The sequence below is a fragment of the Mixophyes fleayi genome, chromosome 8 (assembly GCF_038048845.1).
Source record: "Mixophyes fleayi isolate aMixFle1 chromosome 8, aMixFle1.hap1, whole genome shotgun sequence".
NCBI lineage: Eukaryota > Metazoa > Chordata > Amphibia > Anura > Limnodynastidae > Mixophyes > Mixophyes fleayi.
Window position 1 is genome coordinate 29,461,693 of NC_134409.1, and position 144,179 is coordinate 29,605,871.

Here is a 144,179-nt window from a genome sequence, read left to right on the forward strand (position 1 = left end):
GTGAAAAGGCGAACTCACGGATTACCGGGTGTCAGCTGCAGGCACAATACCACATGCTAGTCTGGGCCTAATAAAGCTTAAGGCCAACAAAAAAAGGAGAGCTAAACCAAAACCAATTATAGGCCCTCCCTCCATACGCACACAGAAAAGATCTTTTTGATGACACTAAACAGTCACACACATATCTATCTAGTGCATGATCCATATTCCGAGGTACCATTGCAGCTATTACAATGGTGGTACATATAAACACATTATTTGATCTAGGCCTCATTCAGGTTACCAGCTAAGATAGAGCTGGTACTGACCAAATATATTTCTTTATGCCTGTGATGAACAAGGACACAGACAGCAGTACTATCAGACTGCTTACTACCACAGAGGGCTGTCTGGAGTGGCGGTCCATCTATACTTCAGCAAGTAATCTAGGGTGTCACAGTATGTTGGATCTTTTGAATGTTGAAGTTGTTGCTGCTGCTCCTTCATAGCGCTCGTGGTAAGCCGCCTCCCACAACATCAGCACACTCTCCTGAAATACTTTGTGCTGCTGAGTGTATTCCGATGATCTGTTTAACTAAGGTTGTTCTTTTCTCAGTCACTTCAAAATCGGGGACACACGGATGAATAGGAAATGATAACAAAAAGATTTTTTACCCCTATTCAAATGCATCTGGAAACGTGCAGAGAAAATGGTTGTTTAGATTTTGTATCATTAAATGATAAACAGAATGCATTTAGTCACTCACATGTAACATAGGAAGACTTGTATTATTTTAAACGCAGCAGCTTTGTCTTGGAGTTTAGCTGTAAGATCCGTTCGTTTATGTGATTCACTGAAAGTAGCAGAAGATTGAGAAAATGACTTTCCATCCCACCGAACAGCAGGATCTGAGGTCAATAAACGTCAAAGTCCCAGGCAGTCAGCGGCTACCGGCATGTCAGCCAAAGATCGAATGCTCTTAATCTGAAAATCACTGGTAGTTGCACTGAACTTCCAGAAGTTCTGCACCATGAATACCTGTTGTGAACGGAAGAAGATTAATGCTAGTTTGTCTAACAAACTACTTTTCCTCATGTTCACAAGGCAGAACACAGGAGTGTAATTCATCAGTGTTACCTGGAATGATTCAGCTCATTAAACAGAGAACATTATTTTACCATTCTGTACAAAGTGTGAGCTTTCAACAAAATTAATCATTTGGAGTCCAATGAAATACAACAATTAAAACTGTTTGTCTGTGACAGGACCAGGGCCGGATTAACCATAGGGCTAACTGGGCTACAGCCCAGGGGCCTCGGGCTTCCAGGGGGCCCTTGAAAGTGCTCAGCAGCAGTATTGATCGGTCGGGGTGGGGGCACCCCCGGCGCGATCAGTGCTGCTGAGCACTTTCACTACAGTACTTCCCCGGCACGCTGTAGTCTCCTTACTGAGGAGGTCTCACCGAGGGGGGCAGCTCGGATCACGGGGGGGGGGGGGGGTTACGGCGGCCCTCACGGGGGAATGAAGGCCCCCTTAGCCCTGGGGCCTCCATTCCCTTAATCCGGCCCTGGACAGGACCCCTCAACTTCAGTCCACAAGGGCCAGTATCACATTTTATAAATATTAATTAGAAGTGTAGCAATCAAAATACCAGCTTCATTAATACACATACAATTATACATAGAGTAACACCTGCGGTGATGACCAACTTCAACTGGCACACAACAATCTGCAAATTCATTGTTGTAAAAAAACATATTTAACATTATGGGGTCTATCTATTAAAATTTGGTGATAAGGCTAATTTTCTGTTACCGCTTATTGTGGCTTTTATTATTGTTTTACTATCCAGGTGTCATTGATCCTTTAGTCCTCAAAGTTTATACACATTAATTAGACCTTTTAGTAAGATGATCTGCAATAGAGGAAACTGTACGTTTATGCACAGGTTTCCAAGTTCAGTAAAAACATTTTATGTTGTCATACCTCAATGACATGGACACGTGATTTTCAAACATGCCCTTAGTTATGCCTCCCAAGTGTCCCGATTCCAGCGGGACAGTCACGATTTCAGTGGACAGTCCCGCTGTCCCACCCGACTTACAATTTGTCCCAGTATCGGAGAGTGCGCTCCGATACTGGGACATAGCAGCCAGTTTCCCCCGTGGTCAGGGCCTGATCAACCACTAGGCTGATCAGGCTGCAGCCTGGAGCGCTGAGTCCTGGGGGGGGCGCAGCGCGGAACACTGACAAGCTGTTGGGTTTTTTTTTTGGTTTTTTTTTCTTCAAGTGCCTCTAATGGGGCCGCCCCTGGCCTCAAGGGGGCGGTCCCGCATGTTCCTGTGCCCAATCACGCAGCTAACAGCATCCAACGCTGTTAGCTGCCCTATCAGTGTATTGCTTAGTGTGGTCACGTGAGATCTCACATCTCACGTGACCACACTAATCACACAGAGCGCGCCTGCAGCTAACAGCGTTGGATGCTATTAGCTGCGTGTGAAGATGACAGAAGCGCCGGCGTCTGGTCAGAGGAGAACAGAAGACAGCAAGGTAAGTGCTTGTTAAATGTCAGTGGGGTGACACATCGGATGTGGAGGGGGGGGGGAGATGACTGGGGGGGGGATCTTATAAATTGGATATGGGGGGATTAATGATCTGCTAGTATGGATTGGATAGGGGGGATTAATGGAGTGAAAATGGGGAGGTAATGAACTGGCTAGAGGGGGGCTTATGAATTGGATGGGGGAGTTAATGAAATGGCTAGAGGGGGGGATTAATGAAGTGAAAATGGGGATTAATGAACTGGCTAGAGGGGGGGGGGCTTATGAATTGGATAGAGGGGGCATATGAATTGGATGGGGGAGTTAATGAAATTGCTAGAGGGAGGTGATTAATGAAGTGAAAATGGGGAGGTAATGAACTGGCTAGAGGGGGGGGTTAATTAATTGGATAGGGGAGATTAATGAAAAAGCAATGGGGAGGTAATGAACTGGCTACGGGGGGGGGGGGTTAGTGAATTGGATAGGGGGGGTCATAAACTGTCTGGTGCGGGTTGATAATAATGACAGGGGGGATAAATTGGTGGGGAGGTGATGAAATAGCTTGTAGAGGGCAGGATTTCTGTATTGTGTGGCGGTGATGTTGATGCTGACTGTGGTTTCAGCGGTCACTAGAATACTAAATACTAGATAGACAGGGCTGGTAGATGTTACTATAGGAGTGTAAATAATTTTCATATATTTTATTGTCTGTCTGTACTAGGGGGTTGTTTTGTATCATTCAGGGTCTGTTAAAATTTTGCACTATAATACAATTTTTGCAATATTTTATGCAATTTATTTTAAATACAGGACTCCCAAGTTTCCAGAAGCCAACGGACAACACTCCAAGAACATGCAAAAGAGAACACCAGGTAGTCTACACTGCAAGATCAGGTAAGAGAGGAAGTGCATAATGAAGTGTGTTTAATGTATTAATGTTTTACAATTTTATTTACAGATATATATCTATATATACAAAAATTTTATTTACACACACATTGGGGAGGGGGGGGGGGAACTAGTGTAGTAGCCTGGGGCGGCTGTGACCCTTAATCAGGCCCTGCCTGTGGTCTAGAAGGAAGTGGGGCAGGACGTGTCCGAAGAAATCTACTGCACATGCGCGAACGTGTCCGAAAATGTCCCTGGAGAATGGAGAGTGACAAGAACACTGCTAACCCTGTTTCTCTGTGAGCAATGGCGCTGGATCTCCTGGGGAGGGAGGTACTTATTGCATTCAAAACCCGCGAGATCCGACGATGCAACAATGATGTTTTGCCTCGATTCAGATCCGAGGAAGCGGGAAAGTACCGAGGGAGAGGTCGTTTTTTGGAAAACCGAGCCTGAGCATCTCTAATTAATTATTATTATTATTATTATTATTATTATTATTATAATTGTTATGTTGAATTCAACCATAGATAGTGTGGTATAACTGTATATTTTTTGTAGTTTTTTATTTAAAAATGCAATAAGGGCAATTAGATGTCAACAAGTCATAAATAGCATCTTCATTGTAGAGACTAGCTGCAATTCTATTCATGGTCTTTTCACTGTTGGTACTGTAGGTGAAAATATTTTTATGCTACACTTTCAATTTCAGGTTCTATCTTGTTACCCCAATGCACAAGTAACTATACCCACACTTTACTACCTATGACAGAATAGGTAAAACATAACACTAATTATGTTTTAGAAATTATAAACAGCAATAGTGGAAGAAACAACTAACAATAGGGGTAAAAATAACAAACATGGGCAGAAACATGCAATATATTAATATTTAATTATTAGCAGTTGAATCTTCTAGATAGTTCATTTAGGGCTCAGGTACACAAGCATCATCATAACCAACATCATCAACATTTATTTATACAGCGCCAACATATTCCCTAGCGCTTTACAGTTGGGCATCTTCAGAATGCTGATTTCACAGTGAAGTGCTAATTGGCCTAAACATAAGGTTCAGTTATCCCTATGCTAGTCAGACCTTTAGAGATTTTTTGAAATTGTGTGACAGATCATAAACCTAGTATGGTACACATTCACCATCCATGGCCCATCAAACACATTAAAAAGATATAGTATACAGTAAAGGCTAATTTATCATAGAGATAATTTATTCCTATTATTACTGTTGGTCACTTAGTAGATTGTTCACTACAGGGCGAAGAAAAAGAAGCTGGTAGTATGCATATACTCTAATTTTACCTTCCATTTGATCACTGCAATATAGGGCATGCCCAGCAGGTGGCAGACATACACCACTTTCAGGATAAATAGGAGCTAAGTATTAAATGCAACTTTATTATCATGCCACCTGGTGGCACTGATAGATCAGCTAGCAACTTAAATCTATCTACAGATAGGACAAAGTAATTTCCAAATTTGTGATGAAAAGGGGTATTACTGTACAAAAGGTGTGTTATATGCCCCAACACTTTAAAATCATTACTAGGGATCTGTTGCTGCTGAGCCTGTGAATCTAAGCATAGCATGTGCAATACTGTATCTATGGGACTTGGAAAACTAAATCACCATCATGTTTACTGAATTTGATTGCAATGTTATTTTTGCATTTTAAATATTCCTAATTCTTAAATATCAACTGCTAAAGCCTCCTGGTCATCTTCAGGAACATAGAATAAATGGTCATAAATTCCTGCAGTTGATTAATTTCATTTTTGAACACTAAAAAAATATTGATTTTATGGACTGAGAGAACCTCAGGGGCTAGATTCACTAAAGAGCAGTTTGGTGAAACCGCCGGTTTTCAGAAATTTTTCCAGTGGTTTTAAAAACTGCTGGATTTACTAAAGCCCAAATTGCCAATTGAAACGGCCAGAATATACATTTTTCAAAACCACCACTATACAAATCGTTATCTTGATTTTAACAATGATGAACATGCAAACCACCACATTGACTAAGCTGGGGTTTGCAAAACGGTCACAAAACTGCCATCGAAATGGCCAAAATAAAAGAGGTGGTTGTGTATACTGACCTGTCTAACCCTATATTGAAAAATATGGTTACTAGAAGTCCCTGTGGAAGACTCTTTATTTTGGGGTTCAGTACAAATACTGTCCATAGAAAAGGTCCCATGATGGTGGGTGTAAAAGATTGCTTACTATTCAGGGCATGAACTGGCCATCTATTGTGACATTCACAATTTGTTTGAGGAAGAGTGATGGACTCAGACAATGAAAGTCCTGATTTGCCTCCCCAGTCTCCTAATCTGGATATATCATACAGACAGGGCTGTCATGTGTGCCCTTCACACTTCCCCCAAAACTTTTACTTTGTGTAGAGCAGGGCAGCATCTTCTGCTCTTGAGAGTGTGGCGCTGGGCTGTGACATCATAGCCCACCCTATTATGAACATGGAGGAACAGCAGATGGCAGTTTCATGGGTAGGAAGCCTCTGGCTACTTGCCCTCCATGACACCAGCTGGTGCACTATGCAGGGGCGCTGCTGTGAAAATAAATACACTGACATTATGTCACTCATTCAGTGTTTCAGTTGCCCCCTATACACTGGTGCCCAAGGTGACCACCTAGGTTCACCCAGTGGTAGTGCAGCCCTGTATACAGGTATTACTATTATTATTATAGGGTTGAAATGGTTTCTGTATGGACGGTGCCTAAAAAAACAGTGCCTCCTGTGTAGTTTATATGCTAAAGTGAGTGAAGGATGGGAGAGGGGGGGGGGCTTCTATAATATGTGAGTAAGGGGGGTGCTTGCTGCTATAATGTGTGAGGAAGGGGGGTGCTTGCTGCTATAATGTGTGAGGAAGGGGGGTGCTTGCTGCTATAATGTGTGAGGAAGGGGGGTGCTTGCTGCTATAATGTGTGAGAAAGGGGGGTGCTTGCTGCTATAATGTGTGAAGAAATGGGGATGTATGCTGCTATAATGTGTGAGGAAGGGGGGGTGCTTGCTGCTATAATGTGAGAGAAAGGGGGGTGCTTGCTGCTATAATGTGTGAGAAAGGGGGATGCTTGCTGCTATAATGTGTGAAGAAATGGGGATGTATGCTGCTATAATGTGTGAGGAAGGGGAGGTGCTTGCGGCTATAATGTGAGAGAAAGGGGGGTGCTTGCTGCTATAATGTGTGAGGAAGGGGGGTGCTTGCTGCTATAATGTGTGAGGAAGGGGGGTGCTTGTTGCTATAATGTGTGAGGAAGGGGGGTGCTTGCTGCTATAATGTGTGAGAAAGGGGGGTGCTTGCTGCTATAATGTGTGAGGAAGGGGGGTGCTTGCTGCTATAATGTGTGAGGAAGGGGGGTGCTTGTTGCTATAATGTGTGAGGAAGGGGGGTGCTTGCTGCTATAATGTGTGAGGAAGGGGGGAGCTTGCTGCTATAATGTGTGAGGAAGGGGGGTGCTTGCTGCTATAATGTGTGAGGAAGGGGGGTGCTTGCTGCTATAATGTGTGAGGAAGGGGGGGTGCTTGCTGCTATAATGTGTGAAGAAATGGGGATGTATGCTGCTATAATGTGTGAGGAAGGGAGGTCTGGGGTCTCTTCCATCGCAGAAATCAGGCTGAGTGGCTGTGTCTGGCTGAGTAGCTGCAGTTTGATAACATTACTGTCTTTGAGCTGTATTTAAACTGTTTTTGCTGATATTGTCTGTTTTCAGACATAATTTACCTCATATCTGTCCTTAATGTACTTGTTCCTCCCTGTGCTCTCTCCCTCCCCAATATTCCCATCTCTCCCCCTCATGGATCACCCCCTCTGAAGAACTTTCACTTTATCTTTCTCTGCTGCCTTTTCCCTGGTTTTCCAGTAATTTTACCTCATAAATGTCCACACTGAAATCCAGTGTGCACAGACATGCTGCTGAGTAGCTGTATCTTTTATAAACTGCTGTATATTTCTATATTGATATTTTGTCTTAAACATATTGTTATCTGATTATTTTTCCTTTCCTTAGCGCTTGCTTTATCTGTTTTCACTTACTTTTCTCCTCTCCACTGCTTTTTCTTTAGTTTCCAATTTTTCCAGTCAGCACTGCATCTCCCTCCCTCCTACCTATATTCTTTCCTTTTTCACCTTTATAAATTTAACCTCAGTTTTTCCCTTTTTAGCTGATACTCTCTCTGCTGCCATATCCTGCCTGAAATGCTAACCTCCCCCCCAAGGGCGGATCTAGAATTTTTTTCTACCCCGGGCGATATAGGGGGGGGGGCGATTTAGGCCCCCCCTTTCTAACTTCTAAGGCTGCCGGCGGCTGCACAGTATGTGCAGGTCCGTTCGGCAGTGATAATGTGCTGTCCCGCTGCTCTGATTGTGTTTAAAACACAATCAGAGCAGCCGGGCAGCACATTATCACTGCCGAACGGACCTGCACAGTGTGCAGCCGCCGGCAGCAAGCCCCTGCTAGGGGGGGCAATCTCCCCCGATCGCCCCCCCTGGATCCGCCACTGCTCCCCCCCCTTCCCTCCAGATACTTGATTCGTTCCAAGTCCCCTTCAGTGATCCTCCCCACCATAGTTGCCAATTCCGCTTATAACAAGCGGAATTGGGCTTCTTTTTTCCCCGATTTGCGGGTTTTGTTAGGCTGCCGCTTGTCGCTTCTTTTTGGGCTTGAACACACTGCCCACACACGGTCTCCTCAGATGCATATTTTTTTTTTCTTCTTTGGCCTGTTTACATTTAGTGATTGGTTGGGGCAATCACATGTTTTGTTTTATGGGCAGGTGTAGCGATATTCCACCAATGAAGTAGAGTTTTTGTTTGTTGGTGGGCGGAGTCAAAGGACATGTCGCATACACGTGGAATAATTCACACACCGTCCTCACTATGCGCCTTGGATGGCGGAAGCACAGGTCTGTGATAGCATGCTACCGATTGGCTGGTAAGAACACGGCATCCGCTGATTGGATAAATGCTTTACCTGTTGAAAGTGACGGTTTGCTGCTTTGTCTGCCGCGGATCAGCGGTGGCCGCTGGGGCCGTGGTCTCCTAAATGTGTGTGAGGCTGCGGGCAGGGATGTCATGGCGCTGTCCCACCCAGTCTGTGATATGTGCATTTTTATTACTTTGTATTGCAGGTGAGAAGTCAGAGATCCATCGCCGTGCTACCGTTTACATGTATTGTGCAATACGTACTTGAGTACGTTAGAAACCTTTATATGTATTGATGTAATAACAAACAATACACTGGAAGAACACCCTGCCTCCCCCCCCCCCCTATCCCTGTAAGTTGGACTTTTTTTTTTGGGTGGGGGGGGGGGATTTGGGCTTTTTTTGGTGTTGTTAGGATTGTTTTGGGCTTGTTTTTCACTTACCGGTTGCTTATTTTTCATTTCACACTGCTATGGGGGAGAAATTTAGTTTTGCTCTTTATTTTGAGCCACCATAGTAATGGGAAATCTAGTTAATTTTGAAGATTAGTTCATTCTGATCTAGTTCCCACAAAAGAATAGTTAAAAAGATTAATTCATTTCACTCAGTAGTTCATTTCACTCATTTGACTCAGTAGTTCATTTAGCTCAGTTAGTTCAGTTAGTTCAGTTAGATCACTGGCTCTGGAACACTGCTGAGAGAAGTGATTGGAGACATAGATCTAGTCTATTACACATACTGTAGGCATATCTACTACTCCTCATTAGATGAGTTATAGTCCTGTTAAAATAATCAGATAAGTTTAATATGTCAGATCATTTTTAATATTTTAAAAAGGGCAATCACTTATACAGAAACTAGTAGTGACATGTTGAGCTCTGCAAAGTTAATTACATTTTCATTATTATTTATTGCTTCCATAATATGCAAATGAAAAAGACCCACAATAGGCATCACATCACTGGGAGTGGGGCCAAAATGGCACAATTCGTGAAGCCGCACCCCCTACGCCCATACCCCGCTCCAGGAACTCCCAGACGTAACCAACATAATGCTGGCAATTATGACAAATCAGCTTTTGTCATTTATCTAGCAGAGTCTATAAAATGGCAGAAAATGATTAGTTGCTATGGGCAACGTTTCCACTTTATCTCTCTTGAAGGTTTAATACATCTCCCCTGTATATATGGTGCAGTAAACAGAACTACAGTATATAGCATGCAGCACTCAGCAGTGCAGTGTGTCTTGAGCTGACAGGAAGGGAATGTATCCTGTGACTATCAGCTAAATGATTTAAATGATTCAAAAGATTCAGAGAGTGAAAAGATTCAGATGAGTGAAATGAGTCATAGAGTCAAATGAACTAGATGAACTATTGAACTCCTGACCCTCCCCTGCTTATGAACGCGACCAGCACATGTTAACTGTATATAAAGCATGTATCAAATGCTTACACAAATGCATTGCTTTTAAAATGGGTTTTCACCCATGTTTACAATTGTGTTATTTAACCCAAAAAACCTGCGCCAGTGGGCATTCATTCAAATCAAACATAAATAATGCCATAGCTGTTTATGTATTGCAGTCTCCATGTTGGAACACTGACGTCGTAATCGTCTCAGAGATGTTGCTGACAGTTTTAAAGGGAAATAATGGCTTTTGTGTTAGTATAGTAATCTTTCAATTATTTTTTTCCATGAATGTTATGTAATAATCAAAGGTTTAAAATTAACCTGCAAGAAAATCTCTAATTCAATATACTGTTTCCACAGCTGAGATACGATGGCTTAATCCATCCATGGTTGAAGATGTTCAAACTACATAACAGACACAGCATCCCAATTACTTTTCCTCACTTAAAGAGATCTAATATTCCAGTATCCTGTCTCTAAGCTGCGATATGGTGGATCACGATTGCATGTTATAAAAGAAACAAAATATCCTGTTAATAAACCTAAGCGTCATGTGCAAATCTGTATAAATGCATGCTGGCAGTGCAAAATCCATATGCCAATGCATTTATGATCACTATTTACATTCTTAGATTCATTATCACTTTTTGATTTTAGGAAGAGCCTCTGTAAACATTTTTCATAGACATTTGCAGGATTACGTTCCAAGATGGGAACGAGCATACACAGAAAAGTAGAAATTTCCCTTTAAATTACTAAACTGCCTGGCGGTTTGCAAAACCACTACCTGATACGCACTTTGTGTTCTTATCACGACTAAAAGCCAGACAGCAATTTGTAATACGGCGCTTTTGAAAATGACAATTTTCTAGTGGTTTTCACAGGTACTGCAAGGTAGAAATTAAGGTTAACACATCCCCCATAAGCCCACTCACAAACAAACAGGGGTGACATATATATGGGGTGAATTTACTAGTTCTACGCTGCTGCAGTATTTAAAAAATACAAAACCATATTGCTAGCAGCTAAGAATTTTGTATTTAAAACATCTTGCATAAGTAAAAATAGCTATATGTTAATTTACAAAAAAAGCATATGGTTGAATAACAGGAGTTGTATAGAGTTTGTTTTATTTTTTTAAAAAAATAGTTTTAAAAAGACAATGCATTAAATTTACCAGATCGTCTGATCAATTACTCACAATTGATTTTATTTAGCAGATTAAGTCAACATAATACCACATATATACAAAGTTAATACCATTTATTCTAAGCAAATACGTATCCTGTGTATCAACATCGCCACCTACTGGTCCAAATCCCACATTAGTTAATCCAGGCAAATTGAATAAAATGCATAAACTTTGTTTCATACAGACACAAAACACTTAACATGTATATAACTTCATTAAAAGTGCAGATATGCTTATTAATAAAATAAATGTACATAAGGACAGCATGATTCTGTTACAATTCCTCAATATAAGTAGCCTCTGCACTTCACTTATTTATGCTGAGATCTGGTTCTTTTTTTACCAGATCTTGGCATAAGGAGCAAAATAAAAACATGTATTCCTGATAATTGTTACAAGGCTTTGTATTACTCCAAATACATTTTATAATTGCATCTTTAATTTCACAAATAATTAAATGATTTAGTAATCAATATAGTTAGCGTTTAAAATAAGTATAAAACCCTAGGAAGAACATTTATTTTTCTAACACTACTTTGCTGCTCCAGGACAAATTTGGTTAATTCCAACTTTTTAAATCTACAGCAAGGGATTGCAAAAATAGCAAAAAGTCAATTGAAAGACTTGTTTTAGATCTTTAGAGATAAACAATCCTAAAGACCCATGGGCTGTCTGTTGTCATTGAAATCTAAATTGGACTGCAGTTGCAAGATCTCAATATTTGATAATGTAATGATAATCAATGTCTTCTGTTTTCAGCAATTTACTTTAAAATTAGGAAGAGCACTAAATTGGTTCATTTCCTCTGAAAGGGCAGGTAAAGACATCTATAGTAAATCATGAATAAGAATAAATTATCAGCAAATAATTTTTTTTACCAAGACCAAAGACACCTTCGATAGTGGGGTTAATGCGTATCCCCAACGCTTGTATCATAGGAGACAAAGGGCACTTTTGGTGCCTCCTCCCTGCTGTTCTCATTACCTATAACATTTTCTCACCAGTTACACTGTGCACCTCCTCCGTTTGGTCTCAGCCCATTGACTCCACTCCTCCATTGTCTTTGCACCTCTTTCAGTGGCTCTAAACCTGTTAGTTGCGCTCACACTAATGGGCAGGTTTAAGTCTGCACTGAATATACCCCTTGCACCCCAGTAGCTGTGTTGAGAGTTATAGTGTTAATTGTTTACTGTATTATAGTATTATACCATGTACTGTCTTGATGTTTTCCCTTTATATGGCACTGTGGACCTCATGTGGCACCCTATAAATGAAGAATATTATTATTAATAATAATAATAATAATAATAATAATAATAATAATAAAAAAACCCTTTCAACATAGAAGAGCTATCAAAGATGTCCCACTAATTTTAATATGGGCTCATGTAATTGCACACAACGCCAGGGTCTTGTTTAGAAAAGGAGACTGTTTATCATAGTGCCTTAGAAATCTCACCTGAATTCCCTATTAATCCGAACAAAGGCTTTCTCTGATCAATAGAGAAATACATTCTCACCTGAAGAAATACAATGATGTCTTATATTAATACATTAAGCTCAATTTTTTCAACCTTCCCATCCCTCTACAAATTCCATCTGATCGGACTGCACCAAACTAGGGATTAAGGCTGGGTACACCACAGGGTTTTCAGGCGATTATCGGGCCAATCACCCGATAAACGACTGTTTGGCCCAATATGGCATTAATTCCAAAGAACATTGTATAATTTCATTTGACTTTTAAACTGGACTAAAGATCTTGTTCAACGATAGAACTATGTCGTTCCAATTCTGCAGTGTGTATGAACTCATGATCAGGATCTCCATAGAAAGAGACAGACACATCTGCGAGTTTCCGGTAGGTTTGAAAACTGGAAATGTTGCCTATAGCAACCAATCAGATTTTAGTTATCATTTATTTAATACATTCTACAAAATGATAGCTAGAATCTGGTTGCTATAGGCAACATCTCCACTTTTAAAAGCTGCCGGAAACTCGCAGCTTGATAAATTTACCCCATGATCTTTTCAGCCCATGGTTGTGACAGAGAAAGAGCACAGATCTGAAGGTAAATATAGTGAAAGGGAAGTTTCCCTTTACAAGGCAGCACCGTTTTAAATTTAAGCTGCGAAGACGACGAACTCGCGGGAGTTGACAAAACCGGGGTATGATACATTTACCCCCAGATGTTAAACTGTTCTGGTCTGCCCCCTGCGTCTTCCCTGCTTCTTTTTGGAAAATTTAATTTTTTACGAGCAGCAGCTGCTTGAGAAACTGAAGGAGGACACGTCATCAAGCCAAGGCCCAGTTCAGCTGACAACTTGTTGAGCAATAGCTCCTTGCAAAAGTTCACATCTCGCTCATTTTGAAGCAAAGAGTCAATGTAGGTCTTAAACCTTTAAACCAATGTAGGTCTTAAACCCTGGCACAGTGGCCAAAACGTACTGATCCAAGTTCAAGATTTTAATAACTCGAGGATAATTGTGAAGCGAATTAAATACTTGATCTATAAGGCCAACTTACTTTGCGGAATTGCTTGCTTTCATCTCCTCCTTCAGTTTCTAAAAGCTGCTTTTCCAATAGTCAAATTAAAGGAATGACTTGGCTCAAGCTAGCAGAGTCTGACACCCACTGTGCTAGAGTGAAATACATCCCCCTCCTTTCCCAATGTCATGGCTTGTGAAATACTCTTGGATGGCTTTGCGCTGTTCCTCCATCCTCTGAAGCATGTACAGGGTGGAATTCCACCTAGTTAACACCTCTTGCTTAAGCTGGTTGGCAGGGCAAGTTAAACTGTTCCCTGAAATCATAACCTGTAGAAAGTGCCATTTGCGTTTGCAGATTAATTGAATGTGGCTGCGTTCTGTGGTATATGGTCGGCTTCAGGGCACGCTCAGAGTGATTTAGCGGATTATATGCACAAAATCACCATTTACGCTCCTTGATAATTCACTCCCTTTCTGCTATAGGGGAAAGTTTTGGATTGCATGGTACCAACCCTGACATTGTGTGCTGTACATCCAGTGTGCTTCACTATGGAGATCCTTTATTAGGAAATTGATCTTTAAAACATTTGTTTTTGTTTTGGAAAGCTGATGTTTGTTATATCATCAACAACATCAACATTTATTTATATAGCACCAACATATTCCGTAGCACTTTAAAATTGGGAACGTTATATAAAGTATCATAATAACTGCATATCCCATGTCACATTAGGGGTATGGCATTGTATAGTTTTGTTTCATATACATAATACAGGAATCCCTAGGGTAGAATTTCTACAAGCAGAATCTTATATCACTGTCTTATTATGCACTTCATGTATAATTTGATGTCTGCTCTACAAGGTATGTCCTTGTTATCTCGGCTGAGGTTGGCTTGTAGCATTAAGATCGTCTTCACAAGGATCTAGACACATTTTCATGACCTGTAGAGGAGTGATGGCTTCAGGACATAAATAAACTGTTTCACAGTTGTTAGAAAGGGAGATTACATAAATCCTATGGCCATCAGTGGAGCGATATCGTGAAGCATCTATTCTCTTTACAGGTTACCAGTCATTCTTCTTAATAAACAGTTTACAGTTCAAGACTGGTGTGAATTCTATAACAGCAGAGACATCACCAACCTGCACTAGATTATTCCCAGTGGGGGAATTGTGAGCTGGGACAGATCAGAGAACACACAATGAGCACATATTCATTCTTGTTTACAGGTATATATTGCTGTCTTGTAAATAAATAAAGAATAACCTGTTCTCTTCAATAATGCAGTAAAGAGATTAATAGAGTGTTTGCAGGGGCTATTGGAAGATAGAACGGCATTTCACATCCAGAATGCAGCCTAGATTTCCTAGCTCCAGAAATCTCAGCACACAGAACTACATCATTATTTTGTTATATGTATAAGACTTATGTGTAATGACTGCTATGCACTGCAGTATTACTGACCTATTGGTGCTGCAATAAGGGTTGCAGTGTTAGAAACTTCAAAGGTTACCCTCCAACTACTTTTTACCATGTTTAATTTCTAAGCACCCATTTCTTGCACTGAATTAATTAGAAAATTAATTAGTTCATTAGAAAATACCTTCAAATTCACCAGTACAGAGATGTTGTAACACATTTCAACCAATCACACATTTATTTTCTTTATGCCTACGACACCCCACCCCTGTCAGCTTTGGGTCTAAAGCTGTATGTCTGTCCATGTAATAACCAATCAGGTCTTAGCAGTCTAGTGTTAAGGAACGGATCTGAAGACACGTGTGCTGATGAATTCAGTGTAGAGCTGCTCTCCCCTACTATACAATACACTGAAGGATACATACAATACCTAAAAAAAAGATTTAAAAAATGTAATGTCACCTGTTAATAATATAGGCATTAAAGATAAAACAGTAAAAAAAAAAAGTTTTTTTCCCCCCCTCAGGAAATATTTATTACGATGTTCATAATGTCTACTGAACACAAAATACATTTTTACAGTAGCACACACATGAATACAAGACTGCATCAATACTGATCAGGATTTAGATAGACCTGTAGCTGGAGCAAGAGATATGGCAGAAAAACGAGTAACTTTGCGATGCCCAGATCTTGATTTGGGCGTAGCTGCCTGAGCTTGAGTTTGGCGCACCCTTACTGTAAATTGCCCATTCCCTGCCTTGTTCCTTCCCTGAAATCATAGGCTGTAGTAAGTGTCCTTTAAAGACAAAGTGGACAGGGCTGCATTTACTGGCATATGGTTTGGCTATGGGCAGAGTGATTTTGCATACGATATGCTCAAAATCATCAGACAGGTGCCTCGATGATTCAGGCCCAACTTGTCTGATGAAGAGTCTCTGACTGTGTTGATTGGGGTGACTCTATAAATAAAGGCACTTGGTGCTGTGGGGTGGAGTTGGAGCAATCGAGGGGGGGCCCCTCTCCCTCAGTGACATACACATGCCAATAAAACCATTTCATTAGTTGAGACAATGGTGCAGTGGAGTATGGCATCCCACCGTCTCCATCTCAAATCTATATTGAACCTTAGCCACTACTTTCTGCAGAGGGGGCGACAGAGGGGATTTCCAAGATTGGGCTATAGTGGTACATGCAGTGAACAGAATATGGCTGAAGACATATTTGTCATGGAACGGGAGTTGTGGGGGTAGTGGTGTAAAAGGGCTACTTCGGGCACTGGGGAAAGTGTTTGCTCAGTAACCAATATTGGCCAGAGCAAAAACCTGCAAACAAAGCAGTTGAATTAGTGGGCAATATACAAAAAAACATGCACCAAGTCTCCCACTACATTACACTGACGCCAACAAAACTTTGACTGGGCAGGCCACATCCTATGGAGTCTATTCGGAGTGAGATACAGCCTGTTACTGCAGTTATCAACATTTCTAGTCTTTTGAGGCATCAGGACACTGGCACTTTTTAACACTTTCATAAGGCTGGACCATATCCACTCAGGACCTTTTATATCAGCATTAGATAAATTAGCCCTCCATATTAGCTTTTTCCATCAGCCCTATAAAGCACAATACCCAATTAAATCAGTTTAATCTGCCTGGTCATATCGATTAGTTGTTTCCCACATACACCACTAGACATATGGGATATCTATTTTTATATCAGGGCACTGGAGTGCCACCAGGATTTGGGGACCCAAAGCAAGTCCGCTAGGGGGAAATGCGGATTAAGGGCTTTTTCCAAATCCACTCAAGGCTTTTGGTATTGGGGGCAGGGACCAGTCCTTGAGTTGGGTAAGCAAACATGCATCATGATATTAACCTAAGTCTGGGAGGGTCAGATCAACTCGTTGTTAGGCAGACTCATCTGGAAGCTAGCTATGCGGGTTTGGTTATTCAGCCATAGGTATTCATAACAGAATGTGGTTTAGCAACAATAGGCTTAGGTATGGCAACAGGTAATGTGTGAAACAAATACTTCAATTTTGGCAACAACATCATTTTGAAGGCTGCAAGCCTTCCCAACCAGGAGACCTCGCAGCAGATCCAAGACTTCGCAAAAGGGTTGTATCGCTAGAGCGAAAAGTTTACATCCAGGGTAGTGTCTAAATTTGGGGCAATTTACACACCTAAATAGGGTAAAGCAGTCATTTTCCAAAAATAGCGAAAATGTGCGCTGAGGCGTTTCACCTTTGCCAGGGAGACATTAATAGGTACAGCTTCCGATTTAGAGGTGTTTAGCTTGTGATAAGAAGCACGGCTATAGGAATCTATAATTGTATGTAGGGACGACAATGAGGTCTCCTGGTCGGTAACGAAAAGCAAGACGTCATCAGCAAATAGACATAACTTATGGAAGGTATTATTCAGGGTGATACCTGGGAACGTTAATGGTGGCTGCCAAATGTTCCATCGCCAGAATGAAAATAAGCGGGGAGAGGGGGCACCTGCAGTACCCATTTTTAACCTGGAGATGTCACTGTCCCCGTTGCTGTCTATAGATACAGCAGGCATCATCACTGTATTTTAAGTTGCATGTATATAAAGATGAGTTTAACTGAAAATATTTAGTGGCTGTAGGTTTATGCCTATGTTCTAGATGCAAATTTGTGGCGCATTTCTATTTGTGAATAAATCCGCTTAGCCATTATGTAACCCTACCAAGTTATGGCCACTGTAAATAACAATCAAAAAGATAGGCACCACTGAAATACATTATTCCCACTCAATGTAGAAGTCACTGTAAAAAATGTATCTTGCTTTATTTAGAGGTCTTCAAAAATACTCAGCTTTCCCATCAGAAGAAGACTTCTGCAGCTCTAAATAAAATAAATACTGTTTTCTATGTTTGAGTTAGAATAATTTATGGTATCTTTTAGTCTTGTTGCTGTTGTAGATCAATGTCCATATATTTTCTATAAATACATTTACATTGCTCTATAAATTCCATACGCTCCCTGGAATCATTCATTTGCTCTCACTGCAGATTAACATCAAGAGTGACATTTGTTGTCGTCTGAAAGCAATAGGTTTTTCTTGTCACAGTTTTACTGCAGGCGTAACTTGTGCGCTGTGGTTTTGCAGGTGACTATATACCGTAAAGGAAAGACGGAATTCAAAGTGACAGCAATTTGATGGCCTTATTGAGTTCAAGTACCTGAAGCTTAATCCAGATGGGATCTGTAGCCGAATAAATCTGTTGTTTACACACATGACTGACAAAAAAAAGGACTGGAATAAAGTCTGTGGATTTTGTATGCTTTTTATTTAAACACAGGTATTCAGTAGACCACTGAATATAACTAGCTGGACAAATGAATGCTGGCAGGTGACATTATTCAGGGATATTCATGCAATCATTCACCCATTTGAAGACCTGAGTAAGATACAGCAGTACTGACAATGAGTTGTTGAATAGTGCAGGTGAAAAATCTTCAGGTAAACTATCATTAGCAAGTTGTGCAAACAGCCATTTACTTCCCATCCATGCAGGCAGTAATTAACAGAATTCGGCATATGTACAAAACAGAGTTTATGATGAGGATTCTCTGCAACACCTCTAAATCCTTTACCAAAGTCTGGAAAGTTGGGCCTCATATGTAGTTCACAAAGGCTTCTACATGGTACATGGCTGCATACTTACATTACCCCCTTAACAACAGCGATAATCGTGTCGGCAGGGTCAATGACGTCATCAGGTGCAGCCGCCTTCTCACTTCATGGTCATTGGCTGAAGTCGTTGTGAAGAGGAGTCATCATCAGTGAAGGTCGGGAAGCAGCCCTTCGGAATCCTGATGTCGGGGTAAGTCTTGTCAAGGTAGTCAGCTTCGATATGGTGACTACCACCAACTTCAACATACACCTTCCATTTTCAGTTCAATCTTTTGATTCTTTGAGATCGGGCAACCCGGTCCCCTCCCCTTCACTACCTGTGATCATCCCCTCTCCTGGTGGGAAGACCGTTCTTTAACCTCCTTCATTCCTTAATTATTTTCCCTTATCACATTTGTTTGTTATTTAATTGTTCTCTGTCAAAAACTGATCCGTCAAAGCCTTTAGCAGTCATATCTATGTTCTACAAGATGTCAACTTCAGCCACTCTGCCCTTGTTTTATTGTACACCACTCTGTTATCGTTTTGTGTTTGCCTAATAATTGATTACGATTGTCATCTGATGATCTTTGGAAAATGAAGTCTTTAAAAAAAATGGATTTGCTTGATCTTTTTAGGTTGATTAGAAAAGATGTTTAATTATAATTAACATTCATTTGTCCAGTAAACGACACCCATTTCAGCAGCTTACAAAGACCTCTGATCAGAGATATGTCTCCTTTACTGCTTTGTTCATTAATGAGTGCTGAGGAGAATTTGGGCTGATTGTGATTAGCAGTAATGCTGTCTGTCTCTAGATGATCTCCAACAGCCAACCGGTGTTAAGTCACTGTTGATTTGTTGATGGGGAGCAATAGAGGAGAGGCAGGCAACACTCTTGCCAGTCATTGCTCTTGCTTGGTGCTCCTTTGCCCATATAAGTTCTGTGCAATATATAATTATGTCTATAAAGGTCATTTGTAGACAGCAAAAGTCTAAACCCACAGCACAAATGCTGCTTTGTGTCCCTATATTTGTGTAAGTGCACTTATTATTAAGGGAGCGTGCGCGGATTTGCGACCTAAGATGGTAACATGCACAAGGAAGAAAATGTTTGCACTGTCCACAGGGTGCTCCATGTAACAAACACGTTGTGTGTGAAGCGTTTTATAATGTTATCCACAAATGTAGACATGGCACCATATTCCATGGGCAGTTTAAAAAAAAATAATTGTATGTGCGCAGCTGTGTGTACGACAGCAGGCCGTTTGCACATTAATGTGGGTGTTAGAGTATGAAGCCCTCTGAAGTCTCAAGCTGGGTACACTCTACAGAAATTGACTGCAGATTTCTGTAACAATTTTATCAATGACTGAAAGTCCTGATGATCATGCAGATTGATGTGTACACACCTACACGATTTACCTTCAGATATGTGCTCTTCATCTGTAATAACCATCTGCTGAAAAGATTGTAACCGTTATGGCCACCAGTGAGTCATAAACTCCGTTATGGCCACCAGTGAGTCATAAACTTGTAGAACTAGCGGAAGAAGTCTTCACCTACAGCAGCCGCCTTTCCCGTAGAGACTGGTCACGTTCACAGGTGCTCGGATGCCCCCAGGTCTTACACTCAGTGTAGTACAAGTTTATGGTCGCACAGCAGCACACAGGAGTGGGAGGTAATAACACAGAGTTAGGGACAGGCCAGAGGTCTGTGGTCCGGAACTGGGTTGATAATGTCTGACTGGCCTAAACTGAGAACAGGCGTGGAAAGTCAGATACAAGCAAGGTCAGGGCCACAAGCGATGATTCAGGTCCATGTAACAGGCAGAAGGTCAGGGCAACAAGCAGGTATCAAAATCCAGGAGACAGGCAGAGGTCATACACAGGAGTCAATCCAAAAGGCTTTCATCAATACAGCACAGGAGCAGGTCAGCTAACTGGAAACAGGACACTATAACCGGCAGGGAGGCTAAGTGCTCCCTGCCTTAAATACAGAGACTGACCAATGGGGCATGGAGAAATCCATCTTGGGGCAATCAACCTCAGGGGCTGACTAATAATTAATCCCCTAACTAGTTGTGCCCGGCTGCCCTCAATGCAGAGATGCAGCGCTACAGACCAGAGCGTCCCGAAAACAGAAAGTGATGTCCCGGTTGTCATGGAGATGGCTGGGATGCGTCCTGTGGGCACGGAGAGTCGCGGCGGCTTGAGGCACCATGGCGGCTCGTGACAGTGACACTCTATGGGAAGGCCGAAACTAGGGTTGTGAGATAGGGGTGATGGCCCAGGGCACAATGCTAAAGGGGGGCACAATTTATGAATATTTTAGGTTCATTTGGTTAAAATTGAGGGCTGGGGGGAAGGGGGCATTTTTTTTTCTTGCCCCAGGCACTAAAATTTGAAGTTGCTAGAGATCTGTCTACACTGCTGGTGGGGTGGGCATACACACTTCCACATTCCAACATCGTTCCATCGTTGATAGTAATTTTTAGTCAGTTTCTAAAATCAAATGATGCAATGTGCTTTAGTACGATAAAAACACGTTCGTTGAGAGTGTACACACTAATACAACATTGGATCTAACAGTGATTTACTGTGTGACTGGCACGATAAATGGTTGAAAAACCTGTAGTGTGTACCCAGCTTTACTTACTTATTTGAACAGCTAAAATCTAAATCAACCTGTCTAATGCTCCTCAGATTCCTCCAGTTGACTCATGTGTTTAAAAAGGTGAGTGTCTTGAAATGGTGAAAGCTCAGCACACTTTTGTATCAATCTCCACCCCTAATGAATTAGTCGTGTTACCAAAATGATGTCAGTTTCTCTTGATCTGGACAGCCTGGGCTAGTTCCCACTAAGTAGGGGGGACAAATATATTGGGCACCTCTGCTGTAGTGAAAACCAGTGCCAGTCTGGACAGCCTGGGCTTCTCCCCATTAAAGCAGGGGGGGCATTAAATGGGATCCCCTAGCCCCTGTGGACACAAGACATTGAGTGGTGTCCTCTTGCCAGAGTGGAGACCAGCAAGTGTAATTATACCTGTGTAAATGTCCAGGCTTTCCTCAAACACATTACACACCCGTCCGGTCCTTGCATTGCCCCCTTAATAGCATAAATTTACAGTTGCCATTGGAAGGGACGTGAATGTCGGTATGTGTAATGCTGGAATTGTTCTCAGTCATTTTTTTTAGCAAGTCTGCTTTTAATCCAGGTCAGAATTACAGCATTCGGATTCTTCCTGTCAGTATTAGTGGTGTCAGTATAATCCTCATCGCGAACTCCTACCCCACCTGGATGGGAAAGATTTTCCTTGGAAATGTGAAATTCAATTTTCTGCAACTCCTAAGTTCTGCTTTCTAAAATGAAAATATGTTTAGTAAACTACACAGCATATACAGTCGTTAGGAAATGAACACTTCAGCATATTTCCAATTTTCTATAATTTTCAAACCTGTACATAACCAATGTTTTAACCTCAAGGCCATCTTAACAGCATTATAGGCCCCCGGGCAAAGTCCTTACTAAACACATCCACTCACAGGAATAAAAATTGAATTTATAGACAAAATTAAGCTTATAGTTATTGGTACCTCCAACAAAATCAGTGTTACTACTAGCAGGGGGAGGCAACGGTCATGGACTGTTAAAAATATTACAACTTTATTATAGCTTAACAGCTTCAAAAAATTATGTGTGTTGATTTTGTCTTGCTTATGTACAATTAGTATGTGCACGTTGTTTTCATCAAGGTCACGATATGTATTCGCAACAGCAAGATTGCAGGTACAGATAACAACTGATACTGAGGTGATTAGTCCAGATAAACGTCTCAGTAAAGAGGGTTGGAAGGTTCTGAATAAATCTCTTTGAATAATATGCTGAAAAGTTGGCAATCTAATGGGGCCCCTATGCTCGTGGGGCACCCGGGCAACTCCCCAGCGTGCCCATGCATTAAGATGGCTCTGTTCAACCTTAATCTTCACATTGTCTTTCTTGTAGTCTATTAGAACCTGTAGTTAAGATGAAGAAGGGGATGTGAAAAAAGCATATCATTCTGATTATAATTTGATTGTTACCCATCAGGCACTTAGAAAAGGGGCTGAACAGACAGAGCAGTCACAGCCAATGAGAGTGTCAGAATCTGCCTGCAAGCTTATGCATTGCATGCTGCTTTGCCTGGCAGCTCCTGCCTTTTGGTCCTTATTATTGTATTTATATTGGCAGTACCTCTATTCACCACAGGTGCTGCTATTGTGCCTTACTTCTTTGTATCAGGAGTTAACCTGCTCTGTAATTATTTCTTGCACCTGGGTGTGTCCCTTCTTAAACCTGTCACTCCCAGCAACCATTGCTGGTTATTGTTGTTACACGCTGCTGTGCTTCCTTTCAGCTGTACTTGTGGTTTACCTGCTACCTGGGATCTCTCCATATCACCACTTACATGCATCAGACATCTACCCGTTATTTATTTCTGCATTTTCCTGTATGCTTATTATTATTATACCATCAGGTTGTACTTCCAGCAATAAACATTGTGTTTTCACCTCATTCCTGGCTTCAGAGCTGTATTTTGCATTGAACCGTGACAGAGAGAGAAGGGGAGGGAGCTATGCATTTTCATTAAACATCTCCATCTCAGATTGCGCAATCAGAAAAAGCCATTTTGTCTATGCAATATTGGATTTAGAATCCAATTACTGATAAGCAGGATCATTATGACAGTTTAAAAATGTTGAATTTGGGTTGTGTCAACCACTTTAAATGTGTTCTCTTTGTAAAGTCTACACAAAGCGGAGGCAGCCATTTTGTATGCTGAACCAACATTCAGCCTATACATTTACTAGTAAGAAGTGACATTGTGTGTAGGTGGTAGGTAAATGTTAATCAAAGTGAAACTTACACAAAATATATGTATTTACATAGTAAATCTTTACAGGCAAGTTAATCGCTTGCTAAAAGTCAGTGTTGGCAACGTTTTTCATTGGGAGATTTGGCTGTGTATTCTATAATCAATATATAACATGATGAAGGATTTCAGGGCTGTGGGAAAAGCCATAGAATTATTGGCCTTCAGAGCATTCTTGAGCAATTATACTTAAAAGTACACAAGATGAAAAACAGTCCTGAAATAATATAGAGTTAACAACAACACATGCATTTTGTCTTTATCAAGTTTTATTTCTAGACAAGAAATATTGACAATTATTTACAATTTGTTTTTAATATATTTTTATTTCTCTTTCACAAAAAAATTCCCCCATCAAAATCCCACAACGTTTTTTTTTTGTTTGTTTTTTTTCTTTTTAAATTCTGGGCGAAAACAAGTTATTTTATTTATAATACAATCTCCATCTACGAGCTCTGGTTGGATTATCCCTCCTTCCTTGCTTTGCACAAAGAGAAGTGTTGCATGTACATAGAGCTCTTGTAAAGTGTTCGTTGTTGTAGAAGAACTACATGTACAAAGCCTGTCCCTCGGTAGGTATATAGTTGTAGTCGTGGGTATGGGTTTTGGTGAACTGCTGACTCTGGTTTCATTTTTGTCCACTTAATTTGTACTCATTTGAAACCACCACAGAGGTACCAGATATTACTGCTGTTTTAGAATATCATTCCAGTGGAAACACAATACATATTTCACATAAATAGTACAGCAGCCATTACCATTTCTTCATTTCACATAGTTTATCAGAATTTTACAGTCTACAGTTAGGACAAAGGGGAAAATGTAACATCCGTCAGTTTAGTAAAAATCGTCTTTGTTCAGAGATTTTGCCAGAGGGATTTAAAACGGCAATTTTATTAAAGGCAAAACTTAGGCGGATGATACATTTACCCCTAAATAGATCAATTTCCTGATTGGTGAGAATTACATTTTTACATAGAGCCATTTGGTGGCAATTCATAGACATAACTTTGCTCAGAACGGCAGCTGTAACATTCGTCTATTTTGACCTAAATTTGAAAAATTAGAAAAGTTACATTTCCAAAGCATTTAATAGTAAATCTAACCCAGTGGTTCCCAAACTGTGTTCCTAGGCTCCCTGCGGTGCCTCGGCGATCTCACAGGGGTGCCTCGGCCAGGTCTAGTGGTAAGCAAGGCGGGAGACTACTTGGTAATTATTTTGGTTTTAGGGTGCCTTGAAAAAATTATGGAGACCCTAAGGGTGCCTTGAACTGAAAAAGTTTGGGATCCACTGATTTAACCCATTGTTAGTTCGGTTAGATATGTCTGTGAGTAACCATGTGTTCAATAGATTATGGGGAAACCATTGCTTGATGTCATGGTGCGCTTAACCCATTGAGAAGTGAGGTTACTCTCATGTATGGCAGACTTACAAGAACCACTGTCTGGTTACTATGGGTTACAGGAAATTTGTGTTACTGGTACTGTTTTATTACTAAAGCATTACGGTGTTATAAAGCGTGAATATGGGGAAAACATGTGACTATGGTGATGGGGTGAAGGTGAATGAGATATCAGGGACTGTGTATACTACATCCACCAAGTGTCAACTATTTTATGGGCTGAGCCAATACTATTTAGAATGCTGCCCAATCTATTAGTCCACTGACGACCAAGGAAATCACAGCGGCCAGTGCCTCAATGTCGCTGGTTCTCAGAAAATTGATACGCTGCATTCTTATGAATATTGTCAACTCTCAAAATAATGGCTGTCTCTAGTGTATTTAAATATTAATTTAATACAACTGAATAACAGGCATAAAGTTTCTCACATTACCTAAAACTGGTCATAACCATTGGGCAGTTATGTGTCTCTAGAAATCCTAGTACACAGCTACATGTACATGAAGAATAACAGTGTTATAGAAGAATGGATTTGTATAGGTTCTAACACATATAAGCTCTGTCCCAGAAAAAACATAATACAAGACTTATAGTATATTATAGCATGGCCCATGTTAAAAAAAGGATAATTTCTCCTTCATATTTTATTAACATTTCTAAAATATTTAACCTGTTTTAAAAATTACACTATAGTATGTCACACCCAAGATCTGTTGTATGCTGTTAAGGGTTTTCCCAGTATGTAATACTGACCAACACTTTTCATGATCCAAGAGTCGCTTAGACTCCGATTGTTAACAGATTAAGTTAAGGACACTAAATGATGCTGTAAACCATACAATATTGCAGTTCTTCTGTTTCCCAGTCTGTCACATGGAAAGGCAGGATTCTTAGCGTTCTTACACAGAAATAAATACTCCAGTGAAAGCTTTGAGCATAAAAACAACTTAATCATACATACTAAAAGTCCCAATTCTCAGCATAAACAAGGATGAGTCTTACCCACTTAGGGGTGTGACTTTGCTAAAATGGGCGTGTTTTAGTTAGATCAGGGGTGTGGCCTACATTTTCTCAAATTTACAATCAGAAACTTGGACCCATATGCGAAATTACAGCTTGTTGACTGTATATATGAAAACTGCTAACAACGGAATTTCCTGACAATTCATATTGGAAGAAAAGTATTAAATATTATGGGAAACTAAAACTGGAACGTGCAGGGGACAGAATCAGCATGGTGTACAAGCTTTGTCAGGGGCCTGTGAAACTTACTGAGAATTTGAGAACGGTCACAGTAGTATTGACCAGCTGCACAGTAACATCGTAGTTGACAGCTGTCATTGATATTCCCAGGTATTAAATATTATTCCCAGGATTTTTGTTCAAACAAGTGCGCTGAACTATATGTATAACCAACGCCACCTTACCACCTCTTGTGATCTATATTAAATACCATTTTCAGCACCAGTGTTTATTCTCTACAACTGAGTATGTTGATATTTACTGAAAGGGGTAAATAAAATGTGGTACAATTACATTAAGATAATGTACAGAAGTCATGTCATATTTGAGGGTACAGTGCAGGGAAGGGGTGGCAAATTTTAGCCCGGGGGCAAGATTCGACTCAACAGCCTATTAGGAACATTTTAAAGGAAAAAAATGCAGGCTACCCATTGACCTAGCCCATGGTAGTCCACTATGGGACCGGCCTGGAGGGCAGATGCCCCCCTGGCCACCCTGCCCCTGGTACAGTGCCATGATGCGTGTATCTGCAGAGGACCATAAGGAATGTGCTGTAATGCAAAGTGTCAAAGGAAATGATATTCAAAAGATACCTAAGACTCTCAGACATAATACGATATAAAGGTTTATATCAGCGTTTTGGAGCCTTTACCTTGTTTTTAGATCTGTATCCATGAATGTTGTGTTTATTTCTTTGTTGTGTTCTTTTAAACACAGCAGTGACAACACAAGGAGAGAGATGTATACTAGCAACACTGAATATGGACTTAATATGTAAGTTCCCATGTATACAGATCAATAAGCTTGTTTTTTTAAAAGTACAAACCAAGGGTTAAAATGTTGATATGTGATAATCTAAGTGACAGCTATCTGGGAAAAAGGAAGAAGCAGCTGCTGTGTGACTAATTGAAATGTATATTTAGCATACTATATAATCACTTCATTTCAAGGGGACCTTTCAATGCCCATGGGCTTGGGAAGTTCATGCAAAGTGAAGCATGCTCATCAGTCTAGGAGCGGACTAGGCCTAAAACATCTAACACAAGTATCGCATGACCCTCTACATATGTTACCTTTCACCTATGTCCACCTGACCCCTATGTGCCATCTATAATAATACACTCAGTGTAATAAAAACATTGATCAGCAGTTCACAAGTAGAGGATTTTGATATTTTCTGGGATGAAAATAAAAATATAGATCATCGTCTCCCTGTACACTGACAAGGACTTAAGGGCTCAGGGGATAGCACTTAACATGAAGCCATCAATTCTGACCAAGCAACCAGCTACATCTTTGCATATCATTGCTATATAAATATCACACAACTGTACAAGTAATCCTTCAGTCAACTGGTGTATCCATTAATAAACCACGACTTGATAACTGTCCGAGAATGCCAGCCAGACACATTTTCATTGCCATTTCTGAAAGCCATTTTAACATTGGCTACCTTGCTGAAAGGTCGATCGCTCTGGAAGATAATCAATCACCAATATTCCAAAGCATGAGTCCTGCAATACCAAAGGTATCAATGATGAACTCATGTTGTCAGGCAGTGATCCCCACAGCCAACTAACATATTACAGACTACCCCATTTCCACAGTTATGTTCTAGGGTTTGACGTCTCCATGCATCCCCTTTTAAACACTTGCATGTGTCTTCTTTACAGAAACTTCACTTCTGTTTTTGGCACAAGATATTGAAATACAGGCTTCAACCCCTCAAGGCGTTGCCTGGACTTGCGGTCTTGGTTAGGGGAACGGCAGTGAGTGCTGTGGGGCTCTTCTGGAAGAAGCTCAGTGATGTGATGGAGGGGCCATTATAAATATTATCTGCTGTGGTACAGCATGCATGCCCCACCTTCCTTTAACATCGATCATCTTCTTCTGTGTCACTCAATTCACGGGAAGCTATCACAGGTGGTATTCCACCCTTCCTTCTGCGACGATAGTGGCCATTGGGCATCTGCCACCCATGGCGCATGGCTGGAGCAGAACCGATGGTGTTCGAACGGCCTAGACTGGTAGCCACGGCAACCTCAAAGGTGAGTGTGTCCTCGGTTGGGCAGTCTGAGCTTTGAATCTCCTCATGTAGGGCCAAATAGGGCTCTGAGATATAGTGCTGGGGAGTTGACTGAGAGCTGTGACGCCCCTGGAGGGAACAGGAAGACTCGCTCAGGCCTGGTTCACTAGGAAGAGGCGGAGGATTGTCATTGCCATTTAGGGGAGGTGAACTGTGTTTCTGTCGGCGGATTAAAGAAGAAAAAGAGAGAAGAGGTCTTGGGGTTGGAGGCACAGAAGGAAGTTGACGTCGCCCACGTCTTGGAGTGCTTGTGTCAGAAGGAATGCAGCTTTCATTCAATGAGTCAAGGATCTATGTGGGTGACAAATACATATATTGTGAAGCTACCTCAAAGCAATTCTAATATACAACACTCATTTTTTTGAATGGCATGTCTTGGTTTATTGCATACTCTCCATGTAATAGCTCTCCTTGTTTTGTTCTGTATTTACCCTTACATAAGATTCCTAATCTGCTTCTAGGCAGAACCTGAAACTCATAAAACCAATGAACTTCAAAGAAACAGTTGATGAACCATTATCACGAGCCATTGGATTTAGTGTATTAGTTTATAGGCTATTTATGCACTTACATTTTTATTTTGCTCAGTATATCACTCCCACTGAATATCATTTATAACTGTAGGCTCATAAAGTTACTTCTCAGCAACCATGTATGTCTCTGTATGAACTGCATCTCTCACTCGTGTGCTGGATGTTTTTCCTTCACCAGATGTTTTGATATTGTTGTCCCTTACCTGCACACTGCTATGGGTGTGCCCAGGTGACAGCTGGTGATCCCGATCCTCACATGCAGCCTGTGGGCTCCTCTCTTCTGAGTTGCATCGTGAGGGATCAGGTGATAAAAGGTGCTTCCTCTCCTTAGAACGACCACGTTCTCTTCCACCTGATCGGTGAGTGTCTAAGCGATGGCCTGCAAGACAAGATAGAATGGACACTGTGCAACGGCTTTGCCTTGTGCTACGTCCTTCCATATCATCTAAACATTGTTAAACTGCTATGCTTGTGCCCCATATAATAGATGTGTCAGTCTGGTTAAAAATGACCAATACATGATTCCCAAAATAACATATCCTGGTCATTGGACAAAGATCATATACGTTACTATACCTTGCTATCAGGCCATGCCACCAAGCTATTGCATTGTGAGAGGATTACTACAGCTCTATAAGATTGACAGGAGCACTCTGAGACCAGACAAGGATTATGAAGAAGAGAACAGCAACAATCAAAACTGTATTGAATGGTGAGATCTATAAGATGGCACGGTGGATAAATGGTTAGCACTTCTGCCTCACAGCACTGGGGTCATGAGTTCAATTCCCGACCATGGCCTTATCTGTGTGGAGTTTGTATGTTCTCCCTGTGTTTGCGTGGGTTTCCTCTGGGTGCTCCGGTTTCCTCCCACACTCCAAAACATACTGGTAGGTTAATTGGCTGCTATTAAAATTGACCCTAGTCTCTCCATCTCTCTGTATGTTAGGGAATTTAGACTGTAAGCTCCAATGGGGTAGCGACTGATGTGAATGAGTTCTCTGTACAGCGCTGCGGAATCAGTGACGCTATATAAATAAATGGCGATGATGATGATGACTAACTAGCACCATAATAGAAATTGGATAAAATCCTACAAGAAGAATATTTGTGTAGAGTCTACCCTTAATTTTTATATTAGACATATACAAAGGGAAAACATAACAAAATGTATTACTAGGCTTCTTTATTAAGCAGCTGTTTTTCATGGCATATCTTCCTTACCAACCTGTATCTGTATTTAGCCGGTTAGTGGATAGTCTTAATGAGGCATGATAGCTGCGACGTTGCTGCTGGTACCCACTGTCTACACCGCTTCTGTCTATAGAGAAGTCATCTAGCCAGGAGGTCCGCGCGCGTTTGTCTGCTGTTGTGGAGAAAGAGCGTCGCATAGAGCTGATATCTGACAGAACCTGCAGAGCCAAAAGGAGCCACAAAAGAAGAAAATATCTGCACAGAAATAATTTTCCACTTATATTAGGACTTATAGCGGTAACACAGGCCACAATTCTATGACTCATTAAGGAAAGCAAAAAAAATGAGTAGCTTTGATCCTTGGCAAAACCATGTTGTATTGGAGGGGGAGGTAAATTTAAAATGTGAGGACAAATTATAATTGGTATAGGGCATGTCCTAGATCAACTTTTAATGTCAGTGTAAAAATAAAGTTATCGAGTATTTGTGTGCTAGATGAAAAAGCAGCCAGTATTTCCCTTATGTGCAAAATAATAAACTCATTTGCTCCCCTTGCATTGCAACATGGTTTTGCCAAAGTTCAAAGTTACTCATTTCTTTGCTTTACTTTTCTTAATGAATCAGGCCCTTTGTTGTCGTACAGCAGAGGTTCTTAACCAATGGGTTAGGACAGAAAATGTGGGCATCAATCAATAGTGTTCCTTTTTTTTTTAACAAATCTATTGTGGACCAGCAGCTGACATACTAACAATAATGTATTTATTGTAAACATGAAAATAAAAAAGAAGATGTACATTATTAATAAAGAACAGAACTATTGTCCCGCAAAAGTGATTTGCAGACATAATTTGGTTCCTGACAAACAAGGTTAAGAACCCCTGTAAGTCTGGGTACATCATTTTCTGTTGCCTTAACTCTTATTTGCACTGACAATATATTGTGTTCTTGTAAGGGGATGACATAAAGAGTTACACTATCTGTCTGCTCATAAAATATAAATTAAACTATGAATAAAATTATTTCCAGAAATAACTACTAAATAAGTAATTAAAAGGGAACTATTACATTTTAAAATCATATCTTATCAGGTTCCTCCCATTATTGGGGAAGGTCAAACAAAAGACTATACATATAGTAATGTACTTATTATTTGTCTGAGTGCAGTTCCCCTTTAATTAAAAAAAATATATAGAAATTAATTAAACTGGTCAAAAATGACAAAATTAGCCCAGGAAAATACAGAAAACTAATGAAATTACCAAGGAAACAAATAGAAATACAAAACGACAGAAACAAGTAAAACAATCCCCTGGAAAACAAATGAAATGATAGTTGATAAAACTAACAAAAGAGCAGATAGACAAACAGGGAAAGCAACAGATCATGTGTCTCATTGGAGGGTCTGTAGAAGCAAGTGGTGCAAAGCTTAGGTGTAGGTTTAAGAAAACCAGAAGCCATAAGTATTCCAAGAGTTCTAGGTGTTGGGTCATGATTGTGTAACTAGTATAGAACACAGTTGTGCTTGAGGGGCCTGATTCATCAAGGAACGCAAACAGCGTTTTTTCACATACAATACGCAAAATCACTCCGCGCATGCATACACCACAGAATGCAGCAACGTTCCATTCATTTTAAAGTGCAAAGGACATTTACTACAGCCTTCGATTTCAGGGAGGGAACGGGACGGGGAAGGGGCATTTGCCCATAGTCAATCTACAATAAGGGCGTGCCAATCTCGGGCGCACAAAGTAGCATCCGATCCCTGCTCTGGGCATCTCAAAAGTACTTGTTTCTAAGCCATATCTCTTGCTCCCACTACAGGTCCCTTCTAAGTGCCGATAACTAGTTATGACGGCAGTGTATGCATGCTATTACATGTGTTTGCAATCAGGAGCAACTGTAAAACTGTATTTTATTTACAGTAGACATTAATATCCTGATAAATGTATTTCATGGAAAAAAAACCAACACTTTTTTTTTAATGTTTTAACATTAATGCCCATATTATTAAGTGACATTAATTGAATAGTTTTTTTTTCTGTATGTTCTTTCGTGACTTTATATTCCAGGTATGTTTTGGACGTATCCTGCAGTGTTATTGTGTAGCAGAGCAGAGCAGACCTACACCAGTACACATCACCAGACGTATCTTCACATCCGCTCCATATACCTAATTTACGTACGTTTTAAAACAAACGCACATTGCGCTCAGTGCGCATGCCTTGATGAATCAGGCCCCGGGGACTGCAATAGTTAAAAACACAGGGGCTTTGTCGTATTGCTGTATTTACCTGGGGGTGCTCTGCCAGACGTGGCATGGAAGAAGCTCTCACAGACGCTGGACGTTCCAGCATCTCCACTGGGATGTAGCTGCCTCGATTAGGGAGCTGCTCCCTGCTAAACTCTCTAACCTCTGGCTCCTGGAAACAAAGATACAGCCAGCTCGTGGGACCAGCTTTTCCATATCACATATTGCTCTGTCACCAGGCAGCACAACGATTTCCCTTGTGGCAGACAGCCACCCACTCCAGGGTCCAGATATTCGGCTATACACGTCACTAGCTAAAGTAGCCTGCGGCACATTGCTACTGTGTGCACCAAGAGGATTCAAGGAGCAGGTACAATTTATAAACGTCTGTCATTTAGGAATTCTAATTGTCCACTGCAGTGAGGCAGATCGAGCTCAGAACAATTGTCCACTCTCATGATCTAATTGCGGGAGGACGTCTAATGCACGTAATTGAGAACAGAAATTAAGAAAATGTGCTGGATTTATTGCATTTGTAGTTTTGCATTACCATTTGTAATAGTATCCTATTAAATATTAAAATGTAACTATTTCTGGTGTGATATAAAACGTGTAGCTCTGCCCTGGGCAGTGCTGAAATATTTGAGGCTTTTTTTCTTTTCATTTGTCATTTTAGGAAGAGTAAATGTAAGGAAGAAAAGACATGGGACAGCAGTTTTTAAAGGTGAACTCCATAAAAATGATAATTTTTTACTAATGTACCTCACACATTGCCAAAAGCAGCCGAACTACTGCTGGATCCGATCCTTCAGGGTGGGGGGAGGGGAGGAGCAGAACTAACCCGAGCCAGCTCCTCAAATACTGAATCTGCAGATCTGCAGGCTCTCAGTTTGTCCAATGAGCTGCATTGACAAACATCCACTGAGCAGCTTTTGCATTGACAATTCTCCAGGCTGTTATGCCTAGAGAAGAATCAGCTATAGGCCCTGGATAACAGGAGTTAGGGATCTCTTTCTGCAACTTGTATGAGAGGGAATCATTAGTTCTCCATTATGGAACCAGGCATTAAAATAACAAGTTTAAAGAGACAATGGGGTATAATTACTAAACTGCTGGTTTGAAAAAGTGGAGATGTTGCCTTTAGCAACCAATCAGATTCTAGCTATCATTTATTTAGTACATTCTACAAAATGACAGCTAGAATTTGATTGGGTGCTATAGGCAATATCTCCACTTTTTCAAAACCGAAGTTTAGTAAATATACCCCAATGTGTCTCAAAGGCCAAAAATGGCAATCATATCTGACAAGAACATGACATAAGACACTGAGGACCACTGAAGACAGTGTCTTCCAGCATAGGCCACCTGCAAGAATCTCATTGGTACGTATAAAGTAAAGCGCAAAAGGCTTGAATTAGCTCTTGAAGTTATCACAAGATCATTATGCCCTAAATAGAATATTTTATTTCCACCCCTACAGTAACTGGACCTAGTGATGGGTCTGCAATTCCTAAGCTCAAACTGGACTTAAGTGATAGATAAGGTCAGTTCTGGGTGGGGACTGATTTTGGAGTAGATTGGGGGAAAAGGGTCTTAAAGAACCACTAAAACTAAAACACAAGTTGTCTTTTATAAAAGTGCTACTATTAAAATTCACACATATATGTACATATGTAAATATATGTGAGCTACAGGTCACTTTGATAGATGGGCCCTCGTTACTACAAGCAGGAGCAGGCTGCTTGTGGCTGAACACGCTAAGTACATGTGTCTGAGGCTGGTAGAGGATGCTGCCCAGCCGCTGTGTAATATCAGAGCAGTCAGGCAGAATCCTCTGTTTGCCTCCGGGTACGTAGCTCATGTGCATTGTGCTTGTGGCATTAAGAGCTTACCAAAGCTGCAGATATTTCATATAAGATTGAGACACTAGGGGGAGATATTTTCCTAAACACAACAAAATTCCTGTCAGTAACGACATAAGGGACATTGCAGCCAGCATATTATAATTAGATTTTTTAAAAAAATGTCTGGTAACAGAGAGCAATATCATATATGTGGCTACTAAATACAATGTCAAACATCTTAAATTCTGTCAAAATGTGGCAATTTATACATATAAATGTGTATAAATGTTATAAGTAGCTATTTTATATAAGTTAACTTGTATTTAAGGTTGAGTGACTGGTAAAAAAAACTAAACAATGTGAAGAGGGCCCTGAAGTATTTCATTAAGAAAATGTTCGCATGATGCCGGGCCTGATTAAGGAAACTAGGCAAGAAATTTCTTATTTAAGTCTCTTGGACAAAACCACGTTAAAATACAAGGGGTTAAAATTAGTTTTATATTGTGCACATAAGTTAAATCATACATGCCAACTCTCCCGGAATGTCTGGGAGACTCTCGAATTCCGGGTAGGTCTCCCGGAACCTCTGGAGAGTTGGCATTTCTCCAGCATCAGAGCCGGCATGGAGTTGTGTATGGGCGAAGGGACTGGGGCTTCGTTAATCGCGGCATTTTGGCTTCGCCCCCAGTGACGGAATGCCTGCTTTGGGTGTTTTTACCAGTGTAAAAAGAGCCAAAACAGACATTACATCACTGGGAGTGGGGCCAAAATGATGCGCTTCGCGAAGCCCTGCCCCCTTCTGCGATCCCCCAACACCCCTCTTCAGTGATCTCCCAGAGGGAGCCAGTCAAAAGTAGGCAAGTATGAATTAAATTCAGTCTGTTTTTTAGCATGTAGCACACAAATATCCACCTTAAATTTCAGTGTACAAATAAGCTATCAAGTATTTGCGCTACATGAAAAAACAGCCAGTATTTAACTTGTTTTCAGTATTTTCACCCTTTGCATTAACATGGTTTTGTCCAGGAGACTTAAGTAAGAAATTTCTTGCCTAAGTTCCTTAATGAATCAGGCCCGTCATCTGTAGTATTTTGAACTTATTCACTCCGATTGTTCATGGACAGCAATAGCGAATATGCTTAGATGAATTCTAAAACTTGTTTGATTGTCTTATTACAATAAGAGACTGTATTCTTGTTAGCAAGGAATGAGATGGGAGGTGCAACGTTGTACCTACTGACTGTTAGGACAGTTCTGTGTGTGCATGGAGGCACTGTACACAATGCTTAAGACTGGAAGACACACACAGTGCAAAGACACTGCAACAGGGACACACTTTAGCGCTGCTATCCTAGGGTGTGGACAAAGCTGTACACTGCAGTGACCAGGCAGAATCAACGAGCTGACAACATGTTTCACATTGAGAGACTTTGTATCCTCCCATTCTTGTTGCAGACAGGATGACAACTATGTACCAGGTGATAACATACTAGTGACATACACATCCACATGCTGCAGATTGCTGAATGAGTGTATCAGGCTAAACAGTCACCATGATACTTCATTACAGCATATCTGGGGTCATTTCAATGAAATACATTTCCACTTCCACAGCCCTGATCTCATCCATACAAGCGAAAAAAACACAACCTAATAAAACAGTTCACAAATAGACAGCATGCTCTACACACATCCGAATATACCCATACCCTTTTATTTTTAAGAAGCTTTTTCAATTTCAAGATCCGGGGGTAAATGTATCATGGTCCGGTGTTTTCAAGTCACGGGAAATCGCCGAGTTTACAGCTAAAATTTAAAGCGGCGCTGGCTTGTAAAGGCAAGTTTGCCTTTACAAGCCAGCTCCGCTTTAAATTTTAGCTGGAAACTCGCCGATTTCCGACGACTTGAAAAAACCAGGGTATGATACATTTACCCCCCGGTGTGCTGCAAATATATCTTTCTAAACTAATAATTTTATGCTTCAGGATAATTGGGATTCAGATTAAAAAAAAAAAAAAAGTGTAAATTATAAGTTTTCTATAAATTACTTTGGAGTTTCTGAGTAGGGTGTACATTATGAGGCTCATTTAAAGTTTACGTGTAGTGCAAAATATACATGTAAATGCGTAGGCATGAAGATACGTTTAAATGCGTCAATCGCTTTATGCGCTTTCTCATGCCATGGCATACTCCTGACACCGTTATCAACTTGACAATGATGAGCTATATTTTTTAAAGTAAACGATTTTTAAATAAATAAATTGGGGGGGGGGGGGGGGGAAACGTCCTCAGCTAGGCAATTTAGTGGGGACGAATAGAGTGGGATCCCAGTGCAAAAGCCCCAAATAGCACTAGCTGGGGAAATCCGCAGCGTGTGGTTACCCTGTTAGAATGTCACACAGTCCCAGCCTGTTCCCTAGGGGAATTGAGCAGGCAAACACAATGAGGGTACCCCCTGGAAAGAAAACAGCCCTGGGCTAGAGCTCTTCCCAACACTCGGGTCCTATGAACGTTGGAAATAATTTATGTGGCATTACTGACATGCGCCAGCGTGCCTGGAATCCAGGGTCTACAGGACCTGTAGTGCCACATAAAAAAACTTAAATAAAACAAGGATCTAAGGCTGTGCCCACCTCTATGTAGATCACAAGCGTAATATGGGCACAGGAACACACATTTTTTGGGCACTTGCACAGTTTGCTAATTTGAATTATACACTTCAAAATAGACCTTGCATCCTACTCAAAATGAGCCCCTATATTGGTAATATACATACTTTGGGCTAGATTTACTAAGCTGCGTGTTTGAAAAAGTGGGGATGTTGCCTATAGCAACGAATCAGATTCTAGATTTCATTTATTTAGTACCTTCTACACAATGACAGCTAGAATCTGATTGGTTGCTATAGGCAACATCCCTACTTTTTCACCGCAGCTTAGTAAATCTAGCCCTTTGTGTGTATATACTCATGAATATATTGTTTTTTCATTGGGTTATGTTTTCACTGCCTACCTATACAATGCTCAATATAGATAGACACAGATGTCTTTGTGTCATGGAGGAGAAAGATATTGGTACACCTAGGATACATGTCGCTTCTGTCAGTAGTATGTATTAGGGTACTCCATACATCTCAATACATCTTGTAAGGTACTACAAGATATCAGTGTTATTTCCACCATGTTATTTTAATAAACTTTGCGCACACAGATAGTAAATGTTAATTAATTTAAGTATGGAGCCTCATTTACCTTGTGTACACAAATATATTTAATACATGCGCACGGTCAGTTTGATTCATTAACCCAGTGGCAGCACCCAGTCTTTACAAGCACGCAGGCTCCCGAAATGCATCATTTCCTTGCATAGATCCCTCATACACACAATCACACTGCGGAGTGAATGGGCTGTTACAGCTGCTCTAAGAGATATGTTTACCAGAGACAGCTGCTCTTCAAAGTCTTCATCATCTCTGTCCAGACACGGCGGTTGAAATATCTCCTCCGGAGACAAGGGGCTGAGTGACGGGAAGCCACCCCTGAAAAAACACATAACTCAGTACAGTTTAAAGTCAGCCGTTTTAGCTTCATCCGTTATTGATAAAGGCATTGTTATGTAACTCACAGGCCCGACAGAGTATCCTGCTGGAGGTAGGGTAAGGCTTTGGCGTTGGATAATATTTCCTCAGGCAAAGATGAGGCTTCCATTCTCTGGAACATTGGTGCATTTTTCTGTGCAGAGTAATAATTATACAGATTACACAAACCTACTGTAAGACACCAATGGGCAAATTTATCAAGCTGTGGGTTTGAAAAGTGGTGATGTTGTCTAAAGCAACCAATCAGATTCTAGCTGTCAGTTTGTAGAATGCACTAAATAAACGATAACTAGAATCTGATTGGTTGCTATAGGCAACATCTCCACTTTTTCAAACTGACAGCTTGATACATTTACCCCCAAGACTTAGTACAGAGCTTAATACAGATTTCACATTCTAAAAATGTGTGATAAAGATTTGATTGGTTTTGAGCCCTCATTTGCATATTAAAACCGAACGGGGAGGGGCTACATGATAAAATCTCCTCGCTAAGTTTACTCCTGTGGTCAAAAACTGTATACTTGAGCATTCAGGATTTAATTATGGTTGACATCCACAAATATTCCACAAAACCTGAATTTTGCTAAAAACCTCCCACATTGCGACTTTTTGTATGGTTGTGCAGTACAAATTTGCGCATTTTACGCTAAGCAAACAGATGAGCGCACAACACATTATGAGCCCCATTTTGGCCTTTATACTGTCTCTACTATACTGACAATTTAGCCCCAACAATCATAAAGTCTTTCCTTGGCCTATAATTGGACCAAAGAGTGGAGCTTGGAGAACTACAATTCCCATGATTTCATGTTTCCCGAATTTGATTATAACATATTTTATGCATTTTAAATATTATTCTGCAATAAATATTAAATAATGATGTTTACAAAATAAGAATGGAAGTAAAGAAATTGTATCTGAGAGACAAAGAAAGATTATTATTGTACAATTAAATCAATATTGAAAAATAGGGACAACATTCCAAACCCTAGCACCGCCCTGGAAATGAGGAGCAAATGACGATGATATTGTGTGTGTATGTTTGTGTGTGTGGTTGTGTGAGTATAATTCAGCTGTACCATCATGCAGAAGTATTGTGGGGTATCTGCAGGGCAGGACATAATGTGATAGTTCCTCACCTGTTCTTCCAGCTGTTGCCTCTGTTTCTTGGCTTTACTCTGCTTATAATAGTCCATGATCATCATAGCAGCATAAATCTTGCCCACAGTCAGATCGGAGGCTGAAGGAGAATAACAAATATAGTTGACTATATATATATATATATATATATATATATATATATATATATATATATATAAAAAACATGTCTGAGCTTTTGTAGAGAACAGGAATTTTTTAAGCTCCATTGCTATCCATCATATAGAGGAGTCATGTCGTGAAAGTATATTTTGCTAAAACTAGGGATTGCTTCAAAAATATGAAAGGGTGTATGGAGTAGATGTATCAAACCATTTGAAAAACTGAAAGTGGAGGTATTGCCCATAGCTATCAATCATATTCTAGCTATAGTTTTCTAGAATGTACTAGATAAATGATAGCTATAATCTGATTGGTTGTTATGGGCAACAGCTCCACTTTTCATTTTTGGAAGGTTTGATAAATCTACCCTTATGTCTTGCAAGTCTACTAGTAGCAGGGTCTGTTGCCGTGTACCTTAACCCCAATCAATTAGTCTACAAAACAAAAACTTACAGCCAAACATTTTGCTGATAATCTCTACAAGATGGTGCCACAATAATGCATGGTCCGCTTCAGGGCCGGTGCTAGGGTCCATGGCGCCCTAGGCATTTTGAAAAAATCGGCGCCCCCCCCCCCCAGCAAAAATCGGCGCGGCCCCCCCCCACAAAAATCGGTGCCCTCCTCCCCCCTCACCCCGTCTTTCCTTACCTTGTCACACCACCGCCGCCTCTCTGCTCCGTCTCCTCCCCTCCACTCACTGACACTAGTGAGTGGAGAGGAGGAGACGGAGCAGAGAGGCGGCGGTGGTGAGCAATAGCCTCTCCCCTCTCCCCCGTGCATCTGAATGCTGTGCGGCGGCCGTGACAGGTATGGTCAGCGGTCGCCGCACAGTTTTAAAGTAATTTAGATTCTTGTGGCGCCCTCCAGAGCCCGGCGCCCTAGGCAAGTGCCTAACCTTGCCTAATGGGAGCGCCGGGCCTGGTCTGCTTGATAACATCACGTAATTTCTTACCTCCCAACTTTGCCGGACCTTGAATCGGGATAGATGGTTGAAGGGGAAGTGATGGGAGCATGGCCAAACCCCTGGGGGCGTGCCTAACATTCTAGACGTTCTAGGCTGTCCCTTACCACCCCTCCAAACACCCATTCACGGGACAGGTGCGCACAGCAATACTAACAGAACAGCAGTGAATGGGTCATACCTCCCAACTTTCTGATCCGCAAAACAAATGTGTCTGTGGAAGAGATTGAGCTCTTGAAGTCAGGGAAGTTGCAAGGTATGTTATTTAAGAAATATAATATACTATATAAGTAATGATTATCTGGAACAGTGACTGAGGATAAAAATAAAACCCATGAAGGGTTAATTTAGATAAATTAGTCCTCCTCACTTCACATTGCAGTATTGAGTTTTATACATAATAATCTCTCTTTAAGATCTGAATGTAAGAATATTTACTTAATGCGGAGTGCCAATCCTATCAGCTCTTTTGGCTGTCTCGTCAAACGCTCAGTGTCTTTTTGTTCACAAATCAGCATTTTATTTCTTATTTAAACCTGAGTTATACATCAATTAAATTCTTTTATGGATTTTTATTTCAGTGAATTATTACAAAAGCGACATTCTGGCAGGAACAGCAAACTTATCAGGTTTTATGCTTCTTAAGTGATTTTTCACATATCTTGCTGTCAGTCTGACACAGCACGCAAACAAGTGAAGGTGCAGAGAGCCTCAACTAATTTCACACTGCATTAAAACATGCTGCGCTTTAAATCACAGTGCATTGAATTAGACATAGCTGGGGGAGCTGATAATGCTTAGAATTCTATTTTCACTGCCACTGAAGAGGCTTTTACTGTAATGTAAAATATATTTCCATCCTCAATGCAGAGGAAGAGCGGGACCTGTGTTTCTCATGCTCTTAATGAAATAAAGCACCAGGGTTTTACATATGGGTGTAGTTATGGTGTAGTTTGAATTGGTGGGAGAGGAGGGGGTGTTTAAAAAATATTTAAAAAGTTGTTCTTAGTCCTCATCATTTCTGACAAGGCTGATTCTACAATGAAACCGATTAAAAGGATAGATTTATCAAATTGTCTAAAAAGGAAATGTGGAGGTGTTGCCCATAGCAACCAGGCATAATCTAGCTATCATGTATCTAGTTATAGTACACGCTAGAAAATGAGAGCTAGAATCTGATTGGTTGCTATGGGCAACACCTCCACTTTTCCTTTCTAGAAGGTTCGATAAATATACCCCTAAGGCAGTGTTGGCTAACCTGTGACACTCCAGGTGTTGTGAAACTACAAGTCCCAGCATACCCTTCCAGCAATAAACTGCTATATATTGGCAAAGCATGCCGGGATTTGTAGTTTCACAACACCTGGAGTGTCACAGGTTAGCCATCACTGCCCTAAGGCATTGGTTAAATAGCAGGATTTGGGGGCAGCAACTGTGAACCTTCCTAAAACCAGGTATTTTATTTCTTCTGTTGACTAAATCATTATTTTCTACCCTTGTGATATAGTAGATAATACACCAAGTAAAGTAACAAAATCTCTGTCTTATATTATCATTTTAGTGCCAACATATGCCACAGCATTGTATAATCAAGAAGATAAATTGAGCATACAATGATAACAACAGTACAGGGACATATAGTGAAGGAGACGGTAAGAGGGCCCTATTCGCTAGTGTTTATACTTTAGTCAAATGTATTATTTTGCTTTGGTTCTGTAATACAAGAGTGTAAGTCTATCTCTGGCCATTCCTCTGACACAGCAACTTTTTTGCATGTGGGCATGGACATAAGAGACTGTGTCCAAAGGGAAAAGTGGAGTGTTCCCATGGACGCCCTCCTGTCCCCTCTGTTCTGCCAATGACCTCTGCCCCTGCTCCTCAATCATTACCTCCTCTCCCTCCTGCCTCCAAGGGGTATATTTACTAAACTGCAGGCTTGAAAAAGTGGAGATGTTGCCTATAGCAACCAATCAGATTCTAGTTATGATTTATTTAGCACATTCTACAAAATGACAGCTAGAATCTGATTGGTTGCTATAGGCAGCATCTCCACTTTTTCAAACCTGCAGTTTAGTAAATCTAGCCCCAAGACTTCTACTGTGCTGCTCCTTTCCTCTGGACCTCACTTTCTCTCCAAGGCTTAACTGTTCTCTCAAAACCCATTTCTTCATCAAAGTCTACCAGCTCTCCTAACCCTCCACTACTACCCTATTCACACTGTCCTGTACCTTCGTTATCACCCTGTTTGTCTACCTCTCTTCCTTAAATTGTAAACTCTCATGAGCAGCGCCTTCTTCACTGGAGTCCTCCTCTTCTCATTACGTAAACCACCAGCTCGCCTGTATCTCCCATTCTATCCTCACCCACTGGCTCTGATCCTGGTTGCTGCACTTACTCTCCTGGATACAGATTGTGCTAATTTGCTCTCCTACCTCTGGTTACTGTAAGATACTATTCCCCGCCACGCACTTTATTTCCTGCTGCTTTGACTATTCATTTGCTGTGTATCCTATTGTTTTGCCTATTTTGTAGTACACTGTTTTTGCCTTTACTGTTATATTCTTGTTTTTGCCTTGCGCTGTTTTACTGTATTCTCTCTTTACAGCACTATGGACCTTTCTGTGGTGCCTTATAAATAAATAATAAGAAGAATAATGGGACACTGAGCACCCTAAAATCTTGCCTCTTGTGGTTTTATGACACATTGTTAATATGCCTGTTATGAGCATAAGATTCTATTTAAACTCTTAAAGTACCACCAAACCTATAGTACAAGTTGGTTTATTTAAAGGCTACTAACATGGACAAATATATATTTAGAAGTTTTAGGAGCTTATCAGAACAGATGTAATTTGAAATACATTTGTGATCGTAGTGGAATATGTTTAAGAACACACAGCAGACCTCTTGACTAATATACTACAGATACATTATCACCTGATACATAAACAATTTAAGATCTTTACACATGATGCCTACATAGGCAGATCTGATTGTTCAACTTGAGAAATGAAAGACCAGGAGTTATATTTACTAAACTGCGGGCTTGAAAATGTGGAGATGTTGCCTATAGCAACCAATCAGATTCTAGCTGTCATTTATTTAGTGCATTCTGCAAAATGATCGCTAGAATCTGATTGGTTGCAACATCTCCACTTTTTCAAACCCACAGTTTAGTAAATATACCCCAAGTTCTTGGTCATATTTCACAGATCATTTTCTCCGTCCATCGAAATGAATAACCAAATCCCAATTAGTTTGATCAGCAGATAGCCAAACCCACATAAAGAACGCAGCCATTGGCCAACAATTTCACAGTTTTCCTCTAAAGAAACATTATACTGAAACAATACTTAAATAAATAAATAAAATTTTAATAATAATAATAATAATAATAATAATAATAATAATAAGTCCTGCTTTGATTATTGCTTCTGGTCTAGTAAAGTATTCTTCCATTTTTCAAAATAATTACAGGATGGAGAACACTGTTCTACTGGAGTCTGTGATAAACATTTGCAAAAATAAAGCAGCATGGACAATTTTTACGTACAATTGTGCATATTTTAACGCCCCAAGCATAAGTAGGTTCACACAAAACAAAGCAATATCATGACCTATCTGCGCAGGCGATTTGTGTGACCATCGCAGATTGCTTACTGTGACTGATACTATCACATATAATCAGCATTCTCATTAATATGAACTTTACTGTTTTCCTTCAATGTGCTGCTCGATTCACTGTCATTTTGCTTTATACAACTCAGAAAAGGTGTTATTTCCAGTGTCAGAACTGGTTCAGGGACAGGGCAGTTGAGGTAGCTGTATAATTGTCATGCCACTGGGTTAAAAATAGCTTTCAAAAAGTTATGTTTTATTTACAACTTTTTCATACCCAGCAAATAATAGCAAGAGATGGCAGCATGGCAATACCCTGTGATAAGACCTTATAAAACCTAGTATTTTTATTAAGTTGTAGAATAAAGGCTGTACTTCAGACTGTTTCTATTACCTTTGCATGGTATAAATGTTCTCTACATCTTGTCATCTTTAAGTCTATTATGATCAGGAGTCATTTATTGATTAATAATAAGATCAAGTTAATATAGACTAGAATAAAATAACATTTCATATGTAAGATGATCAAATTAATGTTTTATTATTTTAAGCACATGCAAATAACTATGTATTTAGATAGGGGAAAGAAAGTCGTTACAGTGAAATAGTAGCTCATCACACCCCTTGAGATGTTAAAATCTGGTGCCTTTGTGTGGCTAATAGACTCTGCACCAGTTCCGAACAATTGGGAATACCTATAAATATGTGCTGCCTTTATAGCTCATTTTAATATCCAATCAAAAAATCTTGTTTTAACAATTCCACCCCTTATTCAGGTACTTATTATTATTATTTTTATACATGGTACATGGTATGACAGAACAGTACAGTCAGTCAACAAATAACACTACAACTCTCCACGCAGCTACAGGGGTGAAAGGGGTATATTCAGCACAGGCTGAAACCTGTGCCCATTAGCGTGGGCGCAACTAACAGGTTTAGAGCCAATGAAAGAGGTGACATAATAGAGGAGTGGAGTCTATGGACAGAGAGCCCAAGGAGGAGGTGCGCAGTGTAGCTGGTGAACAAAAGTTATAGGTAATGAGAACAGGACAGAAAAGGGCCCTGCTTCATAGAGCTTACAATCTAAAGTGAACGGGACAAACAGATGACACATGGGGATGAGCCAATGTAAGGGGATCTCAGGGCAAGAACCGAGAGTGGGATAGATGGAGAATGAAAGAGAGTGAGGTACACTACATAGTGAAATGGTTAAGCTGGAGGACTGGTTGGCTTTTCTAAACAGGTGAGTTTTCAATGGCTATTTGAAGTTATACAGACAAGGGGATAGTCTGATACAACAAGGGAGACCGTTCCAATGGTGGGGGGCTGCACAGGAGAAATCTTGGATAAGGGAGTGAGATGTGGTTACTAGAGGGGTGGAAAGGTTGACCGGAGAGGCAAGGAGGTAATATGTATGGAAATAAGGTTGGAGATGTAGAGAGCAGTGAATTTGGAGAGGGCCTTGTACGTAAGGTCAATGGTGTGTAGAGTGTGAAGTAGGAGAGGATGATCCATGGTGTCAAAGGCTGCAGATAAGTACAGGAGGATAAGCAGGGAGAAATGGCCCCTGGATTCGGCTGAGAAAAGATCATTGGTGACTTTGGTCAAGGCAGGGTCTGTGGAGTGGATGGAGCAGAAGTCAGATTGGAGAGCATCAAGGAGGGAGTTGTCAGAGAGGTAGCTGATGAGATGGTTGTAAACAAACCACTCAAGCGTTCTGGAGGCAAAATGGAGAAGAGAAATGCGGTGGTAGTTAGAGAGTGAGGTGGGGTCAAGATTGGGATTTTAAGAATGGGTGAAACAAGAGTTTTTTAAAGGATGAGGGGAAGATTTCAGTGGAGAAGGACAGATTGAAGTGGAGAGCAAGTTGGTAGCAGACAGTCGGGGAGAGGGAGCGAAGGAGGTGAGAGAGGCTGGAGGGAATCCAGGGGGCAGGTTTAGGGTGGAAAGGATAAAATATAAGAGAATGGACTTCGTCACCAGTAGTGGGGAGGAATGAGCACATTCAGGCTGGATAGAGGGGAGAGCAGAGTTTCAGGTGAAGAGGATAATGACACATACATATGTCACTATCCATACAAAACACTACATTCACCCATCACTTTTAGCCAAATAATAGATTCTCTGCTAAAAATGCCATTTTGGTGCTCAAATCTATGTATGGTGGCAAATGTGATGTCATAATGGGCTGACTTTTGCATATGTTAACAAGTGACCCCATATGGCTGAAATTTAATTTTATTTCATGTAAGTAAACGTTGCAACTCATGCATACTAATTATATGTAGCTAAATAAGGTCATGTACTTATATTTTCCACTTGTTCTCAAATCACTACTCTGTGCTGTTGGAGGACCCTGCTCCATTCACTATCTATCTACTGTAATTTTTAGTCTGTGGCTTCCTGTCACCTGCCTCTTACATGGCCAAAACACTCATCTGCTGAAACACTCTATGCCTCTGTGAAAATCATCTGGTTCCAGGTTGTTCAACACTGTTCACTTTAAAACTACTATTAGTAAAGACTGATGAAAAAAGATGCACTGACCCTATTGAAACACACTTGAAATAAAAACTTACACAGAGCATATATTCCATTTAGGCACCATATGACAGCAAAGAGAGCTCAAGTCTGTCTTTGTCACTGTCTAGATATTTTGGAAGCCTTCCAGCCACTTTAACTGACCATTTCATTATAACACCAGCTTTAAATATAAAAAATATCTGGCCAAATGCCCCCTTTAATTTAACATTACACTTCATGTTGAGCTTAACATACCACATGCCTATTCTCCGAATATGGTTATAGAAACTGCTAGAATATCTTTCTGTAGGCAAGATACAACAATAAAGCTACAACTTATCTCTAGAGCAGTTTTTTTTGTACAAAATGCATGGACTCGGAGGTAAAGAACTGGGAATGTACCATACAACATACAGTCCAACAATGAACTGGTGTATTGTGTCTTGAGACAAAACTATACATGTCAATCACACAAATCGCTGCTTTAAGTCAGAATGTGCAGAGTCGCTGTGCTTTGGAGCCACTCATAGCCTTACCTCTTGGCATTGGCACAAGCAGGTCCAACATCTTTTGGGAGAGATTTGGCCATATCGCCAGTATTTCATTCTGCAGCTCTGAGTCCAGTTGTTGTCTATCAGCTCCACCTGTAAGAAGTCGCAACACAAAATGATTACCTACATCCTGTACCATAGGGTGCCAATAATCAACAGCCTCTGCAAGGATAATTTTGAATGAGATAATATTTATAACACATAAGGCATTTTAAGACTTTACTTTTTCATATGAAGAAAAACGGTGAACAAGAGAATGCAAAATGAAAAAAGAGTTCCTGTATGTGTGTATATATATATATATATATATATATATATATATATATATATATGCACACAACTATATTTACATCAACATAAAAGCAAGTCACATCAAGCCCACATACATTTTTAGTTTAATGTTCAATACCTCTTCAGAACGCACTAAATGGAAAAATGTGCATTCATTACAAGTGTGTCTCTCCTGGAGTTTTCATTAATACTACAGGATAAGTAAAAGTCTAATTGGAGTTTATAGTTATTAAGAAACACGTTGGGGTTATTGTATGAAACCTGAGGAACATGAAAATGTTCTTAAAAGTGTCATTGTAGGAACAACTGTGCAATTTTACACCATATGCTGTTAAAAAGTCTGTAGTGAGGATGTAAAAATGCATTTTTTTGTCCTTTTTTAATAAGTAGATTGTACAGATATATTTATAGTTCTTTTCTTGAGACAGGATAATTGCCTACTTCTTTAATGTCGAGTGCTGAATAAGTTGGGAATAAAAGGAAATCCTAAAGATAAGTCAAAGCAAAATTTTTATTATTCCTCTTTTATAGAATATCCTCCATAGATTCTTATAGAAATCAGCTATACAAGTATGCCCCTTCCTCTATGTCTTGTACTTTTTGCTGCGACTACTTAAGTGGCAATTAAAGCAGTATTTAAATGACCTACAAGTAGGTGCAAGCTGAACTGTGGGCTGAATATCCTGTGACACTAACCTTATGTGATTATTCTGAGCCAATCAGCAGTCTTAAAAGCCGGTAGACTCCCTATAATTTGTGATGTCATGTACTGATTCTAATATGCATAATTATTTATACATTTGTACCCACTTCTCTTCCTATTATGCTAAAAGATCTGAAGCTCTAATACATAGAGTAAAAAGGTTTACAGAATCAAGGACCGTTTGACCTGAGTATCATAAGCCTGTAGAATTTCACCTATACAATTTTTGAAATGTTAAATTTGGGAATAATGCATTGTATTCTTTTTAACCAAAGTAGTTGAATCACTTTACATTCCAGGTTTATAATTGCGAGTTAGAAACATCGGTGAAATGACACAGGGTATAAATCAGTCTATATTGTACCGCCCATACAAACCATATAGAACATTTCTATTTGTACCTTTATATTCTTACCTTTGGCTATTTTTATATCCAGTGCGGTCCGGATCAGAGCCATGAGGGTGGATGAGAAATGTACCGTCATGTCCTCCGTTACTGGCATATTCATTAGGACCAATCTCTGTACAAAAACACCGGGTGCCCAAGATATGGGATATCGACAAGGGGACCCAAAGCAAATAAGCACACATATGCACATAATCACTACACCATACACAGAACAAGAATGGAAACATCACTCCCCAAACTTCCCTCCACATCCCCAGCTCCACCCTATACCAGTGTTCCTGACGGAGGTAACATCACAGAAGGAGCATGCAAGGCCTGCCCTAACTGCTACTTATTCTAGGAAGTGTCAGGATTGCTGGACAGTACACACACAAGGAAAAGGTTTAACTGTCCAGAACCAGCAAAATAAAGAGAAACTTTGTCTGAGAATGTAATGACTGACTTATAGACTACCATCCAAGGCTACAAAGTGGATCTACGAAACGTTCAAAATACATCTTTAGAGCTATCATAAAAAGGAAAAACATAAAGTTAATTGCAAATTTAGATAATTTCAATTGGATTGATTTAAATATTCTATTTCTTTTATCTCGTTAGCGTCCTCCTCCACTCAGTCTACCTCTGCTATCAAGTCTCACTGGGTTCCATGTTGGGGTCTAGCCTCGTCTATAGTGGGGGAGCCAAACGACATGTGAAGACTGACTAGTCTATTATGTTATTTCCTTAAGCCTCACACGTCAATAGTCACCTTATACAATGATTGGGACAAAACATTGACACAGAGTTCAATCAGACTCGGTGGCAGAAGCAGTCTGAGTGTAGACAACAGCAATATTATTTTTATAGGGAAAGTTATTAATCATTTCAAATATGAAAATGTTTTAAACTCTGTACGTTATATTTTGCCAGCAAATTAGCGATCATTAGGCTTAAGGCTGAAAACTAGCCTAACATGACCCTTTAACGATACAGAAATAAGGTGCGTATCGTGAGTTCTGAATCATGTAAGGCAAAAAACGACAGTCATTTTCATAGTAGCATGTCTCTCACAGGCAAAAAATAGACTACTAAATTGACTATTCAGCTTATATTGTGGTAAAAAGCCAGTTTCTAGCTTCTCTGCAAGGTGAACTTAGGATACGCTAGATATGTTGTTTTTTTTCGTTCTAAGGAGAAATTCCAAGAAATAAAATCAAACACTAACACATAAGCCTCAATGCAAGGTGGATAGAGTGTAGTGTACTACATACAATGCTATTTTCTACCACTCTTGTCCTATTCTTGCCCTTACTACATGATATTGGGTTGTAAGCCTCACACAACTGTTTGAAATCCTTTCTCTAGATACTGGTGTAATAAGGGTGATCTGTACCTTATAAGCCACTTTATTAGGACATCTTTTTCCAAGGCCTAAAGGTGGTGACATGAGGGTCAGCATTTCGTACATCTCTGTGTAATGGATACGGCCACTGGTTATGGACAGGGGGATCCAGAGAAGGAGGAAGGGAGTGAGGTGAGGACAATGGAACGAGCAATGAAAGGACAAAGAGAAGCAGCATAACCAGGGCAGCAAAAAGGAAACCAATAAGAAAAAAAGCACACAGGAAACAAGGAAGAAAGAAGGAAACAGAAGAGAAGAGGGAGGGGTTAATAAATGCCATCACCCTCAGGAGCTGATTCAGGCGGGGTTGTACCGCAATCATGCCCTTATTTAGACCTTTTCCCCCTACACCCAAATCTTCTCTTCTGTTTTTCGGGATCTCTACTATCGCAGTGAGCAAGCATGTACAGTATTAATGCCAGACTTCATAATGCAGATCCTGATGTGCCCGCCATCACTACAGTAGCAGGCTGCTCTTACTGAGCTGGCATTTCAGGAGCCATGTATCGCTCCTGGATATTTTATAACTTGACCAGAAGGTGCAAATTACTGGTTGTAAAATAGGGATCCTGCAGTTGCTTCCTCCTGGTGTTGTGGCGTGGCTCCCAGCATGCACCAGTGCTAAGCATGCTCAGGGCTGCATACAAGGAAAGTGTTCATGCATTCTCCCTGCAAGTCTCTTCAACTCATGCCAAGTTGCAGATTAAAGAGTCCACCAGCTGCCCCCCAACACCAGTAACCCTGGACCTCTGGAGAGTGTGGATGCTTTGGTTATAATTAAAGAACAGTTTCCATCCACAGACCCAAAGAAACACCAGCCCCATTGATCCCTTAAAATGAGTCATGTGTCGATGGGCCTACAGCAGAGCCCTGCAGGGGAGCTGTGATAGACATATTTTACCATGTAAGCATACACCTTTCCAGCTAAGCTATTCTATACATAGTGTTGCCTACACAATCCTAGAGTGCGTTCTTCTGTTCATGCTTCTCTTCCCTGTTACACCAGTGCTATCATCTCACGACCCTCCCAGTTTAGTATTGGTGTGTTGCTGAGTCCCAGGGACTAGCTTGGGTGCAGCTGCTGATTTAGTGGGACTGGGAGTGAATGTCAATATTTAAACCTGGAGGCAGCAGCCCGAGGTCCCTTGCATGGTGCAGTAGTGGAGCGGTGGAGGGGAAGGGACAGTTAGGTGAAGGGAAAGGTGGGAAGGTAGAGGTAAGCTATGCCCTTGCTGAGTGGAAAGGGCTGATAGACTGGGCACCAAACCTTGCATGCCACTCTGTAGGGGCAGTTCTCTCCTAGGCCGAGCGGAGGCGAGATGACTCGGACTAATTTGTACATATCCTTATAGGGAATCCTGCCACTGGAAGAGAAGCACAGTCATGTTAATCAGAGCACAGCTCAGAACTATGAAGCTGTTAAAGGACAACCCCCCCCACAACTTCAGTGACTGCACCATGAGAGCTCCTGGGGCAGTAAAATATCAAACCCAGCTTTTTGCAAAGACCGCAGGTTGCTCTGGGATGTGAAGGAGGGCAAGGACGGGAAACAATCCAAACAGAAGTAATCAATTTCAATCAGCAAAATGGAGCATTTCTTAGCAAAAAAATATGTCAGTGGAAACAAGTGACCTGTATAATAAATTGGAGTGTCTTGGAGAACTTTTTTTAGAATGTTTAATCTACTTGTGGAATCATCATCTTTTTACGCCATATTTGTGAATATTGCAGGTCTAGTTTCAGGAATAAAGAATGTGGGAGGTAATTTACCATGCAGCTCTGTCGTATTCTGCCCAGATCCGAACAAACTCATCCAGATGGTGAGGACCAAGTATGGAAGAGTCTCTTGTCAAGTACTCAAAGTTATCCATGATGACAGCAACAAACAGATTTAACATCTGAGGAATACACATAGAACATGTGTTAGAATATGTATAATTAATATTACACCTCCGACCTGTTATTTATATTTTATAACGCGTATTTATTGAAGGTCAGACCATTACAAACATTAAAACAATGATAAAAGAACAAAGACGTATCATCAGATACTTGAACAAGCATACAGATCAAAAACAGAAACATCTTATTGGGATAAACCTTAGAGAAATTTGAATGAGATGACCAATTTTTTTTTATTTTAAAAGAGGGATGGGACTAGGGGAAAAAGGAGAGCGGGGGGAGGGGGTAATGGAGTGACTAGACCATTACAGAGATAGGAAGGGAAAAGGAGGAAGTACAGAAGGACAAAGTACTGAGCGGAAACTTGGGTTCAAGCTAATGAGAAGTATGACTGAAGAAGGACCCCACACCTTGTCAAAGGATTTAGTTTACTTTTTAGAAACATTGAACAGCTGTATTTCTTTATAAAAAAAAAACTAATTTACACAGCAACTATACCCAAAAATTTACATTTTCATACAATATAGGATGAAGATAAAAAGCACTGTTCAATCTCACACCATAGTTGCCACCATTGGCAACTTGTGTCCTGGGAGGTCCGGGAAGCACGTGGATGTGTGGGGGTGGGGCTCAAAGAATTGTGCAGTTAGCCCCACCCCAAAGCAGTCATCATTTTTTCGACCAATAAAAATAGGGGGTGGGGCAGCAAAAACACGTACACGGCACCACTAAACCCTGCCTCCTCCGTTTATTTTGCAGAGCCGGCCGGGAATTGGGAGAATTGTCTGCTCTGCCGGGAGTCCAGAAGACCGACCCGGATTTCGGGAGTCCCCTGGACATTCCGGTAGAGTTGGCAAGTATGTCTTACACCAACTTTCCACCAATGCTTTATTTATTAAAAAGTAGAGTGGTGGGATATTTCCTCCCACCTCAGTTACAAATACCAGAAGTCAAAAGCTACAGCTCTTAGATAATTATTAAAAAATAATCAGATATTGGGCAAACAGCTTAAATGATAAAACATATTATGTCATCTAGGCTGATACAACTGGTCATGGTCCTATGTGGGCACCCACACATCTGTAGTATGTAATTATTCACCCTGCAATAACTATTAATTAACTTTACAATCTCTGAAAAAATAATGTATTTAACCCTAACTCCTGCAAGACTTTTAGCATATTTGTAATAATACTGTTACTGTTTAAATGCAATACTGTCAACCCTGCAATCTGGTTATTTCAGATTTATCATGCCTACAATCTATTTCAATAACCATAACTTAACTCTGCAATATGATCTCTGCAATACTATATACAATTATTCCTGCAATTAACAATACAATATTATATATTCATGTTCTCTCCCACTATCTCTCTCCCTTAACAAATGTTCTATCTCTCTCTTACCACATAACTGCACTCTCTATCCTATCACACCCTCACTCTTTCTGTCTTTCTCCTATTGCACTCACACACACTCTCTTCTCTTCATATATGCACAGAGAGGAAAAACTGATACCACACTTGTTCCCATTATTTATATGATATTCATGCTTTCTATCGGTGCACACACAAATGAACACACACAGGGGCGTAGGAGCGAAAATTTTCATGGGGGGCAAAAGGCCAAGGGCTACTATAGGGCTACTATAGAGCCCCTTTTTCTTGCGTTTTGCTTTCTCGTTTCATGACAGTTGTAACAGTGACTGTAGATATACAAAGACTCCCTATGTTAATGTTTGTCAGTCTTTCAGGGGTTGGCCAAACATTTATTTTTACATTATTAAATAAATATTATTATTACTATTAATGGCCAATTAGTACAATAGTTGTTAGAAAGATAAATAAATCCAATTCTTCATCTTAAAAAATTTCATTTCTCATAGCCATTAACCTAGTTTTTATTCAGATGTCATTGACAGCCTAATCTCATTTGATCGGGAGTATGTTTAAATCTATAGTCACTGCCTCACTGGTTATGGTCTGTGCTATAAATTTAAATTGCTATATCTCATGTTTGTTACTGGACCCTCCACATAAAATTCAGGGCAAAAGTAAAGTGAATAGTTGTTCATCATCAATACAGGTTATTTATTAAATGTTTATGAACGGAACACTTAGGGGTAAATGTATCAAGCTGAGAGTTTTTCGGCGAGTTTGAAAATCCAATCATATTCTAGTTATCATTTATTTAGTACATTCTACAAAATGATAGCTAGAATCTGATTGGTTGCTATAGGCAACATCTCCAATTTTCAAACCCGCCGGAAAACTCTCAGCTTGATACATTTACCCCCTAGAGTGTTTTAAATATATCTCTAAAATCTATACTAAGGCAATCTATATTAAAGAACATTTGGTAGCTATACTAAGATAATCTGTCATTTTAAAAAGTTTCACAAGTTTAGAACAGATACCATGAATACAGAATGTAGCATGAAGGCTTTTGTGTAGACGTTCATGGGGGGCAAAACACAGTCTTGCCCATCCAACTGAAATCATGGGGGGGCAACTGCACCCTATGCCCCCTTGTTTTCGACACCCCTGCACACACAGAAGAACCTCTTAAGTCATATACATGAGAAAGGATTAATGAACACAAATAGTTAAGTTAGTAGGAGAATGGGGCAACACATTATTGGATATAAGCTGGAAACTCACTTCTGAGAGTGGCATTGTATAATATCTTACCTGTTGAACCATACTTTATTATATGTACTGTATTTAAGAATTTTATGTACCATTTATATGATCTTGAAGTTATATTTGTGAAGTAAAAGATTTTGTACCATGTATAGTCATGGCCAAAAGTTTTGAGAATCACACAAATATTATTTTTCACAAAGTCTGCTGCCTCAGTTTTTTTTATGACAATTTGCATGTACTCCAGAATGTTATGAAGAGTTATCAGATGAATTACAATTAATTTCAAAGTCCCTCTTTGCTATGACAATGAACTTTATCCCAAAAACAACATTTCCACTGCATTTCAGTCCCACCACAAAAAAACTAGCTGATATCAGGTCAGTGATTCTCTCATTAACACAGATGAGAGTGTTGACGAGGACAAGGCTGGAAATCACTCTGTCATGCTGATTGAGTTAGAATAGCAGACTGGAAGCTTTAAAAGGAGGGTGGTGATTGAAATCATTGTTCTTCTTCTGTTAACCATGGTAATCTGCAAGGAAACACGTGCAGTCATCATTGCTTTGCACAAAAAAGGCTTCACAGGCAAGGATATTGCTGCTAGTAAGATTGTATTTAAATGATCCATTTATCGGATCATCAAGAACTTTAAGGAGAAAGGTTCAATAGTTGTGAAGAAGGCTTCAGGGTGCCCAAGGACGTCCAGCAAGTGCCAAGTCCGTCTGGTAAACCTGACTCAGCTGCGTGATTGAGCACCACCAGTGCAGAGCTTGTTCAGGAATGGCAGCAGACAGCTGTGAGTGCATCTGCACGCACAGTGAGGCGAAGACTTTTGGAGGATGGCCTGGTGTCAAGAAGGCCAGCAAAAAAGCCACTTCTGTGGGGTTGCTTCTCAGCCAAAGAAGTGGGCTCACTCGCCATTTTTCCTAAGAACACAGCCATGAATAAAGAATGGTACCAAAACATCCTTCAAGAGCAACTTCTCTCAACCATCCAAGAACAGTTTGGTGACGACAATGCCTTTTTCAGCATGATGGAGCACCTTGCACTAAGGCAAAAGTGATAACGAAGTGGCTCGGGGATAAAAACATCAACATTTTGGGTCCATGACCAGGAAACTCCCCAGATCTTAATACCCTTGACAACTTGTGGTCAATCCTCAAGAGGCGGCTGGACAAACAAAAACCCACAAATTCTGACAAACTCCAAGCATTGATTATGCAAGAATGGGCAGTCATCAGTCAGTATGTGGCCCAGAATTTGATTGACAGCCTGCCAGGGTGAATTGCAGAGTTCTTCAAAAAGAAGGGTCAACACTGCAAATATTGACTCTTTGCATAAACTTAATGCAATTGTCAATAAAAGACTTTAACACTTATGAAATGCTTGTAATTTTACTTCAGTATACCATAGCAACATCTGACAAAAAGGTCTAAAAACACTGAAGCAGCAAACTTTGTGAAAACCAATACTTGTGTCACTCTCAAAACTTTAAGCTATTTAGGCTGTATTTGTCTACATATACTTGAAGAAAGGGAGATTGAATGGATTCTATATATTTATAATACATTGTGGTTATGGTGATGATCGACTTGTGATCACAATTAACATGTAATAGTGGGTTACTTGATGGATGTGTGATATTTGGGTGTTGGGAGGCCCAGTCAAACATGGATGTCATGACAGATGGGAGTAGTTCTCACTAACTTCTAGTTGGGGTGCAGTAACGCAATAGCCGGGTCTCCCCTTCTATGGTTGTCATGGTGCAAGACAAATGTTTAAAAAGGCTGCATAGAAAGATGCTTCTTAAGAATATCTTGGATATCACGACAGCCATAGTATTGTGACAAAAATAGCGTGTTGTATTACACCCTAATACCTAATGAGATTACTTATCAATAGGAATAAAGGTATTTGTCTTACTATTTACTGTTCCTAATTCAATGTCCATATCCAGTGATGGCCTAACATTATAATATATATATATATATATATATATATATATATATATATATACTATATAATGTCATAGTATTTGTGTTACCTAGGAAACTGCAAGCCAATTACTCAGTCTTTGTTACTACCCTAGAGTGATGCGACCAGGGGCTGGGCAGGGGGACATCTGCCCCCAGGTCCAGGTCTTTGCAAGGTCCCATTATGTGCTATCTTGGGCTGGGTCAATGGGCCACCTGTATTTTTTTCCCTTTAAAATGTCCCTAATAGGCTGCTGAGTAAAGGTTTGCTACCTGGGCTAAAATGTGCCAGCCCTCCCCTGGATGCAACTCAGCTTAATTGCTCTTTAAAGGAACACTCCTTTTTTTCATCATTTTTAATATTTTACCCTACTCCTGTGATATTAAAGTAATATACAAAAGCAGACTACAGCCACCAGGACAATATAAACCGTATTTAGTTGCAGAGGAGACATTTTTTAAGCTGTTATGTTCATTTATAGTTATGATGACGGTTTTGAGTGTGAAGTACATTGATGACATGTGCAGGAAGGATAGATAGCTATGTCTGTATCTCTCTCTTTCAATAATATTCTACATTTAATACTTACTGTTCTTACAAATACATTTTTAATGAAGCATCTGCTTTAATCATGTCACAGACGTCTCTGTGAACTTCCTTGATCCCTTATTAAATAATTCAACATTTTAATGTGTTCCTTGTTTTTTGCAAACATTGTTTAACTAGGACAACTGCTTGCAAAGAGGTGTCTGTTTTTCTCTAATCTACTAATGAGGCAATGAGTGTTCAGTCAATTATGTCCAGTCTAGATGGTATTATATATGTTCAGCCTATTTTATTGTTGGTATCAGATATGTTCAGTTTATTATTATTGCTGATATTATACATGTTCAGAATAATATAATTGGTGGAATTATATATTTTCATTTGTGCAGTCTATTATTATTGGTGGATTTATATGTGTTCATTCTTTTATTATTGTTGGTATTACATATGTTATAAGAGGCACACTAGTGTGAAGAATGAAAAGGCTTTAATTTGGTCTTTGTAAATCATTATCCCTGTTCCCTCCATTCAGTTTCATATAAGCCTGGTTGAGAGCCTATTGTCTGCTTGGCATGTGTACGGGGACTACGGTCAAGAGAGTTTAATGCAGACTTTGAGATGTCTGTGGTGTCTCCACTATAGGACTTGAAGTTTGGGGAAGTCTATAGAAGTAAGGTGTAGACCTTCCTACTGGCAAAGTGTAAGAACGGGTGGGATACGTTTTAACGATTGCCATAATTATGATAATGGCAATTGTAACTAAAGAATGACGATTAGAAAAATCCCAATAGGCAGGAAATCTAGACTTACTGTAAAAAAGACACACAACAACCCCGATAAGCCTGCTATGCTTTCTGATTGCAGAAAATCCCGGTACTTGCAAATGATCAATTAAAATGGCGATAGTGACATTTCTGGATTTAAAGCGGCAATGCCAGGACCCGCCGCCTCTATAATGTATGCTTTATCTGAATTGTAATTGTAACCCTTATCTTAACCCTTACCCTAATCATAACACTAACCCTAACCCTAAACCTAACCCTTTCTTAAGATTGATGATACAGATTAATGATGATGATACAGAGGAATGATAATGATATGGCGCACATGATGATATGGAGGATTGATGATAAGGAGGAATGATGATGATGATATGGGGCACATGACATTATCAGGGGTTTGATGATATTGGGGAATTGCTGATGATATGAATGGATTGTTGATATGGGAGACTAATGATATGAGGGATTGATGATATGGGGAATTGATGATACAGGGGGTTTGATGATATGGAGGAATGATGATGATACAGAGGAATGATGATGATATGGGGCACATGATGATATCGGGGGATTGCCGATATGGGGGAATGATGATGATATGGGGCACATGACGTAATCAGGGGTTTGATGATATTGGGGAATTGTTGATGATATGAATGAATTGATGATATGGGAGACTAATGATATGAGGGATTGATGACATGGGGAATTGATGATACAGGGGGATTGATGATACGGAGGAATGATGATGATAAGGAGGAATGATATGGCGCACATGATGATATGGCAGATTGATGATACAGAGGAATGATGATGATATGGGGCACATGATGATATCGGGGGATTGATGATATGGAGGAATGATGATGATATGGGGCACATGATGATATTGGGAGATTGATGATATGGGGCACATGATGATATTGGGAGATTGATGATATGGGGGAATTGTTGATAATATAAATGGATTAATGATATGGGAGACTAATGATATGAGGGATTGATGATATGGGGAATTAATGATACAGGGGGATTGATGATACAGAGGAATGATGATGATATGGGACACATGATGATACAGGGGGATTGATGATGATATCGGGGGGGATTGATGATATGGGAGAATTGTTGATGATATGAGGGATTGATGATATGGGAGAATTGTTGATGATACGAGGAATTGATGATATGGGAGAGTTGTTGATGATATGAGGAATTGATGATATGGGGGATTGAGGATACAGGGGGATTGATAATACAGAGGAATGATGATGCTATGGGGGATTAATGATATAGGGGATTGATGATACAGAGGGATTGATAATATGGAGGAATGATGATGATATGGGGGAATTGTTATTGATATGAATGGATTGATGATATGGGGGACTAATGATATGGGGGGGGGTTGATTACAGGAAAGTGATGACAGAGGATTGGACATGCCCGTTCATGGAGCAAGGTGTCCCTCTCTGGTAACTTGGGGTGTTCCTTCAAAATTTTGCTACGGCTCCCACGAATTTGTAGTCACACCCCTGAGCAGAGGAATGGTGTACAAATTGACAATAGAAAATAGGTAAGTATGTTTCATATTGAAAACAAGATAATCAAAAACATTAAAATAAAATATAATTGGGAAAATAAATCACTTGAAGGACAATTGAAATCAATATACACATTGATCTACTTTTAGATGGACAGTAAAATTCACAAACTGGAAGTCTTATGGCAAAAATGCAGAAAACAAAATGCCAACTATCTGCCCCTTGTCCCATGTCCCAAAAAAATACAGCATGTAATAACAAGGAAGTTGGTATAAACTAGAATTATCACACATATGCAGAGCAGTACTCATTCCTTGATCTGCTCCAACCTATTCACTTGAAAGTTCTGTATCTAGTGAATAGCCAGCCAAGGCAGCATCAAATTTAATGTTGATGTGTGATACTTATTATGACACATCAGACCCGGGAGCTGTACATGTAAGCCAGTAACCCAGTAGCTCGAATGCTGCATTCTCAAGTCTATGGGGAGGAAGAGAGGGAGCTATGGTCCAGGCATTTGAGCCAGAAGATGCTAACTTAGATGGAAATACATTTTTTTCCTCACTACTGGCAAAGCAACAAGGAAATGTAATATTTAATATCTTTTATACCCCACATGGAAACGCAATGTGCATTAATGAAACACTTAGTGCCATCACCTGAAATACCAGTAAGTAAGTTTCTGTAAAGATATTTCAATCTAAGTAAAGGAAGAGTTCAAATATATCACTTAAATATCGCACAACTCAGATGCCTTCTTTATAGCGCCACAATAGAGCTGAGAAAAGTTAAACACTACAAATATATATAACAGAGGAGACTTACCAGGAAAGAACAGAAGAAAATGAAGGAAACAAAATAGACATAGGCAAGTTCAGTCCCACAGCGGTCGCTCTCATTGTGTCCCGAGGGTGCACTGGTGTCCGGCTCACAATCTTTATCACCGAGACATGACAGCATGATCTCCTGCCAGGCCTCACCAGTGGCGCTCCTATCAAAAGGCACATGGTCTTCAATGAATAAAATGAATTACAGACTCACGCCATATGTGTCAACCCTCATCTGCATTCCTGTTGCTTAAGATTGGCGCTGGACTTTCAATAGTCTCTAGAGATAATGGGCCTGAGTCATTAAGGAGAGTAAAGCATAAAAAAGGAGTAACATTTGCACCTGGGCAAAACCATGTTGTATTGGAGGGGGAGGTAAATTTAAAATGTGAGGCAGATTTATAGTTTGGGTAGGGCATGTCCTAGATCAACTTTATATTTCAATGTAATAATAAGGCTAGCAAGTATTTGTGTGCTAAATGAAAAAAACAGCCAGTATTTAACTTATGTACAAAATAATAAACCCCTTGCTTTGTAACATGGTTTGTCCCAGAGAACATTTACTCCTTTGCTTGCCTTAATGACTCAGGCCCAATGACTGTCTAAATATAAAGATAATGTCCGTCTCAAGCAAGATGTTGCAAACAGTAAACTTCTTTGGTAAAAAAAAAAAGATGTCCATTTTACCAAACTTGCTGTACCTACATTCGGTAACTTTATTTCATAGACACCTCTATCTAACTATTGTAGGTATGACGATTTAAATTCTCAGCATAGAAGGATAATAGCGCTAGAGCCTTCATTCCTGGTGATGTCAGATGTATGACGTGGTGGTGGGAGTGCATTAATGATGCTTTCAACCAAGGACAAGTCATGTTCAGCAAGGCAGCTAATTAGTCGACAGAGTGGACTCAACATTTTAATTATGGCTAACTAAAGGTGGCAAAGATAAGTTAAGGTAAAGAGGGATTCTCCTTTAAAACAATTTAGGAAAAGGGTCTGGTTAACACTGTCCACATCATATTTAGGTTGATGTTTCATCACAATTTCACTTTAAGATTGGGGACACATAGGAGAAGCTACTAATATCTCTATCATTGAAAATACAAAAAGCTGGTGAGAACCAACCTGAAGAGCAGCATGAGAGAACTGAAGAAACTCCTGAAGTTGTTGTGTCTATTAATATGACTTTCCTCTTCCAGACGGATGTTTCCAAATACCTGAATAACAAGATGTGTATATCGAAACCTGATATGATATTTCATTATACATGGGATAAGTAGACTGAGGCTCATATTAAGACTTATCAGGTCCTGTAATTTTAGTTTTACTATGTACTGCCTTGTGCACTATGTGATAAGCAAAAAACCAAAAAAGCATGTTTACCTGGGAGAGTGCAATTTATTGAGCTATGAGCTAAGTTTTATCCTGGGTAGTTTTCGTACAGCCGGCACAGTAGTAGAGATATGGATGTATATTTACTAAACTGCGGGTTTGAAAAAGTGGAGATGTTGCCTATAGCAACCAATCAGATTCTAGTTATCATTTTGTAGAATGTACTAAATAAATGATAACTAGACGCTGATTGGTTGCTATAGGCAACATCTCCACTTTTTCAAACCCACAGTTTAGTAAATCTAGCCCATGAAGTGTAAAGGAAGTTGGTCTGCAAGATTCTCTCTATTTAACAGTTAGTAGTTTACTGACTTGAGTTTACAGACTGCACTGTGCCTGATCCCAGGCTGGTTTATTCTATGACTCGGTTCTGCTGTGTGAGCTTAAGGAGAGCTGCCTAGTGCTCCAAACAGAGTGCTTTTTCCTGGACAAACATGGTTCCAGAGAAAGTCTGTTTTTGTGTTGCTTACTACAAAGTGCCTTGTGCACTCTATTTCAACACAATTACATAATAAAGACCTGCTTACAGGTTAAGTTTAATAAATGGAAATATGCTAAGAATTAAGATCCTTTTTGCAGAGTCACATATGACGGAGAGTATATTAACAAGGTACGACCCCCGGGTTGAAATCCTTTCTTTTCCTCTACTTCTTCTCTCTCTCTCCACGGCTCTAGCCCTGTCTTCCCCTCTTCCCTCCAGCCTCCCCTTCCTCCTTACATAAAAACCAGAGATATCCGATACTTATATGTTAACGTTCTTGTCCTTATTTTCCCGCTGAACATACTATATATCTTGTACTGTTGATATGATATGTGACACTGTTATATCAGTTTCCTACTGTTTTGTACCGTTTGACTCTTCAAAAATAAAATGTTTAAAAAACCAAACAAATAAAAAACAAGCTACTAACCTGCATTCCGATAATGGCATAGATAAAGAACAGCATTGCAATCAAGAGGCAGACATACGGAAGAGCCTGAAAATAAAGCAGCAGAAAGTTATTCAAGTTCTAAACACATAAAGGATCAAATATGTCCAACTAAGATTTAAAAAAGGAGGTTATCACATCAGACAGAACTTAAGAAGACCACATTAGGGCCTGAGTCATTAAGGCAAAAAAGGAGTACATTTGATCCAGGTCAAAGCATGTTACAATGCAATTGGTGCAATTTAGTTTATTATTTTGCATGTAAGGAAAATACTGTCTGTTTTTCACGTAGCACACAAATCTTTGATAGATTTATTTTTACTCTGAAATTTAAAGTTGATCTTGGACCCCTAGCCCAACTTTAAATCTGTCCCCACATTTTAATTTACCCCCCCCCCTCCTCCAATGCAACATGGTTTTGCCAAGGTGCAAAGTTACTCCTTTTTTTTTTACTTTGCTCTCTTTAATGACTCAGGCCCATTAGCGTTTCCACATCACCTAAACTGTTTGAAACAACATTGAACATGAACCAAGCACAATTTCCAATAGTGAAACCACATAAAAAGAAGACTCCAGAGTACAATTCAGTCCTGAATTAAACCAAAGAAAATTCCATGACTGATTAGAACACTTTTATAGGACCACTATATGCAAGTTGATTGATATACAATAACTGCTGGTTACATTCATTGATATATATTAATATGTATGTAGATATATATATATATATATATATATATATATATATATATATACACACACAAGTTAACCCGTGCATGATACTCAGATACTCATGCATTCTAGTCAAATCAAGCTACTTAAGGTGTTAAAAAGGTTCTTGTCATGCATTTGGTGCTAGGCCAGGCCTCCTCAGGGGAAGAGCGTTACTTCCCGACGCAAGCGCCCTTTTTTAACGTGGTTTAGTCCACATGTCACCACCTCATCATTTTTCTCCATCACCTCATCCTTCATCTTTATCGCCACATCTATCCAGATGTCTATCCAGACACAGGGATCTCTCTCAGCGGTCCTGAGTATCACACTACTCTCGCTCTGTCACCCCCGGCAACCACCAACCACTCCTAACTGTCACCCCCTGCAACCACCAACCACTCCCAACTGTCACCCCCGGCAACCACCAACCACTCCCAACTGTTACTTCTCCTTCAAGAAATATATATATATATTTTTAAAATCTTTATAAACACTTTTAACAATTAACAAATTAAATTAACAAATTAAAAACATCTTAGTATACCAAATTTCAGCCCTTTCTGAGTTCTTTTTCCACCCACACTAAGAATTTAGTAGGTCAGTGTATAACTCCACCCAGCAGGTGGCGCTGCAGCTTGTTTTTTTTTTTTTTACACACAGACTAACACACGCCACCAGGCTTATATATATTAGATATTATTAAAGCAGTTACTAATCCCAATGAAATAAACTACATTCAGCCCCTTTTTAGCATGAAATGGATGAAAACTGAGAACAGCAGGAAATGTGGAATATCAAAGATCTCAAATTCTGTCAAGGTGTGCGGACTTCTTTCAGAAATCTTATTGGCAGCTCTCATATATAAGGGAAATTTTATTTTAGCGTTGTGGTCCTTTGAAGCAGGATTGGTGATACATATATCATATCTGAAACATGAGACAGTGATCAGACTCAAACTGAAAGAACTAGAGCAGACTAAATGAACACAGCATTATCACTTGTTGTTATATATGATTAATGTGTAACAGGGCACCCTATCTAGCAGCCAAGAACCTGCACAAGGCTATCAAGCACTTTTCTGTGGCTCTCAGACTTTCAGAAGGCCTCAAATTAGTACTATGAGCATTACCGGAAAGCACAGCACATGTTAGTAGTACTGGCTGAAAGCTTATAACCAGTAAACCCTCCGATGCTTGTTTATGCTGAATAGGACATCCATAATGCAAATCTCTAACATACAAAGCACAGTTAAGATAATGTCTCATATCAACTTGAAATATATGCTGGCTTTTGCTCATAAATATTTATAAACTGTTATGGTAATATCAATTGAAATAATGAAACCCCTAGATCCACTTCACACGGTCTGCTCCAGCAGCAGCCCCCTTTCAAGGAATAAAATATGTCCCAGAATACTCGGTTGCCCCCAGGTCCTAATTTTTTTTGTAGTAGGGCCTTAAAAGGTCTTTATATTGCTTAGTGGGGCAGACAGAACATGGAAGGAGGCAGGTAGTGACTAAAGTAATCCAAAGTACAGATTGCAGTTATAAAAGCAGGTGAAATGCAAGGGAAAGGTCCAATTCACAAGCCGAGGTCAGAGTAAGGCATAGATCTGTAGCAAGTCCAGTAATTAGACCAACGTCAGGGCAGGCAGAGATCAGTATCAAGTCCAGTAATCAGGCATAGATAGGGGCAGGCAGGGATCAATAGCAAGTCTGGTAATCAGGCCAAGAACAGGGCATGCAGAGATCAGTAGCAAGTCCAGTAATCAAACGGAGGTCAAGGTAGGCAGAGATCAATAGCAAGCCTGGTAATCTGATCAAGGTCACATCAGGCAGAGATCTGTAACAAGTCCAGTAATCAGACCAACATCACGGCAGGCAGAAATCAGTAGCAAGTCCAGTAATCAGTACAATGGCAGTGAAAGCAGAGCTCGTTAGCAAGTCCAGTAATCAGACCAATGTCAGGGCAGGCAGAGATTAGTAGCAAGTCCGGTAGTCAGACCAAAGTCAGGCCAGGCAGAGATCAGTAGCAAGCCCAGTAATCAGACCAAGGTCAGGGCAGGCAGAGATCAGTAGCAAGTCTGGTAATCAGACCAAGGTCAGGGCAGGCAGAGATCAGTATCAAATCCAGTAATCAGACCAAAGTCAGGGCAGGCAGAGATCAGTAGCAAGTCCAGTAATCAGGCCAAGAACAGGGCAGGCAGAGACCAGTAGCCAGTCCAGTAATCAGACCAAGGGCAGAACAAGCAGAGACAAAAGCAGACTACACATGTACCGATCTTCTGGTTTGGGGGTGACCCTATAGAGATCTGATGGATCAGTGTTTGTGTGCTAGTCACACAAACACTAAACTGTAGTATATAACACATTAATGAGGGTATTAAAGTACTCATACGGAGGGGTTCAAGCCCAAAGTTTGCAGAGTGGCCCATAATCCTCCAGTTACATCACTGATGGATCCTATTAGATGACAGACTAGGTTTCAGGTGAAAACAGGCACTATATGGCTCACTGTTTTTGGTATGTTATATACGGCACTGCGGACCCTTTGTGGCGCCTTATAAATTAAAGATAATAATAATAGTAATAATACTATATCCAAGCAAAAACACTATGCATAGGGAATTTACCAGAACAAGAAAAGTTTTTCATTACCTTGAAAGATTGTACAAAAGTCCATAATAAGATGCGGATTGTGTATCCCTGCCGGAGAAGCTTAATGAGTCGGGCTGCTCGGAACAGCTTCAGGAAACTCATGTTGAAGCTGCTCGTGTTCACCAACTAGACAGGTCAAACAATACAGACATTCTCCATTAGCTTATAGCAGATTACCTATAGTTGGACAATCATTTTTACACATTTACTTAATCTCCTAATCTCAGATGTCACTCTGTACTGTATATTTTTATGATTTTGTAGCTGATTTTTAACCAAAAACTAGAATCTGCCCATACAGTATGTATGTAGAAAAGAAAAAGACCCAACCTCCACCTGCCATAACTCATTGTAGCACTCCCATATTCAAGTACACAACACAATTTGTGATTCATAGGACTGTAAATCATTGTTGCTTTTGGATGGAATGTCTGTACCTAATACTCCCTATGGGCCCTTAGTATACTAGCTGCTGTGGCATCTATATTATCTTGGACATGTTTGAGAGTGTATGAAATGGCACTTAGTAAAAACATTGGGAGTGCTCTATTGTTTGTTAGGGAGCATTAAGAGCTCATTGCATGCTGATGATGTGCATCTGTACCTCCAAGATACTAACGATTCATTAATATATTTCATATATTTGGGAAATTCTCTTGGTACAGAAAAAATTGAGGAAATGTAATGTTCTAGCTATAGATGCTCAGAAGCCCAAGTGATATCACGAATATACGCCCAACGCTTGCACATACGTCACTAGGTGCAACTAATCGGGAGCATCTATAAAGCAAATATTTGGACATATATAGAAAACTGCGAGAAACCAGGCACATGTGAGAGGCAGAGCCAAAAGAGACACATTACATAAAATCAGGCTATTTACATTATCTAACCTACTGAATGAGTGATCTCATTCTCCAGGTCAGGGTCACATTAATAATTGTTGTGAGCTTTCTTGTTTGTGATTTCAGTTGTCCTTGTTTACACTACATTTTATGTAAATTTTGTATTGTAATTAAAAAGCCCCACATAACAGAATACCAGAATATCTATTGAACACACATAATACTATAGAATGGATCCATGTTTGACAAAAGTAAACATATGGAAAGTGATGTTATTTCCATAATATTTTTTAAAACCATTAAAAACCGCCTGTATTGTAGAATCATTGTGTATTTTGAGAATAAAGTGTACTTCTGTTCAACACTGGAAAGGAATGTAATACACACCATGCAATAGATCGGTATAGCAAATGGCAGTAACATCTCACCTTACTGTCTGTAAGAATGATCTCAGTGATGCTACCGATTACTGTTATGAAGTCAAAAATGTTCCAGGTATCCCTGAAATAATTCTGTTAGAAAACAGTGAACGGTGTGTTAGATCATATCATTCAATAAACATAACATGTGATCCTTTGTTAACAATTTAAACAGACATTGACAAGGTATTTCTGATACTACGTACCAAGAATCCAAACGCAATGATTTTGAGGATGCACTCCAGGGAAAATAACATGGTGAAGGCGATGTTCAAATATTTTAATGCAAGTTCATAAGTGTATGGAGCTGAATAATACTGAAAAGAAGGATAAACAACTTGTGTAAGGTCAGGAATAAAGTTTTCTTCTATAATAAGCTTAATATACACCCCACCAGTAATGATTTCCTAAATAACTATTTTCTTGAGAACATTATTACAGCTCAACAAAATAGGTTACAGCAGTGATGGGCGACATGTGACTCACAAGAGTCTTACCCAGGGGCAGGGTGGGCTGGGGGGGCACAGGGGCATCTGCCCAGCAGGCCGGTCCCATAGTGGGCTAACTTGGGCTGGGTCACTTAGCCACCTGCATTTTGAATCCTTTAAAATGTTCCTAATAGGCTGCTGAGTTGAGTCTTGTCCCCTCAGCCCTCCCCTGGACTGACTTGTGCACCAACTTTTGAAAAGTAAGCATCAAAGTGTAGGTGTGGTACAGTCCACCTTGTTCTGTAATGTGTGGTGTTATCATTCTCTGACAGAACTACATGTACATTATGCATTGCATTACTGTCTAGATTGTTCCTATAATGTAATAATAGAGTGGGTGCAATGGCACATTTAATATCCTCAGTTAGCTCCCTGTAAATGCAATGGGTGCTCATCACTGGGTTACATGATTCCAAAACTGGTAGAAAACTGGGGTAGCAAGCTGGTGTAACTGTTTCATGCAGCTGGTCTTGGGGATATGGAAATTCAGATACTTTTTTAAAAATTATTAAATAAAAACACATTGTGGAAAGGTCTTTTCCTACTATGTTTGTAGATATAATAATGATTGTTACAATGCTTATTGCAGTTTGTGTAAAGAGCTGCATCATTTCATTTCCCACAGGAGTGTGTAGATATAATACCGGTAACATTTCTGCATTTGAACATGGATACTTGGGCAACTTTTTCTAAATAATATGTAACATTGTGTGACACAAGTAAACACTAATTATCAGGTGCATGGCTGTATTTATCATGATATAAACAAATAATATCAAATTCTTACCTTCATCATAAGTACTACTGTGTTTAGGGCAATCATGGCCATGATGGTATATTCAAAAGATGGTGAGACCACAAAGTGCCACACGCGGTATTGGAAGGTATGGCGATTCTGTGGCATGTAGCGTGTGAGAGGCTTGGCACTTATAGCAAAGTCTATGCAGGCTCTCTATGAAACATAGCAACACATTTGTCAACATAAATAATCTGATTACTTGACATAACCCTGGTCAAGTAACACACACTGAGCAAAACTCACCACAGCCAATCAAATACAGTATTTATCTTCGCCAGTCTAATGTAAGATTATCTAGGATTGGTCACTAAGAGTTGTACCATCTGTGCTCTTTCAAGTGTTTTCAAATAAACCTTTTGTTCCTGAATTTGTCTACCTACCAACTATAACATTTTTACAATCAGATGCCTGTAGAAACTGTGATTATTATTATTATTATTATTATTATTATTATTATATGTGTTTTGTAAAGTTCCACAATGCTCCGCAGTGACTGACAGTGGGGGAAACAAGGTGGACAATATACAGAAAATTCATACATGAACACAAAACAGCTTTTGAATAATTATCTCGTGTGCATAGGAGCTAAATAAAATATTTTTTATACAAAATATAAGAATATATGAAGTAGGGATAATCTAAGATAAATGCTTACCATTTTATCTAGAGGGACATATCTGCAGAATTATTAGAGTACAAATATGTTACCAATTGTTGCTACTAATTGTGTAATAAACACAGATATTAATCAAAGTCCGGTCAGTTAGAAATGAAAAATTAGGTTCCAAATTCACAGTCTAGATCAGTGATGGGCAAACTACAGCCCGCAGGCCAGATCCGGCCCACTTAGAGGTTCTATCCGGCCCACCAATATTTTAAAAAATGTCATTAAAATATGCATAAAATTATTAGGGCCGACCCTGTGTGTCAGAACCTTCATTTTTATGCCTTCCCAGCTATTTCCTCCATTATACTTCATCCTCCATCCTAAAAGGACACTTCGTATGTCAATCACTCAAACACCTGCCCGCCCCCTAATGGCTGAAAGTCATGTGAGAAGAGATGGGTTGGGCCATATACTAAGGCGGATTTCGATTGGCTGCTGTGTTGTCAGTTAGTGGCTCACCAGAAAGATGGATCTGCAACAACCTACTGAAATAAGTGCTGTCTGTACGATCGCTGCACTTATAGAGGTAACACTGCTATATAACACCCTCCCGTCCCATTCAAAAAATGTGATTATGTATTTCGATATTTGAGTTTTTTTAATAAATTATATTGGCCCGCCTAAAGTTTTTCTTTTTTATTTGGCCTGAAAAAGTTTGCCCATCACTGGTCTAGATGATGGGTCAGTCCAGTGGAGAGGTTCATAATAGGCAGTAAAACAAAGGACAAATCAGGATCTAAAAGAGTAATCAAAATCCTGGCACTAATGGGATTTTTAATTTCAGACAAATCAATCATTTTTAAGGTAGACACATATATTTTGGACTAATTTGGCCTAAAATGACCATACTACTACAAAACCACTGCACATATAGCCAACATTAAAGCAGACAGATGGGCAACATTCTTTTGTAACCTATGGAATCCTCCAATCTGTAAAGGACAAGTTGGATAGTGATGTACTAAACCCACCCACTCTAAAGTTACACTATAGAATTGCAGTGCAGTTGGAGGTGAATACCTCAACTGAGACTGTAACAGGCTCATACAAATGAGTTCCATCTGTATGTCTATGATGGACCAACTGACCTCTATCTGTAATCAACATTCTACCAAATTATTTCAACTGAAAAGTCTTATTTTTCCCTCATTTTGAACCCTCAAGGAAGCAAAATTATATAGGACATATTGGAGTGGCTTCCTATAACCTGTTTTACCTTATTTGGGATCTAAAGGGAAGTACACAGTGGATTTATGGCCTGAGCAAACCTTGGACCCAGTTTATCATTTCAAAATTATGGAAGCCCTTTATGTATTTGAGTTGTCAGGAATGCATCCAAGCAGACTTCACAAGGGACAACTATGCCTATGTGTATAAACCTTGGAAAAATACATGAATAATGTAAATGTAACATCAACTTCAGATAAAATATACACTTATTATATGAATTAATTGTATGAGATCATTTACCTATAAATAACAAAATGTAAACAAGATATGTGATTTATATTTATATAAAAGTAAATAACATGTACCTAAAATAAAGTACACAATTACATAAAATAGTATTATAACAGGAGTTGGTTTTTGTGCAGAAATAATAACATAGTTTTACTGCATCAATTCATGAACATAAATTGCTAACATTAAAGTAGCAATTTAGTCTTTTTTGAATGACGTAACTACATTAATTGGAAAGTAGGATTAGCAGATTGCTAATGTCCCTAAACTCCACTGTGCTGTGGAGATAAAATGATATAGAACATAAAGGCAAAACCTGTTTCAGTAGAAATCTATATAACATGGACCAATAAAAGTCTTCTGAGTAGTACTCTAAAAGACAGCTTGTCTGAGCAATCACCTCATTCTTCTCAAGCCGACATTCTTCCATCATCTTGTCTCCTTGCTCCTGGAAGGTGATAATGATAAGAGCCACAAAGATATTTACGAAAAAAAAGGGGAAGACTACAAAGTAGACAACGTAGAAGATTGACATCTCCATGCGGTTACTGCGACTTGGGCCCCGATCTTCTTCAGTCACATCTACAGAGTGCTGCAGGACCCTAGTCAGAAGAAAGTATAGAAGATGTTCCGATGGGAATATTGTTCCGCACTAGCATACAGTATACATAAAACTGCTTTAAGTTTGGTAGAAAGAAACTCACTGAGGCCAGCCTTCTCCTGTAGATACAGTGAAAAGTGTAAGGAGAGCCCATATGATATTGTCATAATGGAACTCATGTCTCTTCCATTCTCTACGTTTTACCTCCATCTTGTTTTTTTCATGATCGATGTAACTTCCTCTAAACAGATTAAGCACACAATCAGTTCCCAAGACTTTAAACTCAATTTGCCCACACATCACCCAGTAGAGATTATAGTGTGACTGCTATCAAGGTGATAGAACTATGAACGAAGCTCAGAGTGCTATAGGCAAATAAATGCATTTAGATATGAAAGGTTGGTGTTAGCGGTGAGATGAATATGACCAATGTACTCTACCCATTATGGCCTGTGTAGGAAAGCGCCTTGTGTCCATTATATATATATTTTAATAACTTTAATTGAATTGATAGGTATATACAATTTTATCATCAAAAACTAAAGGTCCAGGCCAAAATTTGAGTAAAAATCCCATAGACCCACACATTTTTTGTTAGATATGCATGACTGTACTGATAGAAAACATGTATTTATTTCATTTAGTCCATATCTTGTAGGGAATGGGGAAAAGGAGGGGATTAGCTATCACACCAATGAATGAAAGCAACAACCCACTAATTCACAATTTAACAGATCTGTTCTAGCTATAGTGTTATGTGGGGTGCAATCTAATACTATAGTATAATGTAACAGGAACAAGAAAGAGAATGGTAAGGTGCACTGGAGCTTTCAATTTAACTAGGTAAAGATATCATGGAACATGTATTAAAACTTATCCTTTATTATTGTAATTATTAAACCAGAGATATATATAGTATATGCTCAGTAAAAATTATTAATGTGTGAATTAAAATCAGCTGGATGCACCAAATGCCATTTCTTCAATATAATGGTGGAGTATCATATATAGAAGGACACAAATTTCCTATAAAATAGGTAGGATATTCTTATATATCATTTCAATTCCTCCAGATAAATAGTCCTAGGTTAACCGTCCATATAGCACATCTAATATTGGATGATCTCATAATGTATAGAGGTGGCAGAGCCAAATATTACTAGCTAACCTGCTAATTCTCAGTTGTAGCGTCTATCAGTAGAAATAACGGGAGGTGATTTGCTGCCTGCCTATTAGATACTCCAAACTAACTTTGGCTTTATTGGAGCAAGGTGTCAATACTTAAAACCCCTAATGATCAGAGGATCGGCTGGTGCATCCAGTGAGACGCCGACGCGCATTTCGCTGTATGTGTTTATTCAAGGCAAAAGTGCATTCAAGGCATTCAAGTGCATCCAGCTGATTTTAATTCACACATTATTTGTTTTTACTGAGCATATACTATATATATCGCTGGTTTAATAATTATAATAATAAAGGTTAAGTTTTAATACATGTTCCACGATATCTTTACCTAGTTAAATTGAGAGCTCCAGTGCACCTTACCATTCTCTTTCTTGTTCCTTACATTTATTTTATATAGACAGGATATGGTGGTGTCTGGGGTCAGGGAGCTCTGTGGTCATGGGAAGACAGGGTGGGTGAGGGAGAAGGAGGGAGGGGGAGGTAGGCTTTCAACAGAAGTGGCCTCCAGGGAATAAAGCAAAACCTAGGCCAGTGAATAAAATGTTTTATTCCCAAGTGGTGGCAATAGACCATCAAAATCACAGCTGTGATTCCGAGAACAGGTGATAAAGAACCACTCAAAGTCTTCAGCCAGACTCCTATTGTATATATAGTATACAGAATATAACAGGCATATTGAAACTAACAGCTACATTTCTCAGAAGGTCAAGTAGGAATTTGTTACTTATGACTTTAACAAAAACAATCCTTGGCTCCAATCCTATGACTAATTGTGCCACATGAATATCATCTACGCTCTGCCCTTGTCATGATGGGATCTGCACAGTAGACAGACAGTAGCAGAATGACCCCTTGATAAAAGCATTATGTATATGAATTTCCTTGTATAACACTGGCTGCATGAGAGAGAAGGAATGTATCCCCGGAGACACATTAATTCTCAAGACGTACATGCATTCTTTCTCTGTATCCTTTGAGCTGTCTGTGCAGTAGAAGAACTTGCCCTTGAAGAGTTGAACAGCGATGACAGCGAATATAAACATGAAGAGCTTGTACACGATGAGGATATTAAATACATTCTTCAAAGAGTTAACCACACAATCAAACACTGCCTGAGGAGAAGATCACAAATTCAGTTTTCACAAGCAATACGGAAGTTGAAGATCTCATTAAGCACTACTAAAGTGTAGGCTAGAGTTTGATAGACAGAGAGAATGTGCAGTCACACAGTAAATACTAATCGTCTACTTAATTGAGCTGTTGACTATAGGTTTTAAGCTAGGAAAGATGTTATTAGACATGAACTAACTCAACAACGTTTAAAAAACACCCAAAACATTTGATTTCTAAACACCAGTGTTGGCAGTGTGAAACACTGATCCACTGTAAACAGGGAGTTAAAGACACACCTCTAATTAAATTAAAATGGTATTTTTATATGTATTGTATATAGTGACTGGTTTTGATCTGCACCATCATCAGCCATGTGCTGAAATCAGACAAATATTCAGTTTTTCAACTTTTTGATAGAATAGAAGTAAGTTTTCAGAATTTTTTTTTTTAGTTAAGACACTGTGGGTCTACCAGTAGCTGTCAATAAACACATATACACCTGTGATACTATGCTTCTGCATACTGGAACATGATCTCTAGTGGGCTCCCTTTCAAACATTTATATGCTTGTTTCAGCCTGCAGTTGATTGCTAAAATGTGGGTATTACACTAAATAAATAATTCTTGGGTGCACCACATTTTATTGCTCTAGACAATATTCAGTAAAAACATCCTGTATTAACACACTGAACAATAAGCACTGATTTTCTTCTGCAAAATATAAAACACACTTGCACTAGAGATTAAATTATTTGCCTGCAAATAGAAAATGTTATTAGATTTTTTTTAGGGTAAATGAAAAGTTCTTTATTTGTGTGTGTATAATAAATAAATGTATCCTTTAATGTTGTTTCTCTTTGGTTATGCTTTGTCTACCCAGACTATTCCACTGATGTCCATCCATATATACCTTACTATGCACCCTGCGTTTATACATCAATATACAATATATGGTTACCAATTCCAGACCCATAAGCCAACAATAGAGTTTGAAGGCATTTATGGACCGGGTCACCAATGCCAGCCCTGCAAACACATTCCTGTGCATGCTGTGATTAAAGTATCCTGGTTTATAGCTCAAGCAGAGCAACTGTGGCAGACTTATCACTGGAAAACATTCCCATTTAAAGTAATCTATCCTAGGGCACATGTGCTGGCTGGCTTTGAAGCTGTAAGCCTTTGATAAGAAATGCCTCAAATGCTTTTGTTGACGCTCTCTCTCGTTTGTTACCTTCAACTTTGGTAGACGCTTGATGGTTTTGAGCGGACGCAGCACTCGCAGGACACGTAGAGATTTAATGGTTTTGATGTCCCGGCCTTTGTTAGTCCTAAGAGATGTACCATAAGTATATTACAAAAATGCAAAGGAAAGAATGGAATGAGTTCCTCAAAGGCGTGATCAACCCAAAAAGGATGACAGCCAAAAACATCAACATTAGACACAATGCAAGAACATAGTCTTCATTCCCCCATGACACAGAGAGGACTGAAAGTATGGTATGCACAAGTGTACTGATATAAAGCAGAGGAATGGAAGTCTGTAGGCTTGGTTCTGTTTTACCTCCATGACTTTTTTTTTCAACAATGTGGGCATTTGTGTTCCCAAGGAATACAGTCATTGATAGAAATACAAATACCTAATAATGTTGGTATATAACATGGTATGTTGACATACAAGAGCTCACAATGGCTTCTCCACAACACAAGTTCATATTTACCCCAAAACATTCCTGTGTGTGATCCAAGAAATTGGCCGAAGTGATGTGGGATAGAAAGCGAGAGAAGGCAGTGGGTGAGAACAGCTTAGGTATAAAGCAGAAAAGTGCCAGCATGGCATCTAAGATTTAGAGACTTAGAGCCTGATTCATTAAGGTCAGCAAAACAAACGTATTGTGCTTTTTTTTAAAAACAACGCACAAAAATCGGGCATATGGACATCCGTATTCAACAAAGAGCGGATGTACAGATACGACTATTGAGGACTATGGGTCTAGGTGCGCTCTGCTTTAACAGACAAGGCACTGCGGGATACGTCCAATACACATGTGGAATATATAGTCCCAAAAGAATGCACAGAAAAATAAGTATTTAATTCATGTCACCTGTTCATAATATAGTCATCAATGACAGCTGGTGCAAGTGATACGACAGAAACACACGTAGATTTAAGATGCCCAAAGCTTGAATGGTGTATGCTCCAGCTTGTACATTGACTATGTGCATATTCGCAATCAGGGGCGCACGCAGGGGGGGGGGGGTTTCTGGGTCTCCAGAAACCCCTCCCCTCTGCTAACGAAGTGCCCCACATAGCGGCACTGTACTATACAGCAGCTGCAGCGCTGTCAAAGAAGCACCGCCGCAGACGCTTCTTTGACAGCGCCGCAGCTGCTGTATTGCATAGTGCTGCCGAAACGGAGCTGCCAGCGCATGCGCAGCAGCTCTCTCGTTTTTGTTTTTTTGGGGGGGGATTCCCCCCCTAAAAATCCTGCGTGCGCCTCTGGCAATCCCCTCCCGCTCCGCTCCTCAAAATCCTAAGGTCCTTTGTGCTCGATGATGAATTGGATATCTCTGCAATCTCTGGCACATTGTTTGTCTCTGGGCAGGCACAGAGCAATATTACGCATAATACGGCACGTATCATTAATAGTACGGCACGTATCGGCATTGACGCGCCTTAATGAATCAGGCCCTTAACATTTATTACAAAAAGCAGAATCCAGTGGGTTTCAGTACTTACGACAAAGCAAAAGCCACAAGAGCACCTATGACAACCACAAAATCCAAAATATTCCAGAGGTCGCGGAAATATGAACCTTCATGTAAGATTAAACCTTGGTCAATCATCTGTAATTACATGATCATAAGACTCCAGTAATCGTACGCCACAGAAAGATACAATATTTATCAATGTGACTGCAGTGTTTAAAAAGAAGTGCTCATTATTACATACTAAAGTTCATTATTACAAACTAAATATATAGTTGCATTTTGTGTGTTGTAAGGAAAACATGTTGTTTAATATATGTTATGAGGATTTCAGTTGACAACAGAGTTTTGCTGTACTTTTATTTAGTCTTGGAAACTCCCTCTTAACATCTAATCACTTTATAATCTATAGTTCAGTATACAGTGGCCCCATATAATAAATAAATAACATCTGTACAATTACATGACCATTGCAAGAAAAATCAGTGAACAGTAATATCATTACTCCATGATGTCTTTGTTGATTTGAATATCTTTAACTATTGCTTATATATAAGTCATATGGATTATACAGTATGTAGGTTTGTACAAAAACTAAGATCAAGTTTGTGACATTAATAACTTTATTATCACCTACCTTCAAGTACTTCTATGATTCTTACCTTTATAACCATCTCAAAGGTGAAGACGCCAGTGAAAACATAGTCAAAGTAGCGAAGAACCTGCACAAAGACAGCAGAGGACGCCAGGAACAGTCAGATTAGACAAATTGGGGAATGAAAAATGACAGAAGAGGAAGAAGAGAATAGAAAAGTAACTAAATGTTTATTAATCATTTATAAAGCAAGAACATTTTCTAAAGCACTGAACAGAGTACAGAGCTTTATAACAATTACGTGATTTCAATATTTACATAAAGATAAGTGATGAGAATGAGATTCCAGCTAAAAGAATTTATGATCTTAATGGAATGGGATAAAAACAAGATGTGAAGGAGCAAGTTTTACAGATTGTCTATAGTAAATCAGATTGTGATGTGAGAAGCTCTGATAGGTGAGGTAAGTGAAGACAGTTATGATGGGGTCCGGTTATATATTGGTCCGAAGGGATGATTTCATAGTTGCCAACCTTCATCGATTGTCTTCCGCGAGTCTCGGTGAAGAGGTGGGCGTGGGGGGTGGGGCTCCGCCAATCGCGTCATTTTGGCCCCGCCCCTGTGACGTTATGACGCAAAATGATGCTATTCCCAGAGAATCGCATCATGGAGGATTCAAATCTGCCCACTTCACTAGGAATTGGGCAGATGCGGAAGAATTGTCAGCTCTCCCCGGGAGTTCGGGGGACCAACCCAGAATTCGGGAGTCTCCCGAGCATTCCGGGAGAGCTGGCAAGTATGAATTATTTTGATGTCAGAGGTCACAATTTTAGAAACTGAAAGTGAGGGTATTTTTAACAGTGTCTGTGGTGACAGCAAGTTCAAAGGAAAATGGAGAGGTGCCAGTGGAAAGATATATGTTATGGAGAGGGAAATAGTATTGTAGCCTTCAAAGGGAAGATGAGTGTAAAGGAAATGGGAATACAGCCCCAATCCTCGGGGAAGGGTGCATCTGTGCCCACCTAGCAGAATTAACTTAATTATAATGGTAAGGAAATACGTGTACTAGAGTAGGAAATAGAGAATCACAGGGCAGCTATAAAATTAAGCAATATTTACTCTGGATTAATTTTAAATATAAGTGCAGGATCGCAGGAGATCCAAAATAGGTTGAACTTGATGGACTGGTGTCTTTTTTCAACCTCATCAATTATGATATGGTTTTGTTCAAACTAGTAGATAATGAAGTGTGTAAGGTATAATCTAACAAATATCCATGCCTCAGATTTAGTCTAATGTAAAGATTCATATGTCAATGACTGTGTTGCAATCAAAACTTAGGGGTATATTTACTAAACTGCGGGTTTGAAAAAGTGGAGATGTTGCCTATAGCAACCAATCAGATTCTAAACGGGGCATTCAATTGTTCCTCCGGGCACCGCCGGAATGAGCGTGTTAAAACTATTACCGTTTATACGGTAATATTGCACGTAATTACCGTTCATACGGTAATTTTCTCGCTCAATTTCAGCTCGCTGCTCAGGGAGCTGCGAGCTGAAATTGAGTGAGTAATTACCGTATAAACGGTGATAGTTTTAACGCGCTCGTTCCGGCGGCGCCCGGAGGAACAATTGAATACCCACCTAACTGTCATTTTGTAGAATGCTCTAAATAAATGAAAGCTAGAATCTGATTGGTTGCTATAGGCAACATCTCCACTTTTCCAAACCCGCAGTTTAGTAAATCTAGCCCTTAGAGTTCACTGTCTATAATATGTGTCCTTAAGTAATCAATCATAGTAGTAGTCAACCCCAGCACGAGTGCATCATTCAGTAGTATACATCCAGTATTTTAATAGAGCAGTGAAGTACGTTGAACTCTGAACATTATCACAATCCCCTGACTTTAGTGTCTTAAAACCGAGCTGGGTCACCACTGTGGAAACTGGGACTGCATCACCAGACTCCCATAGTCCCCAACAGCGGGACTTGTCCTCCATGAACGTTAGCAGAATTTCCAGGCTGAGAGCAGGAGGAGCACACTGGATGTTTATACGCCTGTTTTCTCTGAAACGCTGTCAGTGTGATTTTATCTCTTTTAAATAAATACAGTTTTTAAATATTTAAATTTTAAACAATGCTTCACTACGTACATTTCTCTTTCCCTTGAATTTGCATTTATAAGGAGTAAAACGAGACAGAGCAGTTGCAACTACATTTGGACTGACACAAGCATTGATTTGAATTGTACCACAACAATCAAAGGTCTGTGTTTGAAATTGAACACTGTTGAGACTGAATATAAAGGATTGCTGTACTAACATATTGAGGCAGAACACACGTACTGTGACATTTCAAACCACAAAGAATTTGGAATAAGGAATCGATAAAGGATTTTCTCTCAACATTCGTTGCCAACAAATTGACAAAGACTTTGAACTTCTGTGTAGCTGAACTCTGTATGGTTACAGTAACATGTGTTGGTAAAAAGTCTGTCAGTAGGGTCACTTATTGATACACAGTAACAACCTCTGCATGAACTGGTACATTGTACCTATAGATTGTAAGCTTACGAGCAGGATCCTCTTACCTCTCTGTCTGTTTTACCCATTAATGTTTATTACTGTGTTTGTCCTCAATTGTAAAGCGCTACAGAATTTGCTGACGCTATATAAATAAATGTTGATGATGATCTATCTATGAATGGGTTTTGATGGCAGCACTGTTATTGACATATCAATCTTTTGAATTAGACACATTTAAGGGATGGAAATTTACTAGTTAATACAAAGCTTTATTCTATACCTACACTGTGATTCTCCATTCCCTATCCTAGTGTACCTACTTCCTTACCATTAAAATTATGCTAAGGGGAGCAGGGGCAAACGCAGGATTTGTAGAGGAAGGCTTCCACACTATGCCACCAGTGGGCGTGACCAGGATGCATGGGGGCGTAGCTATAATTTTAGACAGTGCTTGGCTGCTCTCCAGCTCTTTCTATCCCCATAATATACATGGGCAATGCTGCATGGACTACTGTTAGGTGCACGCAGCTCTCCCTTTTCAAGCAGAGCTGTGCGAAGCGGGAGCAGGGTCCAGCCACCTCAATTGTACAGTGCCCCAGGCTTGGAGGGGGGCTTCCGGGCACTAAGAACCCCCCCCCCCCTCGGTTTGCCTATGGGGAGATGTTACCATTGAGATAAATGTTGACGAGAGAAGGATTGAAATGAGAAGTAATGGGATGAAATGAACAGGTAATGAGGTGGGAATTGGGCAGGAGGCTATTTTTCTTATTAGGGGTGAAAGATGTGAGGGAGGAAGTGAGTATGAGAAAGGAACAGGACTGGGTAGTAAATGGGTGTTGTATATGTTCAAATTTTTCTTTAAAGTAGGTGGCAAAGTTAGTTGTCAAGTGTGCAGTAGGAGGAGAGGGACAGAGAAAGATGTCTGGGATTGCCAGCCTGTGTGGACATGAGAGAGAATTAGGTTTATTTTGCAGAGGAGAGAGCATTCCTAAACTCTTGTAAGGCGTGTTTAATAATGCATGAAGTCCTCTTTAGAATTCTTTTCTCATCGAATGTCGTTCAGCCACCCAAGTGAACTTTTGATTTTTTTTGTTGTGTTTTGTCTGCTAGGGTTGCCGGTTAGTGTGACATGGACATGTTTTTATAATAAGAGCTATTGTATCCAGAGAGGTGATTGTGTCTGAGTTGTATGTAACAGCAGGAACAGGGTCAGTGAAGGGGGAGATGAAGAGAAGAGGCTGAAGATGATGTTGCGGATTTAAAGATTCCTGCATAAGAGTGAAGGCTGCTGTACAGCAGGAGATGCAGGCAGAGAGGAGTGTGATAGGATTACTAGATTGTGATTAGATAATGGGAAAGCAGAGTTTGAGAACTTAGATTCAGAAAAGAGGTGATTAAGGACTAGATTAACTGTGTAACAATCATGATCTCTGTGGAGTTTGTATGTTCTCCCCGTGTTTGCGTGCGTTTCCTACGGGTGCTCCGGTTTCCTCCCACATTCCAAAAACATACTAGTAGGTTAATTGACTGCTATTAAAATTGATCTTAGTCTCTCTCGGTGTGTATGTGTGTGTGTTAAGGAATTCAGACTGTAAGCTCCAATGGTGCAGAGACTGATGTGAGTTCTCTGTACAGCGCTGCGGAATTAGTGGCGCTATATAAATAGCTGATGCTGATGATTATTAATAAGAGCTGTGGACCATTGTGTGGAAGAGAAGAGGGAGAAAAGTTTGGTGGAAGCAGAGTTGTCTTTGGGCCTTATTTACAAAACTTATATGGATAGGAGTACTGGTGAGAAAATGGGTGGTAATAAGGTTGTTTATATTAGAAGTGTTAAAAGGAATGTTCTTGGTATTTTCAAGCAGAATAGTGTGGCCTTTCTCTTCTGGTACATTCTAGTGCTACACTTAGAAATAGACACATACTAACTTAGGTCATATACTGCCCAACTACCGTAGTGTTAGTGAATACAGACTAAAGTCCAATTAACAGAAACAAGTGTGAACGTAGTTAATCACAGCAATTGATAAATTGATAGCTTCAGTAAAGATCAATACACAAATGAGCAGGGGAGTATTGTGTAGGTGTAAAAGTGGATAATTTTACAAGTTATTACTCACTTTGTTGTGGTCAGAGTTTGTCAATACGGGGTCTTCAGCGGCCAAAGCTATACTGCTAGCAGCAATCACAAGTAGGATGCTCATCTCGAAGTATCGCAGGTTCACAATGTAATGACATACTTTTCTTACCCTAAGGATGAAAACAAGACTGATTCACACTAAAGGAAACATCGTTACTCTGCAGGTCTACCACAAAGAACAATAATTTAGAGATCAATATGTTACCGATACTTGTTTACATTTGACTGCCCCAGCTTAAGTAGTGCTATCTTACTGATACAGAGCGGGAGACCTCCAAAGTTAATTCACTTTTCCATGCCAAAGCAACTCCTTCTATCTACTGGAGTACAGGGGTACCTGTCCAATCATGTGACTCTGTCTCGTAAGACAACTCTCTCCAGCCAGTGTACTGTAAAGAACTCATAACTTGGGAGAATGGATAAAAAAGCTGCTATACAAGCTCTCCAAGCCTTAAATTAGATGCAATAGGCAAATCGCCTCTTAGAAAACAGCAAACATAAGATAGAGACGTACGGATTGGTAGAGCTGAAGATGAGCATTGAACTGTATGGCACAATGGCCTTGGGAGACTCCAAAACTTTCTCCTTCCTCTTCACTGTCCTCTCTTCACCATCCTCAGTTTCCTCTTCTTCCTTCTCTTGTTCCTGCGATACAAGACTGACTACACCATCCCTGTCTTCAGTCACTATGAAAAGGGATCAGATATCTAAAATCAAAATCTTTAAGAAGATACTGAATGCAAAAAGATCAGCAAAGAGCTTATTTAACAGTATATGGAGAAGAAGTAAAAGGGGACATAGGGATACACAGAGAGTGAGATGAGTCCTCACTCTGTACCACGGTGCAGTCGGAAGGCATTCCAGTATCAGGTAAGGTGATGACTGTACTCTCCGTGATTCTCTCTGTGCTGCTCGACACATCGGCCAAACTACAGCTGGTGGGGTTAGGACTTTCCTCTTGACTCCGCAGACCGCCCAGCAAGGCCTGCTCACTGCAATCCATGTCTGGGGGGCTGCCGTTCTTCCCGTGGTTCATTTCCTGCAAAGGAGCAGTGCTCTCACATCCTACTGTCCTGTTCATTGTTCCACACCAAAACAATGGCGTCAAGTGGCAAAAAGAGAAAAAAAACGGTGAGAAAACGGTTTATAAATGGTTTATGAAGGAAGGTGATGTGAAGGAACGACATTTGTAATGTGAGAATAAAATATAATCAATGGGGCATACAGACAAGTACAAAAATAAAAAGTCAATAATACATCAGGGTTGCTACTTTATTAGCATAAAACATATAGTCTAGCTTAATAAAAATGATGCTGTCTGACACATAATGATGACAAAGCAGCTAAGAAAATTATCTGCAAGAAACTAGTGACATCATGTCTGCCTTGTTCTCAGTGCAAGACATGAAAAATGACAGAGAACGATGGGTGGGGAACAAAGGAAATCATGAATGCCGGTAGTGTTTATGACTACATTTAGGGATATTAATAACATTACGATAAATAAATAATTTCATTTATACATCCACAAGTAGATATATTACTATGTGCAAGTGTTTTTAAATTTACTAGAGGGAATGTTGAATATTCACAAAATTGGAAGTTTTAGAAGAGGTGGCTGAGAGTGGTTAAAGGAAATTACATTTTTATGCTTTTTGGTGACGGTTGGGTTACATATACACTTCCTACTCCTATCCAGCAGAGCTGTGTGCTGTACTCTCCAGGCATTACAGACTGTCATGGTCCTGTGAACACCTCATTTAATATTCCAGTAGCTGACAATTAGATGCATTCAGCACCCTGATAGAGATCAACTCACTTCTAAATATTCTCCAGGCTCTGGAGCTCATAAAATAGACTACTCCAAAAATCTGTAGAGTTGGAAATTGCAATTGTATTCAAACTTGAATAAGATCTTTACGTGAATCTTTATCTCATTCCACCGCACAACACACGAGTGTATTACAGGCACTTCAGCATGAAGACATTATAGTTGGATGACATAATGGACACATAACAGTTTCTACTAACTTCTTATACAAAATGTAGTGTCTATGCAATTTTCCAAAGCCATTGTGGTGTAATGTGATTGTTAAGCTATTATCTCTAAAAGGGACAATTTACAAGCACTCATCAGTTATCTGTAAGTTGCCCGCATATGCGCTAACTTTGATGGTGGTCTAGCGCTGTTTATCCTTCGGGTTCCATAGACTATTTGTCTATATTTCTTGAAGTATTTGTATAACTGTATTTGTAAATTCACATTTTGCAATATTTACGGTCTAAGTAGAGCTAGGACAATGAGAGCTTATTCATTCTGCTGCGTGGTGTGGTTGGCATTAGACAGTTAATGCCGAATTCCACCAAATTCCACAGCCAATTCCCAACGAGGCAAATATTTCATGGAATAGTATTGAAAATATCCTTCATCTCTAACTGCTGCAATGTCAGATCAATTATTTTATTGACGGATCTGCTTCGCAATATGTTTTGAACATATTTTTAAAAATAGCAAAAATGAGGCTTATACACAAGTAGGGATTAGAACCCATGGACCAATGTGGCAACGTTTTCTTAACAGGAGGGTGAACCTACCTGTGGCTGCTCCTATTGCCCATCAAGGCCTGAAGATATTATTATAATAATAATAATAATAATAATAATAATAATAATAATAGGTAACACATACCTTTCCTCGCAATATCTTGTGCAACTCTTAGAGGATTCCTCTGATCCTTGCACTTCCTTCACTTCCCCATTGCTTTTTCCCTCTGTGAGTATTTTTCCATCCTCTGTGGTGACTCGGTCAAGCCCATACTCATGACTAACCGAGGTGCTGTTCGGAGTGCTGGACATTTCTCGTCCCTCAGTTCTTACTTTTTTGTGACGACTGCGTCTCTGACTGTGCCTTCTACGCATGGCATCTTCAGGGGTTGTGCCGTTTGGCTCAGCATTTTCAGCATTGCCATGCCTAGATTTCTGCCGCCAGTGTTCCCTGAGATTCTTCTGAGAGGGGCTCTCGTCACCGCTCTTGTGTCCATCCACAGGATTAACTCCCACCTTTTCCTCTTGTCCATCCACCTTTTCTGCTGTTGACTCGTCTATGGCTTTCGTCTTCCGGTATATACTGGAGTGAGGATTCAGAGCCGTTAATTCTTCATTCTGAAGAGCTTCCTGGCTAGACATTTGTATGTGTCTCCTTAGCTGGCTTGTGCGTTGCTCCCAAATGGACATGTTGTGGCGTTTTCTGCGCTCCTTCCTGGTGAGAAAGGAAATAAGATACCATTCACTGCAGTAGTACTGTATCATCAAGAAAGGACTGTGGATGAGTTCCAAAATGCATAAATAATATTTTATATTCCATAATATACTGCAAACCGCTTTTGAGAAGGTAAAATACATTTTAGAACGTCCAGGAAGTCCTACATGAATTAAAGTATTTCTTATTTTGAAAATAATTTGTGTATAGCCGGCTACAATGTGATTTAGTTGGTCAATTTGGTAACTCTGGACCATTGTAACGTGTGTTGGAACCATAATGATCGCTGTACATGATTAAGTGCCAAGCTGATTGGGTAGAATGGAAAATCCGCTTGACCAATGTCTCTGTGCAGGTGGTCATCATGCTATGCAGAAGTGTAGGTAGACGAACATGGATTGTGATACACTGAAAAATTGGATCAGTGCAAGTTGACCTCCCTGTCTTAGGTGGCATTGCTCGCTGATCTGATCATTTTAAGATCAATACAAATGGTCACACTGCAAATTGTATGGACACCATACATTTCCATCATTGATATATGCTTTGTTTAAAGTAATGCTAAGAGAATTTAATCTGTCACTGTTTTATTGGCATCTATAGATCATATTTCAACCTCAGTTGGCAGAGAAGGTAGTGTGGCAGTCCACATCATTAATAATGGAAATGGAAAAGGGTTTGAGTTTGTAGAGAGTAACTTATGTTTGTGTGTTTTATTGAATACTTACAGAGACAAGTGAAAAATAATGTTAATAAATAGGGCAGACAGTACCTTTTAATGTAAGATTTCAGGGTACTTCAGGAACAAGATTGCTGGTTAGTTGTGATTAATGAAACTAAACATTATGTTATATTCCAAATGCCTGGGTAATATATACTGTCAAACTGGTAATTACTACAGCTCTATGCCATTATATGATTCATCACTGAAACTGTTCTACTAAACTCCTGCACTTGTCAACAGTATGTTCACTGTAATAGGGGAAACCTGTGAAATCCTCATTAATTTCATGTAATGGAAAAGAAAGAGTCTTGGGGCAGTCCTTTCTTCTATATAGTGGTGAAAGTTCATTTAATGCTATAGTGTGGTATATGGATGAAGTCCTGATCAATGTTTTATATTATTCTGATATGTCAAATAAACTTTTTCTAGGATATTGAAGGTTGGAGTTCGTTTTGTCTAAATTAAGGCTCATAGTTTGTGCTAATATGAGGTGCTCCTGAGTGTAAGGACCCACGTGAGAATCTAGCTAAAAAGACATCATATAATGGAAAAAATATATTTCGTGTAGCACACTTGTCAATTCTAAATATTTTATAGTCTATGATACATTCATATTTGTCAATGGATTAGATATATCAAAATTAAATAATACCACCTTTTCCACCTTTTTTTTGCAGTTATTCATTATTTTGTGTTATCACGTTTTCCTTATTGCATAGAGGACCTGTCATCATATGTTTGTTTACTTACTCTTTTGCCTTTTTCATCCGTATGTGTAAATGAGCAGACTCTCCAGTTCTATGGAAGTTTCTTTTATCCTATTCTGCGGGTGTATCAGAGCAGATTGGGACTTACACTTGCTCACATGTATTAAGCTGGGTACACACTACAGGGTTTTTGTCCAATAATCGGCTCAACCAGCCGACATACGACCACTTGTTCGAAAGTCGGGTCAGTGTGTGTAGTGACACAAAGGTGGAAAGTCTGCCCAAATAGACAATTATCGCCTCATTTGGTTGGTCGTACCATTCAATTTTTTCCGATTAATCACCTAACGATCATGTAGTGTGAATGCCCTCATGCTGACGATCTCCATAGAGTTTACAGAGTCGGGCTCTTTTCAGCCGATGTTAGCACTGAATGTCAGAGTGAATAAATGTAGAGTGCTGTAGATGGAATAATTCTTTTGTTCGTTCTGAGACAGAATATTTAGTTTCAGAGTCATAGATGCTAACGAAATTCGTTAGGACATGTGGATAACTATAACAAGGTGGTTTTAATCAGTGTGACAATGTGACGGTAGTGAATGAATGAATATTGTGCTGTCATTCTCCAGACTAGAGGACCAGACAAAGGACCAGATGAAGAGCACAGATCTGAAGATAAATCGTGTCAGTGTGTCGCATGAATCGTCAGACTGATCGGACCTTCAGTCGTAGGTATAATGGTTTGAGATAGCACGTCGGTCTGAACAATTCTTCAGTGTGTACCCAGCTTTAGTAACAGTGACATAAATTCTGGGGGAGGGGGGTAATTAATCAACATTCAAGTATCAGACACTCACATCATCAATATGATTCTGCACACAGCTGACTGAGTGGGTGCTCAAAAATAGATGAGATAAGAGTTTGTGTTACAGAGATAAGAGTTTGTATTACTTCATACAGTGAACACATTGCATGCAGTTAGTATACCTATTGAACACTGACTGCTAATCTTTACCTTTGTTTCATTGGCAGAACTTGCTATCAGAACACATAGGCTGATGTTTGTGATAGGTGCAAGCAGTGTTGGTTATGGATGTTAAGCCACAAACAAATTTTATTATTAAACTTCAGCAGATGGTTAATGCAGATACCCACAGATGTAAAGTCAGTCAGGCAGTAATACAATATTATGCAGATGGTAAATACTGGTGTCAAACAGTACTTGGAGCAGGTTTCTTTTGGAGATATGGAGTTTCCGGTCACTATATATATATATATTTATATATTAACAGTTAAAACGCAGCTGTAGCCGAATCGTCTTTCTCCATCAATGGTCACTGGAAGACAGGTGCGAAGGCTGAACTTCTGGTTCGCACGTATGCAGTGGCACAAAGTGGATATTCTGACTGTTCCCCACTTCATGTTCTCACTAGACCACCAGGAATTACATATTACTGCTAGGAGACAGAGCGTTGCGCTCCCCATCAACATGTTTCCCATAACCAGAAGAATTCTTCGGTTGCTGTCTCTGTTAATAATACCCCATTCACACTGCCTTAAAAACCAGGGTTATGAGTAAGTGCCGGGGCGAGCACTGGCAACCCAGATGGAGGCTGAATGTAAACAGGGTCACCTGCATCTACCCGGGTCGGATGGCCAGGGTATTGAACCCAGGTCTTTTGATGGGTTATTCCCAGGTCCGACCCGGGTAGATGCCAGTCTGAACGACGGTGAGACCTGAATTTTTGAGTGTGAACCGATCGACCTGGGAATTTGCCGGGGTGGGATGCTCTGTCACCCCGCAATATCCCGGGTTCATGATTGAAGTTAAAGTCCACTTGTCACTTACAGATAGTGTAGGAAGCTGTTTTGAATGTTAAACAGTGATGATATGCCTGATAGATGGCATTGTGTCTTGGACAATTCATGGCTGCCTCCACTAAGTTGAGGTGTATTTTAAGTGTTAAAGACCCCTTAGCCGATTATCTATACATGTGTATTTGTATTCCCAACATTACATTCAGAATAATATCCTCGTTAAATTGCTTTACATACATACACCTTTTTATACATTTTCTTTTTTAGGATTAACATGGATCATATAAAGATTGTAGTTTTCCTACTTTTAAAAATCCAATAAAAGTATTAAATGGTGATACTTTTTATGCACAGTATTAAAGGACAACATAAAAACAACATATGCAGTTTATAGCTGACTCACTCAACAGATGATGCATTAGGTGCAGACATAGGGCTGACCTCCTTGGCTTTTTGAAGGGCATGCTTCTGGTTAAATGCCTCCTCTTCTTCCTGCTCATCCTAGAGAGAAACAAGAAGATATAAGATATCCGCCGCTCATCAGAACTACTGACAAAGTATGATCTTCAAATTCACGTGTCTCCAAGGTTTTTACTTCTTTCACAGCGTACATCCCCAAGCCACAGATTACCAGCGCGCTAGCAATGCCCACTGTCCAAGATGTCACTCAACCCCACTACATTACTAAGCATGTCCGTTAACCTCAGAGAAACAGCACCGTATGCAGGTGTCATGGTCCCCACACTAAGCTGTTCAGTTACCTAGAGATAATGCAGGGTCTGTCGGCTGAATTGCGCTTTTACCTTGGTCAGCTCCTGGGCGTTGGCCAGATTATCCACGGCAATGGCAAGAAATACATTTAGGAGTGTGTCTGGTCGGGTTAAGCGTAAAATAATTTTCTGATGATCACATTAAGTAACAGACGACACACATTGAATAGGCCATTTAATAAATCGTAACATAGTACAGTATAGTGTAGCAGAAAAACCTAGACAATATTATCAAAAGTGACAGCTTGATGGTAATGTGGCCTCTGAACGATCTTTGAAATATTGTATATGACTTGCTTTTTAATTATTGTAAAATATTGGGCCTGGTTCATTAAGTAAATTAAGGTAAAAAAGGAGTAAGTTTTCTCCTGGACAAAACCATGTTACAATGCAAGGGGTGCAACTAAGTTTATTATTTTGCACATAAGTTAAATACTGGCTGTTTTTTCATATAGCAGAGAAATACTTGATAGCTTTATTTCTACACTGACATTTGAAGTTGATCTAGGACATGCCCTATCCCAACTATAAATCTGTCCCCACATTTTAAATGTATCCCCCCTCCAATGCAACATGGTTTTGTCCAGGTGAAAAGTTACTCATTTTTTTTTTGCTCTACATTCCTTAATGAATCAGACCCATTGTATCTAGTCTTTACTATTTCACAACCAGAAAAGGCAACAGATATTTGTATTAGTCAATTTAACACAATGATGTTGGTATATGATGCGGGTATAGGATACTAGACAAAACTGGCTCATTGAAGATTCTCCACAAAAATGTACAATTAGATACACTCTGCTATAAAGTGTATCTAACCAAAGATTTAAGATATGATATGGGGTATAGTTTCAAAATAGGGTCTACTTTGTATATTTTAACCCCCAAACCAAATCCAGAAAAGAGTCCACAAATATGAACTAATCCTTTACCAAAGGTTGAACAATGTAAGAAAAAACTGTGCCTTTTACTTACGTACATGTTTACTACAGTACATGGAAATGTCAGTATTTGTTATCTAGTTTTCATTTTCGTATCTCTTTAAGTATTTCTCTTTAGTGATCGAAATGATTGGGATTTATGAATAAATCGTCTGTATTAGAAAGGTCCATAAGTGAGAAATAAATTCTCTAGTCCAGGGTTTCCCAAACCCAGTCCTCAGGGCTCCCCAACAGTGCAGGTTTTCTGGATCACATGTGACATAATTAGGACCACCTGTGTATCTGTTACAATGTGTCAGTCAGTAATGAATACTGTACGTGATGTACATACCTTTAATAAAAATAATCCTCACTTTTATCCCAAAGCATATGATGCCATATGTTACCATGGTGATATGACTGATAATAAGATAACATTTTCAGAAACTCAACTATAAGAAAAGGATAAACCTGGAAAGTGTGGATTATTGGCAACTAGAGCCCAGTGAGTCAGACATCTGTAGTGGAGATATTAATGAAAACACTGCTGAAAGACTAAACACATCAAGGTGGAGCTGTAGATGTAGTATATCCAAGTATATAAAGTAATAAAGCAACGGTGAAGGGCAGTAGGTTGCTAGGTTTCAAAGGGAGATGAATAAGTAACTATGGGTCCACCAAGAATACCGTGTTCAGTTCCGGAGGCAATACCACCAGAGGGACATAAATAAATTAGAGTAATAATAAATAAATGAACTAAACACATTACTGTAGACTAGGCCTAGCATCTTGTTGTAGGTGATTTTTTGGGATTTCTGGGTATAAGTTCTATGAAAAAAAACACAATTTTAAACAGCGCTTCACTATCGACTGCAGCTAGACTAAAACTTACAACAATTATACACAATTTGTGAACAAAATTGCAAACAAATAAAGTGAAATCAAACACTGTCTATCTCCCATACAAACAATTAGGGAATAGTGAGTGTAAACAAATATGTGGTACTTATATTTGGCTGATGTGTAGAGTTCTTCACATGACCTTCACAATGGACATACCAACAATACCAATAATGCATGAAAAAACAAAACAAAATTAAAATAATAGTGTGATATTTTTTAACACTTCAATGTGATAATATACTAAAAGATAATAAAATAAACTAAAAATAAATTTCATTTGTATGGGAGATAGACAGCGCTTCATTTCACTTTATTTGGGTAAGAGTTCTGTATTGCATCACAGTGTTTTGTGTTCTGGATGTGGAACTGACCTCCATTACTGCTGCCTGCCCTGACCTCTCTGCAACATCCCTAATTTGTCTGATTAGGGCAGCACGGTGGCTGCCCTAAGTGGTTACTTCTGCCTTACAGTACCGGGGTCATGAGTTCAATTCCCAACCATGGCCTTATCTGTGCGGAGTTTGTATATTCTCCCCGTGTTTGTGTGGGTTTCCTCCGGGTGCTCCGGTTTCCTCCCACACGCCAAAAACATACTAGTAGGTTAATTGGCTGTTAACAAATTGACCCTAGTCTGTGTGTCTGACTGTGTGTGTGAGTGTTAGGGAATTTAGACTGTTAGCCCCTATGGCTCAGGGACTGATGTGAGTGAGTTCTCTGTACAGTGCTATATAACTAAATGATGATGATGATAATCTATGTGCTGTCCATGCCTTTCTCTGGCCTTCCTCATCACCATTGGAATCATCCGTAACCACCTGTCTTATTTATTGTAAGGTTGGTGTGTTGCTGTCAAAATGCCAACCTATCAAAGATTACAAATGTCTGTAAGCTTAAGGGAAAGAATTTATTGTCTCTGTGCATGTAAAAAAAAAAAAAAAAGTAAAATGGGTAACATGCCCCCCTTCCTGATGACAAATTTTCAACCAGCCCCAGCAACTAGATATGTGTATTGTCCCCTTGTTGACTACGAGCCCTGCTATTCCAATGGGAGACAAGTGCCTGTTACACAGATGGACCCTCCCCAGAAAACAAAAAAAATTAACAAAGGAAGATGTTAGAGTTACTACTGTATATATAACAGACAAATTCACAAATGTGTGTTAAAGATTTTTTGTAAATATGAAGATTTTCCACATATAGGAATATTTCCACCCCTTGACAAATTCTTGACATTACAGCACAAAACGTGTTTATAAGGATACAGTTGCCAAACAGGGTGAGAACGATGAAGTAAATGGAAGACCACATTCCAGAACGGACTCCCCCCTGTGACCGGATTCCATTGTACATCACCTCATTCCAATCTTCTCCAGTTAGAATCTGAGTACAAGAAACATTCCACAAAATAGCTGAATACTTACGGCTGAGCGACAGGTCATGAAAACTAGTGCTCTGCAGTAGACAACTTAATACAACGTTATCTAGATGTGACCAGGTTAATTTACAGCTGTGTTGAAAACGTCTGAATGTCTATACTGGGCAAAGCCTTACCTGAAAGACTGTCATGACAGCCGCAGGGAATGTATCAAAATTTGCAGAAGGGGTGCCATCATTAAAATTAAATCTGCAAACAAATATGATAAAAAGAGAATTATTGTGTTACTAGTGCAGCCTAGACTAGCAACACATTATATTAGCTGTGTCTTGTGTAACAGGGGTAGGTTGTGAATCGAAATACTTTTGTATGAATATATTTTAAGATGTGACTATAGAGTTGCCATCCCTTACCACACTTTTACTAAGGTCATATGAAAGTGCACTTTTCTCAGCCATCATGTGGGTTGAACAAATATTTAGGAGAATGCAGCCTATTAATTCACTATGGGCCAGTGACCATTGAGGCATGTTTGAGGCAGTGGCAGTGCCATTGAGGCAGAGTAGATTGGCTGCATTCTCATGCATCAGTAATGACACTGTTTCCTAGTAAATTGATATTCTTCATTCTTTTGAATATTAGCGCAGCCCACAAAATAATCACCTTATTAGACCATTATCTGCCAAGTAGGAAAGGCTGGAAACTATACATCTGACACTCCTAGGGGTATATGTACTAAAGTGCGGGTTTGAAAAAGTAGAGATGTTGCCTATAGCAACCAATCAGATTCTAGCTATCATTTTGTAGAATGTACTAAAAAATAATAACTAGAATCTGATTGGTTGCTATAGGCAACATCTCCATTTTTTTTTTCAAACCCGCAGTTTAGTAAATATACCCCCTAATGTATTTGGGCTTGATTTATTAAGGAAAGTTAAGAAAAAGTAAGCAAATAAGGCAAAACCGTGTTGCATTGGAGGGGGAGGTAAATATAAAATGTGATGGCAACTTTATTTTTGGAGTAGGGCATGTCCTAGATCAACTTTAAATTTCAGTGTACAAATACAGCTATGAAGTATTTGTGTGCTACATGAAAAAACAGACAGTGTTTTCCTTATGTGCAAAATAATAAACTAATTTGCACCCCTTGCATTGCAACATGGCTTTGTTCAGAAAACTTGAGTACGAAAACGTACTCAATTTTTTGCTTAACTTTCCTTAATGAATCAGGCACTTTGTGGATATAATCACTCTGGTATAAAGTATAATATACACCATTAACGTGAATAGAAGTTCTGTCACCCAGCTATGTGTAAATTAATTTGATTACACCCAGGAAATGTAGATCTGTCTATCATGACAAATTTGAAATAATTATAAAGCCGGAAAACCTCCAAATGGAAAATGTGTAAATCATTTTGCTTTCTCATTATGAATACGGCATGGGCATTCTGATGAACCTGAGCTTGTACATAGATTTCTATTACTCTTGAGCTATGTACAGTTAAGCTTATTGTTATTCTGTTAAACACCCTACAATATATAATCAATGTTTTGCTTCCCTGTGTGTATAAGCTGCTATTTTTCCTGTCTTCTTAAATTAAGGCACTTTATCATCCCCATTGTGGTGGCAAGCAGTGTTTACAGTATTCTAACACTCGCTACAAAGGAAGTGATCAATATTACAGTTATTCTTCAGCATAATTAGAGCTGGTCTCAATCAGCGTGGCATGGCGATCCAGAGAAAGGTCCGCGGGGATGGTTACCGCAGCCCTTGAACTTGCTATTTTGCTGCCTAATACTGGAGCTTTATTAACCCTTTTTCACCTTACTAAGCATGGTCGGTTGTGCATTTATTTCCTTCGCTGTGTGGCCTGTTGGAATAACATATTGCGTAGTGTATAGGAAGTGGCACACGTTGACACCAAAATTAATTTTCTACTTACCGTATCGTACAATTCTAACCAAACCTGAACATTCATTTTTGGGTGAAATATCACAAGTTCTTGGCTTAGTTACCTAGGATTCGGGATTCACAGGTTTGGTGGGTACAACGTATGTATTACTGATTTGATATTTCCATTTGAATAGTAGCAGGAAATCCATTTACTTTTTAAAGAGTTGAATTTCATTTAATTTGTACGTGTGGTTTGTATTTGTGTCTGTATTGAATTACATTTTACATAGTAAATGTGACTTTTGCATTTATATGTATTTATTAATCACATTGTCAAAACTCTATTCTCTCTTATCTTCATTACAGTATTATATTGTATACAAATAATGAGACTCTACTGTCACTGTCATGCCACATCTCAGCGCTGTCCCTGCGCTTTCTCCACACTATCGCAGGGTGCAATTGTGCCAGAAAATTTTGTAACTCTTTATAACTGGGAACAGAAACAAAACAATGCTGGGTAATACAGACAGACAGAGAGGTAAGAGGGCCCTGCCTGCAAGCTGACAATCTATGGGTCAACGGGTGTTTGGTACATGAGGGTAGGTGCTACATAATGCGTATTAGTCCAGCCAGATTTCAAAGGTAAGAAGTTCTTAGTGGACTATATGATCCAGTCACATAGCTATGTGGGCCAAAGAGTTGTCGTCTTGTGCGAACTGTGTAATAAGGTAATAAGGTATCCTAAGGAGGTTAAGAGGATGGTTGAAGAATATTATAAGCTTGCCTGAAGAGGGTTTAAAGATGAAATGTGCCTCGTAAGAGGCCACATGCCCAAAACATGAAGTATTTTGTGTACTGTATAACAGAATTACAAGCTGCAAGTTGTCCTCTCCTATTTTGTATTGTTTATGAATTTGTTCAGAGTGGTGATCTCCATGTTTTGTGATGCGGTATGTGTGTTTAACTTCGTTACCTGCATCAGTATGTAAAGATGAAAGGGAAAGATCTACCTGCCGCCATAGAGCTGCATTCCCAGTAGCGCAAAGACAACAATAAAAAGGAAAAGGAGGAAGAGTAGGCTGATAATTGACTTCATGGAATTCATCAAAGACACCACCAGATTTCTTAGCGAGGCCCAGTATCTGAAAAACACGCAGTATGTTGACTAGCTGCAATCCTGCACCTTAAATGCAGACAGCATGAATGGCAAGGACTTGAGGAGACAAGGAAACATTATAACATGAAATCATAGACGACACCATTCGAACTTACTTGGTTACTTTAAAGATTCTTAAAAGACGTAGAGCTCTTAGGACACTGATCCCAAATGATGTCCCAGGTCTAAATATGGCCCAGATTACTTCAAATATACTTCCTATTGTGACCTGAAGAGGAGGATTTAGCATGAGGTAGATTGTAATACATGAAAGGTACTTGTTGCATACACACAGAGGAGGCGGCCATTTTGTGGCATGAACCAATGTTTATGGCTGTATCCAATCAATTCACTATGAACACTGCTGATGGATCAGACACTTTAATTTGTTTCGCATAGAGCACCTGGTGCCTCAGTGATGGCTGCCCCCATTGCTTTCACGCAACAGGTGCACTTTAAAAATAATAATATGCAAAGGACTATAGTTTTTCTTAGACTTCTGCTCAAAACAGTATGCATTTACTCACCCCACAGTCAAAGCAGTTGAACGATGAGTGGAAGTAGAGCCGTGGGCCCATTCCATACATCTTGAAAGACATCTCCACCAAAAATAAGCCAAGAAACAGAAATTCTGCATAGTCTGCAAAAAATGAATGAACAAATAGTCAGACTCGCCTGCGCAAAGCACAAACTGTGTTGCTTTGAGCTACCCTGGAAGTGGGGATGATGGTTAGTGTTCAGTTATATGTAAATGTTTGGGCACCCCTGGTCAAAATACGTGTTTCACTGAATGATTAAAGGAAATTAACTTTACTTTACAGAGTATAGACATATTCCTACATATTGTCATAAAACATTACTATTTATTGTTTATAAAATAATGTGACTGGGGCCAATGTTCCGGTTGAGTCATTTATATTTTTTTTAAGGACTGAAAATGATGGTCTTCTTAGTTCACGTAAAGACAATGGCAGACCTGAATACGTACTTTGACCCTACTAACCTCTCAGGATGTTGTACCTACTCTCAACCATGGGCCCCATAAAGCAGCTGACCAAGGACTTGAAAAAAAATGGTCTGTTTTAAAGCAGGGGAAGGTTGTAAAAACACTTTAGCTGGGAATTTCCATTGTCAGGAACATCACTAAGTTAAGGGGACTTGTAGACGTCAAGGCAAACCTAAGGAGGACTGCTGGTAAACTGGTCAGTTATTCAAAGCAGACACTACATATCACTGTAAGGGACCTTCAGCTGACCTCAGGGTAGTCCACAGGTCCACAAACCAGAGTTGCTTAAATAAAATAAATTACATAGAAGAGATGTCAGAAGAAACCTTTCCTGCGACCTCTTCACAAAAGTCAACACGTGAAATATAGAAAGCAATTCTTACATCATCATCATCAGTTATTTATATAGCACCACTAATTCTGCAGCACTGTACAGAGAACTCATTTACATCAGTCCCTGTCCCATTGGAGCTTACAGTCTAAATTCCCGGCCTAACATATACACAGACCAAGACTGACTAAGGTCAATTTAATAGCAGCCAATTAACCTACTAATATATTTTTGGAGCGTGGGAGGAAACCGGAGCACCTGGAGGAAACCCACGCAAACACAGGGAGAACATACAAACTCCACACAGATAAGGCCATGGTCAGAAATCGAACTCATGACCCCAGTGCTGTGAGGTAGAAGTGCTAACCACTAAGCCACTGTGCTGCCCATACGTCAGAAACATAGTGGAACAAAGTCCTGATCTAACAAACAAAATTTTGCATACACCTGTACTGTGACTCTGATACTACCCAGAAGCCCGAGTAATGGCGAAACAAGCTTTACTTATTATAATGATATCCACTTACATAAGGGGAATTTCAAAACACAATGTAAAAGTTCAATAAAGAAACAAACTTACATAGGATATTTGAGAGCCATGCAGCCTGGTCATGGTGAACAATGGCCACACAGGCAGTGTTAAGTGCTACCACTCCTAGGACCATCCAATAGAAAACTTGGGATTTAATCATGTGACGTATAGATATGCGTAATAGTCTTTCTTTGTGGCGAAAATAAGATGCACCATCCATTTTGGCAGCACTCTTAATACTAGCTCTTGCAAGAGGTGTGCCTGCAATGGACAAAAATGAGCTTAGCCGAGTGTAGCATTTCCTTTCAATTGACTACATCAATTAAATTATTAATATAATAATGATGATATTTGAATATATTATTAAAAGGTAATAACACCACTCACCAACAGAGGCTATATCAACACAGTGGTCTTCATTGGTATCACGGTTCATGGCTTCAGTTCTACTTCGTTTAATTGTCGCTCTCCTGAGAACTACAGATAGAAAAGGGAATCATATCAGCCAGTGCTGTAAAGAAAACCAATTATAGAGGAACAATGATTATGAAAACGTAAAGTGCTTGAAAGGCCAGGCGATTTAATACTTACCTTCTAAGGCAGAAGTTCCAGAGTTTTTATTTTCTTCAGCTAGCATCACTTCCTCTGGATGAAGACAGACATACAGGTGAAAGTTATGAAATTAGAATAGTATATATATAATTATCTTCTGCTGAAATGATGTAGACTGTACCTGTCACATCGTAGAGGTATCTATTTTGTGGGTGGGACCAATATTCAGCCTATCAATTCACTAGATACTAATGATATCACAAGAGCATGAGGCAAACAGTGCAGCATTCTCAAGAATATTGGTTCGGCTCACAAAATGGCTCCATATTGGTTCAGCTTACAAAATGGCTGCCTATTGGTTCAGCTCAAAAATGGCTGCCTCCACTGAGTGTAAGTGAAGAACAGCGTATTCTAACAAGAGTGCTAAGAAATGACACATTTCTACTTTTAGAAAGAGGACATCTCAGTATGAACATTATGTTAGTCATGGGTTTTGGTTACACTTTGCATTTCAATGCATCTCTTCTATGTTACAATCATATTTGCTTAAAACATATTTGCCCACCCTCCCAAATTTCGAATAGCTCTCCAGAGAAGCTTTTTCTCCCGCATCTCACCAACTTCCTAGCGAATTCGGTAGGACTGTGGCCTCAATGACGCAATTCACATTCACAGCGCAATTGCGTTACTGGGATGGGGCCAAGATGACACAATTTGGTGTATCACGCACCCCTGCTCTTGCCACTTGATTTCTGGGGATCCCGGAGGAGAGAATACAAAAGTTGGCAAGTATAGGTTATAATGAGGTATTATACTTCATATATGTGTCCCTTTATAGTGAAATATAAGGCCGCAGGTCAAGTGCTTTTATACAAGTCACAAAACTTTGAGGTGAATCTATTGTCTTTACACAGTATTTAATTGTAGGAGGTACATTATTCCTAATATAAGTTGTAGTTTTATGGCACAGACATTAACAATGCTTAGTGTTTTAATTGCCTTTCCCTGGGACGGGCGAGGGAGGGCCAAACTGGGCCCCTGTAGTGACAGATATTGGGCCTGAGTCATTAAGGCAAAAAAAGAGTAAATGTTCTCTGTGACAAAACATGTTATAATGCAGGGGTGCAAATTAGTTTATTATTTTGCACATAAGCTAAATACTGGCTGTTTTTTCATCTAACACACAAATACTTAATAGCTTTTATTATTACACTGAAATTTAAAGTTGATCTAGGACATGCCCTACCCCAACTATATATATATGTCCCCACATTTTAAATTTACCTCCCCCTCCAATGCAACATGGTTTTGCCCAGGTGCAAATGATTCTCCTTTTTTATGCTTTGCTCTCCTGAATGACTTAGGTCCATTATCTTTATTATGTATATCTTTCACAGCTGCATCTATCCGGGTGATATCTGCCACCCGGCAAGAGGATTCCCAGGTACCCCAGTGCGACCACCTATTAGTGCCACCTACCTAGGCAGCACGTGGAGTCTCTGCAAAACCTTGGGTGCATGACCGTGCTGCTCACCCTTCCCCCCACCCCAAATTGCACACACAGCTTCAGAGAAAGCAGGTGTTACATGTGCAGTCTAGAGGGGGGGGGGGACTGCACAGAGCAATAGGAAGCATAGTCCACTCAATCCCCCCCCCCCTTCCCCTTTGACTGCAAGCTGGCTCTGACTGAGCCCCGTCCACCTTCACCCAGATACCTCCCCTGGGGTCCTGGCTACACTGTACCTGCCCACTGTATTTACACCAGCCATGTATTATATGATAATATAACAGTAGATCAATGATTGCTCCGTATATGTGAACATTGTCTATTCACCAAGGATAACATATTGATGGCCTTTGCATCAGAAATCCAGCATTCTTCACACATCATTTAAGGTCTATATCTGCTGCCACATATGATGGGCATTACACATCTCTAAAAACATTAGGCCTTGTTTATGGAGCACAAAATCTGCAAGGTGCAGTGCCATATCCCCTTGGCAGGTGCAGTGCGCATAAATTAGTACAGGCGCATCTACATTTCCACCAAAGCACATGGTGAAAACGGCGGCGTTGGTGGTAGAGCAGAACTTTTCACTGGCTAATAGGAGGATTTGGGCAGAGTGGGGTGTTCTGTGCTGAGCACAGATAGGGCGCATTACTGCACCTCGTTTTCCTTTTGCAGAAGAAGATTATTTAATAACAGGACTAGATTTATCCCCCTCCTTAGAGCTGCTGGAGATCGGTTTTGTCCTACACTGTTAGGGCCTGTGTCATTAAGGAGAGAAAAGCAAAAAAAAAATCAGTAACTTTGCACCTGGGCAAAACAATGTTGCATTGGAGGGGGAGGCAAATTTAAAATGTGGGGACAGATTTATAGTTGGGATAGGACATGTCCTAGATCAACTTTAAATTTCACTGTAAAAATAAAGTTATCCAGTATTTGTGTGCTAGATGACAAAACAGCCAGTATTTTCTTTATGTGCAAAATAATAAGCTAATTTGCACCCCTTGCATTGTAATATGGTTTGTCCAGGATTAAAGGTACTCCTTTTTTTGCCTTGCTCTCTTTAATGACTCAGGTCCTTAGTGGATTGTATTGTGCACCTTCCTATTGCACTGCAGAAAAGTAAAAAAGAAAGTATTGATGTCTCCTCGCTCTTATTTCAGACACACTAAATAGAGCAGCACTTTAAACAGAAAAGTTTATATATATAAAGGTGATGTAGGATGGACGTGTAAGTGACATTTCCCTCTTTCCACCAGGTGCACTGCCGTAACGTGGGAGCACACGGACATGTGCTAGGGAAAAGGTAAGGGCAGTTGCGCACGTCCAATAGCACATTGCTCATGTGCTTTCTTCCCCTATTTTGGACTTATTAGTAATGGTCAGAATAAAATGTGAGATTCAAAAACCTTTGGAAATTTTTGTCTATCCAAATAATTTACGAAGTCTAAGAAGCACAATGACAAGAACCAGTGAGGGTCATTTACTTACTCTGCTCAAAGGTGCAAATCTGCACCAAACATCACAGCAACCAACTAGACATTATTGTGTGTGTGTGTTGCGATAGACAGATATAAGCTAATTGATAATTTCTTGTTATGGTTTTGTGCATATGTTGCACCTAAATGCGAAGGTTAATAAGTGAGCCATTGTGTATCTATAAGAGAGGAAGAGTCTGAGTTACAGGACTTTTACTCACCAGCTTTATCTATCCAAGCTCGATAACCGTTCAGTTCCCTCTCAATCTGCTGCTGCCTGCGCAACTTCATGAAGGCCCGGCGGTTCTCTACACGCTCTCTCTCTTTGGCAAATTCACTGCAATGAGGATGACAGAGGTGTTACGGATAACTGAAAACCTGACCAGGTTTATGAGGCATTAGAGTGGAATAAGTATCTGTGACATCATAACATGATTATATGTAGTAAACAGAACACAAGAACATTGACCGGGTGCAGAATTTGAAGAAAGCAATCCATGTTCCCTTGCAAGGGGAACAAATGCAAACTTTTGCATACAGGGAAAATAGTGCATGTTTCTGCATATTGCACATACATACTGGTCAGCTCTATTATTACATTTGCATTTTAGAGATGGGCTAAGCCAACTCTAAATAAGTTTGTTCAATTTACATTTTCCCCATTACAACACACAGGGGTCTATTTAAGAATGGGCGTAAACATATTCCTCTGGCACAAATGGGCCCTCACAGTAAATGATTTTGCCAGGATTCTCCTGGCAAAAGTTTCCCCATGTAAAGCCATAGCGCTGCATGACAACCATAGCGGCCCATGGTTATTCATTTAAATAAAGCATATTTTCAAAGAGGTATGGGGGTATCATTCTTTGTTTTTTTGTTTTCTTATACATTTTTAATCATTTTTATTTCTTTATCTTTTTTAATGAAAGTGGAACTGGAAGCTCAAATCAAGACTTCCACTTGCACTGCACATGTGAGCTGGGACAGGCATGCACCGAGGGTTCCTGAACTGGTAGGAGAACTCTTAGTATCACTCAGCTGCCATGGAGACAATTCAATAGTAAGTATTGATGATAGGAGATTTTCTATTGTTACTATAAATGACGAGAGAACAACAGCCATATCGCCACTTAATAGTAAACGGGCCCCCAATTTTTTTCCCTGATGCAAATATTGTTCCCAAAATATCTGGATTTTTTCCCCACTCTAAGTCACCGCCTTAGTATTTTAAGACTATTTATGCTGATAGTGTTTAGGTTGACTTTGTGGATCCCACTGAATCTGGGAGCATGAGGCCATACCTAACAGTTATACTATCCCAGGGGAGATGCCTTAATAAAGAGATCTATGCATACATGATGGGTGTGTAGAGCATTAAGCATAAGTAAATACTTCATACTGGTAATTTTGTTTACTGTAGTATTAGATACAGCCTTGAAGACAGTTATCTCTGATCTTCAGTAGCAACCCTGGGTTTAAATATTTGGATTAGATCTGAATTAGTGTAATATACACTTCAAATCACAATGACTAACTTTTATCATTATTAGGTTGACAAATAGGTAGACAATACTAATATACGCTACGCATACTTGCCAACTCTCCAGGAAAGTCCGGGACACTCCCAAAATTCGGGTCAGTCTCCCAGGCTCCTGCGAGAGCTGGCATTTCTCCCGCATCCCGGAATTAGCCTTGTTAAAATGACGCGATTCACTGAGAATTGCGTCATTTTGGCCCCGCATCCCGGAATTAGCCTTGTTAAAATGACGCGATTCACTGAGAATTGCGTCATTTTGGCCCCGCCCCCCGCAACAAAATGTCATTTTACTCATGGGGGCATGGCCAAAATGACGTGATTCGAGGCACCCCGTCCCCTCCTGCCCATTAGTCACACTCTTCTCCCGGACGTCGCCTACTGAAAGTAGGCAAGTATGCGCTAATGCAGAAAGAACATGCCTGCAATAGCTTACTCGGTATAGGCACAACTCTGCATAATTGTAATCTGGCCCAGATTTCCAGGGGCAATCCAAGTTTTATATAACAAATATATTCCACTCATACAGTGATAATCATGAAACCAGTCCCCTTGTCCACAGTATTTTACCATGTTTGGCTCCCTTCCTACAGAATGAGTGAGAAGACTACATTCATTAAGTCTACAGTATGTAGTTAATCTGTGATTGGATAGAGCTGTGTTTTTTTATCAAATGTAACCATCCAGCAATCAGCTAAATATTCTGTTTGGGCAGAATGGTAGACTGACCTGAAAATGTGACCGATGGATACATAAATAATGTATAAGTTTACTGTAGGACCAAGTATTACAGTCAGAAGTGGCAGACTGCAGTACTTTTCTGTAACCCAACACTATCATATGCTGTGAGGGTATTTGTGACGGTTGGAGAAACAGAGAAAAATATCCAATATTCTCACTTTACAGGAAATCCTGCAGTGCACATCGCCATACACCATAAATAAATCTGAATGTATATAATGTTTTTTAACGCATTGGTAACCCTTGAGCAATGAATATTAATATCTGCTTGTACATTCTCAATATTATAGACAAAACGCACAACTAGGCAATATTTGGGTCTTGTACTGTATTCCCCATGTACACTGCAGATTTCCAGGGGTGAGAAACAATGTCTAGTTAGCACTAAAGCATCAGACCAAGTCCTCCGGGCCCCACCCAAAACTAACAATGCAGCACAAATAATAAGCTGTTTACACATTCTGGAGCTTTTGCTGTTGCCAAGGAAACCAACTCAGATGCATAAAACTGGGATGAGCAAGTTCTAGATACAAGTACTAACAGCTCAGCATGACACCTAAGTACATACAATACACACAACATTACAAAGCAGGTTGCACAGCTGCACTAAACAAACAACACACAGCATTCCATTAATTCAGGTATGCGCTATATAGATAAAATAATCATACAGAGAAAATGGGAACTATATATGGTATTAGTTTCCCATATGTGAATGGAAGATCTCCACTTTTACCAGTTTTATAAAAATGATATGTTTTGTTTGTTCTCCTCTGTGGCTGCAGCGTTGCTCATCTGCATTAAGGGGTTTATGGATTGGCATCTTAAACCTACAGGTGGTCTGGTGCTCACTGGATCCTTCAGTAAGACCACAGGCAGCCAGTTCTCAGACAATAATGACATATGATTAGCTGATGGTGTGATTGGCTCTGCAAGTCTATTTGTTTGTGACACCACTACCAATATTATCAGCCTACCATGCTATGCAGCCTAAGTTCATAGCTTTGAAAATGTAGATAATGCAATTTCTGTCCGTATTTTTATTTTTTTAAAATATCTGCGTTCACAGTGTGTGTAGACACAGTAATACATTTCTGCTATTTCTGTGCTGTGTGTAAGTTAACATGCATTGAAGAGATTTTATTAATACAACTGAATTAAGGTATCTTTGTATTCAGTTAAAAGGGACCGTAATATTGGGGATGGGTATTACAAAGTATTTTTTACCCAAGACTCTAAATTCCCACCAACTGTGTGATTGAAATATTAACTTCTGGGTAGCAACATCATGCTAAGAGATATATGTGTATCAAACGGATAGCTTCCTTCCTTTACAGTCCTATCAGGTCCATTGTTAACAAATAATTTGTGATAGTTACTGAATAGTGGAACTTTCTGTTGGCTGCATAGAATGCTGAGAGCCAAAACGATGTGTTTCAATTATACTGTGACCTGTGTTGCTCTGCGTCTTTTAATGAGTATCCCTCTCTTACTAATATGCAATTAAAATGTACTTTTTAATTCTGGGATTTTCTTTGTGCATGACCGTCCCACTACGCTGATAATATTATTATTTAACTTTAAGCCATCACCTGAAACAATTAGAAGGATATGGGAGATTTTTTAAGCTACCGCTTAGAGATGATATGCAAATAAGAAACTCCATTGTAGTGGAATAATTACTGAGAAATCCCTTCATGATAGTCCTTTGGGTCAATGTCATATCTTAAAGAGTAAATGTGTCAGATGATTAAGCAGGTTTCAGAGCTCCAACCCCACCTGTCAGATCACACACACAATCTCACATTGATAAAGAGACTGTCTGGTTCCCCATAGTGTTAAGCATAGTTTTCTAACTCAGCTAAATAAATTGGATAACTACCGTACCTCATTTATGCAATACCTTTACTGCAGTTTTTTTTGTCTAGTTGAATGGGGTTGTCTACTTTTGGACTGCACCCCAAATGTGTCCACTGCCCCAGCTACTGCTGAACTGAGCCAACTAGCCTTATTCATTAGATCTCAATAAAGGGTTCGTTTGAGTCCCGTTATGCAACGGCTGCTTTTTTTTATACACAAAGGACTCCAAAAAAGAACCCCTGTATTTGCTATAATGGGGGGCAGGGCATAAAAAAAGGGTCCTTAATTTAAAAATAAATTGTCCCATTTATATACTTATCATCATCATCATTTATTTATATAGCGCCAACATATTCCGTAGCGCTTTACAATTGGTGACAAACATAATAAACTAATAAACAAACTGGGTAAAACAGACAAAGAGGTGAGATTTTTTTGTATCTGTTCTGATTTTGTATTCTGTAAAAAGTAAGATTTCTTGGCAAATTTAATAGAATTCTACTAAAAATGTGTCATTGATCATATCATGTGGTATATGCAGTGCTCTTTTTTTTTGTTACAAAGGGTTCCGTTTCCATGTCTGACATGCACTAGTGCATCTTCCATGTAGTGTCCTTGGCAACTCTATTGAAATATTGGCAGCTATGCATGTTGGGAATCCCAGATCTACAAGGCACCACTGAAGGTGTACTATAATAAATATATATAATTTTATATATATATATATATATATATATATATATATATATATATATATATATATATATATATATATAAAATATAATGTATTTATTTATATAAATAAATATAGTTTATTTAGATAAATAAATAAATGGTGGTGATGATGATGATGATTATCAGCCAAACAGTTGTTACATTGACTGCATAGCAGGAAGACTTGAATTGACTCCCAGGTTCTTAATATTTGCAGCATTCTGGCAGCTATTTAGGAACACATCTTACCAGCAGGGTTTGGAGTGCAAAACATATACATACTGCAGATTACTGCAGTAATTATCCTAATGTCACAAAGCTTTCTGTACTTCTCTCCAGCCGCACACCGTGTAATATTAAGCATGGCACAAGTCTATTCCTAATAAACAGACACAGCTTGCTCCAGATACACATAGGGATAAAGCGCTAACAAACGCACAAGCCTACTCTGCAACCTACACACAAGCAATGAACTGTCTAGGGCTTGCAACTCAACGCAACGTGAACTCTCAGGATAAAAATATAACACACCAGAGGTGATGTCTTTGGCGTATTGTTATTGTGCTTGATTGCTGGCATTAATATATATTTATTTACTAATGCAGGTTTAAATTATAGAGGCACATTATTTTAAAATATGGTGCTATTATGTAACACTGAAAACTCTTTTGAAGCCATGATTGTTTACCATGCCGGAACTAGTTGGAGTTTTATAATTGAATGCAGCTAGGTCACTTAGTCTTGCAGACTTACAGTATAATATGTTTGTTTTTAAATTTAATTTTACATTTATAAAAATCAACGTGTATGTGAATGCCATAGTGTATATATATATATATATATATATATATATATATATATATATATATATATATATATATATATATAATATGGAACTAACAGATAATGACACAGATATTAGAATACTAAAATCTGAGGGGTATCAAAAGAAAACCCATCCCCTCAATTACAAAGCATGTGGGAATAGGGAGGATACAAGGGAACATGGTGACTTTGGCAGAGAGGAACTCTAGTTATTGCGTGTTCAGATGTTTAAAGGGACGGCAGAACCATGGAACTGGTGCCAAAGGCTCCAAATTTTATGGAAAGCAGATACCTTCTCATTAAGTAGGCTGGACACATATTCCATTGAGGAGACATACCATGTGCAATTTAGCAAAAACCTCTCTATTTGGAGGAGTCTACTTCTTCCATTCTCTTTTCTCATCTTATCTGCATTACATATGTGGACAATGAGTCTTCCTCAGTGTTTAATACGTGAAGTAATTGATTTGTTTCACAGTAGTACAGTGGGGTCAGCAGGTCATTAAAAGTCTGTTATCTGGCAAATTAGATTGATAACCATCTCCCAAAATTGGGCAATAAGAGGGCACTTACCCAACCGGATGTGAAAAATGTCCCCACAGCCCCGCAGCCCCTCCAGCAGAGATTTTTTAAGATTGAGTGGGGTCCTGTATATGTACTGGGGGTGCTGAGTACTGTAGTATTTAGTGGCAGGTGTAACATTTACTGGGAGTCTGTTCTGTGGAGGGTTTACAATGAACGTGACGAGGTTTGCGATACATTTTCCTGTGTTCTAATAGCAGCCAAAATAAGATTGCAAAGAACAGCCATTGTAGACCTCATCACAACGGGATAAACCAATGTTCATGAGAATGAGGCACTTCATTAATTACCTCAATAATTACTTTTATCCAGCACCCTTTTAGTTTTGACTTTTCTTAGTAGGTTCTACTAAGATGATTTATTATAAGATACAGTTCTGTTATTATGTCTTTTTGTTTATTACATAAGACTTACTTTTTGTTATTGCTATAATATTTATTATCATTTGCAAAGAAATTCCTGGTATGATGCAAGCTAAATATTTAGGCTCAGAGCATAGTAATGGTAGTATTAGATTTGAACTTACCCAGACAGTACACCAAGGACTAGGTTAAGGACAAAGAAGGATCCGATGATGATGAGAGGAATGAAGTATAGCCAGTTCCAGTTGGCTCCTAAGGCATCATTGGTCTACAAAGTATTAATGAGAGAGGAAATAAGTGAATATAATATACACATAGGTTTCATTCAAAACATATCTTGTTTTTTTCTACTAATACTCAAGGAAGGACAGGAAATGGGGGGAAGAATGGCAACTCCTGATAAACTGTTGTTATAAAAACAGTATAGTAATATGATTACACTGCCTCAGTTCTGTTCATCATGAGCTGCTCCATCTACTTGCCTTCCCATAATCATGTTGCTGCTTTATCATGGGGCACTCACGTGTGTTTCCGCTGACGCACCCTTTAATAACACGGTCAGAATTCTGGAGTCTACAGTCCGTGCAGGGTCCTGGTAAACCTCAATTGTTTTTGATGCCTCGGATTATTTAGGATTAAGTATAATTTCGGAGTGCATTTATTTTTACAGACATGCCCGTGGATTTCTACAATAAAATCCATTGCACAGTGAATACATTGGGCCTGAGTCATCATTAAGGAGAGCAAGGCAAAAAAGGAATAAATGTTCCCCGGGACAAACCATGTTACAATGCAAGGGGTGCAATTAGTTTATTATTTTGCACGTAAGTTAAATACTGGCTTTTTTTTCATCTAGCACACAAATACTTGATAGTTTTATTTTTACACTGAAATTTCAAGTTGATCTCTAGAACATACTTTACCCCAACTATTAATCTGTTCCCACATTTTAAATTTACCTCCCTCTCCAATGCAACATGGTTTGAACCAGGTGCAAAGTTACTCCTTTTTTATGCTTTGCTCTCCTTAATGACTCAGGCCCATTATATCATAAAGACAGGTAAGTGGAGGCTTTCTTCACCTTTGCAGGATGGATGTGGTGATGCATCAAACTAAGTGTTCAAAAATGCGAAAATAAGACTCTATTGTGGAGGGACAAGATTGCTAAATGATCAGAAACGGGTGACAGTTGTGCATGTTTAAAGTGTTTTTTAGTTTTTGCATGGCGATCAGGTCCATCTAGATGCAGTGCTAGTATGTGATCCTTACTGTGTACCGTTGAAAAGGAAAATGCGTCTGTTAACTCGGTTTATATAAATACTTTACTAAGGCTATTCAACAGTTTGTGTAAAACATCTGTGTAAGAATGCCGTCCTTGACAATAGGGTGTTTTTTTTTATAGATATTCTGTCCAAAACTATTTTAAAACTCGCCCTAACCAAAACTAATTTTTGCACTTATACCTATATATACCATAATTCACCCAATATAGTCCACAGTGCCATAACAATTCTTAAGGGGCAATTAAATTCCCTGCAATAAGCTGGCGGACATCACAGCAATGTGCTAATTTCCTGGTACTACAGTACCCGAACATAACTAATATTCCCTGCGCACTTTTATGGGGTGCAAAGAAAAGTCAGCGGATATCCTGGAGTACGATCGTGACTGTTCCGAAAGTACTCTGCGGTGCATCGCAGGGATCTGATCTCACCCCTTACACTGCACAACCAATTCATTAAACAAGGTACAGGAGGGAAACATTCTTCAAAGGAAGAGAAGTATTAGAACACGGGAACATGTACTGACACTGGAGGGAGGTAGGTTCAGAGGAAATATGTAGAAAAATGACTTTACAGAAAGGGTAGTGGATAAGTGGAATAGCCTCCAATCAGAGGTGGTAGAGGCTAATATAGTAGAGCAATTTAAACATGCTTGGGATAGACATAAGGATATCCTTACAAAGAACTAAGGATCAAATAGGGTTTGAGGTTACCATAGGTTAAAATATGGGCACACTAGATGGGTCAAGCGGTTCTTATCTGCCGTTAAATTCTATGTTTATATTTTACATGTACATATATCACATGCACACAGTTACAATGAAACTTTAAGATAGTTAATGCGCTGAATTGTTCCAACACACCCACATGATATTTTATCTCCTCTTGTAAATGACTCTTAGGGCTAGATTTACTAAACTGCAGGTTTGAAGAAGTGGATATGTTGCCTATAGCAACCAATTAGGTTCTAGCTTTCATATTGTAGAATGCACTAAATAAATGATAGCTAGAATCTGATTGGTTGCTATAGGCAACATCTCCCCTTTTTAAAACCCGCCGTTTAGTAAATATACCCCTTAGTTTTAAACCTGAAACACTTATCTGGGAAATTTAGTGCTAAGCTAAATAGATTAGATCGCCTTTATCTTTTATGATGTCCTATCAGTTTTTATATATGACCTTCTACATCATTTTGGCACATACAATAATTTATCTGTAGTGGGACTGCAGAACATATGATGCATGAGCCACAACTGCAGCCTGCATCCTGATGCATGTCCACTTCCATACTGAGAATAAGAAAACAAATATCATTGTCTAATGACACATAGGAATAGCACATAATACTAACACAGCAATATACTATGCACTGTTAACATTTACACCTTCTATTAAAGGAAAAACATAGAGCCACTGACTGCAGCCCTACGATATGAATGCAGTGGAGATGATCACATCGCCTGGGCATGATGCCCTCACACTCCTCCTTCTCTTCTCTAAGTGCTGACACAGAACACAGAGCCTCCTAATGATGAGCAGCATGGAGGCACAGCTGCTCATGGCTTAGCTGACACTCATGAGCCTTTGCCAACACACATTCCGAGGCCAATTACATTAATTAACATGGGGAGGAAAAGGGGAGTGGAGGTCTTGGGCGGGTTTGTAGATAATTTGCCATGAGTGAGGACAATCATGAAAGAAAAGAGTCCTCTATGACTCAGGTTCATGCTGGGTGACATGGCACCAGCAAACCAGGCACACACAATAGCCAAAGAGACAAGCTGGACATTGCGTGACTCTAATTCTAGATCAGTGATCATTACAGAGAGAGAGAGAGAGACAGATTTTGTAAACCAAGTGCAAAGATTTTACAGTCTTCTTATTAAATATATTTGCATAGGAAACAATTCATGTTTCTGAATACTTCAGCCAAATTATCCCACCATGGTGACTGGTCCATGCAGGATTACTGAGTGTCTGATTAAGTAAGTGTTTGAGGATATTTTTGTAGACAAGCACTTCTACCTTTGGTTTAATACCCTGCATCTCCTTTAGATTGCTTGCAAGGCTCTCTCACCTTCTGTTGAGTTGAACATCAAGATGCTACTTTGTGTATGAGCTTAGAAATGTCTTCACACTTTAGTTTTCATGTCTGTATTTTGAGTTACATGCATCATAAGATACTTGCAACTTTAAATCTAGTGTGTAGATGCGCCGGAGCAATAAAAATCATCCTCATCAATTTCAAAACTTATACTCAGCTTATGTAGGTGTGAAATATATATCTCAAGAGCTGCGACTCTCTACACACGCTTACTGTGCTGCACTTGCACAGTAATGCAGCTGATCCGCCACTCCAAGTCAAAAGGATCATAAGTGCAACTCTAAATGTGCTCTTGCACTAAGCACCAATTTTGCAACAAGACGCATCTTTATACACTTATGTACAACTCTAAATCAAGCCCTAAATATTCGAGTGTATCTTCCTGAGCTGTGTGGAATATGTTGTGGTTTTAAAATAAAAGTGATGTTATTAGTTCCTAGTGAGTTGATGCATCCTCACATTGGTCCACCTTGCAACATATCAGCTGTCAGTGTGCCAGTGTGATATCACTGGGTCCAACTGAGTTGGAATACTGTATATGCATGAAAATTGGTTCAGCTCAACGGCTGCCTCCAGTCTGGCAATGTGTGCAGTTCACAATTATGTAGTTCATATAGTAGAATAAAATAGCTATGTAAATGTGTAAAGACTGCTTAACAGTTTAACAATGTGTTTAATTTAGGGCTAGAAAATGGCAATCTATCTTATTGTAGGCATGTGAGCCAGTTATGGATTGTACCAGTCACAGCTGGTTTATATACTACAATGCTAGTATTGCAGAGCAGTTAATTAGTGCAGGGGTGGTATTTCACCAATGATGTGTGACCGGCCATCCTCCACACTCAATTCATGACTTGATTCCTGGTTAGGTTCCCCATGTATCCCAATTTTCCCAGGAAAGATCTGGTTTTGCAATAGAAAATCTTTAACTGAGAATCTTTATTGTCCTTGACATAAGGGAACTGATATGTCTGAATTATTAAGATTAGAGGCAGGAAGCAACGGGTGTAATTCTTAGAGGGAGAAAACTTTATACCATATCGCTGTCCGGTAATACATCTTAGAAAATAAAGGGAGCCCTCCTTTGTATTCTGGATTACTTGTCAGGGTTTACTTTCTGTGGTCTTCTGGGAAGAGCTAGAGTTAACATGCTACAAGCCACTATGAGCTCAGGGAAGGCTTATTATCCCTAGAGGGGTAAAACAAATTGCAAGAACTGCTGGTGACAGACTTGACCATTTATCATTTGCCTGTAGTTGTAAGGGCAGGTAAAGGATTTATACAATGCATACTGTTCCATGTGTATTTAACTGGCCAAATACATAGAATTTTTTTGATCACTGTAGACTGAATTTGACACAAATCAGAACACATCGTTTTTCATTTATTAAATCCTATTGTTCCTGATGAAACTCACAAACCAGACAACAACTGCAATCTATGTGTGTGTACAGCGTATTAACACATTAATTGGACCTCATGTGTTCCAGACCTTCAGACTGGACATTGCATGAATACATCTATTGAATTTGATCATACTCAGGTGTGGTTAACCCAGACATGGATACGATTCTTTATAAATCAGCATTGGCAACTGAATCTAAACATGTTTGGCAAACACAACTCTGCAGTACCAGAAGCTCTGGACAGATATCCAATCATTCCTACCATGGCAATGCCTATTACGCAAAAGGAACACTACAGGTAAGGCTACAATCCCAAGAGACACTTGCATTGTGAATCACAGCATGGTACAGGAGAAATGATCTACATACCCCCAAGGATACTAGTGTCACAATGCGTAATAGTACATCTTCTGGCATTGGCCAACACATTGCACTGGTTAACAAGAGGTGTGGTGTCTAATGGACTTCACCAGGGAGCCCAACAAGAGAGAAATAGATTGTGTCATGGGAAACAAACAGGTCCCTTATCTGAGAATGTCTGAGTGGTGTATGTGACTGCTCTTGATTGGATGCCTGACTATTAAGTAGGTGGGATCACCAGAGAGCAACTCCTTTCTAGTCGGCTGCTCCTTAAGAACAGTCCATTCCACAAATAATTTTATTTTCCATAAGAATTACAAGATTCCCTTTGGATTATGTTGAGGCAAGAAAAAAATAAGTTTTTAGGTAAGTATTAGTAATGAAGACATCCTTTTTTTTTTATTAATTAAGGGGGTAGCTAAGTTTTTATGAGGTCCTGGAAAAGGAGAGTTATTATATTGGTACCAGAACTTGCAACATATTTTAACATTTTGCTCCTGATACCCACCAAGCAGGGGTACAAGGAGGAGCCCAGTGCCAGTACCAGGCCGGATGCTGAGTAGCATAGGGCTCTTACAAATGTGACAAGATGATAATGTAAACAGCAGAGGTAGACTGGGCTGGGGGGCAGGGGGCATCTGCCCCCCCGGGCCGGTCCCATAGTGGGCTATCTTGAACTGGGTCACCAGGCCACCTGCATTTATTTTCCTTTAAAATGTTCCTAATAGGCCACTGAGTCGAGTCTTGCCCCCCGGGCTAAAAGTTGCCAGCCCTCCCCTGGTAAGGAGCTTCACAGAGCACATGACCTGATACAATTTCCATACATGGAGGGTAGAAGTCTTCCCAGGTAACTCATGCTGGCAGAAGCAGAGTCGTTTAGGCAATGTGAGGGTTTCACAGAAAACCCTTGAGAATCTTCTTAGTCTAGAATGTTTTCTCTCATGTTCTGAGTTGCAGCGTGACAAGAATTTGAACGAGACCATAAGCTGCCTACACTTGGGATCTGACTGCAAAGAATTTACATTTCGAGGTGAAAAACATAGAACAACACAAAATAAATGTACCTGACATAGATGGGGAGAAAGAATAAAAGCACAATGTGTGAAACAAGAACTATGAAAAATGAAAGCTATGAGAAAAGCTCTATAGAGGATATGCCAGACAGCTGTGATATATACTATCAAATCTTACTCAAAATTGATACCCTCAGTAGCTCCCATAAAACAGTCAGTGGAGTTTATTAATAGCAAGCTGGTGCTGTGCAATAATGCCCACTGGTACAAATGAATAGAACATGCATAGATAAGTTATCCTATCAGAGAGAGTGTTACATCCGCTTGTCCCCTGAATACGTACAACACCAGTATAAGCACTACCTGTAGGTAGCAGTGCCCCTCCTAATATTATCACTATCACCTAATATTACCTGACCTTATACTGCTCATTTGATTTCAGACTCATACTGCACGACTTTGGTAATTAAGTCAGTGCAATGCCAGAGGGAATGGGCATCGATGAACAAGGTCAAAAGTTGGCACAATGAGGCATTAAATTAAGCAATCTTAAATTTTTTGAATAGCTGCAATGTTCTCGGCTGTCACAGCTAACCACCAGTATGTTGTTGTCATAGACACTGTAACACTGATAGTGTGTCAGTACGCTGTACTCTACTCTCGGCCTGCAGTACACAAGACACTGCTGTGTTGCAAAACGCAGCCCCAGCAATATGACAGAGAAGAGGATAACAGAATGCCACTGTGAGAACGTGAAGGGGTAGGACTCCTATATCTTCTGTTGTTCTCAGATTATTCCTTGTTTTTGCTGTTAGTGCAAATATTTAACTACAACTTTCCTGTTATTTATACTTTTGGTGTAACAGAATGAATGGAAGTAGTATCTTATATAATTGTTTTTCCCCCCAGAAGGAAACAAATGAAAGTGATGCAAATCTCTACTTTTCAAGAGGTTCTGAAGCAGCTGTGTGTTTTCTTATACAAACGAAACAGATAACTATTACTTCTCCATCCTGAAATCAGTCTTCCATATTTCCTTATCAACCTCTTCTTGTTTTACCCAATTCACTTCATGGTGATTTTATTTATATATTATTAGTGCATGTGTCACAACAATGTAGGATCATGAAAACCTCATCACCATGGCGAGTGCAATACTGCATACATAATTGTACTTATCTTCACGCGGCTGCACCATACGAATACATTCAGCCTGGTAGCCATGGTTACAGCAGAGTACACCTGTCTAGTGAGGTACAGCTGGGGCATTATCATCACTATAGGTGATTATAGGAGCCTGCAGTTTATAATCTGCACTTATCATACAAATCATTCTCCAAGACACTCATTGTTACTGTTAGTGACTTTATAACTGTATCTTATATTTTAGATATAATGCATAATATAATATGTATTCCATAAAGGTTATATTACCATATCAGGGTACGGCGGACACATAGACAGAGAGAGAGGACAGGCACACGATCAGTTATGGATTGCAAACATGCTTTAGTGTTACTTATGCTAAATTAAACAGGTGACTTCTGTTCTGGAGAAAAGGCTTCTGGGAAATACAATTTATATTGCATCCAATTCAGCCAAAGTTTTAATCACTGGGTAGTCAGAGCATGAAGTGTACTTGTGCTGGTACATTTATCCCCCTGTCATTATACTGAAAAGCCCTAATAGGGCATAAGCAAATCAAGGGGGTTTATCTAGTGCCTTTGAACCCCCCTCCAAGCCTGGGGCACTGTATACTTGAGGTGGCTGGACCCTGACCCTGCTTCACACGGCTCTGCTTGAAAAGGGAGAGCTGCGTGCACCTAACAGTAGTGCACGCAGCATTGCCCATGTATATTATGGGGATAGGAAGAGTTGGAGAGCAGCCAAGCACTGTCTAAAATTATAGCTACGCCCCCATGCATGCTCATCACGCCCACTGGCGGCGTGGTGTGGACTATCTGTTTAAAATTGTCCTCTAGTGAGGCCAGATGGAGGTAAAGACATTACGTTTGCTTGGTTGAATGTTATTTAAAAAAATAAAATTAAAATAAAGCAAGGTAACCCATTAGTGGTACATACAGTGTACAGCACTGTGGTCCAGCCCTCCATGGTTATACACTGGAAGACGGTCAATAACGCAAATAGAATGTTATCAAACTGAGTAATTCCGTCGTTGGGTCCAATCCATTCCTTGCACTCGTATCCGTCAGGGCATCTTGGAACTCCACAAGGGTGCGGAGGGTCCATTGGATCCCATCCTACAGATATAAGACAGCACACAGGAATTAGGTAGAAATGTATAAAAAATTATAATGTCATTCGTTTTTACTTAATCACTCAGCAAATGCCTGTATCAACCTGTATCTTACAGTGAGACGTAATAAGGGGGAAGCAGTTGTATAGAACTTGGAAGGAAGGTTCCAAACTCTCTTATTCCTATGCACTATAATGCCCTTAAACACAGTGAAGGAATTTATATGAAAACACTGAAGAAATATTTATGAGATTGCAGCCCATTCAATTCCTTGGAACTAGTGAAATCATTGGGGTGTGAGGTAAATCAGTGACTCAAAATATTTGCCTCACTTTAATGTGTATCTACCACCATATACAGTGATGGACAAATGTTAAAGATAAATATATATATATATATATATATATATATATACACACACAAGTTAACCCATGCATGATACTCATGCATTCTAGTCAAATCAAGCTACTTAAGGTGTTAAAAAGGTTCTTGTCATGCATTTGGGCCTAGCCCAGGCCTCCTCAGGGGAAGAGCGTTACTTCCCGATGCAAGCGCCCTTTTTTAACTTGGTTTTGTCCACATGTCACCACCTCATCATTTTTCTCCATCACCTCATCCTTCATCTTCATCGCGACATCCTTCATCAAGCTACTTAAGGTGTTAAAAGGTGGCGCTGCAGCTTGGTTTTTTTTCCCACACACGCCACTATGCATTTATATAGTAGATATATATATATCATAGAATACAGTACAAGACATACAACCAAATGCACAAATATGAGTGTCAAAAAATGGTTAAAATAAAGTGTCTTGTGATATGTCTATATTCTAACTATTCATAAATCTACAACAAAAATCTTCCCACGATTAAAAGATCTTGTTTTTTTTTTTATAAAGTGAACTTGGCTAAATAGCTACCTACTATATGACACAGTGAATAAGACAATCAAAGGATCATTTTTGATGAAGTGTAGCTAAAAAAGGTCAGAAATAAAAGATCAATTCATAAACATGTTGGTGAAATGTTCCCAAAAAAAATAACATAATATAATTTTGTCCACAAAAAACACAAGCAACTCAGATTTACTTATACTACTTTCATAGCTGTTTTTTTTCCAGATTGGTACCACTTTTGTTCATGAATTTACAAAATTAATTGTGGCCATCAAGTGTTAACGTCAAGTCCATAAAATAAATACATTTTCTTTCCTCTGTAATACAGAATAAATTAGCAAAGAAGCTTTCATATGTTTCTAAATTACAATTTTACAAATAGATTTCAGCCAATAAAAATGCCTAACCCTCCACGCAATTCATTAGTGCATTATTTTCCTTTGTTTTGTGTTTCTACGGAAATTGTTTGAGTTTTAGTTAGTTGGGAACATGTAGTAGCCTTAGATTTGTAAAGAATATTATTATTATATTAATAAACATTTAGGGCCTAATTCATTAAGGATCTTAACTTGAGAAACTTCTTATTTCAGTCTCCTGGACAAAACCATGTTACAATGCAAGGGGTGTAAATTAGTATTCTGTTTTGCACATAAGTTAAATACTGACTGTTTTTTCATGCAGCACACAAATACTTGATAGCTTATTTGTACACTGAAATTTAAAGTTGCTATTTGTGTGTTACATGAAAAAACAGTCAGTATGTAACTTATGTGCAAAACAGAAAACTAATTTGCACCCCTTGCAATGTAACATGGTTTTGTCCAGGAGACTGAAATAAGAAGTTTCTCAAGTTAAGATCCTTAATGAATCAGGCCCTTAGTCATTATTTTAAAGAGGACACCAACTAAAACACAAAGATTAGAAATAAGAAAATGTCTAATAAACGTCTACTATACTCATTAAAGTCTTCCAGGTAGCAAGCGTCATTTTGTGTTGCATGCCTTAGTGATTTTAAATTCCTAGTGAGTTAATAGGCTGACTACTGGCTCAGGCAACATCATAGCTGCCTCTACTATGTGTAGGCACAAGGCTACAATGGCCACCAACAGTCTACGTCTGCTAGTATGGACACACAGATGTCAATAGTCTCGTGTCATGTGACGTTGAGGGGAGCGTACCTGATTGGTTCCTGTAACAGGCTTTGTGCAGCTTGCCGCTGTAAAACTCGAGTCCGATAATGGCAAACATGAGAATAGCAAAAAAAAGCAGCAATCCAATCTGAAGCAGAGGGACCATTGCCTTCATTATAGATTTCAAGACAATCTGTAAACCTGCAGCGGTGGAACAAAACACAGTGATGAGAGACACAGAACCGATGTATATCAGTGATCACAATTTCTGCCCATAAGATAGCTAATTATAGCAGTAAATTCCCATACACAAGCAAGCATATCGCTTCTGTATTCATCGTAATCTGTGCACTTAGCAGGTGCAAAAAGGTTTCATGATCAGGTTATTCTAAAAAAATATAACTTAGTCACAGGTATGTATTTATATTTTCACTACAAAGGCCTTTTACCTGTCTTTAAAACAGATGTATTTGATGTAAGTGTTGTAGCTTATTGCAAAAGATACTTCCTTATATACAATCACCATATACTTGCTCTGTACTGCACAGTTCCAATTTAAGTTCCACTTAAAAGTATTTAATGAGCTACAATAGTTATTAGTTTTTATTGTACAGTAATATTAATTATTATATTAAACAGGTCTTTACAATTATATGTATAAATAAAATAATGGCTTGACTCACTTGGAATTCCAGAGACCAGCTTTAGAGGCCTGAGAACACGGACTGCCCGCAAGGTCCGCAGGTCGATGTGGGTATTAAAGTGAGTCCCAGCAGTGGCCAGGATGCTGAAATCAAAGCAGAAGCCATAAGCACCCAAGTTTACTAACTGGTAAAATAATATCTACTATTCAGCTACTATGAAGTTCAAATTTGCAGACTCCTGGCACTAGAATAAGGATCTTGATGTCTAAACATTGTTTTAATTCTACTTTACACATGCAAGATGTATGAACTTTTCTTGGCTTGTGAGTCCAGTAGGAAATAAACATGGTGGAAAAAGTAAAATGTAATTTCCCAAAATCTTAATCTCACAAAACCCATCTTATTACCTCTTTAGGACCATCCCCTCCATTGATTTTGATCTTTTTTCATTGTTCACTAAAATACCCAACGTATCAGAAATGCTCAGTTTATCATCATGTCTGTCTTTAATTCATCCTGTGTATTTGAATGTTTTTATTATACTGATCAAAGAAAATGTACTTTCCATCTGGAAATGCTAAAAAAGTTGTCCCATTGTAATTTTAGGGTGAGTCCTTATTTTTTTTTACCAACTCAAAAAAAATGTAAAAGTAAAGTCCCTTTGCTGGGAAAACATGCTCTGCAGTCCACCAATTAATAGGTAACACTAATTAAACACGCATGTTCTCCACTACTTGAATGACACTTATAGCAGCAATTCCTTGATAAAACATGAGGTGCGTGCTTTTAGCATAAATCACTATGACAGGAAATGATTTGGAATGTTGGTATTTACCATTTTCCTTAGTTTGTTTCTTCAGGATGCTAGTAACGATTTAGAATTCTGCACAGTATCATGTACTACCATGGCAACCACAGTCACGTGACACATCATGTAGTAAAAGGCTTTGGATAGTCCCTCTAAGCTCTGTACTGTAAAATCCTCCCCTTTCACTTCCTCATACCTCTGCCTTCACATGACACTGCAGAGAGCTGTAAGCTTGTGGCTGTGTAATTGGCATAATTTGTACCCTCCAGGAAAGATGTGAGTCTATGTACCTTTTGATGAGATAGACTCACAGCTGACACAATACTATCTTCCTCTCTTTCTTAAAACAAGAACATTCTGAACTGTTTTCTTTTGAGTGAAGTATTTTTCATTCTATCTCATGTTATGGACCGTTGTTGTTACTGATATCTCTGCTTCCATCATCACCGCTATATTGAGGAACTGTATATTGGATTACTGGGGAGGTGGAATTCACACCCATGCAGACCCCCCGCCCTGTGTGTGAACAGCCACTGCGCTTTGAGGTGCAGTTGCAGGTAAGTTAAAACTTTGTGCATCAGACACTTACAACCCCGATGACTTGAGAAGTGTAACAATGGAGGGAAGAGGTGGATTAACGTAGCCTATGTACTGTAAGGGCATATTAATGCAAATGAAGCCAATTCAAGTCATGTGTTTATCTTTTACACCTGCTACAGAGCTGTGTAAGTGCCGGATGATAGTGATGACTGACACATGATTGTCTTTGATGTTAAAATTACATGTATGCATCTCAGTAGCTGTCATGGAATAACTGTATGAATTTAAAATGCCCCCCCCCCCCCACATCTTGGGGATGGGAAGCTGACAGCAGCCGCTTCCACATCATTGAAGGGGTTAACACGAGAGACACCGTTCATTATCTAAGTCAAAACCCCTCATCAACGGGATTAACCCTCTAGTGTTCTTCCTCTGTAAGACACTTGGGCACCAACCAAGAAGGGGTAACTCAAGGTTGTACTGCTCTCCATCCATTTCCACATACAACCCCAAAGATTATTCCGGGCCAGTCACCTACATCGGGAACCTGAGATGATCTTGAAGAGTGGATAAGTCTGGACTGTTTAAAGGAAGACTCAGGGTGTTTGTGAATTGGAAAGGGCTTGGTGTTGGAGTTCTGTCTCCTACCAGCTCCATCGCTGCTTTTGACCAAATTCTGTATTTGAAACCCATATTGTGCTGAAAAGTGTGTTTCAGTGATCCTATACTCCATCTGGAGCACCTCAAGGACCTGTTTGCCTAGTGAGCTTACTAGAGTAGGAAGACTGGGACTCACATCCTTACCATATCGGTGGAGATCAAATCGGCTGAGCCACAGGTACCCTCCAGAAATGGGAGCGAAAATAGCAACTTGGCCAGAGAGTGTTCTACTATAAGCCTATAGAACCAGCAGCTTGCCCAGAGGTTTGCCACAACTTGGCCAGAGGTTAGTCACAGCTTGGCCAGAGGTTTGTCACAGCTTGGCCAGAAATTCGCTACAGCATGGACAGATCAGAAATAGCAAGTTTGCTGGGGAGTGAAATCAGGAGATCTGGAGAACATGAAGGCAGCATTGCTCTGGCAACTGCTTCAGCACAACTATCTTTGGGAAAAGTTTGGTACAAAATACAACTTTGCCAGAGTCTACAATACCCTATACATGTAAATCGGAGAAACACCTTCGCTGCAGCTATAGCAATCTCAACGTACTGGTATATTACCATTGGAGCTGCTGTAGTAACTGCATCAAGACCACTTTGCTAACTACAGCTTTGCCTGGGAGTACAATAGCTTGGTCCTGCTAAAGGATTTAAGTATACCTTATAGTGAATGTTGGTATATTGACTCTGGGATGCTGTGGGAGGTTTTTGGGTCTTGGTGCTTGATCTGGCTGTTTTACAGTTTGCATTTCATTCTGTAATAAAGATGTAATTGTATTTTCCATTCCGCCTTGCCTGTGTGATCCAAGTACCCTAAGGTGCCAGTCTAGGTTCTAACGCTCTGGTATCCTGACATACATGAGTGGATCATACATTAATCAAACTGGTTTCTTTATATTCTATGGAGTCTTTCCATTTGATTTTTTTTTCACCATCTCTGCTATATCTGGTTGTGTCATAAACAATTTTGACTGACAGTTTTCATATAATGTATCATAGTAGCAAGCTGGCAAGAACATTACTTGGAAAACAAATTAGCATTTTTAAACATACATTGTTCTAAGCACATACAGTTTGTTTGTATTAAGCACAGCAAGTAACAAGCGATATTATAAATCTAAGAACAGGATGTCCTTTAAATACCTATACAAATAAAATTAAAAATTGTGCATATGATAGACGTTGAGCTTGAGGAAAACAAAAATTATTGGAGCGGTCCCAGCAACTCAGAAAATTCAAAATTGGGCCTTTGTTCAACAAATTTATTTAATTACAGGCCAGTGTTTCACTCCCGACTGTGATTCCAACAAACACTGTAATTAGCAATCTAGAATTCGGTTCTCAAGTCTGTGCCTTACAATCAATCCATCTCCTTGACAATGGCCATTAGTAAATTTGTACCAACTACTCACCTTATAATCTACAATGTCGTTTTTCTTACAATGGTGAAAAGTGTTGTGAATATGAAGAATATTACAATTGCCGGCTCATTATATTTCTTGCTTTAAAAAAAAATATTATAGAACTAATGGAAAAAAACAACATTAGGGCCGCTTTTAAAAACATTCACAAAATTAAATCATCAGGAAGATAATAGCCTACATGTATAAACACTGCAATGACCACCAAACAACACTTCTATTTATGCTACATCATCAGACAAGACAGGGGACAGTTTTTTGTCATCAATACTATTCATATCAATACTAATTTTGTAAACAGTGCACCAATATCTAGCTGATAAACTGTACCCTTATCTATGACATTACGCCTCCATATCTGTACTGAAGTGCAGGGTGACAAGCAATGAAAATTCCAGATAAGGTATCAAAAAATTTCTTGCCACAATCTTGCCACAAACTATCAAAAAAGTCTTGTTGAAGTAGCTGAGCGTACCTAGCTGCCTCTGTGAATTTGCTCGGGGGGTAAGAGTTAACTGATGGCGCTAATAGAGTATAACAGTATAAGAGTATAACAAGTATTGCAGTGGTTCCCAAGACCAATAAAACAAAGACAACAGTCATGCTGGCTACACATTATGTAGTTAATTTGGGCCATTTGGTTATTATTATTTTGCCAAAAATTGTTGACCATTGAAGTATTTGTAAAACGTTTGTTAAATGTGATATAAAGCACAATTCAATATGATCTGTGGAAAAGAAAAGCAGGTCAAACAATGACCCCCATCTAGGGTCATCACCGAACCTAAAGTGTAGACACATAGTTCGATAGCCCAGACAACAACCAGATCAGTGCCATTTGACTAACCAAGTGTTGTAGCTGTCTTTTGCAACATACAGCTGCAAACATCACTTATTCTAGTTAATTCATAACACTTAGCGATTTTACTGAAATTTACTTATCAATAAAGTGCACAGCAGTTACAAATCAACAACAGTTTTTTTAATAAATACTTCATACTACAGTGAATTGTTGGCTTTTACAAAATGCTTACCCAGCTGTAGCAGCAGGCATTTGGTCCCAGAATAACATTTGGTATTCATTATACTTCTGCCGTTAACTATTTCCTACCACAATGGGAACTTCACAAATTTGGCTTCAGCACCAGCAGTCCTGGCACGTGCCACTGTTTCATGAACATGTATTTGCAATGGGAAGACTTGTCATATTATTTCATTTTAACAGCAGAGACCAAGCTGTGAAGATGCTAAATATTTTTCTGGCTCTGTCACCGACCATACAGCTCATGCTTTAAAGTGTATCATTTGTCCTAAATTTTATCAACTAAATTAAAGAAGAATGTTTCAAATTTCTGACCGTAACATATACTGAATGATTTGTATTTAGCTAAATATGTACATCATGCTCCGGTTTCCTCCCACACTCCAAAAAAAACATACTGGTAGGTTAATTGGCTGCTATTAAATTGCCCTTAGTCTCTCTAGGTCTGTGTATGTGTAAGTTAGGGATTTAGATTGTAAGCTCCAATGGGGCAGGGACTGATGTCAATGAGTTCTCTGTACAGCGCTGCAGAATCAGTGGCGCTTTATAAATAAATAGATGATGATGATGATGATTAGGGTTTACTTTCACCCTTCTCAAGCAAGTTGTCATGTGTGAGGGGCAGTTTAGTACTTAAGAGGGCTCAACCCTATATATTTGTTCAGACAAAACATTTTTGAATGGAATCAGTAAGTTCTATTGTCAATGCAAACATTTTCTGACAACAATAGATCCGGGTGACATGGAATTTAAAGTGTATCGCACAAGCAGGAACAACCAAGGTGATCTCCTCTCTGAAGGAGCATGGATGAATCATATATATGACAATATATATGAGTCAGTTTATACCTTCACAAGAGCTTCAGTTCCTAGGAGCACACATAGACACATCAATAGACAAAGACAATGTGCAAAATACGATATTTGACGTATCGTATTCAAACTCAATGGCAACCTTCAAAATAGGATGGTCTTGTGCTCCTGGGGATTTTCCACTATAAGTGTCCTCATATAAGAATAAGGTACGCACTGTCTGAAAAATGTGATGTGCAGCTTATAATCTATTGGAGTGTAGATTTTAAGAATTTATAAAGGGATAAGAAGCGTAAAAGATTATGAATAAATGGTGATGTTATTTACTATGCAGTGAAGTAATAAAGAGGCTGGGTAAAGGAAAGGGAAGAAGCAAATATAACAGCCTTATAGCACAACAAAATTATCAGCGGACACTGTAATTGGCTGTTTCAGGGGTAGAAAGGGTGAATAAGGTTTATTTGATATGTTGCTGAAAACTTGATTGCAAATTGTGCTCACCTCTATAACCTCTTTCTCTCCACTGGTATCTTCCCCTCGGCCTTCAAGCATGCTCTCATCTCTCCTATTCACAGGAAACCTTCCCTTGACCCATCCTCTCTCTCCAATTATTGCCCCATATCTCTGTTTACCTTTGATTCTAAAATTCTCGAACTACTTGTCTTCAATCGTCTGACCCACTTTCTCTCTTCCCACTCTCTTTTTGACCCTCTGCAGTCTGGCTTCCGTCCCCTTCACTCAACTGAAACTGCCCACACTAAAGTAACAAATGACTTGCTCTCAGCTAAGTCCAATGCTCACTTCTCCCTTCTCGTACTCCTCGACCTCTCTGCTGCTTTTGACATCGTCGATCATTCTTTTCTTCTCACCACCCTTCACTCCATAAGTCTTTGTGAAACAGCGCTCTCCTGGTTTGTCTACTACCTCTCTGGCCGCTCTTTTAGTGTGTCTGTTTCTGGCTCTCCCCCCTCCCTCTTCCCCTTTCTATTGGAGTCCCACAAGGCTCTGTTTTTGGACCTCTGCTCTTCTCTCTCTTCACCACCTCTGTTGGTAAACTCATTCAATCATTTGGCCTCCAATATCACCTCTATGCTGATGACACGGAAATCTATCTTTCCTCCCCTGACCTCTCTCTCGCTGTCCTAACCCAGGTATCTAGCTGTCTCTCTGCTGTAACTACCTGGATGTCACAGCACTTCCTGAAACTCAGCATCTCCAAATCCGAGCTCATCATCTTTCCTCCTCCTGCCAATCTCTCCCAATATCTCCCTCTTGGTTGACAACATCACTCTTTCTCCTGTCACCCAAGCCCGCTGCCTTGGAGTCACCCTTGATTCAGCCCTCAGATTTACCCCTCATATCCAGTCACTCACCAAATCCTGCCACTTCTGCCACCGTTACATTACGAAAATCTGTCCCTTCCTCTCTCAGGAAGCAACCAAAATCCTGGTCCATTCACTCATCATTTCTCGTCTTGACTATTGCAACCTCCTTCTCACTGGTCTTCCTCGCTTTCGCGCTTCTGACCTTCAATCCATACAGAATGCTGCGGCTAGGCTCATCTTCCTCTCCCGTCGCACCTCTTCCGCTTCTCCTCTGCGTAAATCCCTACATTGGCTCCCTATCCATTTCAGAATTCAGTTCAAGCTCCTTACCCTCGCTTACAAAGCCCTTACCAACACTTCTCCCCCTGGTACATATACCCGGCCACTCTGCTCTGCCTCTGACCTTCACCTCATTTCACCCCTCATTGCCTCCTGCTATGCTCGCCTCCAAGACTTCTGCCGTGCTTCCCCTAATCTTTGGAACTCCCTACCCCATCTGACTCTACTCTCCCACAACCTTCAGTCCTTCAAACGGTCACTCAAAACTCACCTCTTCAAGGTCGCCTAACCTACACCTCCTAACCATTATATCCATCACCTCTTCTTCCTCATCTGCCATCTAAATTTTTTCTCCCAGTCCTACACTCTCTCACCACCCCTCCCTTTAGAATGTAAGCCCTCGCGGGCAGGGTCCTCTCTACCTATTGTCCCACATCTGTCTCTCGTATGTCCCGTCACGTCTTTTGCTATTACCTCATCTATTTGTTTTTTATTTGCTTCTGCAGCCTGTGCTACAGAATCTGTGGCGCCTTATAACTAATTAAATAATAATAATAATAGATATAAAGTATGTTCGATGGCAAATGTTAGTCTAATGGTCACCATCATATACTGGATGGGAGAAGAGGGAAAAACAAGCAGAATAAAAAAATTATAATAAAGAAGAAAGATGAAAAATAAATGAAATAAATCAAAACAAAATTGCAAGCAGACAATTGTAATAGCTATTTTTGGAGTAGTAGGCGTATGTATTAGAATAGAATCAAAACAAGAAATGAATTGCTATAACCAACTGCAAAATAGACAATGTAGAAGGTGATATTATGAAAAGAAAACAACCGCACTGCATACTAAACAGCATCACCATTTATTTATAATATTTTGTGGTTCTTATCCCTTTATAGACTATAAGTGTCCAGTTACAGGCAAGATGAGGAATTTTCAGCTGCAGTTACTCAACCAGTGCGACCACATCTAAAATCCCTGGCCTAGGGCATCAGGCTTATCAGGAGTGTCAAAAATGTATACAGCCGGAGGCAAGATCCAGCACCTCTGTTGGTAAACTCATTCAATCATTTGGCCTCCAATACCACCTCTATGCTGATGACACGGAAATCTATCTATCTATCTTTATTATATTTTGTGGTTCTTATCCCTTTATAAATTAAAAGTGTCCAGTTACAGGCAAGATGAGGAATCTTCAGCTGCAGTTACTCAACCAGTGCAACCACATCTTAAAAACATCTCAAAAATGTATACAGCCGGAGGCAAGATCCAGCATTAAAAGAGAAGTGACTACCAGAGGTTGGAACAGATATACACACAGCGCTGTACAGAGAACTCACTCACATCAGTCACTGCCCCAATAGAGCTTACAGTCTAAATTCCCTAACACACACAGAGACTAGGGTCAATTTAATAGCAGCCAATTAATCTACCAGTATGTTTTTGGATGTTTTTGGAGTGTGGGAGGAAACCGGAGCACCCGGAAGAAACCCATGCAAACACAGGAAGAACATACAAACTGCACACATATAAGGTCATAGTTGGGAATCGAACTCACGACCCCAGTGCAGTGAGGCAGAAGTGCTAACCACTATGCCACCGTGTCGTACACAAAATTACTTTGCACGTGCCCAGAAATGGACTATTCATGGTGCATTGCAAAATATCCAGTTTCCTATGATCATTGGGCTTGATTCATTAAGGAAAGTTAAGCAAAAAATTGAGTAAGTTTTGTTACTTAAGTTTTCTGAACAAATCCAAGTTACCATGTTCCAGATATCTCAAGATTTTTTCAGACACTCGGATGGTGGTGGCATTCATAAATCATTCAGGAGGCACCAGGAGGAAAGCCATGATGTCAGAGGTATCAACAAATGTGAAATGAGCGTATAAAATGTAATGTCTTTCTTCTTTCCCTCTCAATCTGAGGAAAATCAGGAGAGAAGCAGTAGAGAGAGATGATAGTGATTCTTCCCTTTCTGCTCCGGTGGCCATAGTTTGCAGTAGCCCATTTTATTGTGTCCCCTTTAAATATCAAATGGGAATCTTCTTTCCTTTGGTAGTCAAATTTAAATATCAATTATAATAATGTAATGTCCATAAATGGCTGTGATTTCATATAATATAGCCACAACACTAATGAACTAAGTACTATCAGCTGGAGGGGTCAATATGCAATCAGCCAATCAGAAGAAACTGGATAGTGCTGCTGTGGTCATCATCATCATCATCATCATTGTGAATCATTCCGCATGTCCCCCAGCACCCGCAAGAGTTTTGCCTCATGACATCCCGCACTTACTGTATTTGGTCTATGCTTGAGCACTTTCCACCTCTCCAAGTGTAAGGGAACGTAAGTTATTGATGCACTAAAATTGTTATTTATATGTGTTTGCATTTTGGTGCTATTTGGAAATGTGTATTATACGTGAAAAAAACTGATATACATCTAACTCTAAATGAACCCCAAAGAGTCAATAAATATAATTTACTAACTGTAAAATATACTGGTGCACAGTATATTGAATTTTGCACAAATACGTGAACTTGACTGAGGACATACATCGTCATCGTCATCAGTTATGATGATAGTACCACTAATTCCACAGCACTATACAGAGAATTCACTCCCTTCAGTCCCTGCCCCATTGAGCTTACAGTCTATATTCCCTAACACACATACATACACAGATCAAAAGAGACTAAGGTCAATTTAAGAGCAGCCAAATGACTTACTAGTATTTTTTTGGAGTGTGGGAGGAAACCAGAGCACCTGGAGGAAACCCACGCAAACACGGGGAGAACAAATTCCAGACAGATAAGGCCCTGGTTGGGAATCGAACTCATGACCCCAGAGCTGTGAGGTGCACATCCCACTTTCCACTTCTTGCACACACCACTCTGCAGGACCATTTGCAGGATTGTGAACCCAAGTATGATAGCAAAGGAAAATGTCAAAAAAAGGCCACACTTTAATATCAAACCCTTCATTAATGACATTTTATATTTTTTACCCTAAAAATCTGCTCTATTGAACCCCACTCATGTCTTAAGTAAGCCATAAGGGGTCATCAGCATTGCGCTCATTGCATTTTTTTAGATTTGTACTTTTTATATTTTTACTACGTTGGTTGATGTGAGTCTATAAATGTGCTTTCATGTTTAAGTTGTGCCTGTATGGTGCAAAGAGCATCCCATTTAAAGTACCGGACAAATATCAATATCACATCATCCAATTATGTGTAAAATTCAAGTCACATTGTGAAGAGAAAGAGCCTCTGTGGCCTGCACCCAATAAGCTGAGAATTTGAGAATTCTTAATGCACTATCACCACCCACTTAGGCCAATAAATTTAAAACATCTCATCCTAAAAAGTCGATTCAGTAAAGGGCAAGAAGCTCTATCGCCGGCAAAAACAGGTGTTTTCAACCATAGGCCTAATATTTGTTTCACCAATACAATAAAGGGATTAAAGTGCTCTCACCGGCGGCAACAGACATCGGCAGTACGATGCGCCAGCATGGTTAAGTCTATGTAACTGTACCATCATAATTCTTGAGATGTGATAACAGAGGCAAACCATTGAAATTGCTGGATTTCTTTGGATAAATTATTTTTTAAAGTTTTTAAATCTTACAATAAGATGTAAAAATATATTTTATCTTTTTTTTTAAACATGTATTTGTCAGTTGGTTCAATAGTGGCACTGAAGGCCCAAACCTGTCATTCAGTTCCACCGCACAGGCTAGAGCCGGCTGTGCCTATCTGCAGAGTGGCCCAGCAAATTGGTAAGTTAACCCTTAATGTTCCAGGCCAGTATTGCCGAGGCAGCTGGGTATCACTTTATATTGATAAATAGGCCCCAAATCTCATTTTAGCAGTTGGGTACCCCTAGACAGCAGTTGGGTCCCCCTAGACTGCATCGAGTGTGGAACCTACTGATCCAACCAACTATAGAAGAAGCTAAGTGTTGCATCCCTGCAGTTGATGCATTGAGTGAAGAGCTTACTGACAAAAATGGGCACAGTAGCAGACAAACTACATGCATGAGGTCACAAAATGACCTTTGCACTGTGGGTCGCATTTTTTTAGGTTCTTAAAGGACATTTAACTAATCCTGAATATGAATTCGCCCCACATTTATTGAATCCACATGGGTGTTGACAGGAAGTTCTTGATATGACATTAGTTAAGTGACTGCCACACTGAGGGAAACATAAACTGGGGCTGGTGAGTCATCATTTAAAAAGACAGAACCTTTGTGGGTTTCCCAAAGCTGCAATATACTCAATTATGTCATTTTAAGGCTTATTGCAGCCATTTCCCTATTTATCTAAATTGTTTAGCAGTAAAGTAATATGTTCTAATGGCTGATCATGACTGATATATTTTGTCTGTAATCATTCAGATCTCCCAAGTCCATTATCTCTCACTTGGTGAATAATTGCATGGAAAACTTAAAGTATGGCTCCTTGTTTGCTAGGCTGTGATATATGCAGTGAGGCGGTAGCTAGGCAGAAATAGAAATCAAGCTGGGGATAAAAGAGTTAGTAATTGTTTCTTCCCTCAACAGCAATTCACCTCTTCATACCATTATCCCCTTGTATCCTGTGAATGAAGGTGAGTGAATGTTGCACATACATCCTGTACTACTGCCATATGGCACATAAATCATTAACAAACAATATTAATTAATTATTCATTCAAACCAAAGACCAAACACTTTGCTAATTGTCCTGGAAAGAGAAAGAGAGAAATGTATGTGTTTGTGTGTGGGAGGTGTGTGTGTGTGTGTGGGGGGGGGGGGGGGGTTGATTGAGAAATTAAGTGAGGGAGATGAAAAGAAACTCTTGTTTAATTACTTGTGTTTCCTATTAGCTACTACGTTCAAAAGAGCAGAGTTGGGAACTAGTGGGAAGGTGGGGCGAGTGGGGGATTCAAAGAGGACAGGCTGACCCATCATTGCGGGTCCCTCTTACCTCTGGGCCCCAAAGTAGATGTGGCCCCTGTAGCTACGGTCTTGCTTGAAGTGTTTATATATAGCTAAGTATGTCTGTCATGCTGTATTACCCCCTTTTGCAGCAAATTGCCAAGTTAGGGTGGGGTGTATAGCTATAACACAGGAGACAGAGAGTTATAAATGCTTATGACAAGAGAGTCCCTGAAGACGAAAGTACTTAAGCAGCAGACCTGTGTGCTTGTCAGTAGCTTTACATGTACCTGAATGGGTTAAATTTAGCTCTGTGCCAGGCCGACCAATAAGAGGGGTTGTGGGAGGGCAGGATCACCTTATATATATCACCGAGAAGGTGGGGACAATGCCGTAATGAGGGTGGTGCGGGCGGTGCCGTCGCCAAGGGCGCAAACCCAAGGGGTCGCAGCAGCCGCCCGCTACCTGCCTTCAGCCCTTAAGTTCCACTTAAGGCTGAAGAGAGAGAGAGAGAGATTTTAACTTACCAGAGTTTGATGCTTTAGCCGTTAAGTTCCGCCATGGAACGCATGTGCGTTCCACTGACAGGAAGTTCGGCATTTGCGTTCCAAATTTGAGTCTCATTGATATGTTTTAACACTTGTCCTGAACAAATGCACTGTGCGGATTGGTGGAGTCAGAACTAGTGATGTCACAGCAGCACAAATAACTGCAGTCCAAGCTTTTTGACTTCTATTACAACCCGTTTTTACATTGTCCAAATAATGCGTACTGAACTTCTGTTACCTGTAATGGAAAGGGCACATACCACTTTTAAACAAATTTGCAGTGGAATGTCAGGATAATACTCACTTCATGGGTCAAATGTGAATATTTCAATTTAGGTGTTAATTCATTTTAATCAGTGAGCAATCTAAGAATTTGCTGACTGGTTGCAGTCATTATGATCTCTGTCAGTACAGGTGGTATTGGACTATGTATTAAAAACAAGGAAAATTAAATAATGTTTTACTCTGATAGTTTAATTGTGTAAACCCTGATACATACCTCCCAACAGTCCAGATTTTGGAATCAAGATTGGAGTGTGGCCACCATATACTGGGCATAGTTGTGCAACAATGAAATGAGGCCACGCCATGGCCACAAGGGGGATTGCCTAGCACCTCTGAACCTCTAAATAAAATCACTTATCACTGTAATTCATGAAAAATATGTTGCAGAGATAAGTGAGCAATATTCAGCTGCTACCTGATAGTGGTCCATTGTGGTAAGAGTTAACGTATTACTTTGTTAGGCCAGTTTCCGTACTAGCATGAGCCAGGCTGCTGTTTTGCTCAAGAGCAGTGAAACTGAAAGATTTGGGCTTTCCATTCCAATAGGTACAAAACTAAATAAAATAGATTCCATATATTTAAAAATGTAAAAAAATGAAAGACAACTTTTATGCATTTAAAATCCTTTATTCAAAACATTTTCTTAAAATGAGCGACATTTGTGATCTTGCCTACGGGAGGAGAGGTTGCACTGCTGAGTCTTGGGGGCGTGGCTACATGAACCGCACCATTAAGCCCACCGCCTATGCTAAACTATAACATTTTTCAACCTATTACAGGGGGGGGGGGAGGGCCAGGATATGAATCACATCACAAAGCCCTGCCTCCATCCACCACTAAGGAAGTAGGCAGGATGCAGGAGGTTGCGCTGCTCTTCCGGGAGTCCTGGGTGAATTCCTAGAAATTTGTGAGTCTCCCGGACATTCCAAGAGAGTAGGCAACATGGCTGTACTCAGAACAAGCCCTCTGACCAGCATATGGTGTATATCAATTCCATAGTTCAGACACTGGAGATGCCAGACAGGTAAATGCTAAAACCAAATCTTTATTAAATCACCAAATTGAAAAGGATAAATGCAGTGTCAGCAGACTTGTTTTCCCTTAGTATGTATATATGGTGGTAATGGAGCCTTTGAATGCTTGAACCTGGAAGAAATGCTATTTTTCTCATATATGACACAATATATTCCAAAGGGTTTGGATTGTTTTACTATTATCCAGTATACAGTGTAGAAAGTTCAATCATTGCATTCACTGCCTTTGCAGCTGGTTCAGTTTTGAAGATCCAGTCCATTGAGCCCAGTGGTACAAATCCCAAACTACCAGTGCTGCCATTGGATATGCTGTGGTTGCTTCTCTCGTAAAATAAACATCAACGGCCCATTAGAGTCCACCGGAAAAAGTGCAACGTCAATACTTCCACTGACAGCATTTCAGTGGCAGTTTGCATAAAGAGCGATAGTTGATGAGATCCCAACAGCCCTTTTCCTAGTGGTGGCAGCAATTGTTCTCTGCATTAAGGCCCAATGAGTATCACCCCATGGACCCTTCTATATTTGAATAAGCGCTGAGGCTGCAGGTCATGAAGCAGAAAATAAGGCTGAACGTGATCTTATTCTGTGCCAGGAGCACAGAACCTTTTCCGCACAACCCAGTAAGATCACGCAGCGCAGCTGAGTCACGAGAGGATGGACGTGTGGTCTGCATCACGTGGTCCTGCTCCTTCCACTGTGGTAAAGAGCTGTGTTATTCCTGCTGTTTTCATTGATGTGGAATAAGGACATTTTAGGCAGGGTATTATTAATGAGATTAGTATTTGACTGACCCTGTAGTGAGTGGCTAGTGGGCAGGAATTTTTTCTGTGTGTACACTTCTGTACACAAAATGGCGCTGTGGGAATAAATAAACATACAGTAATACAATATATGAGTGTGAAGATACATGGTTCCCAAATCACTCAGACACGATATAAGAGGAAAAATAGAAGGATGATTTATTCTGCAGAACAGGATTAATTACAGCACAGCCCCCTTAATGAGAGCAGGTCCAACAAGTGAGGAAATCAGTCCCAATAAATCCAGTGGGATAGGTACAGCACGGTCTCCTTAACAATAGCAGGTCCAACAAGTGAGGAAATTAGTTCAAATAAATCCAGTTCCACAGCACATCTCTGGCAGAGCATCACCTCTTGGCTAAAGTCAGTCACACACACCTCCAGCTCTCAGGATAGAGTCTTATATCACCTCATAATCCCACCTTGGGAACTGCTTTCCCAGGGGAGTTGCAAAACATCTCGATTGGTGGGCTTCTCATACTATCCATCACCCTCCTCTACCTTCCCAGGTGTCTTCCCTCAGGTGACCCCTGCCGGGTGGGGCTCCTGACTGTCTGTAGAGCTCACTATTTGACAATAGGGAGCAAACAGAAATAACAATGATAGCTTAATTCACTCAACTCCTGAGTGTTCACTATGGAGGTGGAGTTTAACCCCGGAAGTACTTTTCCAAAGAGATGTTATAGTTCCATCACTGATACTTCTAGGTAACAACATGGCTAAAAAGTGCAGTTCAGGTATGGATTAGATTAAGGGGATGTAACACTAGTTCCATACACCATGCCCGTTGCTTTACATTGAGATTGGTTCTATCAGTAAACAAATATTTAATACACAACACCATAAATAAACACATACATAAAAAAGGACTGCTATAAAACTTCAAAACATATATCAGATGGTATGGCTTTTATATAACTCCCCCGCTTAGAGTCACATATCATATGGAACCTGTAAACCTAGAGTCCACTGAATTCTCACCAAGGATCCTCCATAGAATAAATTAGAGAACAAAATATCCTCAAATAGTGTCACTTAAATGGAGACCTGATCCCCACAAATTTATGAGAGTGGAACTAGGTTAAGAAATCATCCAAAAAAGAGAGGAGATTGTGCCAATATGTGGGCTCACCGCAGTGGAAAAATGTATATCCACATCCTGGTCCCCGACAGAAAAAGAAAAAGAATCTCTTCTTACCAGTAAATATCAGAAACATACCCTCCGGGGGGAGTAGGATTAAAGTCCAAGGCTGTGTGAGGTAACGCTACATTCATATTCAAATTCCCACTGTATCAGCCATGCAGAGTGTTACTCTCTAATTCGTCCGTCCGGGAACTCTATGGCGTGGGTGTTTAGTTGCTGCTGAAAGGCTCCTAGCGTTATGGGGAGATGAAAGAAGCCACTATACTTGAGCAATACAATAATTTCTGATGCGTTTTTTTCCTGTATCATCAGGACTTTCTCAATGGAATTAGGAGTGTACATTGAGGAGCATGATAAACACAATGAATTGAAGGGATGAGTATCGGCGTTGAGACTATTTTTTTGGGTCATGTGGGAATTATGAAAGAAGTTTTTAGGATAAATGGGGTTCTAAAAAATATAATGGTGTGGTGTCTCTTTTTTGAATATGTAGGGCCTGAGTCATTAAGGAAAGTAAGAGAAAAAAAAAAAAAGAGTAAATGTTCTCTGGGACAAACCATGTTACAATATAAGGGGTGCAATTTAATTTATTATTTTGCACATAACTTAAATACTGGCTGTTTTTTCATCTAACACACAAAAACTTGCTAGCTTTATTTTTACACTGAAATTTAAAGTTGATCTAGGACATGCCCTACCCCAACTATAAATCTGTCCCCACATTTTAAATTTACTTCACTCTCCAATGCAACATGGTTTTGCCCAGGGGCAAAGTTACTCCTTTTTTATGCTTTGCTCTGCTTAATGACTCAGGCCCAGATTGTTTAAACTTATTACAAAGATTAAAGGTAATGTGCAGCCCTTTAAAAAATTAGAGGCGGCACCGTGCGGCCCTTGAAGTGTGTCAAGTTGCCCATCATTGCCCAGGCTGCAAAATGCAAGTTGCCTGTATATACATAAGGACTCTCCTTAAGCTGGGCAAAAGGGGTTCATATGAATAAAACAACTACTTTGCTGCGATATGTGACAACATATTTGTGTTATTTATAGTATATTAATACATAACTGGTTATATCAATCTAAACATGTGAGAAAATGGGTATTTATTTGTCTATATTTATTACTATACACTACAAGTTAGTATAATGTTTTAATTTTCTACCCTTATTTCATGAAGTTAAAATTAATTTCCTGCAGCATAAAATAAAATGTGGATAGAATGAAAATACTGCAGTATGTACATTTTTGGCGATGTTACTGGTGTAATCCGGGAATACAGTCTTTCAGGAATAACCAACTAGTTAATTCATTATACATTTTCGCCGGTAGAATATGAATAAAACATAAGAATCTTATAGATTTTTACAAGATTTGTTTTAAAAAGTATAACTCTGTAAAAAAATATATTCGCTAAAAAAATAGATGCCAGTGCTTCAAATGAGTAATATTTCATCTGCAAATATTCACAGCTAGACATATCTACAGAGGAGAAACACATGTGCTTCTTAGATGAGGGTGATTAATACACCTGCAGTGCATGCTCTGGTCATATGAAAACCATTTGTAACATCTCTTAACAAGTAACATCTATAAGGATGTGGACCAGAAGAATTTAACAGCAATGGCAATAATACAGGGTGGATAATTGAGGCAATGTCACGAGAGCAATTAATAAGTCAGCTTTTAGGCACAGCGTTTAATTGCTAAAGCACTGAAACATAGTAATGGAATTTAACGGCAGTAGCGAAGCTGAGAATCACTAGTTCCAAGTCTCTATTGATTACAATAGGTCTGTGTTTTAGCAATTAAGCACCTCACTTTAAATCTAGAGTTTTAATTGCTTGGGTGACATTAACCTCAATTCAGAATTAATTTCAAATCGTCAGAACTACTTGTGACCTGGAAGATGCTCATCTCTATCAAGTGCGGTTAACCCTTGCAAGTCTCCTAAATACAAACTGCCTACTTTATTTCATCATCAATCCATCTATGACTGTCTGATTCAGATTGTGTCCTCTGCATGTTTCTTATTCATAGTGTCTTGTTTTACTTTCTCACATTATGTTTCAATGAATCGATCGTCTGTACTGCAACTTAGTATTAGAGATGTTCACTGATCCCTGTGTTCTGGTTTTGGATCTGGATTAACTTTGTGTTTTGGCTTTGGTTTTGGCAAAACCGCCCTTGCTTGGTTTTGGATCCCTGATTTTTTTTTCTAAAATCCCTATTTTTTTCTTAAATCGCATATTTTTGCTTTTTTTCCCCCTACATTATTATTAACCTCAATAACACTAATTTCAAGTAATTTTCAGTCAATTTTGACCATCTCACAGGTCACAATATTAATTTCATACACTTTCAAACAAAGACTGCAGCAACCTGGCTGGATGCTAAGTGACAGAGCAATGACTCAAACACACGGCAGTTCCTAGCACATCTAGGACACATTGTCACACAGTAGTGGCAGAAAAGAAAAGTGGTGCAATTAGCAATGGAGCTCTCCTCTTTGTGTTTTACCTATATAACACAGTACAATGTGACTGCAGATTTAGAAGACCAAGCCTGTCAGACATATTATTTCATTATTTCAGCAATGACAATTAGCAATGGAGCAATGGAGCTCTCCTGAATGTCACTGGAGACTTTGAAGAACACTGCTACCCCTCCTCTTTCTATTCTACCTATGTTGCTGCTCTACAGACTGTGCCCGTTCTGTGTCCCTTTGTGAAATAGAGCTGGATCGCCGTGGAGGCCGTTACTTACAGAATCCAAAAATCGCAATCGAGATCCAATGACATAATGATGACGTTTTGCCTCGTTTTCAATTCCGAGGGCGCGCGAAAGTACCGAGTCGGCTCAGCTTGGTACTCGGATCTGCTACATACGGTTCTTGGGTAACCGAGCCTGAGCATCTCTAATTACTATTGTAAATCACTGAGCAATATGTTGTCACTATATGTAAAACTATTCAGTATGTTGGAGCAATTCCTTCTCCCCACTTCACAAACACCAAACAAACCATTCCTTCATGATGCTGTAAAGACGGCTGATTGGTGTCAGAATACTGAAATATGAAATCATACCGTCAAGGGGAGGAGGACAAGAGAAAAGACGTTGGGACCAAACCAGAATACTCAAGGAGAAGACTGAAGATGGCAACAGACAGCACAGAGTCGGGGAACTGCGGGATAGAGTCAGAAGACTGCTGAAGACTTTGTCTAGAAGCAGCAGCAGGGGAATGGCAAAAGAGCTATCACAGTTCCCCACTACTGCCAATAAAAGCAGCCAGAGTAGGGTAAGGCCCTTGGCAGCCCTCTTCCAGGCACACGTCTGTACTTTGTCTTTCTAACACTCTTTCCTGTACACAAGGCCCTTGGATCCTACAGCCAGAGGGACCCAGCTGTGATTTTTCTGGCTCCGCAGGGGGCCAGTCTAATACCGCTTTCATACTGCCGCCCCGGCAATATCCCGGGTTTTTCAAGCTGGGTTTTTGCCGGGGCTCGGAGCGTCCCAGCTCAGAAACACCATTCATACTGCACCTCGGACCCGGGAATTTCCCGGGTTGACCCCATTCATACTGCACAAGTCTGTGCCCTGGCAATTTGTGCACTCCACCATCCACCATTTCTCCTTCTCGAATCTTCCACGGGCTCCCACCGATGACATCATCCTCCAGAGACAGGCAGACAGCCAATCAGCTTGTTTTCTGTGCAACCCGGGTTGAAAAACCCGGGTTGCACCATTCATAGTGCAGGCAACCCGGGTCCGACCCGGGAATTACCCCTCGATAAATCCCGGGTTGAAGACCCGGGTTTTTAGACCCGGGATTTTTGACTTGTACCATTCATACTGCACCAAGACCCGGGTCGTTTGAGCTCGCCCTGGCAAAAACCCAGGATTTTGGTGCAGTATGAATGGGGTATTAGTCTATATACAAGGGTATATCTTGAGACACAAACGATAAGTAGAGCTAGTGTTTAAGCAAAATAAACTGAACTTAAAAAATACAATTTTAAAAAGATTTAAAATGTTCTATATTTCTAATAACAATAAAGATTCTAAATGAGAGAAACAAGCATCAGGGAGTCCTCTGTGTTTATTTAAATAGTGAGGATATTGTGATTCATTCATTAAGTGAACAGATTAGTTAGTGCACCTGTAGACATTGGTTCCTGTCAAACTACAAAGGGGTATTTATACTACAAATGAGTATTTCTAAGTTACTTATTAGTCTAAATAGTGCATTGCCTTTAGTTTGGTAAAATCCACTTTTAAACTACGTTAAATGCAGCAAGCTAAAATCTACAGTTATTCAAATACAATCCCTTACCTAAAATCAAGTGTTTCTCCTTTGTAGACTAATCTCTTCCATAGTGCAGCTATACAGCTCTCTAATATCAGGCTTGTTACCAGGGCCTGATTATCCAATAGGCTAAGATTTTCCAACTCCGAGCCTCATGGTGGATATCGCCAACCTATTCACTGCTCACACTGCCAGTGGCCTCCTAACAGTCATAAGAAAGTCAGTATATTGAAGGAGAAAGAATGAATCCCCTCCATTGTTTGCCATAATGACACTTCTGTGCACCAAGGTGGCATACATTTGGCTGTAGAATTTACAGATTAGTGTTTTTATTGTCCCTGATTTGTAAAGCACCACAAATGCCCCCCTGCCCTCCAGCCCTGCCTGTCTCTGTCCACAGGTGTTCTTAACTCAGACATACAATGAGCAGATGTTTGTGCAATAAACCCATGGTTCCCGAGTCCTGGTTCTCATAAGAACCTCAGTGTATTTGCCACCAGAAATGTGTTACTTGAATTGCTTTTTTTTTTCAGAATTAAGACTATAATTATATGACTCGGTTCCAAACTGATGATGTTGGGTTTGTGATGCAGTGTGGGCAGCCACAGAATGCATGGGCCTGCACCCCCTGGAGATGGATACACTGCAGTAAATGTAATTACTAGGAACAATACTCCTAGAAAATGATTATACCTTGAATAGGAATTACATATGAAGAGCAGATTCTTTTGGGTCTATTTGGCACATTTAACCCTTACTTTATGCCTCTTTTTGCACTTGGATCACCAGAGTAGTACTAGGCATATAGCTGTTTTACTGCATTTGGCTCCCACCAGGAGCAAACAGTAACTATTACGGGCTGAGCATACTTTATGCCACATAGTTTCTCCATTCTCAGTACTATGGGCGCATTACCTTAAACCCACAGATGGTGCCTGGTTCACATCCGGGCACAATAAAAAACTGTGTTAGTTTAAAATGAACATAATATGGGATAACATATTGTCCCATTAGTTCTTTTTTTTATATATAATAAAATCTGAGCAGTTAAATATCAATACCATGATCAAGATGTCTTAATGGACAATTAAACTCAAATAAACCGTGCTTACACTATACATGACGTTGCACCTAAAATACATTGGGATATGTACAGGTTGGGCTCGGAATCTCATCAGAACCTGGCTAAATCACCAGAATATTTCTGTATGTTATAGGCCTGAACAAAACATTTTAAAGGGCTCACTGTGTATGTTCCCATAATCCTCACACCAACCTTAAAATTCTTCAACATTTATGACCTAATAAACACACAGAGTCATGTATAATTTGCTAAAAAATGACAGGACTTTTATTATTATTTTGTATTAAACTAAATCTATGGTGACAGAGAAAGGGCACTGCGAAACAGCTCACAAGCTGATACAACTAGATAAAGTGGGGACTGGCGCAAACCGCTGTACATCCACTAACCATGGGGAACACATCCCAAACTATCATGTGCTGAATTGGCGTCAGAGTGACTGCCCCTTCTAAACTCACGCTGCCCTCCCTCACCGAGCCGGACAGGGACCCTCCTCACCGAAGGACCAAAAAAGGAGTTACTGGTGCCTCTAAGGGGACAGTGACCTGTGGCCAACTACCTTTGCGCCCACAAATCAGTCACTGAACGCAGTGCCTTCCTACCGCAAACCTTTACACATAAAATACTTAACTAAGGAGTGGGTGGGTGGGATCTCGTGCGGCAGAGTGAGACAAACCAGGAAGTGCCGTCTGCTATATTCAATCCAGGACCCTCCCACAGGAACTATCATTGGTCGGGCCCCACCCGATATTAACCCCTTCAGGTAAGTGTTCAGCCTGTTACAAACACTGTCACCCTTTAAGTGCATTCATCCTAAAAGCCTCACTTGTCATACTTACAACTGTCCTTTGTAAATGGCCATCAGTTAAAAATTCACCACCATCAGTTTTTAGTTTCTTCCAATGTTGAATCAGTGGCCCTGTGTTTAAACGCCTGTCATGACAAATGACTTCAAGTCCATAAAGCACATACGTCATGTTTCCTGCAATGTCATTAGACAATTCGTCAATGTTGGCACAAGGATCTTCCTTGCCCTGGCATTAATGGATAGAACACTGCGGTTAATGCTTCACTTCAACAGCCGTAATTTATGACAGCCTTGTTACTATTCACTGAAGCGGCCGCACTGTCTTCCAGCTTGCTTAAAGCAAATATGCTTAAATATGTTTTATAGCAGGCTATTTCTAAATGTGTGTTTCCTTCTAGATGGTTTGTTCTACATTTACATCTGACTTCCCAGTATTTATGCTCTTTTCTAATGCTGTCATTAGGATCTGCCTTCCGTTCAGTGAATGACATTCCTGCACCACTAATTGGTTCCTTTTACTGCTCTGTTCTGATGAAATGACATCTTCCTCTCCTCTCCGCCAGCTTTCCTGAATTGAGATGAGCATCTTACACTAAGACAAGTGTATTTAAACAGTCTCGTTGGGAGCCATTTATCAATAGGTCCCTATTCCAACACCAGAGGACATTTGATGCATGGACAGTGTGCAAGCTGAACTAAAATCGCCTTAATTGCAAATATTTCCAATAGAAACGCATGAATTTGATGACATTTTATGGCAATTACACAGATGCTACAATCGTTAGTTTGATTTATGCATTCTCTATCTGTTAGGCCTGACGTTTGGAAGATTGTTTATGGGATTTCTAGATGTGACCCTAGGAAACCTGGAGTATACTTGGCTACAGTAGACATTCTACTAATATGAAGGGGATATTTTTAAAATATCCTTTATTTCCCAAACACATCATCATCATCATCATCATCAAGTGCCACCAAGTCCACAGCGCTTTACAGAGAATATTTGCCATTCACATCAGTCCTTGCACCATTGGAGCTTACAGTCTAAATCCCCCAAAACACACACACACACACACACACACACGTGTTAATTTTGTTAGTAGGCAATAAACCTACCAGTATGTTTTTGGAATACTCAGAAAAAACCCACGCAAACATGGGGATAAGATACAAACTTCACACAGATAAGGCCCTGTTTGGGAATCTAACTCTTGACCCCAGTGAGGCAGAAGTGCTAACCACTGAGCCACCATAAACACACAATGTATATTCCTAAAATAAAATTAAAGATATTTATTACATGGGTATTCTTCCACAATATACAATTTGTTCCTTTCAATGAATGGTCCTTGCTACATATTAGGTGAACGCAGGATTTAACAGAACGAAAATGAAGAGACCATTCAGAAAAGCTGTTCATACAGTAAGTGCTTTTACTTGGGGTAGGTTAGCAAGAGATTGAGCAATGACCGTTCACATCACATTGCCCTTGTTTCCCAAACCTTTACCCCTATGTTAGATGATCACAGTGCTGAATTTGGAATGGTTATATAAAGTGACAATCCACAAGGCCAAATCATGGTTCCAAAACTAGTGCTTTGTGTGCAGGCTCAGCAGTAAATAGGCGCGTTATACATCAAAAACGCAATTTGCGTCCACATTGAGATTTGAACAGAGACATTAGGAGGAAAAAATCCTCAATATGAGACAAACTTTTACTACATTCTTGCCCTCATTTTCCGCCACTGTAGTGGCCTTTAGGACCTCTGCACTATGACATATTCTCTATAGACAAATCCAGCAGAAATAAATGAGTGGTACAAATTATTCTTACAATCTTACAGCTTACAATCTGTAGGAAAATAGTGGTATTATATATGAGGTTAAATGCCACATATTACATATTGGTGCCACCAGATAGCAATGGGATGAAGTACTTTGTGGGTCTATGTGATCCAGTCAGGAGTTTTTCAGCATAGAAGGAGAATAAATGGGCAGCACCGTGGCTTAGTGGTTAGCACTTCTGTCTCACCTCACTGGGGTCATGAGTTCAATTCCCGACCATGGCCTTGTCTGTGCGAAGTTTGTAAGTTCTCCTCGTGTTTGCGTGAGTTTCATCCGGGTGCTCCGGTTTCCTCCCACACTCCAAAAACATACTGGTAGGTTAATTGGCTACTAACAAATAGACCCTAGTCTCTCTCTCTGTATGTGTGTGTGTTAGGGTTTAGACTGTAAGCCCCAATGGGGCAGGGACTGATGTGAGTGAGTTCCCTGTACAGCGCTGCGGAATTAGTGGCGCTATATAAATAAATGGTGATGACGATGAAGATAAATGTAAGTATGTGTGACCTGTATAGTGTGCTGGTAGTCAAGTAGAAAAGCGTGATGAGTTTTCAGGGAACAATTGAAGATTTGGAGGTGAGGGCAAAGTCTTTTTGCATGAGAGAATTAATACCACATAGTGGCTGCATCCTGAATAAAGTCCTGTAAATCGGCAATGAGTGTGGATGAGGGGCTCAGATCTTGGGCACAGCGGAGGGGTTACGTTGGTGAGATATTTTGAGACAACGGAAACGTTGCATGTTGGTGCAGCTTTGTTAATGGCTTTGTGTGTTAGTATTTATATTTGATGCCTTAACATACAGGCAACCGATTTAGATTGGACCTACAGAGCGGAGCAGCAGTAGAACGATTTGTCCAGATGCCGCATTCAAAATGCATTTCGGGGTGAAAGTCTGGTTAGGGGAAAGGGAATTGCAATAATCACCGCAGGAGACTACGGGGGGAATTCATTTAACCGCAATGTTGCGCCGTATGTCGCAGCTGCGCTCATTTCTGGATATTTTGGTACCTCAACATTGCATTGAGACTGGAGTTCCTGTGCAACCTGAAATTTTAGATCTTCTGCCACAGAACTTGTCAGTCACTATAAAAAGAGTGTTTACCTCTTGTATGAGTTGTACTGCTTCCCCCATCATATGATATAGCATATGAAGCATTGTGTCTTTATTTTCCACTGGCATATGACCATTTACTATATCCATTCAACTGTTTCTATGTATGTAATACAATAAAACAAATGCAATTTCCCTCCATTATGTCTGTGGGATATGATGGGAACATTCATTACATTTTTGTGCAACACATTATTTATTCATTTTATTGATATTGATATAACCTTTCCTTGAAGGTTATTGTTCCATAAGTTTCATATCTATCCATCCTTCTATCTATCTATCTATCTCATATCTATCTATCTATCGATTCTTCTATCTATCTATCTATTCTTCTATCTATATATCCCATATCTATCTATCTATCTGTCTATCTCATATCTATCTATCTCATATCTATCAATCCAATATCTATCTATCTATCAATCCCATATCTATCTATCTATCTATCCCATATCTATCTATCTATCTATCAATCTCATATCTATCTATCAATCCCATATCTATTTATCCCATATCTATCTATCTATCTATCTATCTATCTATCTATCTATCTATCTATCCCATATCTATCTATCTATCTATCCCATATCTATCTATCTATCTATCCCATATCTATCTATCTATCTATCTATCTATCTATCTATCTATCTATCTATCTATCTATCCCATATCTATCTATCTATCTATCTATCTATCTATCTATCTCCTGTCTGTCTGTATATCTATCTCATATCTATCCATTCTTCTATCTATCTATCTATCTATCTATCTATCTTTCTTCTATCTATCTATCTATCTATCTTAAATGATTGGGAATTTTGCTTAACTCCCATATTCATATTTTACAACATGATATACTTCACCAGAACACCAATATCTGCTTATGTTTTACCTACTTATTTAAAAACAGTTCACACCAATGTATTCATCAAACCCAGCCTATTGCAGCTATAAGGGGATACAATGGAACTGACCACTGTATCCTATTGGTTAATGTCCTGAGGATTCCATTACTGTAGAGATCCATGATGCCAATTTCTGCTTCATCTCTACTAATGGTCTATAATTATTTAGTACATATCATTTAAAATAGTCATTTGCCGTTTCATGCTTGAAGGCTTAAGTAAGAAAGACAATGTCAAAAGGAGATAGCCTACATTGTGTCCAGGTTTTCCCAGAAAAGTCCTGGTTTTTGACACTGAAAATGGTTAACTGTTGTCCTAGAGTTCAGACTCCTTGTCACGAGCCGCGGCGGTACTCACAGCCGCCGCGGCTCGCTTCCTCTCTGTCCCAGCGTCCCGGCCGTCACCATGACGACCGGGACGTCACTTCCCTCTCAACGCCGACCGTTGTCAAGACAACGGCCGGGCGCCTCACAGTGTAGTGCTGCGTCCCGGCAACAAGGGACAGCCGGGCGCATGCGCAAGGTGATTTAATAGCCTGAGGCTATTTAGCGCTTGATTAGATTTATTAACAGGGCCCTGTGTGTGGATACAGAGCTAGGCTCTGATTGGTTTAACCATGTATTTAAGGCAGTGAGGTCTGCAGCCTCACTGCCGGTTATAGCTTCTGTGCTCCAGTCTGCTGACCTGCTTTGTTCCTGTTCCTGTGTCCTGATATCTATGTTTGACTTCCCGTGTATGACCCCTGGCTTTGTATTGGACTTCGCTCGTGTTTCCTGTGACCCTGATCCTTGGCTTGTTTACCCGTTCTGCTACTTTGCCTGTGACCTCTGACCTCAGCTTGTTCATCGATACTGATACCTGCTGCCGGCCCTTGACCTCTGCGTGGACCTGACTCTTCTTGCCTGGGTTCTCCCCAGCCGGTACACACTTCACGACCCTCTGTCAGTCTGCAGCCCAGTCTGTCCCCACCATCAGGGGCTCCAGTGAACACCTGACTGGCAGAGTAGACTCCGGGTTGTGTTGTGCCGGCTGGAGGGGTTCCTAACACTCCTGATGCATCTGGATCAACAGGGTTCATGGGATAAAAATAA

At 39.7% G+C, this 144,179-nt stretch overlaps 1 protein-coding gene across 1 annotated transcript; it reads right to left on the reverse strand.

The window, feature by feature from the left end:
- Nucleotides 1-23,691: 23,691 nt before the first annotated feature.
- On the reverse strand, nt 23,692-116,950 carry CACNA1E (calcium voltage-gated channel subunit alpha1 E). The gene is made up of 42 exons (XM_075182273.1): nt 116,801-116,950; nt 114,555-114,733; nt 106,471-106,574; nt 99,910-100,025; nt 96,743-96,796; nt 96,539-96,628; nt 96,200-96,412; nt 94,810-94,922; nt 94,399-94,511; nt 94,137-94,268; nt 91,403-91,475; nt 91,114-91,231; nt 88,062-88,129; nt 87,662-87,759; nt 83,440-84,009; nt 81,582-81,823; nt 81,265-81,436; nt 80,731-80,860; nt 76,154-76,213; nt 75,523-75,629; nt 74,017-74,113; nt 72,624-72,784; nt 70,591-70,728; nt 70,287-70,488; nt 67,747-67,911; nt 66,678-66,788; nt 66,481-66,564; nt 65,208-65,333; nt 61,819-61,884; nt 60,641-60,732; nt 59,511-59,676; nt 51,060-51,187; nt 50,557-50,653; nt 47,915-48,020; nt 46,491-46,598; nt 38,729-38,829; nt 37,616-37,722; nt 37,430-37,529; nt 32,191-32,319; nt 29,934-30,117; nt 28,909-29,084; nt 23,692-28,463 (listed from the first exon to the last, which is right to left on the reverse strand). Exons 1-42 carry the CDS (start codon nt 116,925-116,927, stop codon nt 27,957-27,959), a joined length of 6,030 nt encoding a protein of 2,009 aa, XP_075038374.1. The 5' UTR covers nt 116,928-116,950; the 3' UTR covers nt 23,692-27,956.
- Between the last annotated feature and the right edge of the window lie 27,229 nt (nt 116,951-144,179).

Bases quoted from the DNA above. Each gene is read 5' to 3' on its own strand.
- CACNA1E (XM_075182273.1), bottom strand. From the start codon at position 116,927: ATGAAGGCAATGGTCCCTCTGCTTCAGATTGGATTGCTGCTTTTTTTT. The intron at 48,021-50,556 runs GTTTGGTGCCCA...GTTTTTGTACAG, and splicing joins CCTACAGAGTGGCATGCAAG to AGATTGGTCCTAATGAATAT. The intron at 30,118-32,190 runs GTAAATACAGCA...TTGGCTCTGCAG, and splicing joins GTCTGGCAGAGCACCCCCAG to GTTCTGTCAGATATCAGCTC.